Raw genomic sequence first — 134,638 nt, forward strand, 5'->3', positions numbered from 1 at the left:
AATGCCAGAGAGGCAGAAAGACGTGGGCAGAAGTACAGAGATGCGAAAGAAAGAGCAGCAAATGTCTTGGGGCTAAAGACAGATAAGGCTGGGAAAGCCAGCCACCACGTACTGCCATTACAGAGACATCGAGGAATTCCCTGGCAGTCCAGAGGATAGGACTCTCACTGCGCTCACTGCCAGGGGCCTGGGTTCAATCCCTGCTCGGGGAACTAAGATCCCAAAAGTCAAGGGGCATGGCCAAATAAAACAAAATAAAAAAGAGACACTAAAGAGCTGGACCGGTGCATTACCCACTCACCACAGTCGCTATCAAGCACTTGAAGGGTGGCCAGGGTGAATGGGGATAAGTTGCAGGATAAAATACAATGTAACAGGGACCTCCCTGTGGTCCAGTGGTTAAGGCTCTGCCCTTCCAATTCAGAAAACGTGGGTTCAATCCCTGGCCAGGGAACAAATGTCCCAAATGCCAAGTGGAGCTGCTGATGAATAAATAAAAATGCCATGTCAGATAGCGCATTGGTAAACTTTTACATTGATTGCACATCAACTGATGCTTTGGATACATTGAGGCAAATAAAGTCTGCAGTAAAATGAACTTCACTCATTTCCGTCACTTTTTTAGTGTGACTATTGGAGAAAGTAAAAGTACATCTGTCGTTCCTATTATTCCTATTATTACCCCTATGGGGTAGGGCTGAGCTAAGAGGACCAGATCCAAGCTTTAGGATGGTCACTCTGGAGACCTTCCAGGTGGTCCAGTGGTTAAGTCTTCACCCCAATGCAGGAGGCCTGGGTGCGATCCTTGCTCGGGGAACTAAGATCCCACAAGCCACACGGCACGGCCAAAAATAATAATAATAACAAATGAATAAAAACACATAATTAAAAAGAGATGAAGGCATCTTTGAGGGGTGTCAGAATAGAGATGCTTGTTAGGAAACAGAGGCAGCTGTCTGGACCCAGGCCTGGCCTATGGAGAGGACTCGGGGATTTTTTGGCCACAGGTAGATTTGAGAGGGAAGGACTTCTCTTCTTAAGCACCACACAAATGCAACCGCTAGTAGTAGGTGAAACTTATCAACCAAAGCAATTAATAAAGCGCGTCAGGCACGGCCCACACACGGAAATGCTCTTCCCAGTGTAATTTCACAAAATGTTTAAAAATTCATTAAAAAAAGAAAAAGGCTATGTGCTAGAGAATTGATGCTTTTGAACTGTGGTGTTGGAGAAGACTCTTGAGAGTCCCTTGGACTGCAAGGAGATGCAACCAGTCCATCCTAAAGGAGATCAGTCCTGGGTGTTCATTGGAAGGACTGATGCTGAAGCTGAAACTCCAGTACTTTGGCCACCTGATGTGAAGAGCTGACTCATTGGAAAAGACCCTGATGCTGGGAGGGATTGGGGGCAGGAGGAGAAGGGGACGATGAGATGGTTGGATGGACATGGGTTTGGGTAGACTCTGGGAGTTGGTGATGGACAGGGAGGCCTGGCGTGCTGCAGTCCATGGGGTCGCAGAGTCGGACACGACGGAGCAACTGAACTGAACTGAACTGATAAGAGTCTGTGAAGTTCTCCTTTTTGGAACAACCTATAAAGTCATATTTTTTTTTCCTTGTTCTTTTTTAATGACACTGTCTTAGTTTTTCAGGCCAGGAGAGGTAGCTGAGCTACCTGCCCACGGCTTCGGGAGCTGCCAGTGGGACAGTCAGCTGCTGGGTGTGAGCACAGACGGGTCCCTGTTTGGACGCCACAGGGCTCCGCTGATGACTTTCCCATCAGCTCCAGGGGTGCCACAGGTATCCAAGGGCTGCGATCTTTGCCAGGAAGGCCCGAGGCAGGTGCTCCAGCGTCTCCCACCTTTGTGACTGCGGGGGCCCAGGGCTGTTTGGGGAGATGGACGTGAGCACTGGGGACCGTGCAGCGCCGCACAGGAGTGCAGAGCGACCCCTGAGTTACGGGTTGCTGGGGCCCGGCGGGCAGCGGCAAAGCCCCAGACGGCTGTGCCATGCTGCCCTCTGGTGGACAGAGCTGGAACTCAGCCTCCACCTTCCTCTGAGCCCGCCTGACTTCTGGCCCTGCCGCTGGGCAGAGACTCCACCCGCTGAGCCCCCCCGGGGCTCAGGAAAGGCAGACCTGTCCTTCCTCTAAGCTCCCAAGTAATCTTGGAATTGCCAACGCCAGAATCTTCCAACTCTGGGGCTGTGCTAAGAATCCTTAGCAAAGAGGTGCCTGCAAGCTCAGTGGCTAAGTCATGTTGGACTCTTTGCAACCCACCGACGGTAGCCCACCAGGCTCCTCTGTCCATGGGATTCTCCAGGCAAGAACACTGGAGCGGGTTTCCAATTCCTCCTCCAGGGGGATCTGTCTGACCCAGGGATCGAACCCGCATCTCCTGTGTCTCCTGCATTGGCAAGCGGATTCTTTAGCACGAGTGCCACCTGGAAAGCCCAGCAAAGAGAACTCACAGTCAAACCAGCTGATGATTCCAGGCTTGACCATGTCTTACAGCTCAGCCCAGGCCTTCAGTCTCCTGGAGAGTCAAGTGCTAGGCCCCGACACGCAGCTCAGAGTTTTGAGCTATGCGTTCTTTGCTGAAATGTGGTTATATTGCGCTGCAATTATCCAATATCATTTTATGACTCCCATATAGGAAAGGAAATGTTCCTATCATTTTCTCTCTGGAAGATGCCTGCATAAAACCCAGAGACATTGAATCATCCTCGATATTATTTATGACTCTTCAACAAGCATGTCATTCTCTGAAGATACACATGAAAAGTAAAAGCATAACTCTGTTTCGTTAAAGAAAATTGTGGACTGGAAAGAGACTAAGGAATCTTGGTTAAATAAACTGTCACTTGAAAAAGGTTGAAGGTTTAGTCCTGAGGCAAGTCTCATGGCTGGGCACCCAGCGCCACCTTGTGGCTACTCACAGAACAGCAATGCCAGCCTCCACTCAGCCTACATGACCCATCCAGCCTTTAGGAGAATGTAACTGAGAATTGATCAGGATCTTCTCTCTTCATCAAATTTGTACTGAAACCTCTCCTATTACACCCACTAACTTGTAGCATGAAAAGACAGGCAGAAGCACAATCGAGTGGGCCCAAGAAAGAAGTGTGAATCTAGAAACATTCTTTACCCATAACCCCTCTAGCTCGGCTGGTAAAGAATCCGCCTGCAATGCAGGAGACCCCAATTCAATTCCTGGGTCAGGAAGATCCTCTGGAGAAGGGATAGGCTACCCACTCCAGTGTTTGGCCTGGAGAATTCCATGGAGTCCATGGGGTCACAAAAAGTCAGACACAACTGAGCAACTTTCACTTCACTTTTCATAACCCCTCTTAGCTATTCCAGTCTTAGCCACATAGAGATTTAATTAATGACATCTCAACAGGTGTGCATGCCTTCCTCTTTTCCTCTTTCTAGAAATACCTTTCCCCGTTTCTCGGGCCCCAGCCGCTCAGATGAGGAGTGATCTTCAGCACAGACAGGTGTGGGACAAAGCTCGTGGGTGACCAAGCCAGGCTGGAGTTCTGGGCTCTCGAGACTCACTCAGCAAAGGTTTCCTGGGCTTCTCCTCCGTGGGAGATGCTACACTAAGTTCACTTGTGAGCCAGAACAGTGTCAAGGCCTCTGCCTTCAGAAGACCGGGAGCCTGGGGACACACAGTCTTCGGAAGCAGGAGCCCGGTGTGTCTCCCTTACCTGGCAAAGCTGTAACGCTCACCCTCTGCACTTCACTCACACCTCTGTCTGCAGGATTTGACATGGCATCGATGTAGAGATGCCGAGCTTTTGGAAAAGACAGAAAGAAAGAAAGAAAAGAAGGAAGGAAAATGGAGGGACGAAAAGAGAGAAAGAAAGGAAGGAAGGACAAAAAAAGACAGAGGCTTGTGGGGGAGACAGATTTCTAACTGTCAGATTAATCTGTCTAACCGACAGATTTCTAACTAATGATGTAAAAAAGCAAACCTGCAAAAGTGGAAGGAGAATTATTTCCACAGCCAGAGTTTACATCCTGATTCCTTGAGGCTTTAAGTACTGAAAAGATTATGACCTCCTCCACAATCACTTTTTTTAAGATTTTGTGATGTGGACCATTTTTTAAGCCTTTATTGAAGTTGTTACTTGGGCTTCCCAGGTGGCACAGTGGTAAAGAATTCACCTGCCAATGCAGGAGATGCAAGAGATATAGGTTCAATCCTTGGGTCAGGAAAGTCCCCTGGAGTAGAAAATGGCAACCCACTCCAGTACTCTTGCCTGGAAAATTCCATGGACAGAGGAACCTGGTGGGCTACAGGCCATGGGGTCACAAAGAGTCTGACACGACTGAAGTGACTCAGCATGCAAACAACACCTCTTAAACATGGGCTGGACCTACTGACTTGCTTCTATAGTCCATGGGATTGTGAAGAGTTGGACACAGCTGAGCACGCACACACAGTATTGCTTCTGTTTTATGTTTGGTTTTACCGCCGAGAGGCATATGAGATCTTTGCACCTCACCCAGGGATTGAACCCGCACCCCTTGCACTGGAAGATGAAGTCCTAACCACTGGAGTGCCAGGGAAGTCCCCACAACCAATGTGGAATAAAAACAAGCAGAATCAAAAGATAAGTATTGGGGGATTCCCTGGTGGTCTGATGGTTAAGACTCCATGCTTTCACTGCTGAGGGTGCATGTTCAGTCTCTGGGGAACTGAGACCCTGCAAGTCTGCAGCACGGCCAAAACAAAGCAAACAAACAAAAAACAGATAAGAAGAGTGAAATTTCAAAAGTCTTGTCTTTCCCATGATGACTTCTTTGAAATGAGCATCTTACAAAAAATTAGGAGTGACCGTGTTTCACTAACACCTGAAATACAAAATACATACTCAGCCTGCCTCTTGGGGAATCCAGGACTGGAGATATATATATACATATAAGAATTAAGAAAGACTTCCCTGAGAAAAGAGTAACTTCTCTGGGAGCATCAAGATGAGAAGGCAGATAGGAGAAAAGGCTGGCCAGCACTGGGCAGAGCATGTGCAAAGGTCCTATGGCAGCCTGGAGATTCAGAGAGCTGAAGCCAGAAGTCAGCGGGTGAGACTAGAACAGAAGGCAATGCGGAGCGTGTCCCACGAGGGGCCAGGAGCCAGGGCACACACGGTTTTGTGGGCCACCTGGAGGCGGTTCATCTTTGTCCTCCAAGCCCCGGAAAGCTGTCAAAGGGCTGAAGTTAGCAGGGTGTGTGACAAGATCCAGTGGGTGTTACAAAAACCTGCTTCGGTTGTATGTGGGAAATGGATAGGAAGGAGTTCAATTAAGTGATGCTTGTCCCCAGAGAAGATGAGAGGAGCCTTGATTAACAGCACGGGGGTCCGAATGGAGAGAAGCGAGTAGATTGCGGAGACAAGTGGGATCAGAAGCAGGTCTAAGGACAAGGGCGCTGTCAGGGCGCCTCTCAGGTTTCTCTCTTGCTGGAACTGAATGAATAGGGGTGTCATTCATGGAAACGGGGTGTGGCAGGAAGTGGGACGTGAACCCCAGGATCTCTTTTCTCCTTCCTCCCGTGACTGCATCGAGTCCCCGTATGGGCCACTTCAGACCCCCTCGGGCCCCTCTCCCTTTGGCTCCAGCTCTGCCAGGGCTCTGAAGGGGCTGCAGGCACCGCTGGCGGGACGGACCGGCGGACGGGCGGACCGGCGGACCGGCGGACGGGCGGACGGGCGGACCGGCGGACCGGCGGACCGGCGGACGGGCGGACCGGCGGACGGGCGGACGGCTCCGACCGCCGGCGCAGACCACGCCTCCTCCCCGCCCACGCTGGGGCTTCCTGTTGACATGGCCGCTGCCTGGAGTCCTCGAATTCCGAGGCAGAAAAACAAAAGGGTGAGCACCCTAGGGGACCAACTTTTGACCGCTGGGAGACCGAAGCCAGTGGAAAAATTCTTCCGGCATTCTCTCCCAGAGGGCTGGTCTGCGCAGGAAGTTTATATAACTCAGAGAAGTCTTGCTCCATGTGGGCCAGTTCATAATGTGCATCGTCTTCTTAACGTTCCCTTCTTCCTGCCTCACGCTTCTTATTACTTACTTATATCCCTTATTAGAATTTAATAGGATAAGTGATATTCTATCACTTATCACTTACTTCTACTTACTTCTTATTACGTACTTCTATCTTCTCTCTGGGATTTTATTCCCTAATGAAATTTATTAAGACCGCAGAAGTCCCCTGCCTCAGACTTTTCTCCTAGGGGACCTCAGTCTAAGCGGTAATCAGTTCAGTTCAGTTCATTCGCTCAGTCGTGTCCGACTCTTTGCGACCCCATGAAGCCCAGCACGCCAGGCCTCCCTGTCCATCACCAGCTCCCAGAATTTACTCAAACTCATGTCCATCGAGTCAGTGATGCCATCCAGCCATCTCATCCTCTGTCGTCCCCTTCTCCTCCTGCCCTCAATCTTTCCCAGCATCAGGGTCTTTTGCAGTGAGTCAGCTCTTCTCATGAGGTGGCCAAAGTATTGGAGTTTCAGCTTCAGCATCAGTCCTTCCAATGAACACCCAGGACTGACCTCCTTTAGGATGGACTGGTTGGATCTCCTTGCAGTCCAAGGGCCTCTCAAGAGTCTTATCCAACACCACAGTTCAAAAGCATCAGTTCTTCGGTGCTCAGCTTTCCTCACGCGGTAATATAACCCCGCAAACTGTAACTGGGGACGCAGCTGCAAGACTAGAGCTGGGGCGCCCAGCCTCCCCCGCTACAGCCCACTCCCAAGGTGCAGCCTCTGGACGCATCCACGGGACAGAAGCAGACGTGATACGCTTTTTCTGGGTCACATCTTTTTTTATTATTATTATTATTTTTATGGGAGTATAGTTGCTTTACAAAGTAGTTTTATTTTCGTTGTACAGGAAAGTCAGTCAGCCGGACGCGCACACAGATCCCCTCCCTGTTGGGTCACCGCAGAGCCCTGAGTAGGGTGGCCCCTGTTATCCGGTAGGTTCTCATCAGTCATCTGTTTTATTTATAGTAGTGTACATGTGGGCTTCACTGGTGACTCAGACTGTAAAGCGTCTGCCTACAATGAGGGAGACCCGGATTCAGTTCTTGGGTCGGGAAGATGTCCTGGAGAAGGAAATGGCACCCACTCCAGTACTCTTGCCTGGCGAATCCCATGGACAGAGGAGTCTGGCGGGCTACAGTCCACGGGGTCCGCAAGAGTCGGACACAACTGAGCAACTTCACAGCGTATATATGCCAGTCCCAGCCTCCTAATTCATCCCACCCCCTCTTCTGCCCTTGGTGGCCACACGTTTGTTCTCTATGTCTGTCTCTATTTCTGCATCTTTTGAAAAGGAAATTGCCAACTCTTCACTTTCTTCACCCTCCCCCCGCCCTTGGTCTGGAACACGATGGCCCAGGTGAGTCAGCTTTGAGCGGGTGGAGGAAGACAACATCTGCGGGAGTGGGAAGCAACTGGGCCGCTCCTGGAGGAGAACTGAGCTGCTCGCCTGCCTCTCCGTCTCACAGCTCGGCCTGCACTGTAACCCGCAGGTAGGACAGAGAGGAGGAAGGCCAGATCTGGGGGAAGCCCAGGAGTCCAGCTTCAGACAGTCTATATTTGAGTAGCCTTTGAGAGATCCAAGTGAAATGGCAGCTGATCAGTCAGACATGAACCTGGAACTCAGAAAGGAGGTTTCGACTGCAAATATGAGTTTGTAAGTCATCTCCCTCTCTCGTGTGGCTGGTAATTAAAGTTTAAACGCATCCAAGGTGCAGGGAGAAGAGAAGGGAGCCTGTGGCAGGCAGCTGCTAGGATGGCCACGGTATAATCTCCACCTCCCTGTAAAGAACCTGTCAGTACCGGAGACATAAGAGACACGGGTTCGATCCCTGGGTTAGGAAGATCACCTGGAGGAGGGCATGGCAACCCACTCCGGTATTCTTGCCTGGAGAAGCCCGTGGACAGCGGAGCCTGGTGGGCTACAGTCCATAGCATCACAGACATGACTGAGGTGACTTAGCATACAAACAATATCTCTTAAATGTGGGCTGGAGCTACTGGCTTGCTTCTAAAAAACAAAGGATAGTAAAAGTGATGGGTTGTCCTTGCCAGGATTAGATTACAAAGTCTGGCTTCCACCTTGGCTGTCCTTTCCTCCAGTCACTTGGTTTGAGGGATGCCCACCATGGTGCAAGCTGCCCTATAGATGGACCCACATGGCAAGGACCCAGGGAGACCTCTGACCAACAGCCAATGGGAGCCTGACACCCTCCGTCCAACATCCTGTGAAAAGACGACTCCTGCCAATAACCACGTGGAGGAGACCGAAAGCAGCTTCTATGGTCTTGGTGGAGATTTCGGGTGATGACTCAGCTCCAGGCAATATCTTCACGGCTGGTGAGATTCCTGCCAGGAGACACCTAGCTGTACAAGAGGCAGACTCCTGACCCAGGGAAGCGGATCATGAAAGCCTGCTCTCTAAGCTGCTGAGTTTGAGGGTCCTTTGTTTCTCAGCAACTGAAAATGAAGGCAGAGTCCAGGCCGGGGCCTTGAGGACCCCTCTCAGTGGCGGGCAGAGAGGAACGCACCTGCAGAGGAGGGGAAGGAGGTGGTCCACGTGGGTGTCCTGTCACCGCATCCAGGAGCAGAGGACAGTTCAAGGAGGAGGGAACAGTTGATGATGGTGGGATGCTGCTGACAGATGGACTAAGATGAGAGAAAAATACCTGACGGACACAGAGACGTGGAAATCCCTGCTGACCTTAGAAATAAGCTGCTCCTTCAGGACAAATGGGCATGGAAAACCTGTTTAAAGTCGCTGAGGAGAAAGTTGGAAATGTCCAAAACTTTTACTAGAACTTTGGCGGGGAAAGCAAAAAGAATCAGAGCAGCGATTGGAGCCGGATGGAGCTTTTTTTTCTTTAGTGGCAAAAACTTGAGTTTAAAAGCCAGTGGGGACTTCCCAGATTACAGGGTGAGGGGTTCTGCCAGCCCCCCAGGAAAGAAGCTTAACTAATGACAGTTACTAAACCCAGCTACTTCAAGTCCCTGGGAGTTGTCCTACAGGAGGACAGCAAGTGAAGAAACAGTTATTCAAGAACTAAATCTCATGGAGAACAGTAAGCATCTGTGAGACTTGAACTATAACACATTCCCTCTCTCCACGTCTCAACAAAACAACGGCAGCTCCAATCTGAACAGCTGTGCTTAAAACATGAGCCCTCCTACCCCCTTAGTTCCCAGTCAAGGTGTAAACTGTTTCACTGTGAAAGGCAAACAACTGTCGTTTCTCATTTCCCCAAACTCCAAGTTGTAGAAGCAAAACTCCTGGCCTATGCGATCGTGCTAAATCACTTCAGTCGTCCGACTCTGCGACCCCGTGGACCGTAGCCCGTCAGGCTCCTCTGTCCGTGGGATTCTCCAGGCAAGAATACTGGCGTGGGTTGCCTTGCTCTCCTCCAGGAGATGCATGACCCAGGGATGACCCAGGCATTTCCTGTGACTTCAGGCAGATTCTTTCCCGCTGAGCCACTCTTGGCAAAGGCAATCAAAATATCAGGGTGCACTTACCCCCAGCAAGTCTTCATCATGATCGGAGAGAGGCTCCATGCCAGGCACTGCCAGCCAAGAAGAGGGGGACCCTGACTGCCCTCACCCGAGTTCACGTCAAGAGAGGCAACCGGAGGACTTCCCTGGTGATGGAGTGGATAAGAATCCGCCTGCCAATGTGGGGACATAGGTTCAATCCCTGGTCTGGGAACATTCTGCTTTCCACAGAGCCACTAAGCCTGTGTACCACAACTACTGAGCCTGCGCTCTAGAGCCTCCGAGCCACAGCAACAGAGCCCACGTACTGAGATGACTGGACCCTGAGTGCCCCAGAGCCTGTGCTCTGCAACAAGAGAAGCCGCCTCAATGAGAGAGGCCTGTGCACTGCAACTAGAGAGTGGTCCCCGCTCCCCACACCTGGAGAAAAAGCGGCAGTGGCATCAAAGACCAGCACAGCCAAAAAGTTTATAAATAAACTTACATGGAAAAAAGAAAGGCGAGCTGAGAAGACTCGAGACCACCCTCTCTGCTCAGTGCCCTGCTCATAAATCAAGAGTGTCCTCTGAAAAAGTGGACCACGGTCCCTGCCCCCAGCTCTGGAGAAAGACTTCAGAGATTTCACCCCAGAGGAAAGGCAGTAAGAAATGGAGAGCTCCATAAAGACAGACAGCACTGACATTTATTTCAGTGGGTAGAATACAGCCTCCATGAATAAACCCTCACATGTACAGTCAATTGATTTTTGGCAAGCGTGCCAAGACAATTCAATGGAGAAAGAAAAACCTTTTCAACAAATAGTGCTAGAGAATGGTACAAAGGAATGCTGTTGAATCCTTATCTTAGGCCCGATAGAAAATGAACTCACAGCAGTGTGTGCACGCATGCGTGCGCAGTTGCTTCCGTTGTGTCCACCTCTGTGACTCCAGGGACGGCAGCCCACCAGGCTCCTCTGTCCATGGGATTTTCCAGGCAAGAATACTGGAATGGGTTTGCCATTTCCTCCTCCTGGGGATCTTCCCAACCCAGGGTTTAAATTCCCACCTCCTGCATCTCCTACATTGGCACAAGGAGTCTTTACCACTGAGCCACCCGGGAAGCCAAGTCACAATGGGCCAATATCTAAATCTAAGAGCTAAATCTATGACGTTGTTCATAGAAAACGTAGGAGTAAATCTCATGACCTTGGATTAGGCAACAGTTTCTTACTATGACACCAAAGCACAGACTGCAACATCAACAAAGCCCCAAAATGGGTAAATTGGGTTTCATGCAAAATTTAAAACTTCCTTGCATGTTTTTATCCATGAAAAAAAAAACCACCATCAAGAAAGCAAAAAGACAACCCCTAGAACAGGAGAAAATGTTTGTAGTCATATTGCCAATAAGAGGCTTGTATCTAGAATATAATAAAGAACTATTACAACTCAATAATGGAAAGATAAATGACCCAATTAAAAACTGGCAAAGGATCTTCACAGGCATTTTTCCAAAGAAGATATAGAAATGGCCAATAACCACGTGGAAAGATAATCAACCTCATTATCCATCAAGAAAATGCAAAGCAAAACCACAATGAGATACCATTTCACACTCACAAGGAGGGCTGTAATCAAAAAGGGAGATGATAACAAGTGTTGGCAAGGATGTAGAGAAATTGAAAACCTCACGCACTGCTGGTGGGAATGTAAAATAATGCAGCCACTTTGGAAAACTATCTGGCAGTTCCTCAAAATTAATGATAGAGTTACCATGTGCATGCGTGCTAAGTCACTTCAGTTGTGTCCGACTTTGTGACTCTGTGGACTGTGGCCTACCAGGCTCCTCGGGGATTCTTCAGGCAAGAATACCAGAGTGGGTTACCATTCCCTTCTCCAGGGGATCTTGCCAACCTAGGGATTGAACCTGTGTCTCCTGCATTGCAGGTGGATTCCTTATGGCTGAGTGACCAGAGAATGCCTAGAGTTACCATCAGTTCAGTTCAGTTCAGTCACAGTCGTGTCCGACTCTTTGCGACCCCATGAACCCCAGCACGCCAGGCCTCCCCGTCCATCACCAACTGCCAGAGTTTACTCAAACTCATGTCCATCGAGTCAGTGATGCCATCCAGCCATCGCATCCTCTGTCGTCCCCTTCTCCTCCTGCCCTCAATCTTTCCCAGCATCAGGGTCTTTTGCAATGAGTCAGCTCTTCTCATGAGGTGGCCAAAGTATTGGAGTTTCAGCTTCAGCATCAGTCCTTCCAATGAACACCCAGGACTGATCTCCTTCAGGATGGACTGGTTGGATCTCTTTGCAGTCCAAGGGACTCTCAAGAGCTTCTCCAACACCATAGTTCAAAAGCATCAATTTTTCAGCACTCAGCTTTCTTCACAGTCCAACTTTCACATCCATACATGACCACTGGAACAACCATAGCCTTGACTAGATGGACCTTTGTTGGCAGAGTAATGTCTCTGCTTTTTAATATGCTATCTAGGTTGGTCATAACTTTCCTTCCAGGTTACCATATGGCCCAGCAATTCCACTCCTCAGCATGTACCTGGCAGAAATGAAAATATATTTCCACACAAAAACACGTACACAAATGTTCATTCAGGTATTGTTCATAATGACCAAAAAGTCAAAACAACCGAAATACCCATCAAGTAAAATGTGGTATAGCCATACAATGGAATATTATTTGGCAATTTTTTAATAATGAAGTATTAAATCCCTGGTAGCTCACTGGTAAAGAATCTGCCTGCAATGCAGAAGACCCCGGTTCGATCCCTGGAGGAGGAAGGCATGGCGACTCACTCCAGTATTCTTGCCTGGAGAATCCTCATGGACAGAGGAGCCTGGCAGGCTGCAGGCCATGCACTTGCAAAGAGTCAGGCTCAACTGAGCAACTAAGCACAACGGTACCTGGTACAAGAAGCTGGTTGTTTAAAGCATTAAGAATGAAAGCTGCTGTTTACTACTTGGAAGAAGTCAGTAAGGAAGAATCACAAGGGATATGCATCCATTCCCTTAAAATGTCCAGAATAGGCAAATTGGTAGAAACAAAATATATCAGTGGTTGCCTAGGGCTGTGGGGCAGGGGAGGTAAAAAGGGAAATAATTGCTAATGGGTATGAGAGTTTTTTCAGGGTGATGAAATGTTCTAAAATGGGTTGCAGTGTTACTTTTCTGGATTTTGTAACTTTGTAGCATTTGCCATCTTTTTAAATTTTGTAATCTGTTGTGATTTGTTCTCATTCTAAATAGTCTCTTCTGTAAAATGAATTTCATCTGCAGAATCAGAAAAAATAAAAATTAAAGTAAAACTGATCACTATGTTGTGTAACAGGAAGAAATATACTGCTGTAGGTTGATCATACTTCAAAACCAATCAGTGACCCAAATAAACAAAAGAACTCATCGAAAAAGAGATCAGACTCACATTTTTTCTATTTCTTTAATGTTGCATCAATATCTATATAAGATGATGAATATTCACTAAACTCTTACACCATATCTACTGTGTTTAGTCGCTCACTCATGTCCAACTCTTTGTGACCCCATGGACTGTAGCCCACCCAGCTCTTCTGTCCATGGGATTCTCCAGGCAAGAATACTTGAGTGGGTTGTCATGCCCTCCTCCAGAGGATCTTGCCAACCCAGGAATCAGACTGGGTTCTCCTGCTTTGCAGGCGGATTCTTTAACAGCTGAGCTACCAGGGAATGCCTTACATTTATATAATGCTGTATGGCAATTATATCTCAGTTAAACTGGAAGAAAAAAAAAATTAAGTTTCTTAAAAAAAAAAACTGTAATGATGATTGCATAACTGAATACACTAAGAATTATTCAGTTGTACACTTAAATAGGTAAATTGTATAGTATATGAATTATATTTTTTTTAAACTTTTTTTTAAGCTGTTATTTTAAAAATAAAAGTCAATAGGAAGGATCCCGTTGAAAGAAAGTAAAACAGATGAAGGCAAAAAGGGTTAAAGATAATTAATAGGGGAGGGGTCCAAGGCTGAGGTGGGAGGCTGGACCCTGGTTCCTCAGAGGGTTGGGGTGGATGCACACGTCCGGAGGTCAGAGGTTTGAGAAGATGGCCGGTCTCGTCTGCCGGGTGAGCCGTCGGGAGGTCAGAGCTTTGGGAAGATGGCTGCTCTCGTCTGCCAGTGAACCGGAAGACAGAGGCCTGAGGAGAATGGAGAGGGTCAGAAGCGCCGTCGTGGACGGGAGACAAGGACTGCTGGGACACCCAATTCCCCTTCCCTGCAGCTCACTGTGGTCCTCACACAGTTCGAGAGCTTCTCGAGCACAGGCGCTTCTTAGGGGGTGGAGGGAAGTGGTGATCCGGCCAGGGAGCCATGGACAAGCTTACTCAGATCTGAGAAGCAGCGAGTGGGGAGGCGCCCCAAGGGGAGGAGGGATTCAGAGTGGAAAGCAGAGACAGGACTCCCCTGATGGTCCAGCAACTAGGACGCTGCCCTTCCTGCGGGGAGAGCAGACACGTGTGTGTCCGTCCGGCTGAACCCCTTCACTGGTCTGAAACCATCACAGCACTGCTGGTCGGCTACACCCCGGAACAAAATAAACAGTTCAGGAAAGGAAAGACTGCACTTCCAGGGCAAGGGGTGAAGGCTCGATCCCTGATCGGGTAACTAAGCTCCCACATGCCGTGTGCCGAAGCCAAGAAGTAAATTAATGAAGCATTTTTAAAAGGAAGAAGAGGAGGGGAGGGAAGTGCTAGCCACCGGAATGTTCTGAACCACGGGCACCCACACACAGGCCCATCGTCCTGGGCAGACACCCCATCCCGCTGCACGGCACGCACGCTGAAAGGAGCTCCATGCTTGGCCAGCTGCTTTACAGTCCCGGTCTTGAAATTCTCAATAATTTTTGAACAAGGGGCTCCGCATTTGCATTTTGCATTGCCCCTCCCCCAAATTATCCTACTCCCTAAAGAAAACTCATCCATCCAGATCTGGGCCCAGATCGGCGACCCTAGCCTAAAAATGACTTATGTATAGCTAGAGGGAAAGAGTGTAAAGCTTAGACTTAGGTTAACTCAAGAAAGAATCCTCCGGTCAGACCACCTATCTCCCTACTATCTATGCATCTCCCTATCTCCCTAGCCTACCTACCCTTACTTTACACAAAATTTCGGGAGGGTCTGGGGTGATTTTGCTGTTCAGAAACAGTTACTGCTGGCTTTCTGGGAAGGGAGAATTGTGCCTCCCCACCCCACTGCCATCTGGCTGGGTAACAGGGTTTGCTTTAGTCAAGGAAATGTGTCACTTCTAGGCAGAAGCTCTTAGACCCAGAATGTGGTTTACCATGCATTACTTTTCTTCTATTATAAGCGTAGTAATGTCCCTAACATAGGGCTGCCCCATCAGCTGATTTTGGAGTGAAAAACCATTAAGGCAATAATGCCACAGTGGGCTTCCCAGGGGGCTCTGGTGGTGAAGAACCTGCCTGTCAATGCAGGAGATGTAAGAGGTGGGGGTTCCATCCCTGGGTCAGGGAGAGCCCGTGGAGCAGGGCATGGCAACCCTCTCAGGTATTCTTGCCTGGAGAATCCCATGGACAGAGGCGCCTAGCGGGCTACAGTCCATGGGGTCGCACAAAGACGGACCCGGCTGAAGCGGCTTAACACACCGTGCTATAGTGGGCACCCCAGGTGGCATTCGTGGTGAAGAACCTGCCCGACAACGCAGGAGACCTGGGTCTGATCCCTGGTTCGGGGCGATCCCCTGGAGGAGAGAATGGCAACCCTCTCCAGTATTCTTGCCTGGAGAATCCCATGGACAGAAGAGTCTGGTGGGCTACAGTCTGTGGGGCTGCAAAGAATCAGACCCTCCTGAGCGTGCGAACACACACACACACACACACACACACACACACACACAATGCTATGGTGACTGAAACTGTGAAGTGACCAAGAGATAAATCTTTGTTGCTCTAAGCCACTGGAATCCTAAGGTCATTTGTTACTGCAACATAATCAATTTACCCACACTAACACAGAACAGCCTCTGTTTTCCAGGACCACGTCAACTTAAAATCAGCAAATCTTGAGATCCTAGATGGCTTTTCTCTGACCTCTAGAACCTGAGAGAACACACATGTATGTGCTGAATTCATAGTCGGAGAATCCTGTTTCCTCAGCATAATACCCAGACTCCTCTGTCTGTATTCAGAACCCTTCACAATCAGTCTTTACAACTTTATCTCCCACTACCCCCAGAACAGCTAAATTTGCTCACTCATCTCCACATGCTTTTCATTTTTTCATGCATTCATTCTTTTACCCAATATAGGAAATATAGGAAATAGTGGTACCCACTCTTTCCTGGGGATTGTGCTGAGTGCAGAAATGTTCACCAGTCCTGGTCTCCATGCCCTGGTGATTCTCAGAGTCCCAGACTTTGGTCACATCACTTCTCTCTGCCCAGAGCATCATTTCCACCCCTTACTGCTTATTTCAGCGGCTAACCATCCTTCCAGACACAACTCAGACCTACTTCCTTCTGCCAACCTGCCCACTACCCCACCTACTCCAGGGCACTCTGCCCCTCCTCTCAACTCCTGTAGCAGTCACGTGCTCACAAACAGCTTGGCACTTAGTTATATCCTGCCTGGTGGTCTGTCTCTGTTGTGTTTTGCAGAGCTAGTTAAGTCTCATTATTAAAAGATTTGTGGATTTTGTCTTGTCCTTAAACAGGCATGCAGAAACATCAGGTTGCTTGCTAGAGACTCAAAGTCAAGTCTTAGTTATCTTACAAGACTTTAAGTTCAACCAACTTTTGACCTAGAAACACGGCAGTCTCCTGTGGTCCGACCTGATCTAGTCTGAAACATGATCTGCTGGCTCTGGAGGGCTGGCTGTGGAGCAGAACATACATGACCTGTCTGCACCAGGGTGTCACTCACGGCCTCTTCTGCTCTGGTCTGAAACCTGGAGGTCCCAGCTTGCCGTGACACCCACCTGCCTCAGAGAGTGTCGGTGGTTGTTAGGGGAGAGCTCGCTTCTGGAACATCAGCTTCTTTCAAGCTCCTGACCAAGCCCTGCCCTCTTATCTTGCACTAGGAATACTTTCCAAGATGCAGCAGAAAGAAAGGGAAAACCAAAAAAGAGGGCAAGTCAGTTTTTGCTGACCATCTGCGGTGTGCAGGCGTTGCGTGGAGGCATGCGTGGTTACTGCTGCAGGACCACCTTTAGAAGCGGGTGTCCCGGGTTTTCCAGAGAAGAAAACAGGCTCAGAGGCAGGAAGAACCAGGTCCACGGCCACTCGGCAGCAAGACTAGAGTGTCCTTGTCCGTGACGTCCGTGCAGCCCATCTAATGGGCGTTCTCCAAGAGAATCTTCCCGGTTGCCACCATCTCCCCGACCCCTCACTACCGCCTTGCTTGGGTGTGGTCTCCATCTCGCTAGCGCAGAGCCAGGCCGCCCTCCCCCCCCCCCCCCCGCCCCCGCCCAAGACCCTGAGCCTCGCCTCTCGCATCAGGGCAGAGAGGGCAGAGACATGCTTCCACGGGGCTCCCCGGTCATCCCGCGCAGCCTGGCGGACTTGGCACGACTGAGCCGGCAACGTGATGCTCCCGCGGGGCCGCTGAATGATCAGAAGCAGCGCGGCCTGAGCCTTAACCACTCTCATTTTAAAGATGATTATTCACAGTTATTTCAGCTAATTAAGCCTTGAGCGCCAGCCAGCTCGGCTTCCAACTCCGAGCGGGAGTGCAGGAGCGTGTCTCCGGCTCTTCTCTTGGGGGGTGAGGGGGGGGGGGGTGGAGATGGAGGGTCGCGGGGTGGGGAAGCAGTCACAGCTGCTGGTCTGTGAGGACCAGGGGTGCGGGGGGAGGCCAGGCACCTCCCCCAGCACCTCCCATCAGGGAGAAGCAGGAGGTCTGGTCCCTCCCGCCGAAAATGGACCTTTGTCCTCTCTGGGGAGTGGACAGCCTGCCCCTGTGGGTCCAGCAAGGAAGAGTCGGGACTGGCTGGAAGCCTGGGGTGAAAGCCAGGAGCAGTAGTCGCAGCCTCAGCTACCGGGCTTAGCGGCCGTGAGAATCGGCAGACTCTCCCGGCTCTCACCGGCAGGCTGTCTGAAGTTCAGCTTTGGCGCCTCAGTTAGGAGGCGCTACAGCCTGCGTGCTGCGCCCATGCGGCGCAGGACCCACGTGCCCACACGGGTTACAAGGGCCACTTTCATTTTAATTAATTAAAATTAAATTAGGGGCTTCCCTGGTGGTCCAGTGGGTAAGAGTCCTCGCCTCCACCCTACCAGGTGTGGGTTCTGTCCCTGGTTGGGGAACTAAGATCCCAAAAGCCTAAAAAAATATATTAGATTAAAATTTTAGTTTCTCTGTCACACTAGCTACTTGTAAGCGCTCAGGAGGACTGCTCTAGTGAACGGGGCAGGTCTGAAACATCTCCATCATCACAGAATGTTCTACTGGACAGCTCTGCCCTCTGATGAAAGGTATGAGCACCCACGTTTGGATGCAAACTGCAGCACCACCCCTTACTGGTCATCTTTCTTGCCTACAAAATAGGGGATCATAGCGCCCAGCTCATAGAGTTCTTGTAAAGACTAAATGAGAAATAGGTGGAAGACACTTAGAAGAATGCCAGATAATGGTGAACATTTAAATGTTAGCTCTTATTATGTGTGTTAGGGGCACATATTCCCACGGACATGAGTCTTTAATTTTACAAAGCGATTTCACAACCGTTGCCTCCTCTGCGTTTCACAACGGCTCTGTGAGGCTGGTTCGGGGCATGAAGAGCCAGCTCAGCCATTTTACAGACAGGCACCCCAAGACCCGGAGGTTACCCACCTCTCAAGTGGCTGGCAGAACTGGGACCTGCACTGGGTTAATAATTCAGCTGCTAACATCTGAGGATTCTTTCCTGCCTGGCAGCCTGAAACAGCCTGAAATGTCAGATTTCAGCCCCAGCCTAATCCCAGGAGGTCAGGAACATTCCTGCCATTTTAGTGCGGCTGTCAGAGGGAAGCCGTCCTAACGCTCACTGGCGCGCACACAGCACTGACTCGGGCAGGCACCGTCCTCAGCGCGAATCTCATCTCCGCAACAACCCCGTGCAAGTGGGGACACTGCGGAGTACTAAGGCAGGCGAGGCGCTGGGGGTGACTTCTGCAAAGTCACACGGCCGGGGGTCAGGGCGCGAAGCCAGAAGCAGCCTGACGCCAGCCTGGTTGGAGGTCTTGGGCTTCGCTCAGCCACCCCCAGTGCGGGTGGAGGACAGAGCCCGTCTGCCCCCGGAGCCACTGTCTTTCTCTGTCCTTGGTGTCCCAGGGGCAGAGAGTGCAGGCGGCTTTCCCAGCCCCAGGGGCAGGGCAGTGGCCCGCAGCCCCGGTGCTCGCCCCGCCTGTCACCGTCGCCCTCTGGGAGTCTGCTCGGGCTACCAGGCCTACCGACTGGGCAGCTTCAGCTATGCAGATGTGTTTTCTCAGCTTGGGAGCCTCAAAATCGGGGTGTCCACAGGGTTAGCGCCTCCTCAGCGCTGGAAGAGAAGGGCTTATTTCAGGCCTCTCTCCTTGGCTCACAGACGCCCGTCCATGTCTTCACAGGGCCTTCTCTCTGCAGGTTTCAAAATCCTAATTCTCTCTTCTCATCATGACGCCGGACATATTGGGTTAGCATCCACTCTAATGGGCTTCCCAGGGGGTGCATGTGGTAAAGAACTCTACCCCCCAAGGCAGGAGACATAAGAGAAAAGGTTCGATCCCTGGGTCGGGAAGATCCCCTGGAGGAGGGCCTGGCAACCCACTCCAGTATCCTTGCCTGGAGAATCCCACGGACAGAGGAGCCTGGCGGGCTGCAGTCCATGGGGTCGCACAGAGTCAGACACAATTGAAGCGACTTAGCACACTTCACACACGTCCACCCCACCTCATTTTCACTTTAATGACCTCCTTAAAGAGCCCAATCACAAAACACCATCACATTCTGAGGCCCAGGGGTTAGGACTCTAACACAGGAATTTAGGAGCGAGGGAACCCAGTTCCGCCCAGAACCTGCCCGTCTCTGTGCTCACTGCCCGACCTGGAGGACCCGATGGGAGCAGGGCTGTGGGCAGAGAGCTGTGGGGAGCGGGTGAACACGGAGGAAAGCGGACATTCTGGGAATCCAGGGACAGCCCCAGTCACACCGCACCAAGGATGAGGGGACGGGACCTAAGGGGAGGAAACGGTATTGCTGCCCACCTTCTCTCTGCCAGGCCCTTTAACGCATCGTCTCATTCAGCCCCCTGAGCAAGCCAGCAGAGTGGGTTTTCTTGAGTTGTTTTGTATTGGCCACGCTAGGCCTTAGCTGTGGCATGCAGGATCTTTTTTTTTTTTTCAGTTGTGGCATGTAAGATCTAGTTCTCTGACGGGATCGAACCCAGATCCCCTGCGTTGGGGACGCAGAGTCTTAGCCACTGGACCACCAGGGAAGTCCCTGCAAGTGGATATTGTTATCCTGTTTTATAGATGAAGAAAACAATGCTCAAGGTGACTGGGGGAAAAAAAAATCGTGAGTGAGAAAGCCATGGAGTTAAGAGTCATGGGTCCTAACTTCTCAGTAAAACAGCCAAATGCTTGGTTCCGTTTGCTTGGTTATTCCACTCCTTCCCACCACGGGAGCTGCGAGGATGTCTTCCCCTCTACCAAGGATCCATTCCACTGGATCTTAGTTCATTCCTGCTCCTCCTTCGACTACACGCTCAAGTATTTCCTCTTTGGAGAAGCCTCCCCTAAACCCCAAAGTTCCTTGGTGATTTGTTCTCATAGCCCCATGATCCTCCTACCCTTATACTTTATTCTGAGAGGTCGGGTCACCCTGTTTCCACTACCCTATCAGCTCCTCGAGGTCAGGGACCATGTCTGTTTATAAATATCTGCTTGTATATTCCCAGCACTGAGTATAGTATATAACACGTAGCAGATGCTCCATCAATACCTATTCAGGGGCTTCCCTGGCGGGTCAGTACCTAAGATGCCACGTTCCCAACGCGGGTCAGGGAACTAGACCCCACATGGCACAGTTAAGATTTGGTGCGGCGAAATAAATAAATAAGCCATTGAAATGAATGAGTATTACGTCCTCTCCACAGCTTTAATTAACACCCCTGCCCCTCTGAGATCCAGGCTTCCTTTCTCCAGTTAGTCCCTATGACCGTTCACTTTAATCTTAGCACAACTTACAATGAGCTATTCTAGTTACCTTTGTCCCTCTTTCTAGATCATGACTCTTTGAAGATAAAACTCAGGTCGTGTTCCTTTTTTATGCCAGGAGCCCAGTCCATAAGCTGCTGCAGAGTAAGCAACCCATTGTGAATGGAGAGGAAGTGAGGAGAGTGAAAATGCATTCTGGTGCAGAGATAGCCACCATCACTAGTGTTCAGAGAGACATATATGTATTTTGGAGAACCAGTGTATCAATCAGGACTCTTAAATCACTGAAAAATTCATCAGCCTTCAGGTACGGTTTGATCCAGGAGCTCACACACAATAGCATCAGGATGTGGCCTCTGTCCTTCTCTCAACACTATGTTTTGCTGGGTTAGTGTTGGGGAGAGTGTCTCCCTGTACTTACTAGCTTCCAGAAGTTCCAGGCTCATATTCTCTGACAGGAGTCCAGTGAAAAGAGAGATTTTATGCCCCCACACTCAAACAAAAGTTCAGAAATCCCATGTGACCAATCGGGTCACCCCTGAACCAACCACAGTAGCCCAAAAGAACTGAAGCTGGAATTGGTCAGGTTCAGGTCGCTTGCCCAGCTCTGGAGCTGGAGCCAGCTCCGCTGAGCCTGTGGGTTTCGAGCAGCTCAGTAACCAGGAGACGGCCGAAAAGACCCACTGTGTTCATTCTGACGAGTGTTTACAACTCAGCTCTATCCACACCAGTTGTTTTCACTCTTCCCTCGGGAGTCACAGCTCCTAACACTCCTTTGAGGCTGCGAGCAGTGCTGCGGCAGGTGGTGGTACTCCCCCTTCTCCTTGCCGCCGAGATGTAGCTTCAGTGAAGCACCTCCCGGCTTCCCACCATCCTGCTCTCCTTACACCAGCCCAGAAACTGGTGGACTGCAAGGCAGAGACCCTCAGCTGTGGAGCCTGGAGGTGGACTGTCTCCCACCCCTCCCCACGCAGCTCTTCACACAGGGGAGAACTCATTCCCAGGAGAGGCGCTTAGCCTTGATGCTGGCTTCCTGTTGCTGCCCTTTCCGCCAAGACGTCATTGGCCTTGGCTCCCTTCCAGATATTTCTGTTTTTCTAGCTCCTACTAAGGAGACAGCGGAACTGTAAGAGAGTTTCTCCAATAACCCCAGTAATTTCAGGCTTCAGCTCCCTCTTGGTTAGAGACATCTTTGCAAAATCCAGAGAGTAATTTTTTAAAATTTTGTTGAGATCATTGCATGGATGGATGGATGGATGTGTGGACGGATGGATGGATGGATGGATGGATGTGTGGACGGATGGATGGATGGATGGATGGATGTGTGGATGGATGGATGGAAAGCAGGCTGGATGAATCGGTTCCAGGTGCCTTCAGGACACTATCTCCATGTCTCTTCCTACTTACCATCTTAGGCTCCAGATTTCTGTGAGACTAGAGCACCCTTGCCTTTGTCCTGCAATCGGTTCACATTCCTCCCTTGTAACAATGACTGATATTTACCACGGCTAATTATTACCAGGCACTGAGTAAGGCTCTCACAGAATCTTCACCACATCTCCATGGGCTGGTCAAGGAGCTGCTACTGTCTTAAATTTATGGTTTTTAGGAAACCAAGATTTAGTACTAATTTGTCCAAGACACACAGCCAGGACTCCATGCACATGACTTTAACCATGTTGTACGGCCCTGTGTGCAAGGAAACCTCAGCTCCATCCACACCAGTTGTTTTCATTCTTCCTTTAACAAGGCATATCTTACTCACGCTGCTCTGCCTGGAGTAAGATTTTCCCTGCCCCCCTCTAGGTACACTGATAGCAGAAAATACATTTGTTGGGGTCATGCCAGGCTACGTTGCTTACCAAATGAGTCCCAGTCTCAGTGGTTCATCACAACAAAATGTATTTATTAGAGATGGCTTCCAGCAGAGGGAAAAAGAGATGGAAGGGGAACACGGGAACTTAACTGCCTCGGTCTGGAAGGAACATGTGTCCTTTCTGCTTACATTTCTTTGGCCCCAACCAATTAGCGTGTGGACATTTGATAAACACATTCTGTCTCTGCCACAAAGAACCACACAGCTCCTGCCAAGGGGCGAGAAAAAAAAGGTCAAGAGAACCAGCTCAGCCCACCCGTGCAGATGGGAGTAAGGGGATGAAGGCAAAAGGACCAAGATTCAGGATGGTGGTTGGGAAGTAGGTGGTGATGGGTCGGAGTCAAGGCTTGACCAAGTACCACAAGCCCCAAACTCCAGTGCTTGGGCGGGGCCCCACTGCTATTGTCTGAAAAGAGTGAGCCAATGCTGAACTTCTTGGCTAAGACTCGGAACTCTTGTTATCTAGATTTGGGGCTGCTAATTACAGGATTTGACCTGAATTAAGGGAACAATGTAATAAGGATAACAATTCCTGACTTTTCAGACTTCAGCGTTTACAAAGCATTCTCACAGCCATAATCTCATCTGACCCTCACAATAACCCTATGACGTAGGTGTGTTATCTCCATTGTAGGGTAAGGAAATTTGTAGGGAGATGATGTCATGGACCAAAACCACACAAAACCTGAGCGTGCGAGGGTAGCTCTCATTGCCAGTTTTCTGAACCCATGCTCAGGGATCCTTCTACAGCTCAACCACCTCCCAGGCAAACATCTGTGGAAACTGACAATGTGAAAACGAACATCAGCAGGATTTGGAATCAAGAGCCTGGTTACTCTTGAATTTGAGAAGGAGGAGTTTCAGCGTGCAGGGGTTGAAGGCAGACAGCCTGCGTTTGAATCCCAGCTCTGCCACCTGAGGTCTGGGTGAGGCTTGGTGAGTCCATCCATCTGGGCTCACTTCCCTCATTTGGAAAACAAGGGTGAAACTGTGCCTAACCCGTAAGGCCATGGTGGGGACTTAAGGAGATAACAAGCATAAAATGCTTAGTACAACACCCATCTTGTCAAAGCTATGGTTCTTCCAGTAGTCACATATGGATGTGAGAGTTGGAGTATAAGGAAAACAGCACCGAAGAACTGATGCTTTTGAACTGTGGTGTTGGAGAAGACTCTTGAGAGGCCCTTGGACTGCAAGGAGATCCAACCAGTCCATCCTAAAGGAGATCAGTCCTTCATTGGAAGGACTGATGCTGAAGCTGAAGCTCCAATACTTTGGCCACCACATGAGAAGAGCTGACTCATTGGAAAAGACCCTGATGCTGGGAGGGATTGGGGGCAGGAGGAGAAGGGGACGACAGAGGATGAGATGGTTGGATGGCATCACCGACTCAATGGACATGGGTTTGAGTAAACTCCAGGAGTTGGTGACAGGCAGGGAAGCCTGGCGTGCTGCAGTCCTTGGGGTCGCAGAGTCGGACATGACTGAGCAACTGAACTGAACGGAGTACAATGCCTGGCTCAATGTGAGAGCTTAATAAACATTGGGTGCTGCTGCTGAGATCCTTCTTGGAGACAAAATGATGGCCCTAATCCCCCTCCTCCCTCCCCAGGGCAAGATGGTGCCTACCATGCTACATTCTTGGCTTCAATCACAGAACAATCTGACCCCTAAGCAGCTGTCTGCAAAAAAACGAAAAAAGGAACGTTCTTCCTTTTTCTGTTGCTGTTGTTTTTGTTTACACCACTTTATTGAGGTATACTTGGTGCATAAAATGCTGTACATATTTAGTTTATATGGCTTGCTGAGCTTGGAGGTAAGTGTATACCCATGAGACCATTACCATCATCTATGCTGTGCCATCGACACATCTATCTATCACCTCCAAAGGTTTCCTCCTGTCCTCATCACCATGTGTGTGATAAGAACACTTAGTAACAGATCTACCCTCTTAGCAAATTTTTCAGTATACGACACAGTATTATTAACTATAGACACAACGCCCTCCAGGAGCTCCGAGTCCTTTCTAATCGTGTATAACCTAAGCTTTGCACCTCTTGATTAACAGCTCCTCATTTCCCCACCAGCTCCTGTCAGCCGTCAGTCTACCCTCTGCTGCTGTGAGCTGGACTGTTTTAGATCGGTTATGTAAATGATACCATGTAGTATTTTTCTTCTGTGACTGGCTTACTTCACTGAGCATAAACGTCCATGTTGTTGCAAATGGCAGGGATTCCTTCTTTTTCACAGCTGAGTAATATTCCATTAGGGAAAGACAGCAAAGCCCGGCGTCTGCAGTCCCGTGGGGTCGCAAAGACTCACACACGGCTGAGCAACTGAACAATAACAAATGCACATTTCGCGTCTTGGCTGTTGTGGACAAGGCCGCAGTGGACATGGGTGCAGGTGTCTCTTCTACATCCTGATTTCAGTTCCTTTGTCTACATACCCGGAAGTGGGATTGCTGAAAAACAGAGTAGTTCTGTTTTAATTTTTGGAGGAAACACCATACTCTTCTCTTTGTCTCAGGATCAGCACTGGCCATAGCTGCCAATCCCTGGGTCTTCATCTCAGTTTCACTGCCACTCAGACATACCTGGAGTAACAGGCAAGTTTGGCCTTGGAGTACAGAATGAAGCAGGGCAAAGGCTAACAGAGTTTTGACAAAAGAATGCACTGGTCATAGAAAACACCCTCTTCCAACAACAGAAGAGAGGACTCCACACATGGACATCACCAGATGGTCAACACCAAAATCAGATTGATGATATTCTTTGCAGCCAAAGATGGAGAAGCTCTATACAACCAGCAAAAACAAGACTGGGAGCTGACTATGGCTCAGATCATGAACTCCTTATTTCCAAATTCAGACTTAAATTGAAGAAAGTAGGGAAAACCACTACACCATTCAGGTATGACTTCAATCAAACCCCTTACAATTATACAATGGAAGTGACAAATAGATTCATAGATTCAAGGGACTGGATCTGACAGAGTGCCTGAAGAATTATGGACGGAGGTTCATGACATTGTATAGAAGGCAGTGACCAAAACCATCCACAAGAAAAAGAAATGCAAGAAGACAAAGTGGTTGTCTGAAGAGGCCTTACAAATAGCTATGAAAAGAAGAGACGTGAAAGGGAAAGATATCCCTAACTGAATGCAGAGTTCCAGAGAATAGCAAAGAGAGATAAGAAGGCCTTCTTAAGTGAACAATGCAAAGAAATAAAGGAAAACAATAGAATGGGAAAGACTAGAGATCTCTTTAAGAAAATCAGAGATACCAAGGGAACACTTCATGCAAAGATGGGCTCAATAAAGGACAGAAACGGCAAGGATCTAACAGAAGCAGAAGAGATTAAGAAGAGGTGACAGGAATACATGGAAAGACTATACAAAAAAGGTCTTAATGACCCAGATAACCACGATGGTGTGGTCACTCACCTAGAGCCAGACGTCCTGGAGTATGAGGTCAAGTGGACCTTAGGAAACATCACTATGAAAAAGCAAGTGGAGGTGATGGAATTCTAGGTGAGCTATTTCAAATCCTGTTAAAGTGTTGCAGTCAATATGCCAGCAAATTTGGAAAACTCAGCAATGACCACAGGACTGGAAAAGGTCAGTTTTCATTCCAGTCCCCAGGAAAGGCAATGCCAAAGAATGCTCGAACACAATTGCACTCATTTCACACACTAGTAAAGTAATGCTCAAACAGCTGTGCTCATTTCATCCACATGTTAGCAAGATAATGCTTTGCTCAAAATCCTCAAGCTAGACTTCAACAGTAGGTGAACCGTGAACTTGTAGGTGTACAAGCTGGATTTTAAAAAGGCAGAGGAGCCAGAGTCAAATTGCCAACATCTGTTGAATCATTGAAAAAGCAAGGGAATTCCAGAAAAAAATCTACTTCTGCCTCACTGACTATGCTAAAGCCTTTAACTGTGTGGATCACAACAAACTGAGGAAAATTCTTAAAGAGATGGGAATACCAGGCCACCTTAGCTATCTCCTGAGCAACGTGTATGCAGGACAAAAAGCATAAGTTAGGACCAGATAAGGTACAACAGACCGATTCAAAATTGGGAAAGGAGTACATCAAGGCTGCATATTGTCACCCTGCTTATTTAACTTCTATGCAGAGCACATCATGCAAAATGCTGGGCTGGATGAATCACAAGCTGGAATCAAGATTGCTGGGAGAAATATCAACAGCCTCAGATATGCAAAAGATACCACTCTAATGGCAGAAAGTGAAGAGGAACTAAAGTGCCTCTTCATGAGGGTGGAGGAGAGTGAAAAGAGTGGCTTAAAACTCAACATTCAGGACTTCCGAGGGGCCCCGGTGTTAAGACTCTGCCTTGTAATGCAGGGGACACTGGTTTGATCCCTGTTCAGGGACTTAAGATCCCACATGCCTTGGAGCAACTAGAGAGTTCATGCATCTCAACGAAAGATTTCACGTAATGCAATGAAGACACCAAGTGCCGCAACTAAGACCTGACACAGACAAATAAATACATAAAAAAACTCCATACTCAGAAACCAAGATCATGGCATGCAGTCCTACCACTTAAGGCAAGGAGGTGGGGATCGTGTGGAAGCGGTGACAGATTTAATTTTGGGGTCTCCAAAATCATCGTGGACAGTGCCTGCAGCCATGAAAGTAAAAGACGCTTGCTCCTTGGAAGGAAAGTTATGACCAACCCAGACAGCATATTAAAAAGCAGAGACATTACTTTGCCAACAAAGGTCCGTGTAGTCAAGGCCATGGTTTTTCCAGTGGTCATGTATGGATGTGAGAGTTGGAGTTTAAAGAAAGCTGAGCACTGAGGAATTGATCCTTTTGAACTGTGGTGTTGGGTAAGACTCTTGAGAGTCCCTAGGACTGCAAGATCCAACCAGTCCATCCTAAAGGAGATCAGTCCTGGGCGTGCATTGGAAGGACTGATGCTGAAGCTGAAACTCCAGTACTTTGGCCACCTGATGCAAAGAGCCGACTCATTGGAAAAGGCCCTGATGCTGGGAAAGATTGAAGGCAGGAGAAGAAGGGGGTGACAGAGGATGAGATGGTTGAATGGCGTCACTGATTCAGTGGACAAGAGTGTGAGCAAACTCTGGGAGATGGTGAAGGACAGGGAGTCCTGGTGTGCTGCCATTCATGGGGTTACAAAGTTGCACAAGACTGAGTGAGTGAACAGCAACAAACATAGAGGCCGTTTCCTGCCACGCCAGTCTTCATCTCAAAGTGTTCCTTTTAGGACAGTGGTTCTCAAAAAGATAATGGGGATCGGAGGAAAGATGAAAGCGTATCTAACTTTTGGAGGAAGCTGAGGCTTTTGAGGGTTGAAAGAGTCCCACAAAGACTTCCGTGGTGGTCCAGTGGTTAAGACTCTGCACTCTCAATCCAGGGGCCTGTGTTGGATCCTTGGTCAGGGAACTAGATCCCACATGCTGCAGCTATGAGCTGGCACAACCAAATAAATAAAGCAATTTTTTTTTAATTCTCTTAAAAAAAAAAAAAGGAAAGAGTCCTACATGTGTTTCTGACATGTATATCCCCTCTATACCACATGAGACTCACTGATTTAAGTGAAACTCAGGAAAAGAGAAATGAGAAGCAGGACAATCTCATCTGTTTTCACCAGCACCAGGAATGTATATTGCTTCCAAGAGGTATCAGCTCTGCCTCAGGAATGAAGCAATGTTTTGTTTCTGATGCAATTCTCCAGCCGGTAAACACAGGATTGGGGAAGTTATGTAATGGCCTTTCCTAACGATTCTTCCAAATCAACCGGGATAAGGAACTTGTATGGAGAATACGTAGAGAGCTCTTACAACCCAGTAACAAAAAGACAAATCAGAAAAGGATCTGAAGAGACATTTCTCCAAAGAAAACATACAAAAGCTCAACACGCAAATGGAAGGTGATCATCATCGTTACCCATCAAGGAAATGCAAAGCAAGACTACAAACATACACCCCTTCATACCCATGAGGACGGCTAGAATCAAAAAAAGGTGTTGGTGAAGAGGTGGAGAAATCAGAATCTTCCTGCATGGCTGGTGGGAATGTAAAATGGTGCAACTGCTTGGAAAACAGCCTGGCAGTTTCCCAAAAGGTTAAACATCGAGTTACTATGTAACGAGGCATTCCACTCCTGGGTTTGTACCCAACAGAAATGAAAACATATGTCTACACAGAAATATGTGCACAAATGGAACTGTGAAACTCAGATTGAGTCTTGAACGCATGGTCTTTTAACTGAGGTCACACACACACCTGGTCTCAGAACTTAATGAAGCTCAGGTTCTTGATGTCTCATCGCAGAAAGAATTCAGTGGGAAACAAAGTGATAGGTAAGAAGAGGATTTATTTAGAGAAAAACGCACTCCACAAAGCCTGGGCCATCTCAGAAGGTGAGAGAGGCGCCAGGGGTTGAGGCTGTTAGTTTGATAGGAGTGGGGAATTTCATAGACTAGTGACTGGGAGAAGTATTCCAGCTATTTGGGGGGAAGGGTAGGGACTTCCAGGAACTGGGCTACTGCGCACCTTTTGACCTTTATTGTCAGACTGGCAACTGTCACGGCATTTAGCTTGTCATTTAGGTGTCATTTGGCTTGCTGATGTATTACAGTGAGCGTGTACTGAGGCTCGAGGTCTAGTGGAAGTCAGTCCATCCACCATCGTGGACCTGTTTGGTTCTAATCAGTTCGTGTCGTGTCCTTGGGCTATGTCACCCTTTCAGAGGTTGTGCCCTGGCCCCTCTCCCTCATGTTTCACAAATATGTATAAAACCACTCTTCCGAACAACCAAAGAGTGGAAACAACCCAAGCCTATCAAAGGGAACAGAGTAAAGTCCTACAAGGAATATTACTTGGCAATAAAAAAGGAAAGGTACCTGCCACAACACGGATGAACCTTGAAAACATGCCAAGTAAAAGAAGCCAGACACAAAAGACCACACATGATTCCATTTATATGCAATGTCTAGAAGAGACATATCTACGGAGGCAGAAAGTAGACTCGTGGTTGCCTGGGGCTGGGGTCAGGGCAGGGCAGACAGTTATGCCCAAGGGGTGCAATGTGTCTTTATGAGGTGACACAGATGTTCTAAAACTGATGGAGGTCGTGCCACTCTGTGAATATCCTAAGTGCCACTGAATTGTACACTTTAAGTGGGTGATTTGTATATGTAAATTATATCTCAATAAAGCTGTTAAAAATAATATCAGTTAGACTCTTCCTGGTACACCTGCTTGAAGCAAGCACAACTTCTAAGCACCTCCATTCAATCTAGGTCACGAAAAGAAAAAAAAAAATCCAGGCCTTCTGGAAGGCAGGACAGTTGTATTGCAGTGCAACCTTCTAGACCCAGAGGGCTCCTCAGTGGCTGCAGCCCGGCAGGGCCCGGCTCACTGGGGCTGGAGGACGCACTGCAGTGGGCTGCCCACCACACTGCAAAGACAGCAACCCAGCTCTACTGACCTTGAACATGGCTGCGAGCCTGGGCAGCTCAGGAAGCCCTGCAAGGTCACGCATGGGCTCCAGACCTACGGGCACCTGCTCTGACGAGAAAAACACAGAGTGAAAGGAGCATGGGCATCCGCAACAATCAGATCCGACTTGGCGCCACACCGCTTCCCTATACTACTTCCGCGACCTTAGGGCTTTTCTTCGTCTAAAAAAATTCAATAATAATTCCTATCATATACACTCCCCTCCTCCCCACTCCATTTCCTTTCGTTTGGCTGGGCTGACATTTATGGAAGGCTTACTCTGCCCAAGCTGATGCTGTCCATGCACTGTGACCTCGTTTAGTCTTCCCTGCAGTCCTGGACAAAGCCAGGGCTACTTATTACTATGCCCTTTCTCCAAAATTGGGGACTGGAGGCTCAGAGAGGTCAGACAGCTTCCCCATCGTCACACAGCCAGTGGGAGGAGGAGCCACTGTGCCACCTCTGTCTGTCTCTGTAAGTGCCACCCGAAGCTCCATCCCCCAGCAAGGATGCCGTTCTCAGTGCAGGCGATGAGCGTGACCCAGAGCTCCACTCTCAGAAAAGAGTTCCAAGAGCTGGGATACCGAAGTCCTGCCCCTGGAGCAGGGTTTCCACCCAGCAGCCCCCGAAAGGACCCCTGGAGGTGGGGTGGGGGGAATAATCATGCTTTTGATACACAGGTCTCTTGAGCACTCCCTGGAGAAGGAAATGGCAACCCACTCCAGTATCCTTGCCTGGAGAATCCCATGGACAGCGGAGCCTGGCAGACAGGGTCCACAGGGTCGCAAAGAGTCAGACATGACTGAGCGACGGGCACCCTCCTCTCTTGAGCACCACGTGCCTGGTACTGTGTTCTGTGTTCTTTGCACACAGCAGAGACTGTCTGTACTCCCCCAGTATTCCACGCACGCCCCTCTTCAGGAGTTTCTGATAGGGAGGAATCACATCCTTTCTAGGAGAAGCCTTTGGCTTCTGGGGTGGGGAAAGCAGAGGATCAGTGGACAACTGGCCTAAAACCAGTAAGACTAGGGCTGCAGAGTGGCCCACAAAATGAGACCACAGCAGGGCTCTGAAGCAGCTGGTAGGCTCTGGAAAGCAGGTTTTCTTGCCATTTCCCACCCAGGGAGAAGGCTGGACTCAGCCTTCCCAAATCCAGCCACTTCTCACCCCGTATTCCAGTTATTATTGGGGTAACCAATGACTCCCAAACCTGGCAACTTAAAGCAGCTGTTTAATTATGAATTCCGTGAGTCAGGGATCTGGGAAACAGGTCAATCAGGGCGGTGACTTGTCTTTGTTCCATGACATCCTCAGGCTCAACAGGGCAGAAAAGGCTGAGGATGATGGACATCGGCGGGCTGCAGCCCTCAGGGACCCGCTGACCCACCTGCCGGACGCCTGGGCTGCACAGACTCAAGACGGCCAGAGCACCCACGTGGTCTCCCCTGCGGCTTGGCCTCCTTACATCACGGCGGCCTCCGGCGGTGAGGCTTCTCCCTTGGGGAGCCAGCACGCCAACCAGCAGTGTTCCAGCAAATCGGGCAGAAGCTGCCTCATCTCTTATGCCTCACCTAGGAAGTCCAGTGTCGCTCTCCACACTCTTGGTCAAAGCAGTCACAAGTCACTCAGATTCAAGGGCAGGGACACTTTGCCAGGAGAAATGCCAAGGAATCTGAGGGCCAAGTCCAAGGGCATATAAGGAAGAGACTGAGGAGGTTTTGCCCTGTTTCCTGCAGAATCCAGTGGGAGAATCTCTCAGATGTAACAACAAGTGTTGAAACAAGCCAGAGGTAAAACTGTACGTCCCTTATGATTCCCATATGTGATCTGTGTGCATGCTCACTGGTCAGTCGTGGCTGACTCTCTGGGACTCTATGTCCACCAGGCTCCCCTGACCAAGGAATTTCCAGGCAAGAATGCTGGAGTGGAAAAAAAAAAAAAAAAAGAATGCTGGAGTGGGTCGTCATGCCCTTTTCCAGGGGATCTCCCTGACCCAGAGTGCAAACCTCCATCTCCTGCATTGGCAGGCGAATTCTTTACCCCTGAGCCACCCGGAAAGCCCATTGATGGGCCTTCAAGGAGGAACCTAATCTCCAGTCAGAATAGTGGTGACCTGGGGGTGGGATGCAAAAGCTACAAGGCAGGGAGTCTTCTGGGCTACATACATTCTATATCTTGATCTGAGTGGTGGTTACACAAACTTATTGGTACACAAACATTCATCAAAGCTCTGTGCTTAAAACTCATGAATTGGGCACGCTAGGTCAACAATTTTTTTTTCCTTTAATCATTCAGCGGAAGTATTCACCTCACCCTCCATCCCAGCCAGCCAGCTTCCGGTAAAGTCCTGGGTGGGAGGTGGCGCAGAAAGGCTCTCGGGGCGCCTGTTCCACGCTCTCAACCGGCCCTTCTGCCTCCATTTCCTTTTCGTTTCGGAATCCTAAAGCTAGTGGCCGAAAGTCTGGGCCCTGGTGTTAAAGGAGGAGGAAGCTGGAAACAGAGCGGTGGAGGGATCTGAACGGGGGACCTCACACCTCCTCGGGGCCCACGGCCCACGCCCGGGATGGCCGGCGCCCTCCAGGCAGAGCTCCGCCCGGCTTCCTGCGGTTGGAGAGCAGGCCTGAGCCCTCGTTGTCCACGGGGCGCTGCTTGGAGAGGTCTTCGTCCAACCCTGCCCGTCCAGATGGGACTTCCCGGACAGCAGGAAGGTTTCCTCCAAGACAGGCGTCTGGGACTCCCACAGCAGGCGGGGCTCCCACTCGCCCAGGACCGGGGTGGGCGGGGGGCCTGGCCGCTGCTTGGGGCGGGGCCCGATGGCCAGCCCTGCAGGGAGAGGTAAGCCTGTGAGATCGCGCCCCGCCCAGAGTTTCCAGGCTGCTGGGAGCAGGAACAGATGAGCTACTTTCACTTTGCAGCTTAGGACCAGGTGCCGGCACCCCCAAGTCCTGTAAGGTAGAGCTTAAGGCCGAGCCAAGGCCTCTGCTGACCCAGCTCCGTCCACGCCCACCCCCAGCGGTCCTCCTGTCCCACAGGCAACTCCTGTTCCCGCAGCCTCGACTGTGCCTTCCGCCCTGCAGTCACATGGGGAAATTCCCCAGCGCCTCAGACTGGGGCCGTGTTTGCAGACACCGTCCTCAAAGAGGGCGTTCTGTGAAAATGAGGGCATGTGGGTGGGCCCCAAGCCAACATGATTAGTGTCCTTATAAGAAGAGGAAGAACTTCCCTGGTGGTCCAATGGCTAAGACTCCACACTCCCAACGCAGGAGGCCCAGGTTCAATCCCTGGTCAGGGAACTAGATCCCGAATGCCACAAGAGTTGGTGCTGCCAAATAAATAAATAATTTTTTTTTTTTTTAAAGAAGATTTTAGGACAGGGACATGAACAGAGGGAAGCCCATGTGGAAGACACAGGAGTTGGTGGCCACCTATGAGCCATGGAGAGAGGCCTGTCGCTTAAGCTGCCCGGCCGTGGTGTTTTGTTACAGCAGCCGGGGCAGACTAAGACAGCTCCCATCGTCAGCGTCACGCGTTTTCACCCTGACTCTGCCCAGGCTGACCACCCCCGACCCACCCACCCACCTGGGGTGCTGTTCCTTTGCTCCTTCCCCCCACCCCCAGCCCCCAACAAGCTCCACCTCACACACTTTGCTAGGTGGTTAACAGTATTTCCCTTCAAGCTCACCCAGGTCAGCATAGCACTGCCCTGTCTCGCACTGTACCTAGTCACCACGACTGTCTCTGTGACACCAGATTTCAGTTTACCTCCTGTAGTCATCTCTCTTGACTCTGAGATGCGGGCTATTCCTGACTCATCTCCACATTCCCAGCATGAGTAACAGATGGCCCGATAAACGTCTGTCAGATTGCACTGCATGGAGAAGTCTGCGGAGTGTCTCAGCGTAGCCCTGGCCTGGGTCCCGGGCCCTCGGAGCTCATGACTTCCCATTCTGTGCCTCTGCCCTGCCCCCTGCACAAACACTCACAGAAGACTTTAAAGTCTGAGGAATTACAGTGCCTGAGGGGCTTCCCAGGAGACACTAGTGGTAGAGAACCCAACTGCCACTGCAGGAGACGTAAGAGATGTGGGTTCCATCCCGGGGTTGGGAAGATTCCCTGGAGGAGGGCATGTCAACCCACTCCAGTATCCTTGCCTGGAGAAAAACGTGGACAGAGGAGCCTGGTGGGCTACAGTCCATGGGGTCGCATAGAGTCAGAGACAACTGAAGTGACTAGCATGCACACACGATCATACAGAGTGCATATTCTAAACCAAGAGCCTCAGGGAGGACAGTGCTTGACTCAAAGATATGGGTTGCTAATGATGACGATCCTGGCTGCCAGGGGCTGAAAACTAGCAGACTTGGGGGCGGAGGCTGCCTTCTTGTCTTCCTAGAACCCCAGAGCTTGAGTCAATGGCTCCTTCTCCTTCTGGGTACAGTCATTCCCAAACTGGCTGTGAACCTGAGGAAGCATGTGTGTGTCTGTGTGTGTGTGAGAGAGAGAGAGATACAGGAAGGGCTGGCTATGTGTGTATCTTGGAGTGGAAAAGACCCCAGACTCACCCGCGTGGCGAAGCAAAGCTAAAAGCTTCTGGAACCTGGGCGAGAGCACAGCGTTTGAAGTTCGGGCAGACCCGGGGTCTGCCGTCTCGCCCCTGCCCTGCCAGGAGATGAAAAGAGCTGAACACTTGGATGAGAGGGCCCCGCAGAGAGCGCCTGGCCTTTGGCGGGTGCATCTCCGATCTTCCCCTTCTCCTGACCTCTCTTGCCCTGGTACGGAGCCCAGAGCACAGAAGGCATCCTGTTGGGAGCCAGGCCGGCAGGGGTTAACAGGAGAAAGGCAGGTTGCTTCTTGAAAACAAAGGGCCCCGGTCAATAGATGCGCTGCGGCAGCCGTTCATCAGTGAGGGCAAAGTCTCCGTGGGGAGCTGCCAGCCGGCTTCTCTGAAACCTCCAGAACAGTGCGATTGGGAAAGCCAGGTTGAGGCTCCCAAGGCCCCACGGTGCGCCTGGGCTGGGGGTCGATACCCACGGAACACAGGGCTCCTCCTCTCTCTCCACCCCCTCGACCCCTTGGGAGCAGAGTCCAATCACACGTTGGAAGAGCTGGATCTCCCCAGCATCCACCAGCTCCTTTTTAAAACCTGGGGTCCTTGTTAGGAACTCAGCCATCTGTGAACTTGGAGTGAGGGGGAAAGATGTTCACTAAGCGTTTAATAATGCCAACCGAAGTGGGGTGTCTCTTTCTACTGTGAACACAGATGTCAAACCACAGTAGAAACGGGAGGACCTAGGACTCTCACAAGGATACAGCAGTCATCAAACGACTGAAAAGCAGATTTGTGCCATGGTGATATATATGTTTATCTGTTAATGCATTAAACAAGATCTGGAGGTCGGTCCAGTAACTACCACACTTTTGAGGTTGTGTATGAACAACGGTTTGAGGATTCTGCTGCGACTGCAATGAGCGATGAAGACACTTCACAGCGGAGAAGTCTTCCCTGGTGGCTCAGTAAAGAACCCACCTGCAGTGCAGGAGACGTGGGTTCAATCCCTGGGTCAGGAAGATCCCCTGCAGAAGGGCGTGGCAACCCGATCCAGTATTCTTGCCTAGAGAATCCCCTGGACAGAGGAGCCTGGGGTCACAGAGTCGGACACAACTGAGAGATTCACGCTGTAGAAATCTGACACACACTGCCTCAGCTAGGTGATCGGGTTAATAAAGAGTGACAAGTCATATGGATAGCAAAGTACCTTTATTTTTTAAATTTTCATTATTTTTGACTGCACTGGGTAGCGTGTATCTTTGATATGATATCATAAGCATGGTGCTTTACTTCTTTTTTCTTTTTTAATGTTTATTTATTTAGCTGCACCAGGCCTTGGTCACAGCATGTGGGGTCTAGTTCTCTGATCAGGGATGGAACCCTCGCCCCCTGCGTTGAGAGCTCAGAGTCTTAGCCACTGGACCACCAGGGAAGTCCCCCGGCACTTTACCTCTCCCTCCTAAAAACCTACAGCTGGTGTCTAATCAGGAGAAAAACATCACACTAACTCAAGTTTAAAGGACATTCTACAAGCACTCCTCAAACCTGCCGGGTCATCCAAAATCAGGCAACTCTCAGAAACAGTCACAGCGAAACAAAGCCTCAAGAAACATGACAAGGAAGCGGAACGTGGGGTCCGGAGTGCCTTCCTGGAACAGAAAAGGAGTCTTAGGTAACGACTAAGGGTCATTTGTTGCAATCCTAGTACCACCCTAATGTCAGATATTAACATTAAGGAAAACTGGGTGTGGCTTGAGAGGAACTCTGTACTCCTTGAGCAATTTTAATCTATTCTAAAATAAAAACGAGTCTTTTTTAAAAACGGTGTAGCTGGGTGGTAAACGGACAGGCAATTTCTTCTTAATTGTATTGATACTTCTTTGTGTTGCTTTTCTCATCAGAAAAAAAAGAATTCAAAAAACTTAAGTCTTTAAAAAAAAAAAATGAATGAATGGGTGTTTGGCCCTTTGGACACACAGCGCCATATAAATGAAGGTATACTTAGAGTCAGTCTTTGGGCAGCAGTTAAAACCCACTTGATCATTCTGCACCCAGGCGGCTGCAGCCTCGAGGGCCTGGCCCTCTCCCGGGGTGGAGGGCTGCATCTCTGAGACCGGACAGCCTGCTTCCTGTCTGCGATGGGCCCCCTCTGGCAGGGGAGGGGCCGGGAGGCAGGGCAGCTGCTCAGGAGCCAACGGCTTGTCACAGATGAACCCACACGTCTGGCTCAGCAAGGTCCCAGAGGCAAACCAGCCCTTGGGAAGCCCTGTCCACCACCAGCTTCCAGGTCCAGGGTCAGACTGCTCCAGGCCTCTGAGTCGAGATGGATCCAAAACAGCGCCTCTGCTCCCCTAGCCTGAATAAATAAACAGCTCGAACAGCTCCGCAGAGCAGATCCTCTATTTTACACCTGTTTTAAAGCTGAGGCTCGGGCTTACTTTAAATACATTTAATTTGAAAGTGAAAGTGAAGTCGCTCAGTTGTGTCCAGCTCTTTGCGACCCCATGGACTGTAGCCCACCAGGCTCCTCTGTCCATGGAATTTTCCAGGCAAGGATACTGGAATGGGTTGCCATTTCCCTCTCCAGGGGATCTTCCTGACCCAGGGATCGAACCCGGGTCTCCCACATTGCAGGCAGACGCTTTACCGTCTGAGCCACAAATAATAAAACTCAGACTCAGGAAGGGTCCCTGAGGGTCAAAAGCAGATAAAGTCTGACCTGCTTCACTCCCCCACTGGGACTGCCCATCTCTAAGCGTCTCAGGGATGGGCTCTATCCACGGCAGATGGCTGGACCACTTTTGGCGGGGGGTGGGGGGGATAGGATGCTGGTGGAAGGACAACAGGCATCACTAGTGGGTAGACTTCCCACAGCACCCACCACCACCACCCAAGTACCAAGAGCGCCACGGGCAACCGTCTGCTTGTCCTCAGACTCAGCCCAACACGAATCCCAACCTTGGGCTGCAGGGAACGTGGGACAGACCCCTTTGATTCCTTTAGAAACACATTGACTTGTTGCCTTTAAAGGGGAGCCCTCGGGACCTTCCCTGGCGGTCGAGTGGCTAAGACTCAGCACTCCCAGCACAGGGGCCCTGGGTTTGACCCCTGGTAGAGGAACTAGATCCTATCTGCCACAACTAAAAGACCTCGCCTGCTCCAAGGAAGATCTAAGATCCCGCACTCCTGGTGGTGGTGGTTTAGTTGCTAAGTCGTGTCCGACTCTTGCAACACGATGGACGGTAGCCTGCCAGGCTCCTCTGTCCATGGGATTATCCAGGCAAGAATACTGGAGTGGGTTGCCATTTCCTTCTCCAGGGGATCCTCCTGACCCAGGGATCGAACCAGCGTCTCTTATGGCTCCTGCGTTGGCAGGCAGGTTCTCTACCGACTGAGCTACAAGGGAAACCCCGAATGCCCAGAGCAGCCAGATAAATATTAATATTTTAAGATATCAGAGGACTGGCGATTTAAAAAAAAAAAAGTGATGCCCTCGAAGTCTGTATCTTTATTCTAAAGACTTTTCTAAAGCTCACTCAACTCCTCAGAAATTGCCTTCAGAGTCACCTTTAACCAAAATTGATGAGCCTGCCTGACTGCCCAAGGAATTCCCCAATCCAGGCATCCGAGTGACTCCCAGTTTCCAAAACTCAAAGCCAGGTTCGACAGACCTGCCCCTCCGAGGCCACGCCCAGGAGCCCCGGCACGGCTGCGCGGTAGGAACACACTTTTCCGACTGTCCTCAGACACTTGCCGTTCGTCTCAGAGCTTGTGTACGCTGCTCTCCTCGCTCTCCGACCCCCAGCGCGGGCCCTGAGCCGGCGGTGCTCGGGCGGAGGGAGGCTGGGCCGCCCCCGCCCCTCAGCCCGGGCTCCGCCTTCTCCGGAAGCAGAGCCCGGCGCTCGGACCCGCCGGCTCCATTCTCCCCGCTAATGAGTCTTAAGTGTTTGGCTTGGGTCCCTGCCAGTCCTGCTCCTGCGAGGAGGAGGGACAGAGCTCGTGCCAACCCGGCTCCGCCGGCTCCCAGGAGGGCTGGCGGGGCCGCGCGGCAAAGACGCACCCCGGGCACGGCCAGGCCCCCGCGGGAGGGCCCCTGTCTCTCCCCTCCGCTCCAGGGGGCTTCCCAAAATGCAGATCCCTGGGCACACCTACCAGATCGCAATCCTGGCATGTGCATTTTTTGTAGGCACGCTAGGAGGCCAAGGACCACGACTCTAGGACGCCAGGGATGGGAATTTCGGGCTGGTTTGTGCATTTCTCTAGAGTCCACAGTGTTGGTCAGACTCTCCAGTTACATTAAGACCCTCCCCCCCCACGCTCCCTAAAAGTAAAAACCAAAAAGCTAAGAAGCTCCGGTGGATGACATTAGCTACAGTTTAAGTGGTTCTGTTTGGCCTCCATCTTCCCTGGTGCCTCAGAAGGTAAAGAATCCGCCTGCAATGCAGGAGGCCTGGGTTCAATCCCTGGGTCGGGAAGACCCTGGAGGAGGACATGGCAACCCATTCCAGTATTCTTGTTGGCAGAATTCCATGGACAGAGGAACCTGGTGGGCTACAGACTGTGGGGCTGCAAAGAGCCGGACACGACTGAGCGACTAACACTTGCACTTTCAAGGGGAGTCCACACAAGTCTCTCCTTTCCCCAAAGCTCAGGGAGAGATGATGCCAGCCCTGGAACAGGCTGGCACCTCTAGGGTGGCAGAGAAGGCAGAGGAATAGGCTGAGGGACAGCTGGATGCCGATGGTCAGGGGTTAAAGTGGGAAAGACCAGGGCTGGGGAGACATTCTAGAATATATGGGTTCAAAGGACCCTTCGGGATCACAGGAACCAACACCCTTCTCCCGTGAGAAGCATGAGTTTTTACCAATATCTGCTTCTCTCTCTCTCTCCCCCTACAAACATCTAAACTGCATTTCCCCGTCTCGCTCACAGTCAGCAGGGGGCATGAGCTGAATTTTGGCCAGTGGACCCCGGGTCTCCGGAAGGATCGACCCCTCTCTCCACTGGATGCTATGGAGACCCTGGGGCCCCTGACCACAGCTGAGTCACAACAGGGAAGGGGCCTGGGTTCTGCATGACTGTGAGGTTCACAACCCTTCTCCAGGGGGTTTTCCCGACCCAGGGATTGAACCCAGGCCTCCTGCGTTGCAGGCGGATTCTTTTTTTTTTTTCTGCAGGCGGATTCTTTACCCTCTGAGCCACCAGGGAAGACGGAGGTCAAACAGAATCACTTGAGCTGTAGCTAAAGCTGAACTTGGAAATCATGCCATCCACCAGAGCTTCTTAAGCCTTTTGGTTTTTTTTATTTTTAGGGAGTGTGGGGGCTATTGCTATAATTTGACAGTTAACCCACCCCAAATGGGACTCTGATTGGTAAAGAAACTTTTGTATGTTAAGCTCTGTAGATTTGGGGGTTGTCCGAATTGGGAATCACCTACTGTAACCAAGACACCTTCCTCCCGGTCCCTGAGCCCAGGGAGTGCTAGGAAAGAGACAGGCTGGGCAGCGCAGGCTCCAGGCTCCTCCCAGGTTCAGCCTCAGACGGGGAGACATGCCACAACCACACATCACAACCGGGGGAGCACCAATTCCCAAAAAACTTTATTGTTTCAAGTGGCAAAATGTTATCAATTTCTGTGGGGCCCCTGGCAGGGCGGAGGGAGATGTGGGGTGGGGCTGGGCTCCGCCCATTACAAAAAATCAAAGGCTTTTATAAAAAAGGCTATAAACTGGTATCAAAAGAAAACCCAAGGGGGGCTGCAGGAGGAAGCAGAGAGGGAGGCAGGAAGAGCGAGGGACCAACACCGTGGACCACGAAAGACCAGCAGCGAGGGGCGGTGCAGGGGAGCTGGGACGCTGATACAAAGTGCATATCGGGGCCTCCCCCCGACGCCCCCAGAAGTGGACGGGCAGGGGCTGTGGCCTGGGGGGACTCAGCCGTCTCCCCACCGGGGACCCCACGGGGACGGGCACTGCCTGAGACTGCCAGGTGGGAAGGACCTGCAACAGACACAAGAGAAGAGGCTGGATGGGGACGTGGGGGCAGAGGGGACACTCCACCTCCCCGCCCGGGTGCCCCTCTGCGAGGCCCAGCATGAGGGAGGCCCTGCTGGGACCTCCAGCCTTGTGAGTGCCCCCCAGGGGTGCCAGACCAGAAGGGCAAGCGGACCACACTCAGGCCACCATCCTTGAGCCCTAGGAGGAAGGTGGGGATGGATGCCCCCGAGCTGAGGGACCCAGGACTCTAGAGCTTGGCCTCAGCCATCTCCTTCCAGCCTCACAGTGTGTGAGTGGCGCAGTCGTATCAGACTCTGCAACTCCACGAGCTGCAGCCCGCCAGGCTCCTCTGTCCACGGGGTTCTCCAGGCATGAGTACTGGAGTGGGTGGCCATTTCCTTCTCCAGGGGGTCTTGCCAACCCAAGGATGGAACCCAGGTCTCCCGACTGCAGGCAGATTCTTTACCAGCAGAGCCCCCAGGGAAGCCCAAGAATACTGGAGTGGGTTGCCATGCCCTCCTCCAGCCTCGCAGAGGAGGGCCATAAAAGCAGGTCTGGGCCTCCAGAGGCCTCGGGGAAGGGCCCCCAGCAGCCCTGAACCAGCCCCCAACCCCAGAGAGGCCCGCACCTCGGTGACTTTTTAGACCTTCTTCTTCTTCAACTTCAGGGCTTGCAGCCAGTTGGGCGATGATCCTTCTGACCTAGAGGGCAGGGGACGGAGGTAGGAAGGGAGTCAGAAATGCCCTCCCGCCAGGAGGGGTGGCGTCGGGTTTGGCTGCAGAGACCAGCCTCCTGGCACCAAGTGAAGAGCGCGGACCCACAGCATGACACCCCCTCCAAGCCTCCATATCCCTGTAAAGCAGGGTTTTCCTCTTAAGACCGAGATGGCTAGTTCCTGGCATGCAGATCACCTACCCTGAGGACTTGTCTGGCTTGGGTGGGAGTGCGTGGGGCTTGCCCAGCCCGGGAACCTTGCAGGACTTGGAGCGCTGGATCACCGACTCCTTCTGGCCCGCCTTGCCCTCCATGGGCTCCCCCTCGTCAGCCGAGCGGTTCCGCGAGCGCAGCTTGGCCTGAGACGAAGCCGGGGCGTGGACAGACATCAGCGGGGCCGGCGGGGGTGCCCAGGGAGGGCCAGGCCTTCTCCCCAGAGCGCGGCGTCCCCGGCGCAGGCCCAAACACCCTCCACGGTCCTCTTACCCCGGGGAGAGGAAGTCTCTTAGCGATGACCTACCCCAAGAACGGGCTGTGCCTGGCACCCCGCATGCCCTGGGGAAGACACTGCTGACCTGAATCCAGCCGGAGCAGGCTGGACGGAGCCAACAGGGATGCCCCCGGGGCTCTGCACGCCCTGCGCCCTCTGCCTAGACGTCTCCCCACCGCACACACGAGATGCCAGGCGCCTCGAAGCTGTGATCGGACGCTCACTGGAAGCCTCCCAGAGTCCCGCACCCCGCCTTCCCACTCCCTTTGAGCGGCCCGCCCCTGCCCTGTACTCCCAGGGACACCTGAACCCCCAGCCCACTGCACCGTGGTCGCCCCGCCAGCCCGTGGCGTTCTGGGACCCGGACCCTCCCGGGACCCGGACCCTCCCCGTCCTTCCCTTCATCCTGCCTCGTGCCCACCATGGGCACAGCAGGCGCAGAGGACGAACAGGGTATCCGTGTGCTTAGACGGACGGGTGGACAGACGGCAGGATGGACGCCAGGGGGCGGCACGGCCAGACGGTACCTTAAGGGCCGACGGACTCAGGCCGGGGAACAGGCTGACTTTCAGGCCCTTGGTCACCCGCGTCCGGCGGTTCTGAGGCTCCTCGACCACCTCCTCATCCGAGGACGGCGCCTGCGAAGCCCGTGGCTCTGCAAGGGCCGAGGCAGGGGCTCAGACGCGGGCGGCAACCCCAGAGCCCTGCCCTCCGCCCCTGGGACAGCGACACGGAGACCTCCCTACCCGTAGAGTCCTGGAACAGCCTCGCATCCGACGCCGCGGCCTCCGACAGGCCCAGCGTGCCCCCGGGCCGGATGGCTGGGGCGCGGTGGCCGCGCTTGCGCCCCAGGTTGGCACGGCTCCGGTACATGGCGCTGTCGAGGATCTCGGTGTCCTGCAGGGGATGGGGGTACACACGATTGCCACCACCTTCGCGGAGCCGCCCCGTCCCAGCTTCCCGCCCCCCTGGCTGAGACCGCCCGCGAAGAGGAAGGTCCCGGGGTGAGACCCAAGCTGCAGCACTCATGCACCCCCTCCACCCCAACAAGAGCCCACCACTGCCCTCGGCTCCCCTCCACTGACCTCGATGAAGGAGAAATCCTGGCTGGGGTCGCTGGCCGGCGGGCCCTGGGGGGTCTGCTCGCCCTGCCTGGCCCCTGCGGAGTCCCCGGTCCCGTCAACCACGTCTGTCCAGCTGGCCTCCCCATCCGGCTGCGGCCTCCAGGAGGGTAGAGGGTCCCGGCCAGGCTCCCGGGGCGCCCCTCGGTCCGCACCTGTCACGGCCCCTTCCTCCTCCGACGGGGCCCTGGGCCCGGGGAACGCCGACTCCTGCGGGGCCGCAGCCTCGGGGCTGTGAGCGGCCAGCCTCTCCCCCGGCTGATCTTGGGAGCCCGCCGGCGGGGAGCGGGCTGAGTGATCTCCAGGGCTGCGGGGACAGAGGAGAGGCCGAGGTCATGCGGGGCCGCGGGGCCCACCCAAAGCCTGCCCCCCCGCCACGCAGGGCGCCTTTCTCGGTCTGTTTCCCTGCGGCCCATCCACGCCTCCCCGCGGACGGCACGCCGGGCGCGAGCTGGGCCAGCCCGGCGTGTTCAAATGCCAGGCTCCCCGCTGCCTGAGACGATGGGGGCGTCCCTTCACCCCCAAAGGGTCTGCTAACTACAGGGTCACCGGAGGCATGGAGTGAGACTCTGAACACCTTGCACAGAGCCGCGCGCAGAGGACCCCATGAGCCTTGGGGTCTGCTAAGTACAGAGTCGCTGGGGGCGCGGAGTGAGACTCCGAACGCCTCACTCGGAGCTGCGCGGGGGACGTGCCCACCAACGCGATCTTTACTGCTGCCCTCCCAGGGTGTGGTCCGCCTGCCCAGCCGGCCTCTCAGCCGCCCCCCGCCCTCCAGCTCAGCCCTCCCTGCGTGCGCCTCTCTGCACACGCGGCCCCCGTGGACGGCCGCGTACCTGACCGCGCGCCTGGACAAGCTGCTTCTGCCCGGCAGGTGCCCCGCCCCCTCGGTCAGCCTGGATTCCCCCTGGGGAGCCCCCGGGCCCGCCCCCCAGCCCTGCACACCCTGGGCTGAAGCTGCCAGCCCCTCCGCAAGTCTAGGTCCTCTGTCCCCACGGCCCGTCAGCGAGCAACGCCGGGCCCCGGCCGCCTGCGTCCCCCACGTGGCCCAGGGCCTGGGACAGAGCGGATGTCTGCCGAGGGGCGGGGACCCCACCTTGTCCCCAAACTGCGTCTTCTACCCGCTGCGCCCTCGAGACACGACCCGTACCAGCCGGCACGCACAGCGCGCTCACCAGCTCGCGCTCCGCACCGAGGAGCCTGTGTGTGGCCCAGCTGCCCGCCTGCCCCCGAGACACAGACACACCTGCACACACTCACGGCGCGTCTCCTGCGGGGAAGTGGGCACCGTTCACCGGTCACTCCTTCCACACACTGGCACAAGCACCGCAGAGCCACACCCGACACACACACACACACACACCCCCTGCACACGGGCGTGGGAAAGGTGGGCAGTGCCCGGAAGCCAGGCCACGAGCCCCGGATCCTGGGCTGCAGGGGAAGAGCGTGAGGCAGGTGAGTAAGCACCAGGCTGGAAGCGGGGAGAGAACGGGAGCGCATGTCAGTCTGTCCTTCCCCAGGTTGCTGACAGAAACTAAGGCGACTCTGGAGGTGGGGCGGAGGAGGTCTTAGAGCTCCAGGAATCAGGAGCGCCCTGGAAGGAGGGGCAGCTGCGCCCAACAGCCTCTCCCCTGTGGGGCAGAGGGGAGGCTGGGGACAGGCCAGGGCCAAGGGGCTGCAGACCCGCGCAAGGTGGGCGGATATGTCCACGCCAGAGGGGACCCAGCGGGCCAGCAGCCCCGTGGGCCCTGGAGGAGGCCCGGGGGGGGGGGTTCGCGGAGGGGAGCATGCATCCCGCCCACTGTCTGAACCCCACTCACCCTCCCCCAGCCCAGGGGACGCTGTCCTAACCCCGAGCACCAAGGACCCTACAGCCTGAGCCTCGGTCTGGCCGGGACGCGGGGCGGGGCCTGTCCCGAGCACCGCCCACTGCGCCCACACAGGCTGCACCGCCGCCCCACCCGTGGCCAAAGGACGCATCCACACTGAGCCTCAGCCTCTTCATCTGTAAAATGGGAATAACGTAAACACCTATACTTTGCTGGGTGGAGAAGGGCCTGGCAACCCCCTCCAGGATTCCTGCCCGGAGAATCCCACGGACAGAGGAGCCTGGCAGGCCACAGTCCCCGGGGCTGCAGAGTCAGACAGGGCTGAGCGACTCAACGCGCACGCGGGCACTTTTAGGATAATCCTCCTCATTCTCTTAGGTTCCAGGCCCGTCTCACCTGACACCAGCTCTCGCCTGTCAGGAGGATCCCGAGGGCCGGCACTTGATTCAACCCCACCCCCAGGGCCATTCCAGGACAAACACATGGGTCAGCGTGTAACAGACTCGTTTCCTCATGCTCAAGGCTCCAAGGCCCAAAATGGTCGGGAAGGAAGCTGGAATGATGTTTGTATACGAGCATCAGCTGACCTTGACCCGAGAGAGATGGGAAGAGAATGCCCACGGGCAGGGGCCCGAGGGAACGCCAAGGGGCAGCGTTCACAAGCCATGGGCCCTTGAGAAAGTCACGCTGCCTCTCTGGGGCTGCTTCCCCCGCTCACAGAACGAGGGGGCTGGCCCTCAGAAGCCCTGAGGGTCCTCTCACGCCCCGCGAAGAGCCCCCCAGACGGCTCGGAGGCTGCTGTATCCCTGGGGGCCAGGGCAGGAGAGGACCTGGAGGTCAGAGAGAAGGGGGAGGTGCAGCAGCTCTCGGGGGGCCCAGGAGCGCCTCTCCCCCAGGACAAGGAGCCCAAGACGCGGGAGGGACACCCCGAGCACCCACGCCACTCTCTTCCCAACTGTTGGGACAACAGCACAGCGGATGGCTGCCAGCCAGGGGGCCTCCGTCCCATGCAGGACAACGGCCAGAAACGTCCCCCAGGGCCTCAGTTCCCCGACAGCTCACATCCGTCCACGTCTGCCAAGCAGGTGTGAACACTGGAGGTGAGCACCTGGCCGGGGCTGACCACGCGTGCAGCAGGTCTGACACTCCCTGCACACAGACCCCCAGCCCAAAGGCCCCCATGGGTGTTGGGAGTCGATGATTCCCATTCATCACAGGCGTGATGCTGGAGCAGTGACGGGACCTGCCCAGGGTCACGGAGGCAGTGGCAGAACCAGGCCCCAAACCTGGCGGACGGGCCCAAAGTCAGGGGCTCTGAGCCATCCTCGAGGACTTCTCGTTACCGGGAGAACCTGCAAAACTTCCTGCAAAGAGAAACTTTCCCGAGTGTAGAATTTCCCCAAGTCAGAAGCTCAGAACACCAGTCCCATGGATATTAATCAAATAAGCTCGAGAAACCTCGCACTGGAGAAAGGTAAACAGGTTTCCATTACTGCTGTATTTTCGGTGCCAAGAGCCCTACTTTCTAAGTCTCCGTATATCCAAGCACAGTATTTGCCAAATGTACAACACGGCCTGAAAAAGCCGGGCATTTTCAAGGTGTGACGGAGGCAGGAGTTCAGAAAGCTGAGCTTCTCTGCCAGAACCCCGCCCCTGCCCAGACCCCCAGCCAGCCTCTCTCTCCATCCTCAACAACGGGAGACTCTCTCCCCCTCCCCACCTTCAGGAACAGGTGGAGGGCAGTGGGTCCCACTGCCTGCAAGTCCAAAAGCCTTGAAGGCGTTTAAGACCCAGAAGTCGGAAAGTGGCATTGCTGACTCGGTGACCTTAAGTGGGTCACACCACTCGACCTGCAAATTAGAGGTGATTAAAAAAAAATCCCCTTTCCTGCTTCACAGGGCAGGTGTGAAGATCACCAAGGGGAGGTGTGCGGGACGGCGGAGTTCTGACTTCCTGGGAAGAGGACTCAGGGGCAACCTTGGGCCGCCTATGCTACACAACCCCGCCCCCTCCCCGCTGGCACCCGGAAAGTCACAGCTCAGACAGGTCCGGGAACTCATGCCTTTCCCTGCAGGCTTTGCCCCAGACGATGCCCCTCCAGTTCCCCGCAGTGGCCTGACCCCCGGGATGCCCCCCAGGGCCTTGCCCTGGCCCCAGGCTCTGCCCACTTCCCCTGCCCCCATCCTCAGCCCCAAATGCCTCTACCGACCCCCTCCGACACCCCAGTCCCCTTTAGAGCCTTCCAGTGCCTCCAGCCCCCCCCAGCTACCAGCCAGCCCCTTCCCCACTGCAAACACAGCTCCCATCCAGCACCCCCTCCGTCTCCCCTTCACAACACGTGAGAAGCCCCTGGGCCAGCAAAGGTCCAACCTGCGACTCAAGGGAATTAAACCTGATCTCAACAGACGAAAGTGACGGCAAAATAAACACGATACCTTTTGAGCACCCTTAGAACAGAAAAATCTCAGAGACAGACTACGGTTGACTCATAAAACTGTTTTGTTTTTTTTTGGAAAGTTCTTTTTCAGCCACCCTGGGCGTGGAGGCCAAAAGGTCACCAGGCCTGGAACCAGGTCCCAATGTCCTTCAGGTTCCTTTTTGAACCAGGGCTTATTCTCTGCTGGTGTGGCTGTTTTTTATTTATTTATTGGCCACGCTGCACGATCTGCGTGCAGGATCTCAGTCCCCTGACCAACCAGGGACTGAACCTGGGCCCACAAGCCGTCAAAGCGCGGAGTCCTAAGCACCGGCCCACCAGGGAAGTCTTGCCCTTCGGGGCCTTAAGACAGGGCAGGCAAGAAGCATGGAGGTCCTCCCAGCCGCCAGAGATTAAGCACTACTGCCCACTCCACCTTGTACCTGCCCAGGCCAGGATCATGCCAGGCCTCGCCCCACCCAGGCCTAGGAATCCATCGTGCCCCCTCCAGGCCAGGCCCCCTGGGGCCCGCCAGAAACCATCCCCCACAGGACGCTTCCTCCAGCACCCACACAATCACGCTGCAAAAATCACACCTCAGCCATCAGTCTTCGCTTCAAAATGAGAAACTCACCTGTGTGTGTCAGCATTTGATTTAAGAAATAAATAAATGAAAGAAAAATTCACACTCCGAACCATCCCAGTTCTCCAAACACTAGAAGTTCTGGGGGAAGAGCAGCTTCCACCCCGCGTAAAAAGGGGCCATTTCCAGGGGGCCCTCGGGCCCTCACGCCCTCCCACCCCGGCGTGGGGCTCCCTTACCTGGGTCCGAAGGCCGGGGACTCCTGAAGCCCGTATCCGTCCTCCTCTGGGCAGATGACCACGAGCGGCAAGAAGGGGTCTCCATCCTCAGCATCCAGCCTGCTCATCTCGCCCACCCCAAGCTCCCTGGCCTCCGAGGGGCCTCGGGTCTCCAGGCAGGGGGTTGAGAGGGCATCATTCCCCACGCCCGGTTCTGGGGAGTGGCCGACATCCCCCACACCACACTCCCTGGCTTCACCCGGGAGCTCCACGTTTCGGAGCTCCGAGTCCTGGGACCAGTCCACCTGGTCCAGCCCACGTCCCCGCGGCCCCTGAGAACTCTCCGAGTCTAGCTCACAGGGCACCTCCAGATGCCTCAGGCCCAGACTGTCGCCCCAATCCACCCCACCGGGCCCAAGCTCCCGGTCTCTCGGGTCCGGTGTCCAATCTGCCTGACCCACCCCATGCTCCCTCGATTTAAGGAACTCTCCCGCCTCCGCGCCCGACCAGTCTGTCTGCCCCACGCCACCCTCTCTGGCCTGGCTGGGGCCTCCGACATCGGAAGTCCAGTCCTGGTCCCCGAGGCCAAGTCCCCCGGGGGCCTCCGCCCCTCCGCCCTGCAGATGGACGGCCAGCCCCGCGCCCGTCACACCCCCGCGGTCTACCCAGCCCGTCTGTCCCACGCCATCCTCCCTGGCTTCGCCGGAGCTGGCAGCTCGCACACAGCTGGACACCTCCAGGTTCCGGAGGCCCAGCTGGTCAGTCCAGTCCACGGCTCCCTCGGGGGGCAGGAAGGGGCCGCCTCCCAGCTGACTGCAAGGGCTCAGGCTGGCCGCGCCCGCCCTGTCATCACCGATTATCCCAAACTGGGAGCTCCGCTCCGAGGCCTCCGCACAGAAGCCGCTGCCCCAGCCCCGCCGCCCCGGGCCGAAGGCTGCCTCTGGCTGAGCGCCCACTCCAAGGCCGAAGTCTCCAGCCCAGCCCCGCCGCACCCCCTCCCTGTCCTCTGGGTCAGCCTCCCCTGGGCTCCGGGCGCCCCCCGCCTGCGGCCCACCAACCTCCCTAGAGGCAGCACCACCTTGCCAGCCACCCGGGTCCCTCTGCCCCAGAGCCCGGTCCTGCGGCTCTGGGCCGCTGGCGTGGAACACACCCCCCGTCTCGGCAGTCTCAGGCCAGCCCACGTCCCTGCCGGCCGCCCCGGGGCTGGCTCGGCCTGGGATCTTCTTCTCAAATTCTGTGTCCTGCCGCTGGGCCTCCTCGAGGCTGAACCCGGCGCTCAGGGCTCTCGCTCCGAAGTCCCGCGGGAGGCCGCCGCTGTAGTCTGGCACCCAGGCGCTCCTGCCGAAGTCCCGGCCCGGCGTTTCTGCGCTGCGGGGGCCATAGGCGCTCCGTGCAGGGTCGCTCCTCCCGAACCCCTGGTCCTGCTGCCCTGCGTCCTGGCTGCCGCTGTACCTGCCAAGTGGGTCCTTCTGCCCTGATTCCGGGCCCTGCCCCTCTTCATCCTGGCTCGAGTAGGCACCCAGGGAGTCTCTCTTCCCAAAGTCCCAGTCCTGAAGGCTTGCATCCCGACCGCTGTAGGTCCCCAGAGAATCCCTCTTCCCAAACTCCTGGTCCTGGAGCTCCGCATCCCGGCTGGAGTAGGTGCCCTGGGGATCCCTCTTCCCGAACTCCTGGTCCTGGAGCTCCGCGTCCCGGCTGGAGTAGGTGCCCTGGGGATCCCTCTTCCCGAACTCCTGGTCCTGGAGCTCCGCGTCCCGGCTGGAGTAGGTGCCCTGGGGATCCCTCTTCCCGAACTCCCAGTGCTGAAGGTCCGCCTCGTGGCTTTGCAGAGTGCCAGGCTTCCCGATCGCCCGATCCTGGGCGCCCAGGCTCCCCAGGGCCGCGGCTCCATGCCGGTCTTGGCCGCCAACCTCGCCCTCCTCCTCCCGGTCGAGGGCACCCCTGCCGGCCCACTCCCCGGGGCGCCCCTCCCCGACTCCATGCCCACACTCGCCAGCCCAGTCCCTCTCTCCGAGGCCTGGGTCCCCCAGAGGGCTTGCACCTCCCAGGCCGTAGTCCCGAGAAGCGTCCTGGGACCAGGTGGAAGGCCGGAAACTGCCGGGATGTGGGCCTCCTGCAACCCCAAATTCGCTCTGCAGGTCCTTCTGGGCCCAGCCGAGGAGTCCCTGGGAATGAGAGAGAGAGAGAGAAAGAAACAGGGCCTGGAATTAGGGTGGCGATCGGCCCAGAGTGAGCGCGCTGCCGAGTGCCCAACTTTGGCTTTGGAGAGCCTGGGGTTTGGATGTGGGCTGTGTGACCTTGGGCAAATCACTTAACCGCTCTGAGTCCCCAGGGTCCCCGTCGTTCAACGAGGTCAGTTCCTACGACACGGGGTAGGAAGAGAGGGCTAAACGGAATCAGTGAAGCCGAGGGCTCAGCAGAAGTCCCGGCACCCCGTGGGGCCTCCGCGGTCAACCTCGTGGTCCTCTTTACCGCCCTTGGGCAACACCTGGCAAGGCGCCAGGAGCAGGGCTGCCTGGCAGAGAGGTCTTCCCGGGGCCGTGGGGGTGGGTGTGCCCTCAACGAAGAGCGGTCAAGACCCTGCGCCCTTCCACGGCCCCCTCCCCAAGGCAAGCTCCCCAGGGCACCCTTCACCCTTCCAGACCACGTGAACGCCCGCCCCGACCTCCCCAAGGGAAGCTCTCTCCTGCCGGCGGCTGCCCTGCGAAGCCCTCTGGGTCCTCACCGCCCGCCCGCAGGGACGGCCTCCTCCGTTTCAGGGAGAAGACCCAGCCAGGGCTCCGGGAACCCCACCCCGTCCGGAACCCGCTGACTCACTCGTGCGGCCGGGGGAGCCCTGGGCTCGGGGCTGCGGAGCCGGCCGGCCTCGTCCCGCAGCGCGGCGTTGGCCAGCAGCCTCTCCAGGACCGACACGCTGGGCTCCCTGTCCCCTGGCCCGGCCATGGTCCCGGCCTCCGGTCCCCGCCCGCCCCGCGGCCCACTGGGCGCAGCGAGCGCTGGGACGTGGCTGGGCCGCTCCCCTCGCCCGCCCGGACCTGTCCGACGGCCCTGGCCCCGCTCCCTGCAGAGCAGCTGCAGCTCCCTCGGCGGCCCCGCCCGGGAGCCAGTTGAGTCACCGCATCCCGGGACGGACACACCTACCGCGGACGGACACACCTACCGCGGAAGCCCCGCGGACTTAACTCCTTCCTGCTCGTCCCCCAGGCCCCGCCCAGAAGCCCCCGGCTCCTCCCTCCCCCAACCCCGCCCCTGCCAGCCCCTGGCTGGGCGGGCTGGGCGTGAAAACTTCGTTTCAAACGCCACCTGGACCCCAGCCCTGAGCCTACTGGGCAGCCCGGTAGGAGAAACGGCACTGGCCTTGGAATTGGCGCTCTGGCCCTGGCCTGGCTGCCAGCTTGCTGGGTGACCTTTGCACAAGGCTCTGCCTCCTCTGGGCCTCTACAAAAACATGTCTGAACTTCACAGTAAGAACGCTCGCAAGATGCAACGCTCCCAAGCACTCGTGATGGGTGGTAGTCTGAGTATTTCACAGGCACTGCAGCCATCACCTGTGAGGTAGAGCCCAGCACCATTCTCCCCATTTTACAGATGCAGAAACTGAGGTGCGGGCAGGAAAGTCACGCATTCAAGGTCACAGGTGGGCCAGGAGCAGGGCCAAGACAGCAACTCGGCAGCCTGGGTCCAGGGCCCGCGTCTAACTGGCAATGTTGGCGCCCTTCATGAAACCACCCGTCATCACAGACTGAATGCTCACGGGTGCCAAGCCCTGCACCCAGCGCTTTCCACGTCTGTCTTGCCCACAACACAAGCCTAAGTGTCCTCGGTCGCTCAGTCGTATCCGACTCTTTGCGGCCCCACGGACTGCAGCCTGCCAGGCTCCTCCGTCTATGGAATTTTCCAGACAAAGAGTACCCGAGTGGGTTGCCATGCCTCCTCCAGGGGATCTTCCCAGCGCAGAAACTGACCCTGTGTCTCCTGCACCGGCAGGCAGATTTTTAACCACCAGCGCCACCCGGGAAGCCCCCAAGCGTATGAGGCAAATGGCATCGTTGTGAAAGGACTCTGAAGCTTGGAGGTCTGGCTACGTTCCCAAGACCACTCAGCCGTAGAAGCCGGGGTCAGATGCAGACTCAGACTAGACTCTAAGCAGCAGCCCACACCCTCCGCTCCACCAGCGGAGCAGGCGGCGTGGACCTCCGGGGCAGGGGCCCAGGTGCCTGCTCACGGCTGGATCCCAAACTCTCGACAGGGCATCCGTGTCAAAACAAGGAGGCCCCCCGAAGCCCCTGGCTTCCGCCCCGCACCCCGCCCAGGGCCCCCCTCACCTCGGAGCAGGCGCTGGGGGTCTGGGCATCCTTCAGCTCAGACGGGGCGCCCCGCCGGGCACTGGGTGGGGGCGAGGCCAGCAGGTCGTCCAGCCACTGGGAGCTGTTTTCGGGCCCCGCGGGCTCGGGGGACGCCCGGCGGGGGTCTTGAACCGCTGTCCTAGGTCGGGTGGTCTCGGCCACGGCCAGGGCCACAGTGTCCTCCTCAGCAGAGAGTGCCTGCCCGGGCTCGGGGGCATCGACGAACAGGACGCAAGGCTGGTCCGGGGGCGCTGGCTGCTCCTGCCCCAGGACCGGCTCCAGGATGCGCAGGGCAGCCTCCCGGGCGAGCGGAGGGGACTCCCGTTCTGCAAGTGTCTCGTCCACCTGTGGCAAAGCTGGTCCAGGTGGGTCCCCTGCTGTTGGCGGGGACTCCAGAGGATGGTCTTCCGCACCACCAGTCGGGCTCAGAGAGGAGCCTGGGTCATCCCCCGGCCCCCAGGAAGCAGGTCTTCCTGGTCCCTCTGCAGCCGACGGGGCCCCTGGCCCTGGCTGGGACGCTCCTTCCTCCCGAGTGGACACGGGCCAGTCCCCAGCCTCCTCTCGGGTGGATGTGGCCCCGCCCCTGGGCTCCTCGCGGGTGGACGCGGCCCTATCTCCAGCCTCCTCCCGGATGGACGCGGCCCCGTCTCCTGGCTCCTCGCGGGTGGACACGGCCCCATCTCTAGCCTCCTCCCGGATGGACGTGGCCCCGTCTCCGGGCTCCTCGCAGGTGGACACGGCCCCATCTCCAGCCTCCTCCCTGGTGGATGTGGCCCCGCCTCCAGGCCCCTCCCGGATAGACGCGGACCTGTCTCTGGCCTCTGCAGCCTCCGCAGCCCCGCCTCTGGCCTCCTCGCGGGTGGACGTGGCCCAGTTTCCGGCCTCCTCATGGGTGGACGCGGCCCCGTCTCCAGCCTCCGCAGCCTCTGCAGCCTCCGCGGCTTCGGTGATGGGGGACGGCGGCGGGGAGTCCAGCCGCCGCACCCCAAGGCCTGCAGGCCGCGTCGGGAAGGTCCATTCAAAGGACTGAGATAAGCTCCAGCTGGACTCGGTCCCGCTCCCCAAGGGGTGGTCCAGGGTGGACGGGCCCCCCTGGGCCTGGGGCAGGGCGGCCAGCGAGCCCCCCAGCTGCTCCCGGTCTGGGCCAGGAGGGCTCAACACACCTTCAGAAAACCGCCGCTGGGCCAGGCTGCTGGCAGGGCGGTCCTCGACCCCCGGGGCCACCCCGTCCCCAGATGCAAACGTCCGAGGCAGGTCCGGCAGCTCACCCCCTCCCATCAGGGACTGGGACACGGCGGGTAGGGACCGCTCCAGGCTGGGGTGCCCTGCTAGCTCCGGCACCTGGGGGCTGCCGGGTCTGGGGGTCTCCAGGGCAGCCACAGCTGGGACCCCTGGGCTCAGGGGCAGATGGCAGGAGCCTTCATCAGGGGGGCCCGCAGCTGGGGAGCCCAGAGTCTCGGGGGGCCGGAGGGGAGGTCCAGGAGCAGCAGGGCTCTGGGTCTCTGGACGCTGGGGGTGGCGAGGAGAGCCCGCCTCGAGGGAGTCAAGGCGGGGAGACTCGGGGCCCGAGCCCAAGGCTTCAGCGGGGAGACCCGGGCTGGGGGCACCTCCATTCTCCAAGGTAGGGCTTGGACCGGGGGGCACCCGGGGCTGGAGAACCTGCGAGAGAAAATCAGGACCTGTCACTGCTCGGCCGGCTCGGGGAGGCCCCTGCCCACCCCCGAGAGACCCCAGGTCAGCAGCTAGTTGCCCAACGCTCTCAGTCCACGGGGGAAACCGGGGCTCAGGGAGACAGCCCCCCAGGACAACCGCCAGAGGCTCTGGAATGACCTCCAGCATCGGAGACTGCAGGGCCTGCAGACCCCTCCCACGTGGCCCTCCCCCCACAAAATGCACGCACTCTATTCCCATGGGATCACTCAGACCGTGCCCACCACACGCCCAGGCCCAAGGCTCCTCTGACGAGTTCCTAAAGGCCCATGGTTCATGGGTCATGAACACTGGCTTTGTGCACTTCCCTGGTGGTCCAGGGGCTAAGGCTCCACGCTCCCAATGTGGAGGACCCGGGTTCGATCCCTGGCCAGGAAACTGTATCCAAGTGCAGAAACTAAAAGTCTGCACACCACAACTGGGGATCCCACCAGCTACAGTGAAGATAGAAGATCCCGCATGCCGCAACTGAGACCCAGCGCAGCAAAGTACATAAATAAATATTTTTTAAGACACTGGCTTTGTAAACGGAAAAGGAAACTCAAGAGTCTGGCTGGCTGGGTGTGCGACCTCGGGGCGGGACTCCACCAGGCGGAGGGCAGCTTCAGACCAGCTCCCGGGAGCAGCTCGCACCCCTGCTCTGAGCAGCCACGGTCCCAGCGCCACCCGAGGGGCAGCGGGCCCCGGGATGCAGGCCAGAAGCCCCAGGGGCCGTGAAAGCCCAGGTCAGAGACATGGGCTCCTCCCCCGTCAGCTGGACGCCTTCCCATGCGGGGTCTCTCCAAGCCCCGGCGTCCTGAACTGCACCCTGGAGCCGGGGCAACAACGTCCACCTCGCGGTCAGGAGAGGATTCAGCAAGATCTGCACACCCGGCCGCTGGGGACAGCGCTCAGGGGAAGAACGGACACTCTGGGGAAGACCGGAGGCTCTGGGGCCCTGGGACCCCCAGCAGCTGACCCTCCTTCACCCCTGCACCGGCCTGCCCCAGGCTGTGACCTGAGTCTCGCTCTATCCGACCTCTGCCTCCCCAGAGGTCATGCTCCCCCCGGCCCTTCTCCTATGGGGAGCCGTCTGCCCCATAACCACCAGACCGCTGGGCCTGGGCAGGGGGGTGTCCTGCTCCCGCGTCAAGGCCACCCTCCAATCCTTCCAGCCTCCGCACTCTCTGTGAATCTCAGGTTAACCTGGAGCCAGTGCCCTTAAACCACGCCGCCACCCGGGGCTCTTGTGAGAGCCCCGGACAGACCCCTCCACCCCCAGAGCAGAGCTCCCAGACCACCCGAGAGGACATCACTTTTTATACTCAGCTCCCTGTATTCCCTCCCTCCCCACAGTTTAACCTGATTCAATACAGCTCTGCCCCAGCTCCGGGCCACACCCGGGCAGCTGGAGATGAGCCCGCCGCTGGGATGGTGGGTTCCCTGCAGCCGTCCAGGGCTCAGACGGGCCCCAGAACAGCCCAGCAATGCCACGACACCCGCCTTCTGCGCACCCCCACCTCCCAGCGATGCTTTCCCATCTGGTCTGTCCTCAAACCTCCCTGCCTCCACCCAGGCCTCCCGGAGGACTCAGAGACCCCCGACCCGGGCACCCCACTCCCTGCCTCGATCGCAAGCCGTCCCTGCTCAGAGCTCAGGCCAAGCCCTCCTCTCTCTGTCCAGCATCACAGATTTTTTTCCTTCTCTACTGGATCGTTTCCATCAGCACACAAACTGCTCTCATTTCTTCTGGCTTACAAAAAAAAACACACACACTCTGCAATCCACCCCTCCCGTCTCTCCAGCTACACCCCTTTCCTGAAACCCAGGGCTCTGCGTTCAGCACCCCTCACCTCAGCTCCTTGGGCCCAGCTTCAGCTGAGGCCCCTCCAAACGGGCTCCCTTCTTCACTTCGCCATGCCCGCCACTCTGGCCAAGGTCAGCTGCAATCCCCCAGACCCCCCATTCTCGGGGCACACCGTCTGATTGCTGACTGCCCACCCACCTCCCATCCCTCCCCCAGCCCAGGGAGCTCCCACACTCAGCGCAGGCCGGGTTCCCTCCAAGCTCACCTCCGCTCCTTCCTGCATCTCCTGGGCTCCCTCGCACATCTCACCCATGCTCTCGGGGGACCTCATCTGTCTCCTGGCCATCTGCACACAGCACACAGACAAGTCCCTGCAGCTCCAGACTCAAACGCCCCACTGACCCCCTTGGACATCTACGAGGCACCTCCAACTCAACAGATCCAGAAGCAAGCTCCTCTGGTCTTCCCGACCCTACAAAGGCCCCCTTCTCAGTAAAGTAACCTCCGAATCACTTGGGCCGGAGACCCCCAGCAGCATCCTTCATTCTCCACTCGCTCTCCTCAGATCAGCCTGCCTGCATGTCCTGTCCACGCCACCTTCACACCAGAGGCCCCCCCGCCCGCGGTCTCCCCCAGGGACCGCCTCCAGGATCCACAGCACCGTCGTCTCTCATCGGGGTGACTCCAACAGCCCCCCAACTGGCCCTGCCACTGCCCTTGGCCCCCGGCCAAGATCTTGGGATGGGAGACTCCTTGCAACTGCAGCAAGGTCACCCCTTTCCTCCAGCCCCTCAACGGCCTCTTCCCCCTCCTGCAAGCCAGCGCCCCCCGAGTGGCCCATCACCACCCAGCTCCACTGTCTCTGCGACCCAGACACCCCAGCTTCCTTGCTGGGCGGAGCCCACATCCTTCGTAGCTGCAGCTCCCTCCGCCAAGGCGGCTGTTCCCCAAGCATCCAAGAGCTCACCCCATCCCCCGCTTCCTGGCGAGGCCTTCCCCCGTCACCCTGGCCCGGGACCGTCCAGGTAGGTGCCCCAGGAGCCTGTCTGATGCTCCACCTGTCTGCCGGTTCGCAGGGTTCCCGATGTTGGAGTCTGTCTGCCCACGTGAGAAGGTGCGTTCCCCGGGAGCAAGGGCTTCCCTGGTGACTCAGATGGTAAAGAATCTGCCTACAAGGCAGAAGACCTGGGTTCGATCCCTGGGTCAGGAAGCTCCCTGAGAGAAGGGAATGGCTACGTGCTCCAACATTCCTGCCTAGAGAACCCCGTGGACAGAAGAGCCTGGCGGGCTACAGTCCACAGAGTCACAAAGAGTCGGACATGACTGAGCGACAGACACACGCTTCCCTGGAAGCAGGGGGACTGCGGACGCTTTGCCTGTAGCTGTCTCCCCAGCACCAGGATCACAGTGGATGCTCGATAAATACGTTTGGACAAATGCACACACTCAGGTCTCTCTCCTTGCTGGACGGGACAGCCTCTGGCTAGCAAGGGCTCTTGGAGCAAGACGGACCACCTTTCGCATCCTTTTCTCGGGAACGCAGATTGTCCACCCCCGAGCACGCTGTGGGCAGAGGGGCTTTAACAGGACACCCCCTGAAACGTCACCTCCCCTCTTCTGCAAGAGGGCAGACCTGGCCAGGGACCGTGTTGGACTCGGATCCTGCCTTCAGCCCCTGGGCAAGTTACTTGGCATTTCAAGCCCTGGCGTCCGCACCTCTCACGTGGGACCGGAGGGGCCTACTAGGCCAGAGTCATGACCGGGGTTACATCAGTCACCCTTCCCGAGGTTGCCCAGGGGACAGCGGGTCGTCAAGGGCAGTCATCCTGGACACTGTAGGAGCCTCAGGGCCTCAGCCACACTTAGCCAGAGCGGCCTGAATGTTGAGAAATCTGAGTCCTGCAGCAAGTCAGGTGAACCTCCTCCACAGCTTCTGTCTCCCCGGCTAAACTAAGGGGGGTGGGAGAGGCACGCAGACGAGACCCTTCCAGCCCAGAAACAGCCCGTTTCTGCGTCGTCACGGGCGGGGCACTCACATCAGTCGGGGGCTCAGAGACGGCCGGCTGGGCCAGGTCCCCGTTGAAGGCCAGGTCCGAGGGGGGCTTCCTGCGAGGGAGAAAGAGGGGAGACGGAGGCACAGATCAGAGATGCCTGGTGCGGGTGGAGCAGGGAGGATGATCGGGGGTCTGCCCGACAACCGGAACAGCACCCGACGTTCCTCCCGTCGGGGGCACGTCCTCCCAGGGGACAAAGACCCCAGCGGCTCCCAGAGAGCACCCCAGACACAGTGCGTGTGCCCCACCCGCACACGGGGGGTAAGACCCCCAACCCTCTGGGAAGAGCCTGTGGCTGGCCCAGCGCCCTCGGGGCTCCCGGTAAGACCACCAAGCCCCCGGGCCCTTGAGGTTCTCCCCGAGGGCAGCCAGCCGCTCCCTAGCTTCTGGAGGACTGCATGGGGAGGGAGACGGCCAGAGAGATTTTGCAAGGTCGAGGTTGCTCCTTTCAAGCCCAGCTGGGAGCAAACGAGGGGAAGGAGGCGGAACCCAGCCTGGATAGGGTGGGCCTCCCGGGAGCCCAGGGGGACAGGAGAGGCTGGCAGGCAGCGTGGGTGATCCCTGCCCTGGGGATGACCAGGCAGCTGGGACCCTCAGCCTCCTCCCCGGGGCCCAGGGACACTTTCAGGTCAGGAGCCCCCAGGACATGCTGGCACCGGCTCTGGGAAAGTGGGTACCACACGCGACAATCTCCAACCCAGCTGTGCGGCCCGCACGCTCACAGCCTCTGGCCTGGTGTCAAGGGGCGTTCACGGCTTTCCTCTCCCATCAGACTCCTCTTCATAGCCAGGCGGTGCCCTCCACACACACACACACACACACACACACACAGACACACAGATACACACACCCCAGACACACACACACAATCCAGCACAGATACACACACCCCAGACACACACACAGAGACACACAGATACACACCCCAGCACAGATACACACAGACACACACCCCACCACACACCCCCCAGCACAGACACCCCCACACACACAGACACACCCACGCACATCCCAGCACACACACACACACCCCACCACACACACCCCCCAGCACAGACACACACACATCCCAGCACACACACAGACACCCCCCACACACACACACCCCAGCACACACACAGACAGACACACACACCCACCCACCCCCCCCAGCACCTGGCACACCGCTGCACCCACAGCATGGGCCGGCAGCTAAGAGCACACACTGGAGTCAGACATCCTAATTCTAACCCCAGCTCTGTCTGTCACTTGCTAAGGGACCAAAGAAAGTCACTTTTGAGCCTCAATTTCCTCATCTCTAAAATGGGCCTAATATTCCCTCCACTACACAGGACGGCTGTGAATTAAGTGAGGCAGCGTTTGGCTCTCGATATTAAAAAAGCACTGAAAATAAACTTCCAAGCTATACATCTGAATCCTGCTACAAACACACGGACTCTGTACAGAGAACGACCACAGAATAAAGCACACACTAATTCGGTCTGCGGGGGGAATGGTTCGAGACTCTGGCCAGGGTTGGCCCCCACGCACGCAGCACAGCTAACCTCTAAGGGAAGATTGCCAGCTCACAGGAGACTATCCACCCTATCCTCAGGCTGGCTGCAACCAGACACACAGCCCCCCACCCCTCACCTCTTGCTGGGCTCCTCAGGGCAGTCAGCAGGAGACTGCGCGGGCCCCTCCTGGGACCATTCCCTGGCGAGGGTCCCAGCATCGTCCCTGGGGCCTGGGGCCACGCCGTAGTTCCTGGGACCGTATCTGGAGCTGCCGTCGTGGTTGAAGGTGAGGCGGGAGCCCCAGAGGCGGTCGGGGCTGGCCGGGCCCTCCTTCCTGGACTGGTCCATCTTGGCCAGGATCTCCTCCACGGTGGGTGCAGCAAAGCGCTCGGAGGCCGGGCGGAAGGGGAGGGGCGCCTTGCGCACGCCCCCAGGGGCAGCGCATCGGGCCGGAGGGGTCAAGGGGGGTGTCTCTTCTTTCCCAGGCTCCTCTCTCCCAGGCTCCCGGGTGCCTTCTCCACCAGCCAGGGCCTCGGCTGCAGGCCTTGGCGCAAACGGAAGGGGCCGTTTGTTGCCACCATAGGGCTGGGGTCCCGCCAGCATGTTCATCTTCCGGGCAGAAGGCAACTCGGCCAGAGGACCCCGGGGAGGCCGAGGCCCAATGGGCACCAGCAGGCTGGGCTTGGCAGGCAGGGCTGGCTTGGCAGGCAGGGCTCGGGGTTTGGGCTTGACAGGGGGTTTGGCCCGAGAGTCACCTACCAAAAGGGAAGGGCTGGTTGAGCCGATGTCAAAAGAATAGGAAGCAGAACTTCACTTCCCACCCTACAGACTCAGAATGTTCCCACACCCTTCCAGGTACAAGTCAAATGTCACCGCTTCCAGGAAGCCTTCCTGGATTTTCCAGACACATCCCAGAAACATCTTCCCCCATCTCCAAATTCCCGAAATGTCTAGCCAGTCACCCTTACAAGTTAAAAGCCATTTAAGGGCCCAGCTGGCAGCTATTTCTTCTCACTGCACCCACTTTACACCTAATACACATTCTTACCAAGTGAATGACGAGATTGAGCAAACGAGCTAATAAATGAACGCCTGCCTGCCCACACCAGGCAGTCAGCCCACCGTCTCCCCCAGTCTGGTCCTTCCCTCGAGCATGTCACTCTGCTAAACTACATCCACACCAAACTCGTTCTCCCAGCTCAGCTTCCCTACTCTGCCACCCTGCTGGCCCCCTCCTCCGGGGCACACCCAGGCCACCTCCCCGCCGTCATCTGCTGTGTGACCAGGAACGCAAACTCACTATTGACCTAAGCCAAACAGAAGGAAATCTTGCTACAGAAGAAAAAAAAAAAAAAAAAGACCAGAATCCTACCTTCTATATAAGGCATTTCAATGCCAAATAAAAGACCTTGAATTACTCATGGCTAAAGCCCTGCTACTAGGACCCTTTAATACCCACTCAGCATAAGAAAGGCATCTAGACAGGGAGCCAGGAGGCCTGGGTTCAAGCGCATAGGTGCATGACCTTCCCCGCCCCCCCCACCCCCAGGCCCAGGCCTCAGTTTCCTCCTCTGTCAAACACGTGATTTGATCCACATCGTCTCCAAGGTTAGCTTGTTCTCTGCTGGAGAGCTGTGACCTCAGACAGTTCTGAAGGGTCTCCACCAAAGTGCAGGACTTCTCAGGCTCATCCCGCTTGTCCTCAAAACTCCTCCCTCCCTCCCCAACAAGGTCAGCCTTCACCCACCAGCCCCCAAGACCTAATGGGGGTTCAGGCCTCCGGCCCCCCTCCCAGCCAGCCCGCTCCACACCGCACCCACAGGTACCTGGCTCGGAGCCAGCGGATACCAGCTCCTCGTCGGGCTCCCGGGGCGCTGGGGAGGCCATGGCTGCGCCTTCCCTGGGAGCAGACACTTCTATCACATGCGGGGACCTGGGAGTGGGAGGCAGAGGGGTGTGAGCTAGGGGCGGTGGAAGACCCAGGAAAAAAAAAGAGCGCGCAGAGAGAGAGCCAGAGGGCCGGGCGCTGGCAGCGCGCTCAGAGAGGGAGTCTCCGACTTCTGGCGGAGGCCGGTGCGGGACAGGAAGCGGGCGCTTCAGCAGGGAGGCTGGGGGAGGTCACGGGAGGTCCCTCGCGGCCACGTCCTCCCCTCTTCTCCCGCCCCCGCCGCCGCCGCCGCCGCCGCCGCCAGCTCTCCAAGTCCGTCTCCTAACCCTAAAGTCCTGCAGGTCCGAGGAGCCGCCCCCTGCTCCCTCCAGCCAGCTGTCCAGGGCACCCCACTTACCGCTCCCAAGGCACCCCCCCCAACTCCGTGGGTCCGGGGGCCCCCCACTCGCTGGATCGACTCAAGGCCAGGGCAAGAGGGCTGCCAAGTCTGAAATCTCCCAGTGAATCACCTCGCGGGAGACGGGAAAAACCCGCTCCTCCCCAACCTGGGGCCCGCCCCGCTGCCCGCCTGCCCCGCGGGCCTCCCCTTCCCGCTCCCCGGCCTGCCGCTGGGAGTGGTTCCCTCCCCGCCACCCCACCAGTCCCCCTCCTCCCTCCACGTCCCTGCCCTGACTCCCGCCTCCTCCAGAGCCGTCTCATCCAAACACGGAAAAATAAGGAATAAAAAGTAAACATCTGGAATACATTTTTTTTTCCTTTAATTTCTCAATCGCTTTGGCTTCGGCTCGGAATTTGATGAGGTAAAGTCAGGGCCTAGTCCTGTTGCCATAGCAATGGCCTCCCACTGGATTTCCAGAGCCTCGCCAAGAGGAAGGAGGAGACAGCCCAGACCCGGGGCTGGGAGAATGGGACCGGGCTAGAGAACATCCGGGGGGCGGGGTGGCTTGGGGCAAAACTCCCTAGGGCTCCCCTCCTGGGCCCGTCACCGTGGGAGGGTCCACAGCCCAAGAGAAGGAGCTATGTGGGCATCACTCACCAGCTGGGCCTGACCCGAGGGGTTTCCAAGGGGGCTGCGGAAGAGATTTTAAACCACGTGACACCAGCCTATGGCTGAGACCAAACGGGTGCCCCTCCTCTCAGCCTGTAACTGGAGCTCCGGGTCTGCTCCACCAGGATTCAAATGCTGGGTGGATCTCCTGCCTTCCAGCTCTGTGACCTTAGGCACGTTCCTCACTGCTCTAAACCTGTTTCCCTGTATGAAGAACACAGTGAGACTTAATACAGTGGTTAAGACTCCGCGCTTCCACCGCACACTGCAGGCAGCACCGGTTCGATCCCTGGTCAGCGAACTGAGAACCCACATCCTAGGAGGTGTGGCCAAAACTAAAAAAAAAAAAAAAAAAGAGGCTCACACCAGAGGATCCATGCATGCTGAGGTCAGTGCCCAGCACCCAGTAAGTGGCCATTAAACGGTGGCTGCTATTAGGAGGCTTCCGTTGGAAACCATCTCGTCCTCTCCCCCAACCACAGGCTGCCAGCATCGCAGACCACGCCTTGTCTCCCAAAGAACCCCGTCTTGTCACCTGTTCTTCAGACACTTCACCACCTCTTCAGGTCCCATCCTGGATCCTGAAGCGCCATCCCACCCTCAAGAAACCCCTGGACTGACCACTGGCCCGCCTCCTTGATAGAGCCCCCAGCCCTCTGTTCCAAAGGAAAAGGGATGTTTCCTATCACCTGGCATGCATGGGGTCCCTGAGGACAACCCAACCCACTCCAACCTGCAAGGGGCCCTGCCTTGCCCAAAGTCACCCACTCCAGCTGGTCTGGCAAGACAGCACCAAATCCAAAGAAGGGACCTCAGGTGCCCAACTTCCGGGAAAACCTCTCACTTCTGACCCTGCCCCAACTTGTTCCCCAGGTGGGAGGGACTAGGCAGGAGGGAAAGAGACATCCAGGCCCGTGCAAGTCCGGTCAGCCAAGTCCGGTGCAGCAGGCGCACTGTGGGTGGGTGAGTAACGTTCACAGCCGGCCCAAGTGTGCGTGGAGGAGGGGCACGCGGCAGAAAACATAAAATTTAAAAAAAAAAAAAGCAAGACTGTTTCCTTGTCCTTGAACGTTATTACCAGGGATACATGGTGTGGGTGGTTAGAAATGGAGACCAGCTGGTCCAGAACCGAAAAACCCTTTCACCTGGAGGCTGAGCCGGGCGGGGAGCTGTAGCACACAAGAGGGAGAGCTCGCCCTCCCCCCAGCAACTGAGGACGGGGTCTCAGCAGCTCATCAGCAGCTCAGACGCCCAGCGGAAAACCCCGGTGACCAGGGCCGGAGAGCAGAGCTGTGAAAATCTCAGCGGCTCCAAGCATCCCCCCTGCGTAAGAGTCCGGAGACCGGCTGGACCCTGAGGGCACAGAGGAGACACCAGGCGGCTCCTGCCCCGGGGCGGAGGCCCAAAGAAGCCTCGCCGCAGGCAGGGCCGCCTCCGCCGACCCTGCGATCTCCCTCCGGCCGGATCTGGGGCCGGAGAGGACACTGCCGCAGGAGGGAGGGCCAACCGCGAGACGGGAGAGCCCTGGGCGAGGGGCCGTCTGGAGGGGCCCGGCGGGGAGCTCCGGGCACAGGGGTCCGCGGCCGCCGGGGGGAGGGGACGGAGGGATGGAGGAGGGGGCGGCGGAGGCCCCGCTAGAGGGACGGGGCGCCGCCGGCAGACGGACGGACCGGGGCCCGGGGACGCGCGCCGGGTGGGGGCGGGCTGGGGCGGCCGGGGGCGTGCCGGGGGCGGGGGGCCAGCCCGGGAGAAGGGGGCGAGGGTCCCTCCGCCGGCTCCGCCCGCCGCGAGCTCCGCCTGCAGCCTCGGCCCCTCTCCCGGGCTCGGCCGGCACGCGCTCCAGGCCCTGCGCCCTGCGCCCCCGCGCGCACGCCCCGGCCCCCGGGCCCCCGGCCCCTGCAAACTTTCCTCGTGACCGCCCCCCGCCCCCAATCTCAGCTGTGGTCTCGACGCGAGAGCTCCCACCGCCCCCGTGCCTCGCCCCCGCCCTGGGCCCGCCCCCGCGCACTCACGCTCTCCCCCGGGGTCCGGCTCCGCCAAGCACGCGCTCCGCACCCCGTCGTCAGTCTCAGCCGCTGCCGCCGCCGCCGCCGCGGGACCGAGCCTGGAGGAGCCCGGGCGGGGCCGTGGGCGGAGCCCAGGCGCCCCTGGCGCGGCGGGCCCCGCCCACAGTCCGCCGGGCCCTGCCCCTAGCCCCGCCCCAGGGGGGCCTGGACCCGCCCCGGACCCGCCTCCGGGGGCACCTGGCCCCGCCCCTGCCCCGCCCACAGCCCGCCGGGCCCCACCCCCAGTGCTCCTCGCGAGTGTCGGGGCTCCTCGCGAGTGTCCGCGCGCCGCCGAGTTCGCCGGGGCGCATGCAAATAAAGCGGCCCACGGCCCACGAGGGCCCGCCCCGGGTTCGGACCCCCGCGAAGCTGACGCAACTCGGCTCTGGGGCGGAAGGCCACCGAGACGGCGGCCTAGAGAGGAGGCGGCCCGGGCCGAGCGGCCGGCGGGCTGCAGCCTTGTGGGGCCCGCGCGGGAGAGGCTCCCCCCGGCCAGCGCCTGGGGCCGGCTCAGTCTGCAGCGCGCGGGGATGACCGCTGACCCTTGCGCGTCTCCTGCGGCGCCTGCCCCCGCGTTCCCAGCTGGCACATCCCTGTCAGGGAGGGCCCCTGGAGCGGGGCACGGCAGCCCTCTCCAGTATCCCTGCCTGGAGGGTCCCATGGACAGAGGAGCCTGGCGGGCTGGAGTCCACACAGGGTCGCAGAGGGTCGGACACGACTGCAGCGGCTTAGCAGGCATGCCTGCCCCGCCCAACATAAATTCCCCCAGCGTTAACAATGCCGCATACCCCTTTCCTCCTTCACACATACTCCACCCCTTTCCTGAACCCCTATCAGGCTACACCCCCACCCCCTACCCCAACACACAGCACTCTTCCCCCCCAATTCTGCGGGCTCAGGTTTCCATTCCCCCCGTTTGCGGGGAAGCTTGGTCAATCCTGATTCCATTATCTGAAGACTTCCAAGACCCTGGACTCTTAAGGCTGGAGCCGGAGCTGCCCTCTCAGCTTCGCTAATGGAGTGCTGCTGTGAGAGAGACTGCCTAATCAGATCAGCTCTCATTTCTAGACTCTCAGGTGGCCCATCCCACCAGAAGAGACCGAAAACCAGTGCTTGTCCAGCCGGGAACAGAACAGGCTGTACCTGGAGACTCACTTCCCAGCTGAAGGGTCAGATGAGTGCAGTAAACACCAAGAGTGAGAGCCATACAGCGGGGTGAGAGAGAAGGCCTAAGGACGTGATTGCCAAAGTCAGTTCCCTTTATTAAATGTTCATTTTTCACAGACCAGAAATACAAAATAAAAGTAGAAATAGGCCCCAGTTAGGAGCTACAGACCTGCCCTCACAGGACCCCTGCCTGCGGCAACTTGTACAGGACAAGCAGCAGCTGTACCCCAAAGGCCAGGAAGGCAGGGGGCGCGGTGGGATCCGGCCCTGCCCTGGCCCCCACCTGATGTCTCCCCGGATTATAAACAGCCATCTTCTGAAGCCGCAGGGTGAGACACCTCCCCTGCGGCCCCAGGAAGTGCAGGCTAGCAGGAAAGCTTGTTCAGATGGCGCAGAATCCAAGGACTGCATTTCATAGGAGAAAACGGATACCAAAACACGGGTGGGGAGACTCGGGCTGGGACGGGGCAAGCTCCAGGAGACACAATCTTCCTCTCTATTCATCAGACCCTGACGCCGAGTCTTCTGAGCTGGGGGGAGTACTGGCTAGTTCTTCTTCTTCAGAGTCCTGAAAGCCAAAGGTCTCTTACAGGGGAGAGGTGCAGAGTCCAGGCCACCCTCGCCCCCAGCAACTTTTCAGGGAAGGACCCCCCACTTGGCTACCCGCTCCCTGCACCCCAGTGTTAGCCTTCAGAAGCACAGATTCCACCCACCCGCTGCCCTTCATTACCCCTCTGTCCAGGATGTCTGTCTGTCCCACCACCAGCCCAGCGGCCCCCACCCTTCCAGGCCCCACGGCCCCCCAAGCCCCACCGCACCTCACTCCGCCTTCTCTTCTTTTTGCTCTTGTTTTCTCCGGAAGAGCTCTCATCACTGGACACAAACTCTTTGCTCTTGAAGCTCTCGCTCAGCTGCCTTGATGAAGACTTCGACGATGAGCTCCGAGAGGGTGTGGATTTCTTCTCCATCTTCACCTTGACTTTTTTCTTCTTCTTGGACTTGTCCCTAGGTGAGCAAGAGGGAAGAGGGTACTGGGCCCTCAGGTTCCCCACATCATCAGGGCCGAACCTCTCCTGGTTTTCACGGGGCCTTTCCCAATCCCAGCCACACTCCCCAGCTCTCGCTAAACATACAGAGACAGGTGTGTCAGCCCCGAGCGCCCCAGGGGAGCTCATCATAACTGAATCACCGGAAGGATCAAGGGCTACAGCCTGAAGCAGCCCCATATGCAAAACATGCTTAACGTCTGTTGAGTCACTAAGTCCCGTCCCACTCTTTCTGAGAGCCTGCTGACTGCAGCCCGCCGGGCTCCTCTGTCCATGGCACTTCCCAGGCAAGAATACTGGAGTGCGCTGCCATTTCCTTCTCTAAGGGATCTTCCTAAGGTCTGTTACTTTATCTTTAAAACTTCATGTGAATTACGCTCCATAATGATTATTTTTAATCTCCCCCACACCTTGAAACAAAATTGAAGGAAAATACGGCTCTTAGGAAAATGAGCCTATTTACCCAAGTTACCTTCAGAAATACTCCAGCCCATTCCCCACACCTGGGCAACTGCCTACCCCGATCTGAGCAGCACTGCCCTACTGCAGGCAGAAGTGTGTCTGTTAACACCCCAATTCTCAACGTGGAACTGCAAAAATATCTGCCAGAAAAGCAGCTCCTGGGTCATTTTGTTTCCAACTCTCACCTCTTAGAGGACTCTCCACGGCCGCCTTCGTATTCCTTCATGGCTTTTTCATATTCCCTCCTGGCATCCTCAGCCTTGCGATCCCACTCCTGTCACACACACACACAGGGAATGAAAAAAACAGAAAAAAAAAAAAATGAGAGCCCCCCCTGCCCCAGTGCAGGCAAAACCAGCACAGAACCGTTGCCCTGGTCCCGCCCGCCTCCGTCCGGTCCCAGGCTCCCGACGCCGCGTGTGCGCGGCCCCTTGCCTCCTTCTTCTCCTTGGACATTCCCTTCCAGATCTCGCCCGCCTTCTTGGAGAGGTCCGTGACGCTGATACCCGGATGGTCCGACTTGATCTTCTCCCGGCTGGCATTCAGCCACAGCATGTAGGCAGACATGGGCCTCTTGGGGGCATTGGGGTCCTTGCCTTTCTTTACCTGCGTAGGAACCCATAGGCCGTCGGCCACCTACTGCCCACAAAGCTCCACGTTCTCCCCAAGAGAGGACCTGGACCTCCTTCTTAGAGGGACACAATGGAGAAAAGACTTGGGCAGCGACAGGCTAGATGGAGAGCCTCCCAGGGACGGAGACCATGTCCTCCGCTGCTCTGCACCCCAGCCTGAGCTCACGAAGAACCCCCTCCTTGGGCTCTGGGGACGGAAGCCTGCTCCCAATTTGGATCTCCCAGAAGCTAATTGTCTCAAGGGCCACACTGAAAATTCTCCAGGCTCCTCCTCAAGGCCAGCGCCGGTGGTTACAAAACTCGGCCCAGCAGCACCAGTCCGCAGGCCCTATGGGGGGCTGCAGGAGGATGGAAAGAGGACAGCCTCCCCCCACTGCCCAGCAGAGTCTGCACCTCGAGGGGCTTCTTGCGGCTCTTGCGGTCCTTGGCCATCTTCGCCTTTTTAAGCTGCTTCCGTTTCTTCTCTTCCCGGTCGCTGTCGCCATCATTACTGGAGGAGCTGGCGGAGGCGTTGCTGTCAAACCTGTGGAGGACAGCCCCCCACCAGCTCAGGACAGGACAGCGAGCCCGAAGACCCCCACCCAGACAGACAGAGATGGAGCAGGGCTGCGGCGCGCGTCCTCCTCTCGCTGACATGCCTTCGACCGCCCGGTCGCCACCCGGCCGTGGCAGCGGCTTCCTCGTCGAATCCATCAGTGAGAAGCGAACGACGCAGTGGGCCTCAGTGGCTTTCTTGGGTCACGACCTAACCCAGACCTCATGCCCCTGGAGTCAAAGCCACCATCTCATCTTGCCCAGAACACGCCCCAGGTCCACTTCACCGGTTCCTCTGAGCTAACTGTTTTAACCCTGCAGTCTTTGACGAAGAGATAATCAGCTACCATATAAGAAGTGGGGGGACCACCCTCAGTCCAACCCAGTACCCATAAGCGGTCCTCTCCATCACACGTGGAACTCCTCAGAAGACCGAGCCCCGTTACACCTGAATCATGGTGCAGAGCCATTTCCAAGGCATTTTCACAAGCGTTTGCTCACGAACCTTCACACCCAGCCCCATTCAGGGGGAGCTCACCCCAACCACAGGCTCTGGGGTTGGGGAGGGGGTCCCGTGGCTTAGTTCTGACCCATCAGAGCACATCTCAGAACTCAGACCCAGGAAAGGGGAGGCAACCACACTATTCACTGCTGCTCTGGAGAAGGAGGCACTTCTGAGGACTGAGCCTGCCCCATGCTGCTCAGGGTCATTTAGCAACGCGTGCAGCGAACCTATCTAAAAATAAGGAAATCAGAAGAAGTGAAAATTAAGATTCACAACTTTTGAGCACCTGGATTCAGGTCGTGGTGGTGGTGGTTTAGTCACCAAGTTGTGTCTCCTCTGTCCGTGGGATTTTTCCAGGCAAAAATAACTGGAGTGGGTTGCCATCCACTTCTCCAGGAAGTCGTCCCCACCCAGGGATGGAATCCACATCTCCCGCACTGCAGATGGATTCTTTACCATCTGAGCCACCAGGGAAGCCTTTGGATTCAGGTGCCTCAGCCCAATTCTATCACTGAACTATCTGGTTACATGACCTGGTAAAACTCACTCTTACGCGAAAGTCAGTTTGAGTCAGATTCCTGACAGTGGCAATCAAGAGTCTCGATAGAGAACTTCCTGGTGGGACACAGGTTTGATCCCTGGTCTGGGAAGATTCCAACACGCTGCAGAGCAGCTAAGTCACAATTCCCATGAGTCACAATTCCTGAAGCCCCTCGCGCCCTGGAGCCCCTGCCCCAAAACAAGAGAGGCCACTGCAGCGAGAAGCCCGCAGACAAAGCCGTAGAGCAGCCCCTGCTCGCCACAACCAGAGAAAGCCTGCACCCAGCAAGGAACGCCCAGCGCGGCCAAAAATAAATGTTTTTTTAAAAAGTGGTGATGGACACTACCATCTCACAGGGGAGGACACGGAGATGCACTGCCTGAACACCCAGGACCCCCAAACAGGAAGCGGGCAAGCTCCGGCCCCTTCCGCCACTCTCTCCCCACTCTCCTTTTCTGGGTTCAGGACGCGCTTTGCGCTTACAAAGCGTCTTGACAGCTTTCGAACCGTGTCCCTGTATCACTTCACCGGAGGTCACTTTTCTACCCTCGGTCAGTAGGTAACTCCGGGACTTGGGAAGCCCAGAAATATTCTGGTCCCCGAAGCTTACGGGCCACTCCCTCACCCCGCCAGGTGGACCCACGACTCACTCCTCTGCCACGTCCTCCTCCTCTTCACCCGGGTTGAACGACTCATCTGAAAAAGAGCACAGGCCGCGTGAGCCCCGCCCCCGGGGACCCCGCCCCGCCCAGGGGACCCCCGCCCCCCGCCCCGCCCCGCCGCCCGCCCACCGGTCTCCTCGCCCGAGTCGTCGCTGCTGTCGTTGGCGTGCTCCTCTCGGATCTTGCCCTCCTCCTTCATCCGCTCCAGGTAGGCGTCGTGCTGGTCCTCGTCCGAGTCGGCGTACTCGTCGTAGCTGGGGTTCATGCCCTGCAGGGCGGGCGCGGGGCTCAGGGCCAGCCCCACCCCCGCCCTGCGCCCGCGGAAGCCATCCCCATGCCTGTGAGCAGCTCGGAGCGGCCGCCCCCGGAGCCCCGGGGCCGCGTGTCCACACACAGCTCAGCGCGGGGCGTCTGCCCGACTCCCTGCCGACCCGGTTAGTCCAAGCCCCTCCCGCGCCCGGCCCCCGGGGGGCCCCTGGGGGCTGCGGAGCCTGTGCTAAGATCATGCCAGGAAGCCTGTACCCGGAGGGGGAGGGTCTCACGCACCTCTTTTTTCTACAAGGGCGAGAAGAGAAGAGAGAGTGAAAAAGAAGCCGCGCCAACCCCGGCCCCTTCCCCGACAGCGAGAACAGGGGCGCTCCTCCCGTGCACGCCCAGGTACCTCTTTCAGCCCGCGGTTTTTGATGTTGAGCTTCTTGGCGTTGACAAAGTCGAAGAGCTTGCCGTACTCCTCCCTGTGAGGAGAGGTGTCCGTCACCCGATGGGCAGGGCTGACGTGGGCTGGGCCGCGGGCTGTCCTGACACTCCGCGGGGCGCCAGGGACCAGGGGCCCGAACCCTCGACAGCACGATCGCTCCCGGGATCTCAGAGACCCCCAGTGGATGGCAAGCAGAGGAGTTGGACGTGGGTCTCAAAGGAAACTTACAGGATCTTAAGATTTCAGGGGAAGAATAGGCAGGAAGGGGTGTGTGCCTGTCCAACACGCAGGAGCAGGGGGCGAGGCGGCCGGGGGACATGCCCGGCGTTTTGCTGGCCTGTAACCCATCCTTCTCAGGCTGTTATAAAGGTTGAGGGTGAACGTGTCTGTGAAACGTGTAGCCCCCAGCCAGCATTTGATAAACAGCTGCTGTGTTCTCGGGCACGGAGCTCATTCCCGGAAGAGGGAGACAGCATTTCCATCGTGGGGGAGAGGAGGAGAACCAGTACCAAACACACGGGGCAGTCGGGTGTTTTTAAGTACAGAAAGCAAGCAATGGACTAGCTGACACGGGCTAAGCACCCCAAGGGGGACTGCCAAATGCCAGGCCGCAGAAGAAAAACTCTACGTCAGAGAAGACTCCCTGGCCTGGGGAGGCCGGGCCGCCCGGTGGACAAGGCTGGGTCGGGACCAGGGTGCCCGGGAGGGCTGGGCAGAGGCACTCACCTCTCAATGCTGCTGAAGGTATACTGGGTGCCCTGCTTGGTCTCAATTTCAAAGTCAAAGGAACGCGTGGTGGTGGTCCCACGGGCGAAGTTGACAAAGGAGATCTCATCGAAGCGGATGTGCACGGGCGGCTTGTGGACGTAGATGAAGCCCCGCTCCAGGGGGTACAGCAGCCCCGAGCTGGCCTTGTAGGAGCAGGTGATGCACTGGGCCCCTGAGTGCCTGGGGGAGGGGGTGCGCTCAGTGCTGCTGGGGCAGCGGGCACACGGCGTGCCCCAGGCCCCCCAATGAATAAGCCTCAGGAGGCTGCCCCCTCGAGCGACAGCCCGCCCAGGCCCCCGCGAGGCTGCATTCCCAGAGAGTGCATCCCCAACCCCCGGCAGGCAGCAGCCCAGGCCCCCCGATGCACAAGCCTCCCCGGCAGGCAGCAGCCCAGGCCGGCGCGCTCACCCTTGGAAGTTGCCAGGGACCGTGATCTTGCGGTTCACCAGCGCTTTCATGACCCGGCTGACCATCTCGTAGAGGGATCCCGACATATTCTTGGTGAGCCGCCCCTCGAAGCGCTTCTCCACCTCCTCCCTGCAAACAGCAAGATGCAGGCAGGAGCACTGCGGCCTTCCGCCCACCCGCCGCCCACCACCCAGGCCGGGGACAGCCTCACTCACTCGTTCATGTTGAGTGTCAGAGAGATGTCCTCGTCCTTCGAGAAGAGGAGGATGAGGAAGTGGTAGCGGGTCTGGCCCTGCTTGATGGGGGGGTCCAGGCTGATCTGCGGGGGAAGGACCGACCGGGTTCAGCGCCAGCCAGGGCTCCGCAAGGACCAGCCAAGGAACTAGACGGACACGGGTGACATCCGCCTCCCAAAGACCCCGGCGGGCCCCAGGGTCAAGGGCCCGAGGGTTCCGGCTGACCACAAAGAACATCTGGCGCTGGTCCTTGTGGGGCAGCAGGAAGAGCCGCAGCACCGTGGTGTAAGGGATCTTGTAGTCAAAGGTCTTGCCGTGCAGATGCAGGAAGGTGGGGTAGATGCGGATGTCGTAGCGGCCTCGGGGCGTCAGGCACTGCAGCTCCCGGAAGATGCAGATGGCGTCTCCAGTGGCCTGGATCACGTCCGCCTTCGACAGCACGTTCTGGGCGAAGGCCTGAGAGGCACATGCAGGTCATCAAGCTGCAGGGAGCCGGCCTCGGGGCTGTCCAGGGCCGCTCAGCAGCGCGGGAGGCCTCACCTCCACGGGGTCCACGCCGTCCTCCTGGGTGGGTGGTACATAGAAGCGCACCTCCATGAGGGAGACCTCTGCGTCGTCGTTCTGGTGGAACTCCAGTGTCACCTCGTTCTTACCCGTGGTACACTGGGACACGTTGCTGAGAGGGATCTCGAAGACCGGCTGGTCGCCAATGTCGAAGGAAAGCAGCTGCCCTGTGGGGAAAAGGCGGACGACCCATCCACAGGCTCTTCCCCTGGCTCAGCATGAACTGCACTCCCACCAGACTGCAGGTTCCTTACGGAGAGGGCCCGGGGCTGTCAGTTCATCCCAGACCCCCGGGACCAGGCAGGCTGCCTAACACACTGTCGGTCCCCGATAAACACATGATTATTTAGAAACAGACAGGAAATCAGACACAGTGGCAGAAAGAGAGCAAGAAAAGTTAAAGGGGGAAATCTTTCATCTTTCCTCCTTCCCTGAAACCTCAAATCTCCCAGGAGGACTCACCACCAAACTTCACGGTTCCCCAGTTCCAACCCTTCACACACAGATCCTTCTCCATTAGCTCCAGGCGATAGTGAGTTTTGAAGAAATCAGAGAGTTTCTCAAACTCCTGTAGTGAGAGGAAAGAGAACCAGCCCAGTAAACTCCTGATGGCCTGAACACCAACGGATGTTCTGGGATTATCTGTTTCTGAGAAACTGTCCCAGTATACCTTTTATCAGAAATCCATGCTGACTTAAGAGTCGCAGCTATAAAACTGTTTAAAAGACTGTTGAAAGAGGTTATTTCTGGGTTATTTCTCAGGCTGGCGGAAAAATAAAGTAAGGGGCTGACATTCTCAGTTATGGGTCTTGCAATGTTTTTCTGAGTTTGAACAAGTATTGCTTTAGCAAAAGTGGAAATGAAGATGAAGTGAAATCTTTAATGCACGCAGACCACAATGGAAAAACAAAACCCAAACTAAAGCATCAGGTAAGACCCAGAACCTGGATAAAGGCAACAGGCAGAAGCCACCAAAAAAAAAAAGAAAATCCAAACAGTAGAAAAACTTCTGGAGTTAGGGAACAAACAATCTCCTGAGATGACCCAAAAGTGAACATTGACTGCTTAATGGCTTCAGTGGTCCTGCTGTAAAGAGCCCAAACCAGCGATCGCACAGTTATCAGAAGAAGGGCCCCCACCTGTCTCTCCAGAAGATTAAAACTAAAGGAGATACACAGTCAAGACAACAGGGTGTCTCACCGATTCCCGGAAGCCGTCGTACTTGTAGACGTGGCCGTTCTTCGTAAGCAGTTTAAGCCCGTGGCCCAGAGCCACCCGGCGCCAGATGCCTTCCGTCAGCTCCCCGGCCTGGATGTTGTCCACTTTGCCCGTCTTACTGTTCTTAAAGATGATGCCCTGACGGCTCAGCCTCAGCCGACCGTCATTCTGTCGGGGAAACAGGCCCACATGCGTGGGGACGCCGCAGCACAGCAGACCAGGGTCAGTCCCACCCGGCACCCCTTCTGGGCCCGCCTGATATCCACAGACCGGAGCAGCAGCAGCCGTGGGGAGCCCTGAGGGCCAGTAAAGAGAGACAAGCCCGCCAGGTCCCTTGGGCTCTAATCCTGGCTCAGGCATCCACAACCCTTGCAGGGAGTGTTCCAGGCTCCAAGACTGGGCTGCAGCTGAGGGGCCCTTCAAGCGGACCTGATTCTGGTCCTTTCCCCTGGTACCGCTTCTCAGCTGGGGGGAACCCTAAGCACACACGGGTACTCTGACCCCTTTTCCAAACCAGCATGCCCATTCAGAGCATGTGCACGGCCAGTGGCCCTGCAGGTGCTGCTCCCCTCCCTCCGCGGGGCCCTCCTCACCATGGAGCCCTTCACCTCCTGATACACGTCGTTGAACTCCAGGGTTTCTGCCATGCTGACCTAGCCCTAATGGTACCCCCCGAAACTCCTGGGTGGGCGCGCAGACGCAGGGCGCGCTGGGGATCTGGATTTGAGAGGGAGAGAGGTGGGTAGGAAGTACGGCCGCTGATGGTGCCCCCGGATGGGCGCGCTACGCCGGGCATGCGTCCGATCTCCTCCACCCAGGAGCCCACCGGCCGGGCTCCGGGGCCTGGGCCCAGTCCTTGGGGGCCGGGCCCAGATCTGGGGGCCCGGCCTGCCCCAAGAAGTGCTGACACCACCCCCCCACCCGACATCCGCCCTGGGCGCTGCACCGGGCGCCACGGCACCGAGCAGCGCAGCCCCCCAGGCCCGGCCGGCTCAACGCGCAGGGCGCCCCCCCAGACCCCCAGCGCCCCCAGACCCGCAGCTCCTCCCGCCCCCCAGAATGGACTCGCCCGCGGCCGGTCGCCTCCAATACGGGCCGGTCCACCGCGCGCACCCCGCAGGGGAGCCGGGCCCGCGCCCTGCACGCGGCCGGCGACCACCCACCTCCTCGGGCCGGAGCCTCGCGGCCACCGGCGCCCAGGCGGTGGGCGCGCCGGGGCGGGGGGACGGCGCGGGCGGGGGTCGGGCAGGGGCGCTGGGCAGGCTCTTCCCGCGTGCGCGGCCCCGCGTCCCGCCACCGGAAGCGCCGGCCATAGAGACGGCGGCCGGCTAGAGAGGCGCCGCCCGCTAGGGGCCCGGCTAGAGCGCCAGCGGCGCCGGAGGACCTGCGGGCCCCGCCCGCCGGCGTGGCTGCCGACCCCGGCCCCGCCAGCCCGCGCGGCCCCCGACCCCCGGGCCCGGAGATCGGGGGCCCCTTAAGCGCTAAAGACGCCTGGGCTTTTTAAAAGATAACTTGCGCAGTGTTTTTCACAGACTGGGCCCCGAAGCGCGTGGCCCTTGGAATGATGCGCGTGTGTCTCCTGTACAATAGTGGTTTCTGTGAAGCAGAAAGGAGTCTGACCCAAGAAGGAAAAGATTGGAATAGTTGTGCAGAGAAGTAACCCCTCCCACTGGCTTCCAGAAGAATGCAGGCGTTGATGTCGCTGTGACTGCATTGCCCTCCCCTGTCCAGAGAGGACTGGGTCCTTTTGCAAATGAGCTCGCTGCACACACACACCCCCCCACCCCACCCCGAAACTTCCAGCAGCCCCTGCAAGTTGTGAGTTGCCTGGAAGGGGCTGGCCCGCGGCCTTGCCAAGTTCAAGCGCTGGTGTCAGGTTCATCACGGAGCCACAACTGCTTTGAAAGCCTATCACCCTGGGACTGCGGAAGCCAGCCACCCCCACAACCCCACCTTCTAGAGTCCTAGGGTGCATCTTGCAAAATCAGAGGCGGCCAGACTTGGGAGAGATGTCTGGGTTTGTCGGCTCCAACCTCTTTTTGCAGATGAGGAAAACTGAGGCCCTTACGACAGTTGCCCCGGGGGTCTCAGTTGGCGACAGAGCTGAAGACAGATCTACCTACCACGGTCTAGCTCTCCTCTGTCATCTTCACTGTGACTCTACATTCAGAATGACTGACAATACGTGTCGAGCATGGAGACATTAAGGCAGAATGTTGAAACTCAACATTTCTCTGACAGTCTGACGTGTGGTTACACCAGTAGCTTCGATCCTGGGACAAGACACAACGTGAACGCACCGTTGCTCCCTGAACTCATGGTGTTACCCTCTGGACGATGGCTGTTCCCACACTCTCTAGCAACATAAATTCAACTAGATTCAGTAAATACGCATTGAGCTCCGACACGGTGGTAGGATTTGAGGAAACTAGCAAACAAGATGGAAACAGTTCCAGCCTTCCAGGAGCATGTAATCAAACAGATGATTCAGATCAATACTCTGACAGTAAAACAACCCCCACAAAAAACACCCAGCATTATAATGCAATGCTGCAAGTAGAACCTCAGCCACTGCCAGGATGGATAGGAAATAGAAACTAAGTGACTCTTTAGTCACCCTCTCCCGTGAGGCCAGGAGAAAGGTTCAGGGGACCCCCCTCCCCCAACCCATGCTGTTGCTGGCAGCTCTTGAAAAGAGGGGGGTGTCTGTAGAATTGAGCGCTGTAGGAAGACAGGAATGAACTCAGCTCAAGCAGGCTGCTGGGTGGGTGGGGTGGGGTATTACAAGGGGCTTTCAGGAAAGCGTGGAGCAGCTGGTGAGCTGGGATGGAGACGCAGCACAAGAGAACAGAACCTAAGCGGTAGACAGAGTGCAGATAAAGCATAAGTCCCAGAGGGCCCCCGCCAGCTGCATCCCAGGCAATCAGGAGCCTGGGATTGGAGACCCCACCCCTGCCATGACATCACAGGGGAGTGGGGTGGAAACCAACAAAAAGGGGGTCACCCACCCTGGCCTTGGACTCTTGGCAGACCTGAGGGTGGAAAGCAGAGAGAGGCTGAGCCCCGGGGCTAGGGTTGCCTGACTTAAAGGAACAGGCTCCACATTCCTCAAGCCCCCTCTAAGCCGCCCCCCCCCCCCCCCCCAGCCTCCATCTGGATGACCCCTCCCTCCTGAGTCCTCCATTGGGTCTCTCCTGAGGGGTCATTCTCTCAGCATGAACTGCATCTCAGATTTCTTCACCTACGAGACCACCAAGTCGGTGGTCGTGAAGAGCTGGACCATTGGGATCATCAACCGAGCGGTTCAGCTTCTCATCATCTCCTACTTCGTGGGGTGAGTCTCTGGCCCCCAGGACCTAGAAACCTGAGGTCCTAGCGACCCCAAGGGCCGCCCCCGGATCCCGTCCTCCCCCGCCTCCCCTCAGTGTTGCTGCCCAGCTGCCTAAGCGTCTCCCCTGTGGGGGGGTGACATTCTCATCTGTGGGGCCCCATCCGAGGCACTGGCCTCCGCTGCCATCATCGGGGAGTTCTTTCTTCCACTAAACCCTCCAGAGTTGGACCGCAGCCATGCACCCCGAGGAGGGGAGCTGTGGCCCCTCCACCGTCTCCCCTTCACTCTCTCGTCTCCCCGAGCCCCAACCAGAGAACAGACCCCCCCCCCCCCCCCCGCACACACACACACACACACACACATACACACACCTTCCCATTGCCTTCAGCCAACTCTTCAGGGTCTCAGAAAGACGGGGGAGCCAGGGGAAGGGAGGAGAAGGCGATGAGACAAGGGAGTCGGTGACAGGTTGACCAGGTGGATGGCGGAGAGAGCGCGGAGAAGGGACAGGCTGGGCAAGATGCTGCAAGGACGTGGAAGGGGAGCCCTCGCTCTCTGAGCGCAGGACAAGGTGGGGAGGTGGGGTGGGGGACCCTGCCCCTGTGGGGAGACCGGTGGCAGGCAGAAATGGGTGCAAATACCCCTCCAGGGAAGATTTACTGCAGAGAAAGGAGGCTTTTCTGAGCATGACATAGGGGACCACCCCCTCAGGGGCCAGAAATACTCCCCTTTGTCAGAGACCATCGGTGCCCTGCATCCGCCTGACTTCATGCCCTAGAACCCATCCTGGGAGTTGCTTAAGGGCCAGGGAGGTCAAAACACCCCCTCTTGGCCCCCACCTCTTGCAGGTGCACAACGCACACACGTACACACATGTATACACAAAGGTTCGTGAAACAATGGCTGGGGGGAGACACAGGTTCTGTCCTTCTCGCGGTGATTCGAATCAGGAAAGCGGGACGGAAACCTCGGAGGTCTGTTTCTTTTTCCCCTGGCATTCGGGTCTCTCGCCTCACACTGTTCCTTGAGACAACGGGTCTGCGTGTGGGAGACACTGATGACCGTCAGGAGTTCATGCCAGGAGGTCAAAGGAGACCCGTGTGTGTGGGGGCTGGGGCCGCAGGAGTGGACCTGCTGGCCCACCAGGCCAGAGTAGTGCATGGGAAAATGGGTGGACATGGATGAAGGAAATTTTTAGCAGCTCCACAGGCGTGCTGAGAACCAGCGGGTTTCATTCATGTGGTGTGTAGATGAGGCTGCACATGGAGTCTCCTCGCGGAGACATTAGAGGGGGGATTCAAGCTTTGGGATGGGATTAAATGGCTTTAAATGAACTTCTGTTCCAATGCTGAGGTTTCACGAGCTAGGATGTTTGCACATGCTCTCCGTCAGTGTCTCCGGCGCCTGGCACAAAGTTGGTTCTTAAGGCTGCATGTCTGCCTGCATGTGCATAGCTGTGGTTGTTCATCGCTGCAGAATGGTCTGTTGGTCCAGGTGAGCACAGAGCTACTTCAGCACTTTCCAGCCTGGCCTGGCTCTGTGGGCTCCAGGCAGGAGACTGATGGAGGAGAGACCCAGCGGGCTCCATCGCCCCCGCCCCCCACCGCCCTTGTCTCTCCCTGATCCAGTCCGGTGCCCCATCCTCAGTGCTGCAGGCCGGCCTGCTGGGCGGGTGGGAGAGGCTCTTTGGCGTCTTGACATCCAGCCCCATCCGTCTCCCAGCCTGACAGCTCCCCACGGAGCAGCGCCTGGCAGTGCCAGCAGCGCGCTCTTCAGCCCAACCCCTGGCCTCAGCCGCATCTCTGTGCCTGTGAGCCGGGACACGCATCCATGGTCACGAAGGTAGCAGGACTGTACCAAGCGTGTCCTCCTGACACAGAGGCGGGAACAGTGGGCCCAAGCAGGACGGGTCCTCACCCCGATGGAGCTGACCCGGCCAAAGATGGATACTAATCAGACCATCTCCACGAGCAGATATAAAATGGCAGCGGTGGCTCGGGGCTAAAGAAGGGGGGCCCAGTGCCCCGTGGGTCGCGGGTACAGAAGGGTTTGCCTTTGACCCAGCCAGGGAAGTAAGGGAAGGCTTTCTGGACACGAGACTTTGCAGCCAAGAGCTGAAGGATGAGTCAGAGCCACCAGGTGCGGGAAGGGAAGGAAGGGGGTTCAAGGCAGAGGAGGCCCGCTCTGCGATGTGGAAGGGCCTGCTGGATGCGGGGTGAGAAGGGGTCTTGATGCTGGAGCAGAGGGAGCCAAGGAGAGGATGGTGGAGGATGGGGCTGCGGCCACAGGCAGAGGCTGGACCTCCGAGCCTTCATGCTGCAGAGGAGTGATGTACGGTGATGGAAGCTCCTGATGCGTTTTAACCTGTGTGTGTGTGTGTGTGTGTGTGTGTGTGTGTGTGTGTGTGTATGTGTAGGGGGAGAGGTGGGAAGCCCTGGCTGACACCCCAGGGATTGGCGTGGGCAGAAGTGGATGCAGGAGAGCCCGTTAAGAGGCCAGGCAGTCATGCAAAGAGAGGTGGCTGTGGCTCCGACGCAGGAGGATTTGAAAGGAGTTTTAGAGCTTTGAGGTTAATGCTTGACTTGAATCGCTTCCACATTAGCCCTGCCAGGTAGACCAGATGCACATCTTTACCTAGGGCGTGAGTGACAGGAGCCAACCACTTCTCTTATGTACGCACAGCAACACACCAGCTGATCAACCACACACACACACACACACACGCACGCACGCACGCACGCGCACACACACACACACTGGCCTGAGCCTCAGCTGCTTGCCTGTGGCTCACGCCCCTTCATCCCTGGCTTCCTAACCCGCCCCAGGTGCACAGAGGTGTCTCTGTGAGGACTTCCTGGGTGTTTCTCGTGCCTTTTCTGGGCCCAGTCTCCTCTGCAGTGGTGGGGCAGTGGGGGGACTTCCTAAGAGCCCACCCCTTGTCTAGATCCCGTGAGCACCTAAGGAGGAAGAAGGAGATGATCCCTGAGGCTTGAGTGCCCAGACGTGCCAGCCAGTGCCCGGCCTGGGGTTGGTTCCTGGGGCCTTCCTGCAGGAAGCCCACAGCAGTGAGGGCCTCCCACCTTTGGGGTGCCCCTTCCGCCCTGGGAAGGGCCTGTCGGGGTTGCAGGCGCCCCCAGCCCATCACAGCCCTGCCCTGGCTCTCCCACTCCAGGACCCCCATCTGCATGGCCACCCGCTTTGGTTCACGACGTTCAGCCTCAGGTCAAAGGTTCCAAAGACGTCCAACATGTAAAGCCACTAAAAGGGGGGGATTGATCCAGTTTACAAAGAGGGGTATGGAATCTCATGGCTCTCTTCCTGCTCGCCCCACGCCCAGCACCCCAGCCCCGTGATGGGGAAACCTGGTTAGAAGCCTGGCTCCAGCCCCAACAGGAGTGGGGCTCAGACAGGTCACTTTCCATCTCCACGTCTCAGTCCCCGTATCCGGACGATGCCACCTCAATGCCTCCTCCGAGGGTTCTGGCAGGAGGAGATGACACACGCCAGTCTCTGCCTGGGCTGGGTGACTCAGGAAGCTAGTGACTGTTGACATTTCCCAGGCTCCCGGCGTGTCCCCCTTTCCCTCGCCCCAGCTCACACCTTCCTAAGAGACCCCTCTGATTCCCGCGTGCGCGCGCGCGCGCACACACACACACACACACACACACACACACCCCCTCATACCCTCCCGATCTCCTCCCTGACTCCCGGGTGGTGGACAAGATGGGACACTGCCCTGACTTCCATCCTGCACATCCCACCTGCCAGGGAGCTGCCGCCCGCCTCCCACTCTATAAATAATGAACCAGGAACGCGAGAAAGAAGTCAGAGCAGCAGAGTCCGTGCCAAGAACTGGAGGCTCAGTGCCGCCCCGTCTCCTCAGCCCTGGCCCCTAGAGACAGATGCGGCCCCTCTGTTCTGGAAATGAACACCCTCCTTTTCTCCAGCTGCCCGCATGCCCCGAGGGGGCACTGGAATGCTTCCGCTTGTTATTCAACTCGGAGGGGAATCCTGCCCGGGCACAGGAAGGAGCCGTGAGGCAGGAGGAGAAGGAGAGAGGCCGCTTAATCGTCCCAAGGGCCCTGGGCTCATCCCCCTGAGACGTCCCTGAGCCGGGGGCTGCTCTCCCGGCTGATGGGCGAGGCCAGCTGGACAAGGACCGGGGGCTGAGGGCCGGGACCCCACTGGGGGCCCTGCAGGGGTGATCCAGGGTCAGAATGTGCATGCCAGCTCGGCGAGTCGGTGCCCTGCTCCGGGCCTGGGTTCCTTCGTGTGTAATATGAGGATAATAGCACAGCGGTCCCCTTGGGTCATGAGAAAGGACTCTTGCATCCTCAGCGTGCTGGGCGGATCCTACAGCGATGGTGACCATCTGAACGCCGCTTCCCACCTGAAGGTTCCCAGACTTTAAGGACAGGAGAGGCCGGTCGTTTCACTGCTGGACACACAGAGGCATGTCCGTTGCACGGCCAGGCACGCGGAGGGTCCAGGGGCCGAGTGGCCACCATGGCCCCCTCCCCCACCCCGGGCGAGGGCAGCACAGCCGCAGAGGTGCTCGTCAGACCGCCGCCCCCCACCTTGGCTCCAAGGGCCGCAGCCTGAGAGCTGATAAAGCTCTTCTGGACGACGTCCCCATTTTCCATAATCGCTCCCTTCCTTCTGCTGGGACGCGAGACAGGCAGCTGACACCTCTCCATGAGCCCCCTTCCCTCCCAAGACCAAGATGAAACCAGTATTCACAACACAGGAGGCAGGGCAAGGGAAGTAAAGCTCACCCCCCTGCAGACTTCCACAGAGGCGTGGTGTTCCGAGGAGCAGTTCGCAAGCACGCAGAGAACTCTTAATGGCTCATTACTCAGGGCGCTGCCTGGAACAAGGCAGGAACAGCAGCGCAGGTGAGGGGCCCTCGGCCGGCGCTGGCGGTGACCACCCTTTCCTGCCTTCTCAAGCCAGCGTTCAGAACGCAGGCGCCGGCGACTCCCCTGGCGGTCCAGTGCTTAAGAACCTGCCTTCAAATGAGAGGACCCTGGTTCACTGGTTCGATCCCTGGTCGGGGAACTAAGATCCCAGGTGTCTTGAGGCCGCTAAGGTGGAACACCACGACTAGAACCCCGGGTGCTGCAACTGAGACCCTGCGTGCCTGCGTGCTCAGTCGCTCAGACGTGTCCGACTCTTGGCGACCCCATGGACTGTAGCCCGCCAGGCTCCTCTGTCCATGGGAGTCTCCAGGCAAGAACACTGGAGTGGGTTGCCACGCCCCCTCCAAGGGATCTTCCCGACCCAGGGATCGAACCTGTGTCTCCTGCATTGCAGGCGGGTTCTTTACCCCCTGAGCCACCTAGGAAACCCAACTGAGACCCTACGCAGCCAAATAATTTAATATCTTTTTTAAAAAAGAATTCGGGGGCCACAGGGAAGCCCCACTAGGGGGTGACTGTGAACCCTTTCACTGAAAACTGAACGAGGAGCCGCTTGTAAAGTTCAGTCCCATAGGTAGGACCCCACGAGTGACCGGGACTCCAGCACGACCCACGAGCTGCTCCCCTCTGCGTCTCCCAACATCAGGGGACCCCAGAGGCTAGAAAGCTCCCAGGCTTGAAGTCCCAACCCCTGCTTCTAAGCTCCTCGGGCCAGCCTGCAGCCACCTCCCAGCCCTCACCCACCCCGCCAGCCAGCCTCGTCTTTTCAGCTCCGCAGTCTCCACTCCGCCTGCCCGTCTTCCTCTCACGGGGCTCCCCCCCACCCCACCCCCGGTTATCGCCCTCGTGAGCATCAGAAGACGACCCTAACACCATATTCTCCAAGTGCGCCCCTAGATTCCCTGAGAAGTCGCGGTGTGTCTGCAGAGCTGGGCAGACAGACGCAGCGTTTCGCAAACGTGTTTGAGGAGGTTCTGCCGTCTGCACGGCGAGGAGAGTGAAGACGCCTCCCCGCATGCAGGCAGGAGCAGATGGAACTTTCGCGAGTGATGTTGAGGCTGAGCGTGGCCTGAGCCCCAAGGGCAGGGGGTGACTTCCCGTGAAAAGGCGAGCACGGCCCCGAAACCCAGGGGAAAGCAAGGGACCAGGGGCAGTCCCTCCTTGCTGCTGGGGAAGGCTGGGAGGGGCCCGTGAGGGAGGCAGGAAGGGAAGAATCCCAGGGCATCCTCCCGGCCCCACGTGGACCCTCTCTGCCCCGGACGCTGCGGGGTGGGGGCGGGGTGGAGCCGCGTGACTGACAGCGGGCTCAGTCGCACGCCTCTCAGAAGCCGGTAAAGAGGCCATGTCGGTGGAAGGGAAAGTTTGCTATATTTTGAGATGCCAGATGCTCTCCAAAGGCAGACTCCCCACACCACCAACCCCCCAACCCCCGACAATCAGGGAGCTTCAGCTTTTATCGGCTGAAGGGGGGCAAAGCTGCACGCAGAAACAGCTCTGATCGTCGTCTTGAAATTGGTCATCGGGGGTCTGACCGACGGCGTCTCCATTGCTTTCAGTACACTTCATCTTCAGTTCCGGGGTTGGTTTGTTTCCTTTTTTTTTTTTTTTTTGAGACCAGTTCTCAGAATTGTGGCAGCTTATGTCACGGCTATAGTCCGCTCACCACCTAATCAAATTCTTCCACCTGCTGGGGAGTTTCCGTATCTATAAGACAGCTCAAAGATTAGGGCTCAGAGGGTTATCTCTAGCGCCTGCGCAAGAACTGAAGCTCCTGGACTTTGCTAAATTATTACTTGGTCTGCTTTGACCATTTCCCCTTCATATCTGCGTTTTCTCCCTTCTCTATTAAACTTATTCTTTGGCCCAAGTGTTTGGGGGACAAGGACCGTAGTTTCTTACTCCGTGTCAACCAGTACAGGTAAATGCCCTCTGGGTGGCAGCACAGCCCAAGAAATAGGCGGCCCCGCCTCCCTCCCTAGCCCCACCCCCTGACCTACCAGGCCCCGCCTCCCTCCCAGCCCCACCCCTGACCTGCCAGGCCCCGCCTCCCTCCCCAGCCCCACCCCTGACCTGCCAGGCCCCGCCTCCCTCCCACGTCCTTCTCATCCAGCGCCCAGGGCCTGCGTTGGCTGGTCCGCTGAACCCCAGCTCTTAGGATACAGCCGTGAGCAAAGCCTGGGAGGCACTGGGGTCAGAGGCCCGTGACCCTCTGCGTCCTCTCTCCGGATGCCGCCAGAGAGAGAAAGACAGCAGGGCTGAAAACTGGTTCTTGGAAAACTTAAAAAAAAAAAAACCTTACTCTTTTAAAAATGCTTTTTAAAAAAAAAATTAATTACTTTCTGTCCGTGCTCGGTGTGCGCTGCTGTGTGTGGGCTTTATCTAGTTTCGGAGAGCAGGGGCCCCGCTCTAGCTGCAGTGACTTCTCGTCGCTGTGGGTCTTCTTTTGCAGCGACAGACAGGCCCCAGAGCACCCAGGCTGCAGTAGTTGTGGTGCTCGGGCTCAGTTGCCCCAGGGCCTGTGGGATCTTCCCGGACGGGGGATTGAACCCTAACCCTAATTGGCAGGCAGACGCTTAACCACTGGACCACCAGGGAAGTCCAAACATCTCAGTCTCTTTATGTAAAAGGCAGAAAACAACAAACAGTACACAAATGGCATCGATAGGTATTAAAATTTCAAAGAGGGGTTCGATTAGGGGGAAAAAGGAGTCTAAAAGGGTTCCTGCGGGAAAGTGCAGAAAGGGGGAGAACGTGACTCTAAGCCAACCCCGGGCTGGCCCAGGCCTCCAGCCCAGGCGCCCCGTGCCCTCTGGAGGCGGACAGGAAGGGGCCTCTCCCAGCCTCTGTCTGAGGGCCTCACCCCTCCTCTGTTGCTCTCCGCCCCCACGCCCCCCGCCAGGTGGGTTTTCCTGCACGAGAAGGCGTACCAGGTGCGGGACACGGCCATCGAGTCCTCGGTGGTGACCAAGGTCAAGGGCTTCGGACGCTATGCCAACCGAGTCATGGACGTGTCTGACTATGTGACACCCCCCCAGGTACATTCCTCTGCCCAGCCCGGGAGCCTGTGGGTACCCAGAGGCTGGGTAGCTTGGCGGGGAGGGGCCAAGGCAAGGAGCACCAATGGGATTCCCAGACCAGATGCCGTGGCATCAGTGATCCGGGGGACCCCTCCCCCAGCAGCTGGGAGGTGCTGGGGCCTGGGGCCTGCCTTCCCACTTTGCTAGGCAGCACTGGGTGTCAGGGAGCCGGGTTTCTCCCTGGCTCTGCTACAACCTGTCCTGAAATCAAGGGCAACACCCTGGGGGGAGCAAGAAGGGCCAGAAGGATAGCTGGAAAGAGTCTGGCTTGGACCCCACCTCTGCCTTTTGTTAGCCCCATGACCTTGGCCAGATCTCTGGGTGCAAGCCTCAGTTTCCTCATCTGTACAGTGGGGATGGCAGTTGTACCCACCTCTCAAACTGGCACTGTTGCATTTTCCCTCTCCCTCCTCCTCCCAAGGGCACCTCTGTCTTCGTCATCATCACCAAGATGATCGTCACGGAAAACCAGATGCAAGGCTTCTGCGCAGAGGTGAGGGCAGTGCAGCGTGGTTGGGGGAGGCATGGGGTTCAGGGTGTATTCAGGGGCCCAGGGTCCAGCCCCTGGAGCTGCGTGGGACCCCCCACCCTCCAGCGCCCCCCATCACTGCCCCCCGGGGTGATGGATCCTCCCTGCACCTGTCTCCCTGCAGAGCGAGGAGAAGTTCCGCTGTGTGTCAGACAGCCAGTGTGGGCCTGAGCGCTTCCCAGGGGGAGGTGAGTGAGGCCCCCTCCCCATCCCCTCCCAACCCCACAGCATCAGCCGGACCCTGAAGGCAGCACGTCTCCGCCAGGGGAGACGGTGGGAATCAGGGGTCCCGGGTGGCACTGCCCGCTCTGACAGCAGCCCGCCGCATGCCACCCCAGTGGGGGCTGCCCCAGAGCTGCCGGTCCAGGGATGGGGAGCACACAGGTGTCCCAGGTGGCCAGGGCCCTCAGGGACGCTCAGTGGGACGTGGGGGCTTGGGGGAGAGAGATTGGTTCCTGGCGTGTGTGTGCTAAGTCGCTTCAGTCGTGTCCGGCTCTTTGCAATCCCATGGACTGTAGCCCACCAGGCTCCTCTGTCCATGGGGATTCTCTAGGCAGGAATACTTGGGTGGGCTGCCCTGCCCTCCTCCAGGGGATCTTCCCCACCCAGGGATCGAACCCAGGTCTCCTGCGGCTCCTTCATTGCAGGCAGATGCTTTACCGCTCAGCCACCAGGGGAGTCCCTGATTCCTGGCGGGTGGCCCTGAGTGGCTTCCTAGAGGCAGGGACATTTGAGATGGGTCCTGAAGAACAGGTAGGATTTGGCAGGCGAGGCTTCGAGAAGGGCATTTTAGGCAAGAGGAGCAGAGGCAGCCAAGGCTCGGAGGCAGGAAAGAGCCCGCGGTGAAGGGGTCTCCGCGGTGAAGGGGCCTCCGTGGTGAAGGGGCTTGGAACACGGGAAGGATGGGTCGTCCCCTCCGTCCGGCCAGTCCAGGGCTGGGGAGGCCAGGAGGGAGGAGTCTGAGGAGCACGGGGCCCCCGGTCCACCTCCCTGACCCGGCCTTTCCCTCCGCCTGCGGGGTCCCTGTGTGTGTTGGGGGGCGTCCAGGATGGGGAGAGAGGGATGGGGTGAAGAGCCGGGCGTGCACCCAGCGATCGCGGCTCCACCCTCGCAGGGATCCTCACCGGCCGCTGCGTCAACTACAGCTCAGCGCTGCGGACCTGCGAGATCCAGGGCTGGTGCCCGGCGGAGGTGGACACGGTGGAGACGTAAGCGCCCGGGAACGCGCCGCGCCTCTGGGTGCCCGGGTCCCGTCCACTCCCGGGGGGGGGGGCCAGGGCCGGGGCCCTCGGAGCGTCTCCCCCAGACCCCGAGACGCCCCGCCCAGGCCGTCAGGAGGTGCTCCCAGGAAGGTAGGTGGACCCTCCTCCTGGTTCCGCCTCCTTCCTCCCAAGCTCAGGCCTCCTGCTCTCGCCCACAGGCCTGTCATGATGGAAGCCGAGAACTTCACTATTTTCATCAAGAACAGCATCCGTTTCCCCCTCTTCAACTTCGAGAAGTGAGTTCTCAGTCCCGTTCAGTTCAGTCACTCAGTCGTGTCCGACTCTCTGCGACCCCATGAACTGCAGCACGCCAGGCCTCCCTGTCCATCACCAACTCCCAGAGTCTACTCAAACTCATGTCCATTGAGTCAGTGATGCCATCCAACCATCTCATCCTCTGTCGTCCCCTTCTCCTCCTGCCCTCAATCTTTCCCAGCATCAGGGTCTTTTCAAATGAGTCAGCTGTTCGCATCAGGAGGACAAAGGAATGAGTCCTAGCTCCTTCCTGAAGCCAAGAAGCATCGCAACCACCCCTTCCCCCCGGGAGGGGGACACCCCTTCTTCCCCGGCTCCCCAGGGGGAGACCTCTCCAGGGTGGACTCTGGGACCGGTTTCCCTGCCAGCCTCATGCGCTGGGGCTGAGGCCCCACACGGGAGCTTTGCTGGGCAGTGCGGGTGGGGACAGGGACAGTGGACCCTGGGCCTGGAATGGGGGATGCCTCCGAAGAAGGAGAGGTCCTCTGCTCCCTGCCTCAAGCCCACAAGTGCACGGGGTATCTCTTTTCCCTTGGGGCGGCCCCTCTCCAGTGGTTCCCCGTTCAGCTTTTCCTGGTGGGTGTCCGCATGCAGAGCACAACAGAGGAGCCGATGATAAGGCCGCCCACCCCCACAGAGGAGGGCGGCGGTGCAGGCCATGGAAAGGCCAGGGGCAGAGGTGGGGGGTGCGGGGCGCGAGCGTCCAGAGGGCGGGGGCTGGAGGGAAACCCAGGCATCAACCCTCCTCCACTCCCCAGGGGGAACCTCCTCCCTGACCTGACGGCGGCAGACGTGAAGACCTGCCGCTTCCACCCGGACAGAGCCCCCTTCTGCCCCATCCTGCGGGTGGGCGACGTGGTCAAGTTTGCGGGGCAGGATTTTGCCAAGCTGGCCCAAACGGTGAGGACCAAGCCACTCTTGCCTTGAGGTTGGGGGGCCCTTTGGCCGGTGGAGGGGGTCCTGGGGGCCGGGGAGGAGCTGCAGTGTGGCCATGCCCCGGGTGGGGGCACCCCAGACCTGTGCCCGGCCTGTGCCCGCACCTGCCCGCAGTGCTCCTGCCCACCCCCAGCCCCCTCTCCCCTGCTCCTGTCTTCACGCTCCACGTGCAGGCAGAGGCCTCCGATCTCCCAGGAGCGCCCACACTACGGGAAGGTGGATCAGTGGTCACTTCCCTGCCTGAGAACTAAGGGACTAAAGATAACCAAAAAACACCAGGGACGTCCCTGGTGGTCCGGCAGTTCAGGGCCCGCCTTGCAAAGCCGGGGCAGCAGGTCAATCCCTACTCTGGGAACTCAGATCCCGCCTGCTGTGGGGCAGTTAGGGCCACATGCGCAATACAGGGCAGGCCTCCACAAGAGCCAGCGCCATGGGGAGAAAAAAGGATGCGGAAAACAGGGATCAGAGAGGCCCAGGGGCTGTGACCCTCAGCTACAGCACTTCTTTGCTAAGGGATGCGTGACAAAGCCCTCTTCTCTCCCCCGACCTCTGCCCTCCGCCCGCTCCATCAGAGGGCTCAGTCCGCCCCCTTCTCCTTCCAGGGCGGAGTCCTGGGCATTAAGATCGGCTGGGTGTGCGATCTGGACAAGGCCTGGGACCAGTGCATCCCCAGATACTCCTTCACCCGGCTGGACGGCGTTTCGCAGAAGAGCAGTGTCTCCCCGGGCTACAATTTCAGGTAACCGCGCCCCCGTCCCCCGGGGCTTTGCGAGGAGGCGGGCACCCTGACACGTCAGGCCGCAGTGCCCCCCAGGAAGAGAAGGCACCACGTTCCCCTCTTGGGTTTCGGCTCAAAATCAGGGAGGACTTTCCAGCCGTCGGCCACTCGGAGACCCCATGCGGTTCTCCAAGCTCGCCGTCAGGGGCAGGGACCCCGCGGAGGGTTCACGCTCCCAGCTGGCAGTTAGGCCCCGAGACCAGGGCCTCCTGGAACATTTGGTTCCTTGGTTCTGAACCCATTCCGAGCTCCTCCGGCTCTGAAGCTGTGGGGCGTCCCATTTGTCCCCTGCACCAGAATTTTCTGAGGTTTCTTGCTTCACCAAGCAAGGGTGATAGCTCCTATCCTTTTCTCAAAAGGTGGAAATTTTGTATCTCTGTCCGTAACCAAGAGATTTCATCTGAGTGACAAGTAATGATTACAGTGTTACTGTTAGCTCCTCAGTGACTTTCCAAACAAGAACTCTGTCTTTAAATACCATCTCATTTACATTCCCAATGGCTTTGAGACATAAGGGATCCCTCTCCCCATTTTGAAGAAAGGGAGAGAAAAGAACTTGGGGCAAACTATTGGGAACCAGCTGAAAGCCCTCCTTCCATCCCCATTTCCTTATCTATGAACCTTATTATCTTGAGCTGATCAGACAATGTGTGGAAAACTTCAGCTCTCTGGGGGCGGGGGGTGGGTTCCCTTAATTTTTTAAGGTCCCAAAATTTCTGGCAGGGTCCTGATTAAGAACACAGTGTTATATACCGTAAACAGGCTAAATTAGGTAAATAGGCAGGAATCAGGGGACAAAATATGATTAAGAATGTATTTCAATTATATCTTCAAATTTCCTCTATTATAATGGTATTACCCAACATAATGGCATCCATAAGCGAAAAAATCATTTTCCTTTTTTTAATCTTTGTTTGTAGTTTTAAAAAATAATTATCCACTCCTTTATGGACAGAGGAGGCTGGCAGGCTACAGTCCATGGGATCTCAAACAGTTGGATACAACTTAGAGACTAAACAACAACAACAAGCTTTACAATTAATAGTTTAAAATGTGTGTGTGTTCTCTGGAAAGAAGCATTTTTTAAAATTGAAAGTGCCTTTATAATCAACTCTAAACTTAAAAAAAAAAAAAAAACCCATAGGAAACAACACATAATTTAAAGTAGGTTAAAAATACTGTTTGGCTCCCTGGCAGAAATTGTCATATTTATTCAGTCAGTACATCACACTGAAATCAATACAAAGGATATTTGTATGGTGGCTTAAAATAGTAACATATTAATAAAAATTCTTGTGATCTAAACTGCAAGTCTTCATCTTCATAACTTCCCTCTGGCCACTGGGAATTCTTCAGCCCTCCAGCTAACTCCTCTGGTGGGAGAGCTTGTGAAGAGTAGAGATAGGAAGAAGACCCCGACTCGAGGTCTCATACAGCTTTAGAGGAAAGTCTTTCATTCCAAGAAGAACCGGTTTGGAGTTCTCATCTTCAGTTGGTCGTGGTGGGCTCACCCACACACGCACTGCATCCCTCCCCTCTGTCACCCTAGGCACAGCAGGACATGAGTTAGACCTCATCCTAAATAAGCGAAGTGAAAGCCGCTCAGTCGTGTCCAACTCTTTGTGACCCCATGGACTGTACAGTCCACAGAATTCTCCAGGCCAGATTACTGGAGTGGGCAGCCTTTCCCTTCTCCAGGGGATCTTCCCAACCCAGGGATTAAGCCGGGTCTCCCACATTGCAGATGGATTCTTTACCAGCTGAGCCCCCAGGGAAGACCAGTCATAAATAAGCATAGGTTAAATGTGGAGAGACAGGTCAGAGGGTCTTTAAGGACCCTGCGAGCATAATCCCTGGGGGCCCCAGATAGCTGACCCTCCCACCAAAGATCTCCAGGCTAGAGTGTTGTTTTTGTTTAGTTGCTCAGTTGCTCTTTGCAACCCCATGGACTGCAGCACTCCAGGCTTCCACACCAGTCCTTCACCATCTCCTGGAGCTTGCTCAAACTCATGTCCATTGAGCCGATGATGCCATCCAACCATCTCATCCTCTGTCGCCCCCTTCTCCTCCCGCCTTCAATCTTTCCCAGCATCAGGGTCTTTTCCAATGAGTCAGTTCTTCACATCAGGTGGCCAAATATTGGAGTTTCAGCTTCAGCACAGCCCTTCCAATGAATATTTAAGACTGATTTCCTTTAGGATGGACTGGTTGGATCTCCTTGCAGTCCAAGGGACTCTCAAAGAGTCTTCTCCAACAGCGCAGTTCGAAAGTATCAATTCTTCATTGCTCAGCCTTCTTTATGGTCCAACTCTCACATCTGTATATGACTACTGGGAAAACCATAGCTTTGATGATATGGACCTTTGTCAGCCAATTAACATCTCTGCCTTTTAACACACTGTCTAGGTTTGTCATAGCTTTTCTACCAAAGAGTAGGCGTCTTTTAATGTCACAGTTGCAGTCACCATCCGCGGTGATTTTGGCTTCAGTGTGAAGAGGCAAAGGTGCTCTATTTGACCCTTATGGTTTAAGAGTTTCTAGAGAGCCCAAGGAGTAAGGGCGCAGGGGGCATTTCTGTGGCCCTGGCTCTGCCTCCTCAGAGCACCCCCCAACCTCACTCCCCACCCCGGGGAGCCAGACACTGCCCTCATGTTGCCGCAAACTGCAGGCACCACACAGACACCCAGTGCTGAGCTAAGATCACCTGTCAGGGAGGCTCCTGGCCACCGATCCAAAACCTTGGAGAAGAGAACAAGGGTTACGGCCGGGCTCATTCAGCGGATCCTGTATGCCCGCTCCATAGAGTCTCACGAGGCTCCTTGCCAGTGTGTGAAGTGTCCCATGTGTGTTTGCTCAAAGCTCCTCACCCCCTGCCTAGGAGGAGCTTCCCTCCCCCCACTTCACAGATGAGAAAGCAGAGGCTTGCGAGTGAAATACTTCTCTCGAGGTCACAGAGCCCGTAAGCGTGGGTGCCTGGATGCAAACCTGTTTTCTTGGCTGCTTTCCACCCCAACCAGGGAGGTTAGAGACATTCACCTTTAGCACAGTCAGTGTAGTTGGTACATTCATCCCCACTTTAAAGACAAAAAATCTGAGGTCCAGGGAGGCTGAAAGACTAGTTGCTGCTGCTGGAGGCACCATTCCTAGCCCAGCCTTTTGTCTCCCAAACAAATTCATCTGCTTCTTCCTCTCCAACAGAGGCTAGATTTTTTTCCCCCCCAACGTCCTGCTGTTGCCGTTTGCTCTGGAGGGAATGGAATCATTCAGCCAAGATTCAGCCTTCTTTTAATCTGCAAACTCAGACGTTCAGAGGCAGCTAGAGACTCGCGTTTCCATCCTTAATTACTTCTGCAGCTCCTTTCCAAATGCCAGCCCCCACCCCAAGGATCTTGAGGATCTTTGCCTGCAGAAGTCAGAGACTTAGAGAATTTATAGCTGTTGAAGGCACCTCGACTAACGTGACTATTTAACAGATAAGGAAGTAGACCCTCCAAAGGGGGAGGTGATGGGCCCAGGTCACAGGTGCATGTTAGAGGAGCCTTAGAGGCCATTTGCTCCCAGTTCCTATGGCAGTCTCTGTGAAGCAGCCCCAGACGAGGTCTGTCCATCACTGACGGCCCCAGTCATTGGAAAGGTGACCTCATATTGAGCTACAACGCGTCTCCCTTCCACTCCCACCCAAAGCACCTGGTGCCATCCATCTAAATTAATCTTTCTTTGTGTGATCTCCTGAAGGTTCCCATCTGTCCCTACCTGAAATTGAGTGGAAAGATTTTATTTTTACTCTTAGGTCTCTTCTACGTGGTGTAAGGTTTCAAAGGCCATTTTAACTTAGTCTTTTCATGAGGCTTCTCTCCAGGCACCTTGAGAAGGTGCAGTTGCTGGGTTCATCCACATCAGTCCCAGACAGAGCGAAGCATTTCTAAAAATAGGAACCGGCACGACTCCCCTGGAGGTCCAGAGGTTAAGACTCCACGCTGCCGATGCAGCGGGCATGGGTTTGATCCCTGGCTGGGGAACTAAGAGCCCACAGACCATGCAGCATGGCCAAAGAAATTTTTTTAATTATTAATTTAAAAATTTAAGAAATAAGAGCTGGCGAGAGTCACCAGTTCCAGGGTGCACTCGGTGAGAGCCACCCCCGCAGAAGGGCTTCTGCGTGCCGGGCGCCCCCACGGCTCAGCGGGGCAGGATTCTAACTGGAGACCTGCCTGCATTCCCCAAAGGGCGGGGGCAGGCAGTGCTGTGGGGCAGCGAGTGTCCCTCTGCCTGTGAACAGGCGTGTGCACGCGTTTGGGGATGAGTGCGTGTGAGTGAGCGTGTGCGTCCGTTGTGTGAGTCGGTGAGGCTGAGTGAGTGTGTCAGGGAACACGTGTGAGTCTGTGTGAGTGGCTGGGCAGAGACAGTACAAAGACGGACTGAAAATACTGTATCAGTCAGGGTCCCAGCGGGAAGCAGATGGCACCTGCCGACTGGGTAACCGGAGGAGGGTTGAGTAAAGGGCCTGTTCCAGAGCGGAGAGGAAAGCCTCAAAGGACCGTGCAGCGTCCACAAAGGGGGCAGTAACGGGACGTTGGTGACGGTCCAGGTCTGAAGGGACGAGGGCAGGAAGCAGTTCCCAGTCCCGAGACACAGAGCCGCAAGCAAGAGAAGCAAAGGCCGGGGCAGCCCAGGGCGGGGTCAGGCAGGGAGGAGCAGAGTCAGGCAGGGAGGAGTGGGGTCAGGCAGGGAGGAGCGGGGTCAGGTATGGAGGAGCGGGGATCAGGCAGGGAGGAGCAGGGTCAGGTATGGAGGAGCTGGGGTCAGGCAGGGAGGAGCGGGGTCAGGCAGGGAGGAGCGGGGTCAGGTATGGAGGAGCAGAGTCAGACAGGGAGGAGCGGGGTCAGGCAGGGAGGAGCGGGGTCAGGTATGGAGGAGCAGAGTCAGGCAGGGAGGAGCGGGGTCAGGCAGGGAAGAGCGGGGTCAGGTATGGAGGAGCAGAGTCAGACAGGGAGGAGCGGGGTCAGGCAGGGAAGAGCGGGGTCAGGTATGGAGGAGCAGAGTCAGGCAGGGAGGAGCGGGGTCAGGCAGGGAGGAGCGGGGTCAGGTATGGAGGAGCAGAGTCAGACAGGGAGGAGCGGGGTCAGGCAGGGAGGAGCGGGGTCAGGTATGGAGGAGCAGAGTCAGGCAGGGAGGAGCGGGGTCAGGCAGGGAGGAGCGGGGTCAGGTATGGAGGAGCAGAGTCAGGCAGGGAGGAGCGGGGTCAGGCAGGGAGGAGCGGGGTCAGGTATGGAGGAGCAGAGTCAGACAGGGAGGAGCGGGGTCAGGCAGGGAGGAGCGGGGTCAGGTATGGAGGAGCAGAGTCAGGCAGGGAGGAGCGGGGTCAGGCAGGGAGGAGCGGGGTCAGGTATGGAGGAGCAGAGTCAGACAGGGAGGAGCGGGGTCAGGCAGGGAGGAGCGGGGTCAGGCAGGGAGGAGCAGGGTCAGGTATGGAGGAGCAGAGTCAGACAGGGAGGAGCGGGGTCAGGTATGGAGGAGCAGGGGTCAGGCAGGGAGGAGCAGGGTCAGGTATGGAGGAGCGGGGGTCAGGCAGGGAGGAGCGGGGGTCAGGCAGGGAGGAGCAGGGTCAGTAGAGACACCCAGCACAAGCCTGACAGCTTTCCTCTGTGAGGTCACAGCCCTGCCCTACCTCCTGGAGGCCTCTGCGCCTTCCATGCTCCTCTGAAAGCCTTGATTGCCCAACAAAAATGCACGTATTCACAAGTGTGGGCAATTTGGCAGGTGATTTCTTTTTGTACAGGATCCTCAATTTCTACGAATAAGGCGAAGCCCACGCTCTGGATAGTAAATCCAAGCCAGAGTAATGACCGGGAAGCACTCTTCCATCCCCCAGTCCTACTCCTTTTACGGGAAGTTAACCTCTTGGGCAATTTGACCATCTTTTTTTTTTTTCTTTCTCTGCATTTATATTCATGCAGCATAGAATTCCAGGGCTTTGAAGACCTTGAAAAGCTTATCCCTGGACCTCAGATTGGGAGCCCCTAGAGTTAAGTTGGAAGAGCCCTCTCAGACCTCTTTTTGATAGGATTTATAGCTCATCATCTGCCCCTCACCCCCAAGGAAGGCTCAGAAAGACTTTGAGACTTGCCTGAGGTTACACGGCCCATGAAGAGGAACCCAGGGACCTGATCTGTGGCCACTAAGCAGCTGTCAGGGATATAGTCCCCCACCCCAACCCTGATTGCTGGAACGACAGAATCAGAACCGTGCATTTAGCATCATTGGATTTCTTGTTCCTCCCCTGAGAGCTCCCAAGACAGCTTTGCTATACTAAAAGGCAACGCGGTTTTGGATTTCCTCTCTCGGAGTCTGGGACAGAAAACACTCTTTCAGCTGCGAGATGTTCCTCAGGCCGTAGGTGTTTCTAGCGATCGTTTGGTGTTGGAAACGTCCCCACCGCAGCTTTCATGAAACTCTGAAATCTGGCGCGTGTTCCGCTTCCATGTTGCAGAGAGTCGGCGCGCTCTCAGGCCGATTGACAGAGACAGAATCGAACGGCACCCTTGGCTTTGATCGCACTTTCTGCAATCTGGATTTTTCTCCTTCCAAAAGCCATAGAAAGTGTGATAAAATCAGTCATTTCCATCAGTTCTGCAGAAACACGTGCAGGTCCTCTCGGCTCGGGTGTACGGGTTGGAATTCTCTCTCCTCCGATTTCATCGCTGCTTCCTTTGGCTCAGGGTGAGAGGCGAGGCAATGAGAGCGATCCTGAATTCATTCAGCCCTTTGTCACTCTCGTGTCTAGCCACAGGATGGGTAGAGGATGCTGGCTGACACTCCTGGGCACTTAGGAGCCTGACCCTGGCGAGTGGTCTTTGTGGGTTACCCCATCGCCTCTGAAGAGGGCGGGTTTTATAACGGGAAATCTGAGGCTCAGAGGCTGCATCTCTCTGCCCCCAGACCACGCAGCAATTAGTGCTGGAGTTGGAATTCAAACCCTGGCGGGCTGACCCCCGAGCTTGTGTTCGCAGCCCCAAGCATGCTGGCAGGACTGGTATGGTCACCCCCATTTTACAGACGAGGAAACTAAGGCCAAAAAAAAAAGAGAGATCACTCCCAGGATCAGGCAGCTAGTAACTTAGCTCTCTGGTATATCTTCCAGCTTTGTGTCCATTGATCTTTCCCTGCCTTGTTAAAGATAAATTATTAGTAGTATGTTTTTTAAAAAAAGATCCAACACACCATATTTTAAATGTCTGCCTTTGCGGTCGGTTAGGTTCCTAGAACGTGAGTCAGTCAATGTAACCTGGGACCCTTCTCGCAGGGGAGGAGTCCCTGCCTGCTGGATGTTGCCTCAGCCCCATGCAAGGAGTTTGCCAGGAGATGTTTTCCCGTCAGTGTAAAAAATCAACTGTAAAAGTATATTTCGGCTGGCAAAATTACTTCCCACCAGGCAGAAGCTTTGCTGAGAACGCCGCCTCCCTCCCTCAGACACCCAAATTCCAGGCCCAGGTTTTCCCTCGCAGGTTCAACCCGGATCCCGCACGTTCGTTGCTGTTTTCCTGCTGTTGTAACAGTTACGTGTCCCTGCTTTCGGAAGGAGTTTCCACCACTCCCTGGGAGAGGGATCATTTCTAAACAGATGTCTGAGAGCTTCCAAGGGATTTGTACGTGGTGATAAAAAACCCTTCTCCATTCAGTTCAGTGACTGCCGGGACTGCAAATATCAGCTCAGCGTGGGAAAGCGCCATTCAGGGTTGAAGGGAAGGGAAGTGAATGAAAGTTGCTCAGTCGTGTCCGACTCTTTGCGACCCCGTGGCCTATACAGTTCAGAATACTGGAGTGGGGAGCCTTTCCCTTCTCCAGGGGATCTTCCCGACCCAGGGATTGAACCCAGGTCTCCCGCATTGCAGGCGGATTCTTTACCCGCTGAGACACGGGGGAAGCCACTCAGGGCTGGAGCTGTCGAAAGGTGAGCCGGGCAGCTCCCGCCCGTGGCGCCTGCCCCTCACTGGAGGTGTTCCGGCAGCGGCAGGAGACCCGTCCAGGCTAAAGTGGGGAGGCTTTGGGGCTTTCTTTTAACCTCCAGTTACAACACGTGCTGTGTTTGCTTCGTGGCTGACCGGGAGAGGGCAGGACCAGCTCCTAGGATCAGGGAATTTTTTTTTTAACTTTCAACTTTACAGTGTTAGGTTGGTTTCTGCCAAACATCAGCATGAATCAGCCACAGGTATACACACGTCCCCTCCCTCTTGAAGCCCCCTCCCGGCCCCCTCCCCATCCAGCCCCTCCAGGGTGTCACAGAGCCCCGGATTGAGACAACTTTATGTCTGTTATTCTTGGCCACACTGGTTCTTTGCTGCGGTGAGTGGGCTGCTCACTGCAGCGGTCTCACGGGCTCCAGGGCAGGTGGGCTCAGAGGTTGTGGAGCATGGGCTTACTGCCCCGAGGCCTGTGTGATCCTCCCAGACCAGGGGTCAAATCCACGTCCCCTGTGTGGGCAGGATGACTGCCAACCATGGGGCCTCCAGGGAAGACCCAACCAAGGAATCTTTAATCTAGTAGAGATGATAAACCTGCACTCAAATAACGAGAATGTTCTCACACACACACAAATCTGGTGCTGCGGCGAGCCAAGGATAATAAAGATGAGATAGAGGGGAAGCAGAAGAGAGGTCCAGGCAGTGGTTCGGGCTTTGCCGCAAAAACTCAGTGTGATTTCTTGGCAAGCCCTCATTCCCCCTGTGGGCCTCAGTTTCCCCCTCTGTAAAATGGGCTGGCTACAGGTGAGCGTCTCTAAGCCTGATCCAGTGCATGTGGGCGTCTGGGGAAAGGCTTTGGAGACTCCGGCTGCTGAAGCATGCACTCTTTATTTACAGACCTGTGATGTGTACCCCCCCACCCCGAGAATGAAGCTTCCACACTGCCCTGCAGCAGCACCTCTGACAAGTGATTTATTATGGTAATTGAGACTTGTAACTTACTCATTCTTTGTTGCTGCCGGAGGCAGGAGGAAGCACGATACATGCGCACGCGTGCACGCGCGCACACACACACACACACACACACAGACACACACACACACAGACACACGCAAGCTTCTCAGTATTGGCAGGCCTCAGAAGTGTCTGATTCAGTCCTGTGCTGAGGGCATCCTATCTGGCCTCAGAACAGGTGTCTCCGTGAGGGGCCTGGCGGGAAAGCCGGCTCAGCTGGGGTTTGTGAAGAAGCACACACAGGGCTCCCACTCCCGGCCCCCCAGCCAGGGCAGAGGATGGAGCCGGGGTCCCCGGCAGGGGCCACATCCACAGAGTGACCCAGCTCCAGGCAGGCCCACAGTGAAGCTGGGCAGCAGCTGGTGGAATCAATACCCCACCTTCTGCTTCCTGCCCGCTGGTCCCTGGCCGGTGCCTCTCACCCACCAGCCCCCCACTGGAGACCAGGGAGGAATCGGGGGCAGGAAGGCAGCCTGTGGAGGCCGGAGACCAGAGGCTGGGTGCTGGGGGCCTTCCCTGGGGTCCAGTGATTAAGACCCCGAGCTCCCAGTGCAGCGGGCATGGGTTCAATCCCCGGTCAGGGAACTAAGATCCCTCCCGCCTCATGGAGCAGTCATAACAGAACAGAGAGAGGCTGGGTGTTAGGACAGGTGACCCCTCAAACAGCTGGGCTCCGGGGGCCCCCTGTACCCCGAGGGCCAGCCCTGCCAGTCGGCGCCCCCTCCCAGGCTTCCCCCCGCTTCCCAGCTCAGCACGGGCAGGTGTCTGGGGTCTCCTCTCTCCCTGACAGTTCTGGCATCGTTGCGTCAGAGCCGCACTGCGCTTTCCTCCCCGGCCGCTGTGTTTTCACAGGCAGCAGCTGAACGAGCTGCCGGCCCGCTCCAAGACTGCAGCCAATGCTCCCTTCAAAGCCTCTTCTCGCAGGGAAGCGGCAGGGGGTGGGCAGGGAGCTGTGGGTTCCAGAGGCACCATTTGGATCCCAGCTGTGCCCCCTTGCTGTATTTCCATGGCGCATCTGGGGAAACCGAGCCTGAAGCCCTGAGCCCCGGGTTTTGTAGCTCCTCCGAGTGGCAAAGCCAGAGTCCCAGTCCAGGACGGTCTCATTCCAGGGCCCCTAAGCCACCAGCTGCCCCTGTGGAGCTGCTGTTGTGAGAAGCCTCGATGAAATGACGGGTGTGGAAGCCGCTGGCCTAGAGCTCAGCGGGAGAAAGTGCTGCACGTACATTATTTCCCTGCACTGTTCCCACCAGCAGCATCTACTTCCCCACCCAGCCAGCTGTCAGATCTCAATGTTTCTGCTGGGGAGAGAGACAGCCTTTGTTCCTGCCTTGTCCTAGCTCCACCTGACGAATGGGGAGAAACGCAGATGCCCCAGTCAGTAGGAGGAAACTCGCAGGCCAGCCTTGCGAAGCTCCACTGTGAGATGTCAGGAGTCTGAGAAATCCATTTACCCCTCCAAGAAGCATTTACCAGACTCATTGCTGGAATGGGCAGGCCCTCACGCAAAGAGAGACGGGGAGATCCAGCTTGTAATTAATAGTCCCCAATTGTTGTTCTAGAAACTATTTCTGTGTTATCTGGCCATGGCGGGTCTTTGCTGCGGCATGCAGGATCGTCGTTGCAGCCCGCAGGGTCCCTAGTTGTGACGTGCGGGCCCAGGAGCTGCAGTGTGGGCTTAGCTGCTCTGACCAGAGATCAGACCCGCGTCCCCTGCATTGCAAAGCGGCTTCTTGCCCACTGGACCACCAGGCAGGTCCCGAGAGTCCTAATTATTCGCTACAGTCTGGGGTGGCAGGTACTGGAGCAGAGGCCTGGGTCCCAGCAGAGACAGGAAGGGTAGCCCGAAGGGGTGTTACAGCCTCAGCGCTGCAGTTCTAAGCCCGCGTGCCTGTGTGCTAAGTTGCTTCCATCATGTCAGACTCTGCAACCGCAGGGACTGTAGCCCACAAGGCTTCTCTGTCCCTGGGGTTCTCCAGGCAAGAATCCTGGAGTGGGTTGCCATGTCTTCCTCCGGGGGATCGTCCTGACCCAGGGATCGAACCTGCATCTCTTGTGTCTCCTGCATTGGCAGGCAGGTTCTTTACCACTAGCGCCACCTGGGAAGCCACCACGCTGGAAAAAAAAAAAAAAAAAAAACAGCAGTGATTTGTAGTGCGTGCCGATTTCCATGGTGTAAACACTCCACCGTGGTCAATTTTGAGCCAAAGCACGCAGCCCCTGACCTTGGCTGTGGGAAGAGAGACACAGGTGAGCTCCCAGGGTGAGGTGCGCCAGCCAGGCCGCTCCCGCTCTCTGCTCCACCCACCAGGTCTCTGAGCTTTTCAGGACGCAGCATCCTTGCCCTCAAGAGGGCCTGCAGACCCCTCAGCCGGGCAAGCTGCCCCAGCTCCGGCTGTTCTTACCTCTCAGCTCCCCGCGCTTCAGGTCTCAGGGTTCAGGCCACTTTCACACGAGGCCTTCCTTGACCCGCCAGCCTCCATGCCCTGTGCTCTTGCATTCAGTTTTACCTGATGATGGGTCTGCGTGGCTCGTTCCTATTTCTCTTCCTCACCTGAGAGCAGATCTTGCCGGTGGATCGGCAGTGCCCAGCACCACGCCTGGCATGGAGCAGGGTGCTCTGAAGAGCTGTGGGGAGCAGAAGTGAGAGGCCGTGGAGATGGGCCCTGCGGGATGACTAGGAGTCTGCGCGGTGGGGAAAGGGAGGAGAAGGGGCATCAGGGGCAGAGGCACAGAAGTCAGCATCCACGGAGCATGTCCAGGGGGTCCAGAAGGCAGGCAGCGTGGTGTGCGGGCCGTGAGGGGCCTCTGCCGGTGAGGCTGGGACCTCAGGCCCGAGGCTTGGCATTCCAGGCCAAGGAGTTGAATGCAGACACCGTCCTCACTGACCCCATTTCCTAGCCAAGAAGACCAGAGCCAGAGAGGCAGGAATCAGAGGATTTGGGAAAAATCAGGGCTCAGCCACAGGGTGGGGCTTCCTGAGTGGTGCTAGTGGTAAAGAATCCACCTACTAAGGCGGGAGACATGAGAGACGCAGGTTCAACCCCTGGGTCGGGAAGATCCCCTGGAGGAGGGCATGGCCACCCACTCCAGTTATCCCTGCCTAGAGAATCCCATGGACAGAGGAGCCTGGCGGGCTGCAGTCTGTGGCGTCACAGAGATGACTGAGTGACTTGGCCCGCATGTGGGGACGGGGTAGCTCAGCCCTTCTGTTCACTTTTCCGCTTATTCATTTATCTGTTGGCCGCATCACACGGCTTGTGGGGTCTTAGTTACCAACCAGGGATCAAACCCCAGGCCGATGGCGATGAAAGCACCATGTCTGAACCACTGGACCACGGAGAATCCCACGCCCTTCTTCTTCCTCGGTGAGGTGGCTGGGGTCCTTCTTTGGACACTTCATGGCTTGCCTATGCTCTTTTTAAATGTTTATTTTATTTGTCATTTACTCATTCAGCCGCTCCGGGTCTGAGCTGTGGCGCATGGGATCTTTAGGTGCGGCATGTGAGCTCTTCGTTTCGGTATGCAGGACCTAGTTCTCCCTGACCAGGGGTTGAATCCGGGCCCCCTGCATTGGTGGCATGAAATCTTAGCCGCTGGAGCACCAGTGAAGTCCCCTAGCTTCTATTATTTCACTTTGCCTCGTTCTTAGGATGAGGAAGGAAACGGACATGTCTTGAGCACTTACGATGTATATTAGGGCACCATCCCATCCCCGTCCTTCCTGTAGCCTTTTTATTCTCACTTATCGACCAAAGCAAAAAGCTCAGAGAGGTTGAGTGACTTGCCCAGGGTCAAAAAGCAGGTTAACAACAGCTGTGGAACCACACGTCAATCTCCTAGACTTCCTAAGGAGGTTTGCGCCTCACAATGTGGTGTCCTTGGAATTTGCCCTCTCTCTAATCTTGAGTGACTCCCCAGCTTTAGCTCATTCTTTGTTCTTCCACAAACACTTCTTCCCTCTGAGCCTCAGTCTTCTGAGCTGTGACATGATGGTGGTGGTTTAGTCGCTGAGTCGTGACCAACTTGCAACCCCATGGACTGTAGCCTGCCAGGCTCCTCTGTCCATGGGATTCTCCAGGCAAGAGTACTGGAATGGGTTGCCGTTCCCTTCTCCAGGGGATCTTCCCGACCCAGGAATCAAACCCGGGTCCCCTGCACTGCAGGCAGAGTCTTTCCCAGTAACCGAGCTGTGAGGGAGGAGTTTGCAGTAGTCAGGGTAAGTACTGCTAGCTGCTGTAACAAATAGCCCGTCCAGCTCAGCGGCTCAGCAGAGGCTTACGCCTTGCCCGAGGCACCGTGCCCTGCGGGTCAGGATGGGAGGAGAGCTGTGTGCAGTCGTCTGGGGTTCCCACCACCCTGGGGTGAGCCTCCTCTGGGGTCTGAGTTCTCCCCTGGCTCCCGAGCACCCGGCCACGAGGGTGGCACACAGCCCTCACACGCCCCAGCCCAGTGGTAAGAGACCTCATCTCTGTTCACAGTCTGTTGACAAGAACTGGCCCCGGGGGCCCAGATAAAGGCGAGGCGGCTGGGAAACCCGGTCCAGCCGGGTGCCAAGACGGAAGATAACCCCGACCCTGGTGCGCACAGAGCCTGTCTCTGCCACAGGGTGGGGCCAGATGCTGTGATTCCCCCCACCCGGCCATACCGAGTGCAGAAGTCAGGACGCCTGGGTCGCTCCCGTGTCTGCCGCCGGGGCCTCCCCCTCACCCCCCAGATGAAAGGCGTTCCTCCTCCCGCCCTCGCGGGGGGAGAACCATCCCTGCCAAGCCTCCTCTGAGGGCGTGTGGGCGGCGAGATAATGATCTGAGCGTGCTCACTGCCTCTTGGAAGGCAGGTGCTGGAGGGAAACCAAGTCCGCTTTGGTTCTTCTCTCTGTTCCCTTCACATTCCTTCCCAAGATAAATTTAGCCAGCCGTGCTCTGAGCGGCGGTACCCAGGATACCGACTTTTTGTTCTCCGAGCCCACGTCGAAGCGTTTCCCACGGCTGTGGCCGTGAGCCGGGGACGCAGACCTCAGGAGCGCGGTCCTGGTCTCGGCCCTGCGCCTCTGTGACCCCCGCCTGCCCCGACCCCAGCCCTCGCTGCTGCGTGTTTCAGACAAGGGCCCTGAATGCTCCAGTGACCTGAGACAGAATGCAGAATACAGAAGGGCTTTCAGATCCAGCGCGAGGGCTGCTGTGTCCTTCCCAAAGAAAGAAAGGAAAGAACCAAAGAATAATTACGGCCACTTAGCGCCCAGAGGCAGGATAGCTCTGGTGGAGAGCACAGACTGAGGAGTTGCAAGTGTGCATCGGAATTCCAATTCAGGCAAGCGACCTTGTCAACTGTCTCCCCATCTGCAAAATGGGCCAACACTGCCTTCTTCTTGAGATTTCCTGAGAAGCTCAAGAGACGTGCGTGTTTTCTGCTGCTCTGTAAATGCGGATGTGGAGATGGAGATGCTTCATACGTGGCCTCGGGCCAGCCTGAGAAAGCCACAGCGAGGACTTTCTGGAGCCTTCTGCCCACACCAGACACTTCTTCTGCAAACTTCCTGAGCTCTCCCGTGAGGCCTGCTGGCAGAATTAGGTTCTGGGGCCTCCTCATCTTTACAGGAACGATTTCCTTTCTGGTGTTCGTCCTACTCTCTTACAGCTGGTCTGGCTCAAGCTTGGTGCTTTTTGCCTTGGTCTGTGAGGCTCTGTGCTGCCTCCACCCTGACTGCACCAGGTCTTATTGGCGGCACGCAGGATATAGTTCCCCATCCAAGGATCGAGCCCAGGCCCCCTGCACTGGGAGCAGGGTCTCATAGCCTCAGGACCACCGGGGAGGTTCTGATACTCACCAAACTTTTGAGGATGAGGTAGCTGCTGCCGTATTTCCTTGTCCTCCAAGTCTTTTTTTTTTTTTTTTTCCTTTTCGGCCATACTGCACACTTTGCAGAATCTTAGTTCCCCAACCAGGGATCGAACCTGGGTCCCAGCAGTGAAAGCACCGAGCCCTAACCACTGGCCAGCCAGGGAACTCCCCCACCAAGGCTTTGCCCGTGGGGTTAAGTGGCTGCCCTTCTTGCAGCCTCCTTCTCAGGCCTGGGTTCATTCTACCACTGTCAGGAAGACCCTTCTGTCTTCCCAGCCTCCAGCTGCAGAGCCCCCGCAGGAAACACATGCCCGGGCCAGCCTCCCCAGAGGCCGTTTTCTCCCTGGATCCTTTCAGCCTGACTGTCTGAGGCCTCCAACAGCGAACAGGTGCTTCCCTCAGGCACAGGCAGGAATCGAAGGTGGACCCCCTCTCCCCACGCTCCCCCCCACCCAGACAAAGCTCTCCAGGCCCGAGCTTCCTGCCTGTGAAGTGGGGGAGGGGAGGGCCGGAGTCCCGGGAGGGAACAGTTAGGGGTCTCAAAAGGGGCGACTGCATGGATGCACTCTTCGCAGACTCTGGGCCTCAGGCGGGAGGCTAGACCGGCTACAGGCCCCGCAGAGGAGCCAGGAGACAAAAAGCACCCTGCCTGCCTTCCCTTCACCCTCTGGCCACCCACGGGCACCTCCTACTGGCAGGACCACCCCGACCCAGAGGGCAGGGGCCTGGGTGGGAGTGGTCTCTGCAGAGAAGGGCAGAGAGGACGTCCGACTCAGAGGTCAGGAGCACGCCCACCTCAGAGGGTGGGCTCGGGGGTCACCCCTCTCACTGACTGCGGAGGAGGTCTCAGCACCCCCCGGGTTATAGACGTCGGAAGTGAAGCCTCAGGGGCTGAGTCCCAGGAAAGAGCCCACACCTGCAGCCTGTGGTGGTGGAGCCCGGATTTAAGCTCACTTCTGCCTGACCCCGGGATTCCCAGAGCTGACGTGCGTGCTGGATGCGTCCCTCAGTCCTGTCCGACTCTGCGATCACACGGACTGTGGCCCACCAGGCTCTTCTGTCCATGGAATTTCCCAGGCAAGAACACTGGAGCGGGGTGCTAGCTCCTCCCCCACGGGATCTCCCTGACCCAGGGGCTGAAGTCGAGTCTCCTGCACGGGCCGGTGGACTCTTTACCGATGAGCCAGCGGTGACAGTAGCTGACATTTACGATTTAAGGTGGCTCATCCCCCGACAAGTGACCTTCTCCCCCCGCCGTGATCCTTCCGTTATCTGTCCCCTCGGGCTCAGCGCTTCATTCTCCCCGCTGGACAGTTTGGAAGGCAAGCATCTCTGGGAGGGGCTTCGTGTCAGTCACCGGACACTTCCAGGGAGTGAGTTTCTCAGCTGTCCCCTGTTCTGAGAGAGGCCCAGGACGGGCCTGGGAGCCTCCAGGGACTGGAAATGCTGAAAGGGAGGCGCCCGAGAGAAAGACCGACGTGGACGCCGCACAGCTGCGAAGCTCTCCGTGTCCCTTCTCGGTCACCCCCTCACCGAGTCCTCACCCTCTTCCTGGGATGCTGACATTGGGAGCCTGTGTTACCGCTTTGGGGCAGCAGCCCAGAAAGATTACCCTTCGCTAGGGTTCGTTTCCCAGGCGGCACCAGTGGTAAAGAATCCACTTGCCAATGCAGGAGACATAAGAGACGCAGATTCCATCCCTGGGTCAGAAAGATCCCCTGGAGGAGGGCACAGCAACCCACTCCAGTGTTCTTGCCTGGAGAATCCCATGGACAGAGGAGCCTGGCGGGCTACAGTCCATGGGGTCGCGAAGAGTCGGACACGATTGGGCACACACTCACACACACACGCAGAGTTAGTTTCACCTGTAACCACGTAGAGGGTAACGCGCTGGCTTTAGAAGCCCAGACACAAATGCAACTCAAGTCCTGGCTGACTGTGACGGCCGGTAGACGCCTTCACCACCACAGGCATCCCCAAACGGGGTGACGCCCACCTCGCAGTGTTCAGTGAGGGTGAAACGTGACCACTCTGCTCAGCCTCCCGCACAGTTCCCGGTGGACACAGCAGTCCCGGCCGGGGACGCTCAGAGAGCAAGTGCTTGAACGGGGCAAATCCAGCGCTAGGTCTCGGCCAGCTGAGTCACCCCGAACCAGTCATTTAACCCCTAGAGCCTCGTTTGAAAAGTAGGGCAGTCACACCCTTATCCACTGGCTTCTGAGATGCGGTGTCTAAAAGCATTTATTATTATTATTATTATCATCATCATCATCATCTTGGCCACGCCTTGTGTCATGTGGGATCTCAGTTTCCTGACCAGGGTTCAAACCTGCGTCCCCTGTGTTCTAAGCACAAAGTCCCAACCAGCGGACCGCCAGGGAAGTTCCTGAAAGCCGTTTTTAAAGCCGCCCTATAAAAGCACTTTAGGGATCAGTGTGTTCTTTCACAGTATCGGCACCGGGGAGCCTTCCCGGGTGCTTGCTGACTTTGTTCCAGACCCTGTTCTCAGCCCCTGACAGTGTGACTTCACTCCGTTTTCATGGCAGCGCTCAGGAGCAGGGCTTCTGTACTCTGTTCGCTCGCAGATGAAGGAACGGAGTCTCAGGTTAAGTGACTGCCCTGTGTTGCGTAGCTGGCAAGTGGCAGAAGCAGGCTTTGAATCCAAGCAGGCCGAGCCGCCCACGGCAATGGGCACACCCGTCTGGGAGAGGACTCCCAAAGAGAGAACCGCAGAAGCCGGGAGTCCAACGGGGCTCACACTTTCCTACACGCCAGACTCACTTAGAGCAATCAGATTTTTAGGAGGCAGCCTCCCGAGACCTAGTCCTGAGATGTTGGTTCTCTGGGTTCAGGGCAGGGCCTGGAGATCTGCCTGCTTAACAAACCCCTCCAAGGTGATGGCTGTGCAGGTGGCCGGCTGACCACACGGGGAGGACCGCGGCGGGCGTCCCGCCCCACCGTCGGGCAGGGCTGGGCGGTGAACGAGGGCTGCAGGGCTCCAGGGGACCCTGAGGGTCCAAGCGGGAGAGACAGGCGCCCACAGCGGGCCCGCGCCTCCCCCTCTGGCCTCCAGGTTCGCCAAGTACTACAAGACGGACAACGGCAGTGAGTATCGCACCCTGCTGAAGGCTTTCGGCATCCGCTTCGACGTGCTGGTCTACGGCGACGTGAGTCCTGGGCCGGGGGTGGGGCGAGATGCAGGCCCTTTCTGTGCCCTCGAGAGGCTCCTTCGGGGGCCGGGTTCTCCGGCTGACCCGCCCAGAGACCCTCGCTGGTCGCATTACGCAGTGGGGGTCGGGGGTGGGGGGCGCACACTGGTCCCCGAGAGGCCTTCTGGCTCCAGGGCCGCCCTGGCTGGGAGCCCCAAGTTTAGCCTCAGGCCTCACCGGACCTGCTGAGCGTCCTGCACGCTCACCTCGGTCTTTGTGCACCAGGCTGGCAAGTTCAACATCATCCCCACCATCATCAGCTCCGTGGCGGCTTTCACCTCGGTGGGAGTGGTGAGTGCGGGCCCTCCAGGCTCCGTCACGGTCACGGGTCACGGTCACGGTCAGGCCCGGGGCGGGGTGAGGGGAGAGGGGGGAGGGGGAGGCGAGGGGGTGGGGGGACCCTCTTCTGCCTGGAGCCATCCCCTCCGCGCTGGGCCAGCATCTCCTGTCCTGGCGCCCACGTGGCCAGCGCGCCCCCCCACCCCACCCCGTTACCAAGTCCCTGTTCCCCATCACCGTGAAGGTGACGGGGTTTGGGGTGGTGGGGAGGAGACCCCAGGGTTCCCAGACCCGAGAGCCAAGCGGGCGCAGAGCCCTGCTCCCCGGGGTCGGGCACACGCCCCCCCGCCCCCCACATTTCCTCGGCTTCTCCCAGTGCATTTCAGGGTGGGCCCACCCCCCCGGAGCTGCGGAGGTGGGTCCCAGAGACAGAGCAAAGCCCTTGGACGTTTTCCTAAAGGAAATGTCAGCCGGGAGGCTCTGGAGAGCTAGCCGCACCCCCAGGGCAGTCCTGCCCCTCCAGAGCTTCCCGCCACCCTGCCCCCCACCCCCTCGCCCACAGCGCTCAGAGCCCCCAGCTGTCCCGCCACCCTGCCTCCTGCCCGCATGCTCAGAGCCCCCCACTGTCCCGCCAGCCTGTTCCCCCGCGCCCCCCACCCCCCCCCCCCCCGCCACCCCGCAGCGCTCAGAGCCCCCCGCTGTTCCTCCAGGGCACGGTCCTCTGCGACATCATCCTGCTGAACTTCCTCAAGGGGGCCGACCAGTACAAGGCCAGGAAGTTCGAGGAGGTCAGTGGTGGGGGGCGGGGGGGTCCACGAGAGGCAGGGGAACGGGGCAGGGAGGCAGCTGGACCCTGGACTGTCCTGGGTCCACAAAGGGGAATTCACTGGGCGGGGGGCGGTTCCGACGGGGCGGACCTTGGCCAAGCGCAGGGCGTGGTCATCGCTCTTAGCATCTCCACCCACTCGTCCTCCCTCGGGGTGGGCAGACCCTGCTGTGGCTTGCCTCGGGGCTCGCTTTGCCCTTGAGTTGCATGGGAACAACCTTGGGGTCATCCCGACTTTCCCTAGCTCCCCTCGGACCCAGCCGTGAGCCCCGACGGCTGAATCCGCCACACGGGGGCCCAAGGGAAGACCCCGCCCACAGTCGGAGCCCACTCATGCCAGCGCTTCTGCCTGCAGGTGAGCGAGACCACGCTGAGGGTCTCCGCCTCTGCCCACCAGGCGGACACTGGCGACCTGACCACGGAGGAGAAGCAGTCCACGGACTCGGGCGCCTACTCTATCGGCCACTAGGGCCTCTCCCGCCAGCCGCAAGCTCAGCCTTGGGCTCCCAGCCATCCGACGGGGGACCCCGCAGGGCGCGGGGGGATGGGAGGGAGAGGGGCTCTCATTTCCGCTGCTCACCCCCAGGGCCACAGCCAAGGCCTGAGTCTGACCGCTGCCCTGCAGAGGTGTCCTGCTCCCACGAAGACCTGGTCTTACCTCACCCCCTGCCTCACTCCGCTCTACTTCCCAGGACCCCCAGGGCAGTGGCACCTGGCCATCCCCCTTCCAAAGAGTAGAGACAAAAACAGAAATGACCGTGGGCCACGGGAGGCCACCAAGCCCAGGCACCTTCACACGTGTTAGCTCATTTACTCCTTAGAATAGTCTTGCGAGGTAGATATTAGGTTCCCTCTTCTGAAGATAAATGGAGGCTCAGAGAGGTTGAGTCGTTTGCCCCGGGACACACAGCCCGGAAGCGAGAGAGCTGGGCTTTGAACCTGGGTCTGACTCACTCCATCACTCCCACCCCACCAGGAGACAGGGGACACCCGGAGGCATCCCCCCTTCCGCTTCAGCCTCCTCGACCATGACCACCATCGTTCCCGCTTCCTCACAAGTGCGGCCCTTGCAGTCCCCAGGAGCTCAGACAGGCCCCGTGTCAGACGGGGGTGCAGGGTCCCTTTCTCTGACTTGGGTGGATCCCAGATGCAGAAGGAAACAGGAGACGTAACCGTCGGTGAATTTTTCCTTCCCTCACCTCAAGCCAGAGAAGGGAATCTTCTCATTTTCTCTGGGATCCCCACAGGGTCGTACACATCCGGGCCCCTCACTCAGGAGCCCAGCTAGGTGCCCACTCCCTTGCCCGGGGCGGGGTGGGCTTCCCACCTGGTGCCCTGTTCCAGGAGGTCAGCGGGTCTTCTCCATCACATGGACAAAAAGGTTGGGTGAGCAGCTGGTCAGCGGGCCTGTCCCTGCAAGGCCCAAACGAGGTGGTCGGTCTTCTGACGTCAAAAACTAAAGGGGCTTTAGGAACCCTGTTGTCTGATTCTCTTCCTTACAGATGCGCAAACTGAGGCCATGGAAACGGCTCGTCCGTGGTCCTACAGTTAGCGAACCAGAGGCGTCCTGCCGCTGAGGGGGTGGGGAGCGAGGAGCGGACGCGGGCAGCCCAGCTGCCTCCCTGTGCCCACTCACCCCCTCCCTCCTGCGGTAGGGGCCCAGAAAGGTCACCAGGGCAGAGCTCAGGGCAGGTCCAGCTGAGCTTCATGAAGCGTGTGCTAAGCCACTCAGTCGTGTCCGACTCTGAGACTCTGTGGACTGTATGTAGCCCATCAGGCTCCTCTGTCCACGGGGTTCTCCAGGCAAGAATCCTGGGGTGGGTTGCCATGCCCTCCTCCAGGGCATCTTCCCGACCCAGGGATCGAACCATGGTCTCTTACATCTCCCTCTTTGGCGGGTGGGTTCTTCACCACTAGTGCCCCCGGGAAGCCCTTAGGAGGCCTGAGGCATGCAGTCTGTGTGTCGTCTTTTGGAAAAGACGACATTAGGCGTGGGAAAGTGCTCATGCCACTGAGTGCTCTGGAGTGGGAGTTCCACCAGTTTCACGGGAGATGCCGCAAAAAGGTGGGCGCCCAGGCCAGACCATGAGGCCTTAGCAGAGCTTGATTATACAGGGAGGGCTGGTCCCTCCAGAGAAGGTGCAGGAAAATGGGGGTCAGGGCAGCTGGGGGAGTCGTTTGGGAAGGCCCGACCCCCATGACCCCCACCCCATGGGGAGAAGGGGTGAGATTTCCCCACAGGGGGCCTGTCACCCCGTTTCCTGCTCTGCCTTCAGTCCACCCTCCCCCTGCCCCGTCCTCAGGATGCTGGGGTGACACCTCCCCAGGGACCAGCCAAGGGAGGAGGCAGCGTCTGGAGACCTGAACAGTAGAGATATCAGTGAAGGCCGAGCTGACCTCTGCAGCCAGGAGCCCCACCAGCGTTCCTGGTGAACCCAGCTCTCAGGAGGCTGGGGTCACAGCGCTGTTTGTTCTCTGATGAGGGGACTGAGGCGGCTCCGTCCTGGGGGCACCCCCTCCTGCAGCACCCCCCTTCCCTCCAGACCGCGACGGTCCTCCTTCGGGTGCCCCAGCCCATCCCGGGCCTGAACTCATGGATGTGTGACCTTGATGTTGTCTTCCCCACGGCCGAGCTAGGTCACGGTTCCCTGTGCAAGACTCAGGGCTGCTCTCAGGGGCAGCCCCAGGACTAACTCACCTCTGCCGCATCACGTGTGCTCAGCACGCGCGTCAGACTCCTCCCCCAACCCCATCCCCCTGTGCTGTGATCAGCTGTGTCCAGCTCTCTGTGGCCTCACGGACTGCAGCCCACCAGCTTCCTCTGTCCACTGCAGTGGGCTGCCATTACCTTCTCCAGGGGATCTTCCCGACCCAGGGATCGAGCCCCCGTCTCCTGCATCTCCTACATTGGCAGGCAGATTCTTTCCCACTAGTGCCACCTGGGAAGCCCAAGCTTGCTGTGAACCAGTGAAGTTGCTCAGTCATGTTTGACTCTTTGCTACCCCATGGACTGACTATAGCCCACCAGACTCCTCCATCCATGGAATTTTCCAGGCAAGAGTACTGGAGCGGGTTGCCATTTCCTTCTCCAGGGGATCTTCCCGACCTGGGAATCGAACCCAGGTCTCTGACATTGCAAGCAGACGCTTTACCGTCTGAGCTACCAGGGAACAGCTTGCTGTGGTTTTGTCATTAATCCTGATAGAAAAAGAAATCTGCAATATGTGGACATTTGAACCAGAACCCACACTCACTCCTAACAGCTCAGCAGCAAAGCTTACAGTCCGTGATAACCCATCATTGCCAAGCCGTGGGTTAAATGAGAAGTAGGCTGTGTCTAATTCAACTTTCATTTTGTTGAAGAAATTGAGGCTAAGGTTTTAGACTAAAATGGTAGATCTGGGACTCGAACCCAGACTTTTACGACTCTGGAGTCTGGGATCTCGATTTGCATGCCACATCCGGCTGGGGAAAATGAAGAAATTTGTTGGTCCCTTCTTCTCTGTATGTTAGGCAAAACCAGATTTTGCTGCAGGAACAAATTGTGAAATCTCGGGATGTTGTTCAGTGAAGTAGGTCAGACAGCCCCTTCCACTTGGTAGCTGTGCTGTCTGAGACACGTAGACCCCCAGATCACTATGGCAAGGGACGTGAGAACTGGAAGGTCAAGGGTGACCACAGAGGGTCACTTAAGGCCAGGCCTGGGACGTCCCTGGTGGTCCCGTGGCTACGACTCCATGTCACCCAATGCAGGGGGCCTGGACTTGATTCCTGGTCAGGGAACTAAATCCGACATGCCACAACTAAGAGTTTGCGTGAGCAATGAAGATCGAACATCCAGCGTGCCACAGCTGAGAACTAGTGCAGCCAAATAAATAAATAAATATTTAATAAGTAAATAAATAAATGCCAGGCCTGGCCTTCGTATCAGTTCCAACCGCCTCCCACCGGTCAGACCCAGCGCTGTGGTGTAGAATCCAGCTTTACTGCAAAAACACCGGGGAAATATAGCCTTCCCAGGTGCCCAGGAAGAGGAAACGGCAAACACATCGGCTTCATTGTCTCCCCTCTAATAGCTTTTCTTCTCCACAACCCGCCCCCCCCCAACATGTGTGCTAACAGTTACACACATTTTTCCCTTCTGTGTTCCTTCTCACAAAACCTTTTTCTTGGCAAGTTATCAATCAATCTCCCAGAGGTATTAACAGACAACACACTCAGGAGTTTCTTCTCCTAAGAATATTTGCTTTTTAGTCAAGGACTTCAGAGTTGAAAGGCCTTAAACAGTCAAAGGAATGAATATATAATGGTTGAACTTGAGGGTGAATAAGAGACAGGACTGGATACTTGAAGACTATCTCATGTACTACCCTGGCCTACCTCAAGCAAGCTTCAGTCTGGAAGGATCTGAACCCTTCTGCCATCCCTTTCACTTCCCTCCCTCCCTCTCTGACCCTGGCTGGCGGTATATTGGGACACCAGGATTAGCTAGAGCCCATCCCCCATCAAGGAGATAAGTGAAGCCGAGAGGAGGAAATCTGGCTTCCCTGGTGTCTCAGACAGTAAAGCATCTCCCTGCAATGTGGGAGACCTGGGTTCAGTCCATGGGTCAGGAAGATTCCCTGGAGAAGGGAATGGCAACCCGCCCCAGTATTCTTGCCTGAGAATTCCCATGGAGAGAGCGGCCTGGTGGGCTACAGTCCATGGGGTCGCACAGGGTCGGACACGACTGGGCGGGTGACGCTTTCCCCTTCACTGCCATTCAGCAAGTCCCAGAGCCCCCCGTGCAGAGCTCAGCCTTCCCTCCCGCCACCCCACCCCACCGCTTCTGCTTCTTTTAGAAGGACGGTCTCAAGAGCTAGCTTGTTGGACTTCCCTGGTGGCACGGCAGATAAAGAATCTGCCTGCCAGCACGAGGACACAAGTTCGATCCCTAGGCCGGGAAGATGCCGCCTGCGGTGGAGCACCTCCAGCCCGTGGGCCTAGAGCCCGTGCTCTGCAAGAGGAGCAGCCCCGCGGTGAGCGGCCCGAGCGCCACAGTGAGGAGTGGCCCCGCTCACCGCAACCAGACAGCCCGTGCGCGGCAACAAAGGCCCAGCGCAGCCAACACGAAGTAAATCAATTCTAAAAAAACAAAACAAAAAGGACTAGGCTGCTGCAGTCTGCAATGCAGGGACCCGGGTGAGGCCTGACCCCAGGGCAGCTCCCCTTCGCTGCCCTTGGAAAGACTGAGATGCTGTGATTAGGAGCCGCCTGACCCAAATTCCATCCAAGGCAGATGGACAGACCCCTCCACTGAGGACAGGCCTCTTCACCCGAGGGCAGTCCCCAGGACCCAGCCCTGGTGCGGTTAAGGCAACGCCAAGGCCCATTCTCCGGTTGCCAGAGGCCTGCTCACGTCTGCGGGCCTCAACCCTGTGGCTTCAGCACCAGCCACTCCCCCTGCGGGTCTCCCATCCTGTCTGCGCCTTTAGAAGCGAAGCACAGCCGGCAAAACTGGATTTCCTTACATTTAAGCTTCTTTGTTTCTTTTGGCGGCCCTGGGCCTTAGTCGTGGCTCGTGGGGTCCTCATCGCGGCACGCGAGCTCTGAGTTGCAGCAGGCGTGTGGGGTCTAGTTCCCCAGCCAGCGGTCGAACCTGGGCTTCCTGCTTTAGGAGAGCAGAGTCTTACCCTCCGGACCACCAGGGAAGTCCCCAGACCGTGGAGTCCTGAAACTCCACACCTCATCCGAGGCCGGTACAGATAGACACACACACACAGATACACACGCAGATCTGTTCAGACACACACACTCCCAAACATGCTGGCCAAAGACACAGTGGTACACACAGAGGTGTGCGGACACAGACTCAGGTGTCTAAGGTACAGAGTGACACACGCACACGCTCAAGAGGTACGCAGACATACAGTCGTCTCCACAGAGACGCAGAAAATGTGCACACGAGCCACACACAAATACATGCCGGCTCGCACAGACTCATGCATATTTACAAGTCCAGATCCACATATGCACAGATATATACAGGCGTCTGAAGACTGACTCAAGCACACGCCAAGACACCCACACACCCATGCACATGTGTGCCCCAGGCATCCTTGCACACACTCCCCGGGCCCCATGGAGAGCCACACCCCCAGGAAGTCTCTCTCACTCTCTCTCACCACCCAGGGCTCTCTGCCCTCTGAACAAGAGTTTGCAGTCTCACCTTCTCGCCTCATCAAGCTCCGACCCTTCCTAGAGCCCAGCCTGGGATGAAGCTAAGAGCAGGAACACTGTTCTGTCTCCGTGACCCCAGGACCTGAGAAAATGCGACAAGCGGGGAGACCCGGGGCTGGAGAGCCAGCCCTGGATCCACCAGGCTGCACACGGCCTGACTTGGGCCCTGAGGCCCTTGGGGAGCGAGGCAGCTCCCTGCTGAGACCGTGGCCCCTCCAGGGAGGGGAGGTAGGCAGGGGCAAGAGAGGGGACACAGGATGGAGGGGCAGTGAGGTGGACAGCCTCCCGTGAGGACAGGGGCGGGGAGCTGTCTCGGAACAAACTGGGCCTTGGACTCACCCACAGGTGGCTGAATTAAATTCTGAATCAAAGACACCCATTCCCATCCACTTTAGTTCACGGATTCCTAAAATGTCAGTGTTCACTCTTACCATCTTCTGCTTGACCACATCCAATTTCCTTGATGCGTGGCCCTAACCTCCCAGGTTCCTATGCAACATTGCTCTTTACAGCATCGGACTCTACCTTCACCACCAGGCATATCCACAGCTGCGCTGGATTTCCGCTTCGGCCCAGCCTCTTTATTCTTTCTGAAGCTATTCCCCAGTAGCATATTGGGCACCTTCCAACCTGGGGGGCTCTTCTTCCGGTGTCATATCTTTTTGCCTCTTCGTACTGTTCGTAGGTTTCTCAAGGCAAGAATACTGGAGTGGTTTGCCATTCCCTTCTCCAGTGGACCACATTCTGTCAGAACTCTCTGCCATGACCCGTCCATCTTGGGTGGCCCTACACGGCATGGCTCATAGGTTCATTCAGCCACATGAGGTTATGATCCATGTGATCATTTTGCTTAGCATTCTGTGATTGGAGTCTTCATTCTGGAGTCTTTGGGTTTGTAGTTCTTCCTTCTTCTGTCTACCTTCTGACAGATCAGGATAAGAGGCTTGTGGAACCATCCTGATGGGAGAGACCGGCTGTGGGAAAAACTCGGTCTTGCTCTGGTGGGCAGGGCCATGCTCAGTAAGTTTTTAATCCAATTGTCTTCTATGAAGTCCTACAAGAATTTCTAGGACTAACATGGAAAAAAGACATCTTTTTTGTCACAGGGGACTGGAATGCAAAAGTAGGAAGTCAAGAGATACCTGGAGTAACAGACAAGTTTGGCCTTGGAGTACAGAATGAAGCAGGGCAAAGGCTAACAGAGTTTGCCAAGAGAACGCACTGGTCATAGCAAACACCCTCTTCCAACAACACAAGAGATGACTCTACACATGGACATCACCAGATGGTCAACACCGAAATCAGATTGATTATATTCTTCACAACTGAAGATGGAGAAGCTCTATACAGTCAGCAAAAAGCAAGACTTGGAACTGACTGTGTCTCAGATCATGAACTCCTTATTGCTAAATTCAGACTTAAATTGAAGAATATAGGGAAAGCCACTAGGCCATTCAGGTATGATCTAAATCAAATCCCTTATGATTATACAGTGAAGGTGACAAATAGATTCAAGGGATTCTATCTGGAAGACAGGTACCTGAAGAACTATAAATAGCAGTTCATAACATTGGACAGGAGGCAGTGACCAAAACCATCACAAAGAAACAGACATTCAAGAAGGCAAAGTGGTTGCCTGAAGAAGCTTTACAAATAGCTGTGAAAAGAAGAGAAGCAAGAGGGAAAGGAGAAAAGGAAAGATATACCCAACCGAATTCAGAGTTCCAGAGAATAGCAAGGAGAGATAAGAAGGCCCTCTTAAATGAACAATGCAAAGAAATAGAGGAAAACAACAGAATGTGAAAGACTAGAGATCTCTTCAAGAAAATTGGAGAGATCAAGGGATCATTTCATGTAAAGATGGGCTCAATAAAGGACAGAAACAGCAAGGACCTAGCAGAAGCAAATTAAGAAGGTGGCAAGAATACACAGAACTACACAAAAAGATCTTAATGGCCCAAATAATCATGACTCTAGAGCCACTCACCTAGAGCCAGACGTCCTGGAATGTGAAGTCAAATGGGCCTTAGGAAGCATCACTATGAACAAAGTTAGTGAAGGTGATAGAACTCCAGCTAAGCTACATAAAATTCTAAAAGATAATGCTGTTAAAATGCTTCACTCAATTAACCAACAAATTTGGAAAACTCAGCAGTGGCCACAGGACTGGAAATTGTCAGTTTTCATTCCAGTCCCAAAGAAAGACACTGCCAAAGAATGTTCAAACTATACAATTATGCTCATTTCATATACTGGCAAGGTAATGCACAAAATCCTGCAAGCTAAGCTTCAGCAGTATGTGAACCAAGAACTTCCAGAGGTGTAAGCTGGACTCAGGAAAGGCAGAGGAACCAGAGATCAAATTGCCAACATCCTTGGATCATAGAGAAAGCAAGGGAATTCCAGGAAAACATCGACTTTATTGCTAAAGCCTTTAACTGCATGGATCACAATAAACTGAGAAATTATTAAAGAGATGGGAATACTGGACCACCAGATCTGCTTCCTAAGAAATCTATATGCAGGTCAGGAAGCAGCAGTTAGAACTGGGCATGGAACAATGGATTGATTCAAAATTGGAAAAGCATTATGTCAAGGCTATATATTGTCACCCTGCTTATTTAACTTATATGCAGAGTACATCATGAGAAATGCCAGGCTGGATGAATCACAAGCTGGACTAAAGATTGCCCAGAAAAATATCAATAACCTCAGATATGCAGATGACACCACCCTTAGGGCAGAAATTGAAGAAGAACTAAAGAGCCTCTTGATAAAAGTGAAGGAGGAGAGAGCAAAGTTGGCTTAAAGCTCAACATTCAGAAAACTAAAATCATGGCATCCAGTACCATCACTTCCTACAAAATAGAAGGGGAAAGGTGGAAGTGACAGATCTTCTTTTCTTGGGCCCCAAAATCACTGCAGATGGTGACTGCCACCTCGAAATTAAAACACAGGTACTCCTTGGAAGAAAAGCTATGACCAACCTAGATAGCATATTAAAAAGCGCTTTGTCACTTTGCTGACAAAATCGGTATAATCAAAACTATGGTTTTTCCTGTAGCTGTGTACAAATGTGAGACTTGGACTACAAAGAAAGCTGAGCGCCAAAGAATTGATGCGTTTGAACTGTGGTGTTGGAGAAGACTCTTGAGAGTCCCTTGGACTGCAAGGAGATCCAACCAGTCCATCCTGAAGGAGATCAGTCCTGGGTGTTCATTGGAAGGACTGATGCTGAAGCTGAAACTCCAATACTTTGGCCACCTGATACCAAGAACTGACTCACTGGAAAAGACCCTGATGCCGTGAAAGACTGAAAGCAGGAGGAGAAGGGGACGACAGAGGATTAGATGGTTGGACGGCATCACTGACTCAATGGACATGAGTTTGAGTAAGCTCCAGGAGTTAGAAAAGGACAGAGAGTCTGGTGTGCTGCAGTCCATGAGGTCGCAAGGAGTTGGACACGACTGAGTGACTGAAAGCACCAGGCAGGTGGGAGAATGGAAAACAGGGCCAGTCTCTGAGGGGAAAACAGCCCAGGGCTGGAAGAGCCAGGCGCTCTGAGAGACCCCGTTCTCCTTTCCCCATCATGTGGGGACCCCAGGCGGGACCCCCAGCTCCTCCCAGTTCTCAAATTCTACATATCCCCTGCATTTTGGAAAGTTGCCAATACGCCCCTAAGTTGCAGCCCTTATTGAATCCAAACCTAGAGGGCTCCTCAACAGAGGCGTCCTCTCCCAGACCCTGGCCCCCCGCCCGGCCCCCACTCTGCCCCCAGGGGCTGCTGCAGCCAAACCCCAGTGTCCCCCCTCCCGCCCCACTGGAGGAGTCCCGCTCCAGCTTTTACTTCTCAAAGTCCCCCCGCCCTGTCCGCAAAGCCAGAACAAGGGCTTCCAGGATTTTCCAACCCAGGGAACTCCTCCAAAGTGTGCAGCGAAGAAACCAGTCAGGAGATGCTGTGAGAACGTGGCTTTATGACCCGGGGAGGCTGGGGGGCCAGGGGGCTGACAGAGAGATCAGGCAGACAGGAGGGCGGGGAGGAGGGTATCCCGTCTCTGGCTTAGTAGGAGCAGATGAAGGGCAGCCGCCTTTGGCACGGAGCTCGTCGCCAGACACCCCCTGGGGGCAGAGAACACAGTGATATCAGTTGCACGCCTGTGTGGCCTGTGTACCCCACCCCAGTCCAACGCGCCTCACAGCTCACCTCTGCCTACCAAGCTGAGGGCCGTGTGTCTCCCCATGTCCCAGCTAGCCACCTTCACTGACCGCCTCCCTTGCAGAGGCAGAGTGCTAAGTGCTTCCTGTGGACTGTGCTTCCACCCTCACAGGGACTCCACGAGGTCAGGGCTGTCATCTCTCCCGTTTAACAGACGGGAAAACTGAGGCTCGGGGACTGACAACCCACCCTGATCTCAGCAGACAAGGGGCAGAGCCAACTGTGCACCTCGGCCATCTGACCCCAGCCCGCATGGTCTTCCCCCCGTTCTAAACTCGCGCACGTCGGGCAGCCGTGCTGTGGGACCTGGGGACTCATCTGTCAGCTGGCCCTTGTTCCCATGTCTTCCTGTGTCCCTCGGCCACACCTTCCATTCCCGAGTGTCCCTCCCGTCTGTCCCACACTCGCTCCTTGTCACTGTCCCATCAGAGGAAGGGAAGGAGCCTCACTGAGTCTGGAGGACAGAGAGCCCCCAGCCCCATGCAGGACCCCTCACTGGGACTCTGAGGATCCCTGCTCCCCAGCCCTGCTCACACACAGGGCGGGGTTCTCTAGGACGGGAGACATGTGTGTGCAGCTCACAGGGACGTGTGTGCAAGTCCACCTCCCCTCCTTGTCTGGGCCCCTGGCCCCCTCACCTCTGGTGCACAGGGCCACGCAGCGGCCTCTTCCATTCCTGGGCTGGCCTCGGGCCCAGACTGCAAAATTCCAGCAACTCCCATCAGTCCAGAGAAATCTCCTGCACCGTAACTAGAGAAAAGAGAGAGGCTGGGTCAGAGGGCAGAGGTCCAGGAACACAGAGGCTGGGGCTCCTGAAAGTCCCCTGAGCATCTCTCTGGACACTGTGTCTATAATCTCCTCTCACTGTGTCACCTGGCTAGGACCCCACCACACAGACCAACCCCCCAGGGTTCTCAGGCAATGACATGGAAGAGCAAACATCACTCCCAGCTCCCACACAGAGGAGGCTTCTCAAACTTCACTGAGCAGACACATCTCCTAGGGATCTGCTGGAAATGTGGATTCTGATTCAGGAGGTCTGGGGTGGGGCCCGAGATCCTATATTTCAACAAGTGCCAGGGGATGTTGATACTGCTGGTCCTTGAACCACACATGAGCAGCAAATGTAACAGAACTTAGTCACAGTCCCCAAGGTCACTCTGAGAGAAGGACCCACTTAGAGATGAGGACACTGAACTAAGAGGCAGTCTTTCAGCCAGTAACGCGCAGAGCTGGGTCTGAACTCTACCTCCTGCCTCCAGTGATGGGCTGATAGACATGTCACAGCCAGCTTTGGTGGAAGATGAGAGGCAGAGGAAAGAAAGAATCTTGATTTATAATAATTGCCCACTTCTTCAGTGTAAATGCATCCACTGTGGCAGATTTCAAGCTGCAAGCATGAAGCCACTGAACATCGGTGAGGAAGAGAAGAGCTCAATCATCACCTCTCCTAGGTCAGTACAAGGCAGCTTCAGGTGCCAGGATGAGGTTCGATGGGAGTAGGTGGGCCTTGAGGCAATCAGACGCACCCTCCCCCCCGGGCCTTCCCTGGTGGTCCAGTGGTGAAGAAGCTGCCTGCCCATGCAGGGGCCATGGGTTCGATCCCTGTTCCTGGAAGATCCCATGTGACGCAGAGCACCCACTTGTGCTCCCACTGCTGAGCCAGGGCTCTTGATTCTGTGCACCCCAACAAGCAAGGCCACTTCAAGAAGAAACCCATAACCCCCAGCAAGAGAGTGCCCCAGACACACCTAGAGAAAACACGGCTGCAGCCAAATATGAATAAATGAAAAAGGATATAAAATATAGACAATAAACTTCCAAGTATTAAGCCAACATTTTTTTAAAAGGACAGAAAGAAAAGGCTTCCTCTCCCTGGACATTGGCCCCTCACTTACCCGACCTCTGATGAAGCCTCCGGTCCAAACCTGTGCTTGGTTGGTCCTTACGGCCAAGTGATAGATGAGACTGTTGACACTGAAGCTGTGGATGGAGACGAGGTTACCTCGGTAGCACCTCCTGCAGATTGTCTGCAGAGAGAACAGGGAGGAGAGAAAATTCACTGTTTTCATGTTCAATGCCTGAGTCTGCAGGACAGACCCCACATCCCTTTGCAAATCAGAAATCAGGTATCTACTTCTCCACCTGAATCCCATCTCTTATGCCTTTATTTGGGCTTCCCTGGTGGCTCAGCGGGTAAAGAATCCGCCTGCAATGGGGGAGACCTGGGTTTGATCCCTGGGTCGAGAAGATCCCCTGCTGAAGGAACTGGCAACCCACTCCAGTATTCTTGCCTGGAAAATTCCATGGACAGAGGACCCTGATAGCCTACTATCATGGGGTATCAAAGAGTCAGACACGACTGGGCAACTGCACCTTTTCATTCACTTTCTTTTCTGATGCATATTAGCCTAAGAGAACCACTAATCTAAGTAATACGAAACAGAACATTGAATCCAACCCCGTCTCTCCATCCCTGGTCCCCGAAGCAGCCTTGGTGCCATATACCTGAGCTCTTCTAAACCTCCTCCGAGTGAGCACAACCCTGTAACGGCAGCTCTCGCACTCAGGACTGCCCAGAAGTCGCACTGTTTGCTCTTCCTTGGGGCACTGCACGTCCTCGTCTAAGTCATCTGAGTCCAACTCATCGTCATGGGCGTCCTCGGCCTCCTGTGCCCCCGACTCAAGCACCTCACCACTCAGGGCGAGCGCTCCTTCCTGCCCCCCTGAGCATTCCAGATCCTGGCTCAGGTCTGCCTGTGTCTCTGGACCACCCAGATGTGGGGCATCCTTCTCTGCAAAGAAGAAATAACCCACCTTCAGACAAGGTACCACCTCCCTCCAGGACCACGGACAGCTCTGAAGGCTCCACCCTGTCCTCCTAGGGACGCCATCTGGAACCAAAGACTGGAAGGATCCCTTGAGGGTTGGATGAGCCAGAATTCTTGCATCACACACACAATTGCATGAGACCCTGAAGCTGGCTGACACCATGTGCGGGTAATTTGGGAGTGAGACTTGTGAGATGCCCTCGTCTTCACAGATGGGTGTTTTTCCTGGCAAAGGAGCCCTGAGGGAAAGTTCAGGTCACAGCTCTAGGTCCAGGAGAAATCTAACTAGAGATGGGCTGGGGCAACTGAAGAGGGGCTGTGGCCTTGGACCCATAGGAGCAAAAAAGGATGCAGGAAAGAAGAAAGGAGAACAGATGAGAAGGGGAGGGGAGGACTCACCCAGATAGAGAGCAGAAACTGTCCCCAGCAGGAGAAGGGGCAGGAGCAGGCAGCCTCTCATGTCCCTGCAGTCTTGTGACAGACACACAGCTCCACGTTCCCTCCTGGGGACTTCCTTGTGTCTGCACGGTCCCTGGAACACAGTGGAGAGAAAGTGTCTGCTTAACTGGTAGATTAAAGGGCAAACGAGAGAGCTTCCTTGTCCCCAGAGAACAGACCCCGAGCTGGAGGATCAGGGGATGAACATGGGGCCAGGAGCTGAACTACAAGAGTCCCTTTCCTTGAGAGCACCTCTCGGCTCCCTGGGACAGCACTCAGCTCAGACCGTCACCCCTAGAGGAACAGGGGTGCTCAGCTTCAGCGCCAGAGTCAGACACACTGGGGAAGAAGGGGGAGGACAGTGCTCATCATGGTGCAGAGGACCACAATCCCTGGTGTTTCCCATATACAGCCCGGGTTCTTCCCAGCCCGGGGCCTGTCCTCCCGGGGAAGCCGAGGGAGCACTTACCTCCTGAGAGCCTGAAGCCTCCACTCTCAGCGCCTCTGGCTACTGGCGCACAGAAGCTGCCCTTATACCGGGCTTTGGGGAAGTGGGAAGAGGCCAGGAGGATTGCCCCAGGCTCGGGCGGTTGGACAGTGGGGCTGATAAGCAGTTGGCTCAGTCCTCCCACACTTGGGCCCTGCACACTGCTGGGACTTCAGGTACCTACCTCCTGTTTGGACATAGATGCCCAAACACCCTAGTATTCTCCAGAAGCCCCCCATGACTACTGTCCAGACAGACCCCTAAAGGGTCCAGGTCTAAACTGTCCTATTCAGTCCCAGGAGCAGCCATCTCTGGGTCAGTGTTCCAGCAAATGCCATGAAGATCCCAGGGAGCAGGGAAACCAGGGGGAGAAGCGTGGAGGCTAAGGGGCAGCTCGGCCCTCCTGAGCACTTTTGTGGACCAATTATGCAAGCTGCACACATCCCCGATCCTCACCTTCCTAACCTCGGTCACACAAGAATGTGTGATTAGCCCGACTTCACAGGTGTCAAGAATGAGATTCAGAGAGGGCAGGTGACTTGCCAACGTTGTGCAGGACATGGGAGATTGGGATTACTAAGCCTTTAAACTCAAAACCATCTCTCCCTTTGTCTCTGTCTCGACCACTCTTTCCCTTCTTCACTCTCTTCAAGTTTCTCCCTCTCCTCTCTGCCTATTTCTTTGCCATCTATAATGTGAAATATGTATGCTCTTTCCTTTATACTGTGGCTCTCAATCAAGGTTCTCAGCCTTTGCACAATGACTGTTGGGAGTCAAACCATTCTTTGATGGGGGTTGGCGGAGTGGCTGTCCTATCTTTTGTAGAAAGTTTAGCAGCGTTAAGTCACTCTGATATGTCTCCACACATTTCCAAATGTCCTCTAGGAAGCAAAACTGCCTCTGCTGAGGATCACTGACCTAGTTCAGGCCTTGGTGTCCAGCCTAGAGGTGGTCTTCTCATAAGGAAGCAACAGCTGGAGTGGAGACCTTCGTAGTGATTCATTCCAGTTCTCTGTGGGCCACGCTTCCCTTCCAATCCAGGAGCCCCCACAGTCGGCACCTGGGGCAGCAAGTGAGGCACTCAGCTCAGTTGCAGAGTTTAATGGGACACTGAAGAGTTCAGTAATCAAGATAAATAAACATTTCATACAATCTTTCTTAAAAGTCAGAATCAATGCAAAAGTACCATGATGAACAAAATGTCAAGATGTTCATCAATCAAGTTCCAGCCACATTCACTGCAATCCAGCGAGGGGCCAGCAAGGGCTGAGATTGATTTTGCCAGACATCATGGTCCAGAGCCTGTGGACACATCAGAGTGGTGCCTCCACTCTGGGGTATCCTAGCTGGGCAGGATATTTTTGTACCTTGGATTCCAGCCCAGTGCTCAGGGCACGAGGGATGGATCATCTAGGCCTTCTTGCCTGGCCTCTGCTCTCCCTGGGGCCCTGCAAATGGAGAAGTGTCTGAGAGGTCATTTCTGGGCTGATTGCAGAGTAACGGTCTCAGCCATTATCTCCCGGGGCTAACGGACCCGACCCTCAGCTTATCTATCTAACTTGGGGGTTAGGGGGATTGGTCAATTCCAGAGAGGGAAAACCTGGTCCCTGGATTTCAAACTGGAGACTTCCCTTGGAGGAAGAGTGGAGGGCCACCCACCCCACTCCCTCATTATTCTCCCAGTCCTGGGCCCAGACCAAGGACACCATTTCACTCAGCAGTTGGGATGACCAGTAACATTGGCTGGTGTTGGGAACCAGCACCATGATAGGCTTCCAGGGCTGTTTCATGTAAACGTCCTATTTCACACATTCAGAAATGGTCTCTCAGAGAGCTGAAATAAGTCGCCCAGGACCACAGTCAGAGACAGGCCTTCTGCCTCCTTATATGCCTGCCTGCCCTTGGCCTCTCTCCCTGGATGCCCATCCCTCTGGGGGGCCCCTCCCCTAGGCTGACCCTGGGCAAAGACATCCCTGTGACTTCAGGGACCCCCTCAGTCATCACAATGATGCCTCTCCAGTGTGAAACTGGACACAGCTTTCTAGGCCTTGCCACAATGTAGGTGGAGTCTTAGTTCCCCAACCAAGGATCAAACTCACACTCCCTGCAGGAGAAGCTCAGAGTCTTAACCCTGGGGCTGGAAGTCTGGACATAACATTTCTGAAGCTCCACCACCATCCCATAGCTGTGCTTCATTAAGGCTTTAGCATCCTTATCCTACTTACTGAATCCTTACATTCACCCGAGGGCATTAGACACTGCCATTTTAGTCGACAGATCCATCAGAAAGGTTAAGTAACTTGCCCAAGTCCACACAGCTAGTTCAAAGGCGCATGTCTGACCCTAGTGTCTGACTCTCATGTCCTTGCTGTCCTTGATTCGCTCAACTGTGTTACCCTGATTAGCTAATGGTGCCTATCCTTTCAGCATCCATGAAACCCCACCTACCCAGCTTACTGTTTGTATCTCTGCTCGAAGGGGTTTCAACTCTGCCCCTCGTGTGAAGTCCGTCCAGCCCCACATCACGCAGAAGGCAGTGTGCTCTGATGTAGAATGCAATCACCACTCCAGGTCAGCCAATCTGGCTCTCAATATTCCCATCCACAAACCAAGGCTGATGAAAGGACCTACCTCTACTGAGATCCACTCCAGTAGGCCTCTGAGGACAGTATGTGGCATGTGGGCTTGGGGGTAGCCTTTGTCAGGAATCCAGGACCCAGCGGCCCCCCTAGTCAACCAGTAAACACCAGGAGTTGGTTGAGGTCCCACTCTGTGGATTTCAGGATGATGTAGGGAACTCCAGGGATTCTGTTTTAAGTCACCAGCTGAGTTGCCCAGAGCTTAGTTAGCATCATTTTGCAGGGGGGAAGGACATGCAAGCCCATCTCTGGGGCTATAAGGCCAGTCCTCTCATTGTATTTAAGATTTATCTTAAGGAGGTTTAAGATGCATCCTGTCCCCTGCACTGTAGCATAGACTGCACGGGGAATTGTCACGGAGGAAACACACCATGTGATGGAGCCCACGTCACGATCCAGAATCTTTCCAGGAGCCCAGATGCCTCTTTATTGACTTTAACCCCCAAAGGTAGAACTCACACATCTGCCACAAACACACTGCCAGCAGAAGAGATTTGTGAGGAAAAAAGATGAAGTCTCTCTTCACACAAAGGCTCAGAGGCCAGCACATATTTAGTGCTTTATAAACAAGGGACTTTGTTACTCTTTGTTATAAATTCCAGAACAAAGAGAAGCAATGCCCCCCAGAACACAAAGTCTCCAGAGAAAGCAGCGAAAACTCTGCACCCAGCACAGAGCTGAACCCGTAAATTGTGTCGGAATATCTCCGTTATTGAAATCAAGACAACAGCAGTTACAACGGACCTCAGTTTGATTTCTTAATTTGTTCTACTTACTCTGCAAACTTGAGTAAGTAACCTCTCCTATCGGGGCCACAGACAAAACATTAAGGTTCTTGATTTGCTTCTTAAGACCCTGGGGTGGGACTTCCCTGGTGACACAGTGGTTAAGACTCCAAGCTCCCAAATCAGGGGCCAGGGTTCCATCCCTGGTCAGGGAATTAGATCCCACTTGAAGTCATGAACAGAGCCTGCGAGACTCAGCTACTGAGCACGTGAGCTCTAGAGACCAGGGACCACAGCTAGAGATGTCTTTGAGCTCCAAGGAAGACGCAGCACAGCCAAATCAAATATGTAAAAAATGAAATAATGCTTAAGTGAGGTTTTTCCTTTGCCTGTAAGACCCTGGGACCTTCTGTACATCTCTGAATTTGAGGAGTTCTGGGGAAAACGCCTTCACGGCATTGACCCCTTACTTTCTGCTCACCGCCCCCACCCCCCAGGAGAGAGAGTTTAGGATGCCCTCTGTCCTCACCTTGGATTGGACTCCATCGGCCCCAGCATGGTTGGAATCCTATTTCCCAAGGTGAACACAAGGGTAGAGGACTTGGGGCTATCCAGTGCATAAGAATCCGCCTTGCAGTGCAAGGAACAGTGATTCAATCCCTGGTCTGGGAGGATCCCACATGCCTTGAGGCAACTGAGCCTGTGAGCTGCAACCAGAGAGTAGTCCTCACTTGCTGCAACTAGAGAAAGCCTGCGTTCAGCAACTCAGACCAGCACAGCCGTAAGCAAATGCCTTTAAAAAAAACGGAAAAGAAAAAAAAATGTAGAAGACACTATCCTGCCTCCCCTCCATGTTGTATCACTTCTGATCATGTCCAGGAAGCAGCCAACACTTCCAGCCACGAAATCCTACTGCCTGAAAGGACAGTCCTTTTGTCCCCATGAACTTCAGCACGCTAGGCTCCCCTGTCCTTCTCTATCTCCCGATGTTTGCTCAGATTCATGTCCACAGAGTCATTGAGGCTATCGAACCACCTCATCCTCTGCAGACTCCTTCTTCTTTTGCCTTCAATCTTTCCCAGCATCAGGGTCTTTTCCAATGAGTCAGCATTTTGTATCAGGTGGCCAAAGTATTGGAGCTTCAGCTTCAGCATCAGTTCTTCCAATGAATATTCAAGTTTGAATTCCTTTAGGGTTGACTGGTTTGATCTCCTTGCAGTCCAAAGGACTCTCAAGACTCTTCTCCAGCACAATTTGAAAGCGTCAGTTCTTTGGTGCTCAGACTTCTTTATGGTCTAACTCTCACATCCACACATGACTACTGGAAAAACCATACCTTTGACTAAATGGACCTTTGTTGGCAAAGTGATGTTTCTGCTTTTTAATATGCTCTAGGTTTGTCATAGCTTTCCTTCCAAGGAACAAATGTCTTTTAATTTCAAGGCTGCAGTCACCTCCACAGTGATTTTGGAGCCCAAGGAAAGAAAATCTGTCACTGTTTATACTTTATCCTCTTTCCCATGGAGTGATAGGACCTGATGCTATGATCTTAGTTTTTAGAATGTTGAGTTTTAAGCCAGCTTTTTGACTCTCCTCTTTCACCCTCATCAAGAGTCTGTTTAGTTCCTCTCCACTTTATGCCATTAGAATGATATCATCTGCATATCTGAGGTTGTGATATTTCTCCTGGTATTCTTGATTTCAGGTTGTGATTCATCCAGACCAGAATTCCACATGATGTACTCTGCATATAAATTAAATAAGCAGGGTGACTATAAACAGCTTTGTCATACTTCTTTCCCAATTCGGGACCAGTCAGTTGTTCCATGTTCTGTTCTAAGTGTTGCTTCTTGACCTGCATACAGGCTTCTCAGGAGGCAGGTAAGGTGGTCTAGTGTTCCCGTCTCTTTAAGAATTTTCCGCAGTCCTTTGTTGTGATTCACACAGTCAAAGTTGTTAGCTTAGTTAATGAAGCAGAAATGGATGTTTTCTGGATCCAACAGATATTGGTGGTTTGATCTCTGGTTTCTCTGCCTTTTCTAAACCCAGCCTGTACCTCTGGATGTTCTCCGGTCATGTACTCTTGAAGCCCAACTTGAAGGATTTTGAGCTTCATCTTGCTGGCATGTGAAATGAGGGCAATTGTATGGCACTGTGGACATTCTTTGGTACTGCTATTCTTTTGAATTGAAGTGAAAACTGACCTTTTCCAGTCCTGTGGTCACTGCTGAAGTTTATTCAAATTTGCTGCCACATATTCTGTGCAGCACGTTCACAGCATCATCTTTTAGGACCTGAAACAGCTCAGCTGGATTTCCATCACCTCCACCAGCTTCCTTTGGAGTGATGCTTCCCAAGGCCCCCTTGACTTCACACTGAGGATGTCTGGCTGCAGGTGAGTGACCGCACCCTCATGGTTATCTGGGTCATCAGGATGGTTTTTTTGTATAGTTCTTTTGTGTACTCTTGCTATCTCTTCTGCTTCTCTTAGAGCCTTACTGTTTCTGTCCTTTATGGTAACCCTCCTTTCAGGAAATATTCTCTTGATACCTCCAATTATCTTGGAGAGTTCTCTAGTCTTTCTCATTTTATCATTTTGCTGGATTCCTTTGCATTGCTCCTTAAGAAGGCTTTCTGCAGACTCAGGGACTTGCAGGAAACAGTGAATTTTCTACCCCACTATTCTCTGTGCAGAGTATCTGCAGGAAGTGCTACCGAGGCAACCTTGTCTCCATCCACATAATTGCATTTCATGCTGGGCCAGAAGGATCAACCAAACAAAGGTCTGGTTTGGTGTCATCATCAAGCTCTGGGTAAATGAGGGGACAGTTTCCTAGTATCAGAAGGTCTTTCTCTTTTTTTTTTTTTTCAAGTTGGTTTAATACTGTAAAATCAATTCACTGTCTTAAAAAAGATCTTATTTATTTATGGCTGCGATGGGTCTTTGTCACTACGCTGCAGGCTTTCTCTAGCTGCAGTGAGCAGGGGCTGATCTCTAGCTGTGATGCTTGGGCTTCTCACTGGGAGGCTTCTCTTGTTGCAGAGGATGGGCTCTAGGGTGCACAGGCTTCACAGTTGCTCTCAGAGGCTCTAGAGCCCTGGGTCAGTAGTTTTGGCGCTCAGGCTTAGGTGCTCTGTGGCATGCGGGATCTTCCAGGACCAGGGACCAAACCCATGGCCCCTTGCATTGGCAGGCAGCTTCTTCACCACTGGACCACCAGAGAAGGCCCAGGGGGGTGCTTCTGATTGCCTCAAGGCACCACCTGCTCCCATCGAGCCTCATCCTGGCACCTGAAGCTGGCTTGTACTGACTTAGGAAAAGTGGTGACAGAGCGCTTCTCTTCCTCACCCATGTTCAGTGGCTTCATGCTTGCAGCTTGAAATCTGCCACGGTGGATGCATTTACACCAGAGAAGTGGACAATTATTATAAATAACATTTCTTTCTTCCCTCTGCCTCATAACTTCCACCAAAGCTGACTGTTGAAGGTTTATCAGCAAATCACTGGAGGCAGGAGGTAGGGTTCATACTCAGCTCTGCACGTTACTGGCTGAATGACGGCCTCTTAATTCAGTGTCCTCATCTCTAAGTGGGTCCTTGTCTCAAAGTGACCTTGGGGACTGTGACAGAATAAGTTCTCTTATATTTGCTGCTCACGTGTGGTTCAAGGACCAGCAGTATCAACATCCCCTGGTACTTGTTGAAAGACAGGATCTCGGGCCCCACCCCAGACCTCCTGAATCAGAATCCACATTTCCAGCAGATCCCTAGGAGATGTGTCTGCTCAGTGAAGTTTGAGAAGCTTCCTCTGTGTCGGAGCTGGGAGTGATGTTTGCTCTTCCATGTCATTGCCTGAGAACCCTGGGGGGTTGGTCTGCACGGTGGGGTCCTAGCCAGGTGACACAGTGAGAGGAGATTATAGACACAGTGTCCAGAGAGATGCTCAGGGGACTTTCAGGAGCCCCAGCCTCTGTGTTCCTGGACCTCTGCCCTCTGACCCAGCCTCTCTCTTCTCTAGTGTCTGTGGAAGAACTGTTGCTGGATTGATGGGTGTTCTTGGAATTTTACAAACTGGGCCTGTTGGCAACCTACGTTTGGGTATGGCCACTGCATAGCCCTTTGCACCACAGGTGAGGGGGCCAGGGGCCCAGACAAGGAGGGGAGGTGGACTTGCACACACGTCCTTGTGAGCTGCACACACACGTCTCCCCTCCTAGAGAACCCCGCCCTGTGTGTGAGCAGGGCTGGGGAGCAGGGATCCTCAGAGTCCCAGTGAGGGGTCCTGCATGGGGCTGGGGGCTCTGTGTCCTCCAGACTCAGCGAGGCTCCTTCCCTTCCTCTGATGGGACGATGAAAAGGAGCTAGTGTGGGACAGATGGGAGGGTCACTCGGGAATGGGACGTGTGGCCGAGGGACACAGGAAGACGTGGGAACAAGGGCCAGCTGACAGATGAGTCCCCAGGTCCCAACAGCACGGCTGCCCGACGTGCAGGAGTTTAGAACGGGGGGAAGACCATGCGGGCTGGGGTCAGATGGCCGAGGTCCACAGTTGGCTCTGCCCCTTGTCTGCTGAGATCAGGGTGGGTTGTCAGTCCCCGAGCCTCAGTTTTCCCGTCTGTGAAATGGGAGAGATGACAGCCCTGACCTCGTGGAGTCCCTGTGAGGGTGGAAGCACAGTCCACAGGAAGCACTTAGCACTCTGCTTCTGCAAGGGAGGCGGTCAGTGAAGGTGGCTAGCTGGGACATGGGGAGACGTACGGCCCTCAGCTTGGTAGGCAGAGGTGAGCTGTGAGGCGCGTTGGACTGCGGTGGGGTACACAGGCCACACAGGCGTGCAACTGATATCACTGTGTTCTCTGCCCCCAGGGGGTGTCTGGCGACGAGCTCCGTGCCAAAGGCGGCTGCCCTTCATCTGCTCCTACTAAGCCAGAGACGGGATACCCTCCTCCCCGCCCTCCTGTCTGCCTGATCTCTCTGTCAGCCCCCTGGCCCCCCAGCCTCCCCGGGTCATAAAGCCACGTTCTCACAGCATCTCCTGACTGGTTTCTTCGCTGCACACTTTGGAGGAGTTCCCTGGGTTGGAAAATCCTGGAAGTCCTTGTTCTGGCTTTGCGGGCGGGGGTGGGGGGTACTTCGAGAAGTAAAAGCTGGAGCGGGACTCCTCCAGCGGGGCGGGAGTGGGGGGCGCTGGGGGGCTTGGCTGCAGCAGCCCCTGGGGGCAGAGTGGGGGCTGGGCAGGGGGCCCCGCTCCCGAAGTCACCCCCCTCCTCCCCCCGCCCAGGGTCTGGTGGAAGACGGTCCGTCTTCACAGGGTTGGGAACTGGCAGCTCTAGGTGGACTGGCTGACCGGATGGAGCCCTGAGTGCCCCCTGGGGTCCCCACTTGGTGGAGGAGAAAGGGGTCTCTCCCAGGGTCGCCCGCTCCTCCAGCCCCAGTGCGGTCTGTACCTCAGGCATCGGGCCCTCTTTAACATTCTCCCAGCCGTCTGTGGGTGAATCCAAAGGTCCCAGCTGCTTCTAAAATAGCTCCCAGCTCTCTCCTTTCCCTAGAAAGTCGCTGTCATCCTTACAGCCAGTCTTCTGTCCTTGGTCCCCTACTTCCGGCTCTGCAACTTGGGGCAGATGTAGTTTTTCATTGGAGGAAATCTTCTCAGCCTTCAGCTTTCCTTTCTCCACTTGACTCCTTTCTATTGTCTGTGGGATCGGAGTCACAGAGCCACCTTCCTCCCTGGCCAGCCCCCAGGTTCAGGATCTCTGCACGTAAAGAGGCAGGGACTCTAGAGCTGGACTTGCAGAGACTCCTCAGGACAGCTGTGTGTCTGCAGTCTTGTCCTACTGTGACATTCTCAACGCTGTCCTTTCTGCAAGATGCAAACAATGACCACATCTTTTGCCATGAGCTCACTGAGTGTTCTGGGCTAACCATTTTCTGTGCATTATGTCCTTCAATCCTCATATCATCCCCATGAGGTATGTGTGAAGTGCATCCAAATCTCAACAAAGAAAGTCAGTAGATGATGGAATGAGTATCAACCCTTCAAATGCCTGAGCCTAAGTTCATGCTCTTAACCATCAGGCCCTCATGTGGGAGCCTGGGTTCTCCTGGGGTGTGTGTGGGGTGGGGGTGGTGACTCCATTCAGTCAGTTCAGTTGCTCAGTTGTGTCTGACTGCGATCCCATGGACTGCAGCACACTAGGCCTTCCTGTCCATCACCAACTCCCAGAGCTTGCTCAAACTCATGTCCATTGAGTCAGTGATGCCATCCAACCATCTCATCCTCTGTCATCCCCTTCTCCTCCTGCCTGCAATCTTTCCCAGCATCAGGGTCTTTTCAGGTGAGTATATTCTTCCCATCAGGTGGCCAAAATACTGGAGTTTCAGCTTCAACATTAGTCCTTCCAATGAACATTCAGGACAAATATCCTTTAGGATGGACTGGTTGAAACTCCTCACAGTCCGAGGGACTCTCAAGAGTCTTCTCCCACACCACACTTCGAAAGTATCAATTCTTCTGTGCTCAGCTTTCTTTATAGTCCAACTCTCACATCCATACATGACTATTGGAAAAACCATAGCCTTGACTAGACAGACCTTTGTTGGCAAGGTAATATCTCTGCTTTTTAATAAGCCATTTAGGTTGATCATAACTTTCTTTCAAAGAGTAAGCATCTTTTAATTTCATGGTTGCAATCACCATCTTCAGTGATCTCCAAAATAAAGTCTGTCACTGTTTCTCCATCTATTTGCTGTGAAGTGATGGGATCAGATGCCATGATCTTAGTTTTCTGAATGTTGAGCTTTAAGCCAACTTTTTCACTCTCCTCTTTCACTTTCATCAAGAGGCTCTTTAGTTCTTCTTCGCTTTCTGCTTTTCAGGGTGGTGTCATCTGCATCTGTTCAGTTCAGTTCACTTGCTCAGTCGTGTCCGACTCTTTGCGGCCCCAGAGACTGCAGCACAGCAGGCCTCCCTGTCCTTCACCAACTCCTGGAGTTTACTCAAACTCATGTCCATTGAGTCGGTCATGCCATCCAACCATCTTATCCTCTGTCATCCCCTTCTCCTCCCACCTTCAATCTTTCCCAGCATCAGGGTCTTTTCAAATGAGTCAGTTCTTCGCATCTGCATATCTGAGGTTATTGATATTCCTCCAAGAAATCCTGATTCCAGCTTGTGTTTCATCCAGCCCAGCATTTCTTATGATGTACTCTGCATATGAGTTAAATAAGCAAGGTGACAACATACAGCCTTGACGTACTTCTTTTCCTATTTGGAACCAGTCTGTTGTTCCATGTCCAGTTCTAACTGTTGCTTCATGACCTGCGTACAGATTTCTCAAGAGGCAGGTCAGGTGGTCTGGTATTCCCATCACTTGAAGAATTTTCCACAGTTTGTTGTGATCCACACAGTCAAAGGCTTTGGTGTAGTCAGTAAAGCAGAAATAGATGTTTTTCTGGAACTCTCTTGCTTTTCCAGTGGTCCAACAGAAATTGGTAATTTGATCTCTGGTTCCTCTGCCTTTTCTGAATCCAGCTTGAGCATCTGGAAGTTCACGGTTCATGTACTGTTGAAGCCTGACTTGGAGAATTTTGAGAATTACTTTACTAGTGTGTGAGATGAGTGCAGTTGTGTGGTAGTGTGAGCATTTTTTGTCATTGCCTTTCTTTGGGATTGGAATGAAAACTGACCTTTTCCAGTCCTGGGGCCACTGCTGAGTTTTCCAAATTTGCTGGCATATTGACTGCAGCACTTTCACAGCATCATCTTTTAGGATTTGACAGAGCTCAGCAGGAATTTTGTCACCTCCACTAGCTTTGTTCATAGTCATGCTTCCTAAGGCCCACTTGACTTCACATTCCAGAATGTCTGGCTCAAGGTGAGTGATCACACCATCTTGATTATCTGGGTCATGATGATCTTTTTGTACAGTTCTTCTATGTGTTCTTGCCACCTCTTCTTAACATCTTCTGCTTGTGTTAGGTCCATAACTTTTCTGTCCTTTATTGGGCCCATGTTTGCATAAAATGTTCCCTTGGTATCTCTCATTTTCTTGAAGAGATCTCTAATCTTTGCTATTCTATTGTTTTCCTCTATTTCTTTGCATTGATCATAGAGGAAGACTTTCTTATCTCTCCTTGATATTCTTTGGAAATCTGCATTCAAATGGGTGTATCATTCCTTTTCTCTTTGCTTTTTGCTTCTCTTCTTTTCATAGCTATTTGTAAGGCCTCCTCGGACACCAATTTGCCTTTTTGCATTTCTTTTTTTTTAGGGATGGTCTTGCTCCCTGTCTCCTGTACAAAGTCACGAACCTCCATCCATAGTTTTTCAGGGACTCTGTCTAGCAGATACAGTCTCTTGAATCTATTTGCCACTTCCATTCTGTAATCATAAGGGAATTGATTTAGGTCATACCTGAATGGTCTAGTGGTTTTCCCTACTTTCTTTAAGTCTGAATTTGGTGATAAGGAGTTCATAAGTAAACCACAGTCAGCTCATGGTCTTGTTTTTGCTCACTGTATAGAGCTTCTCCATTTTTGGCTGCAAAGAACTTAATCAGTCTGATTTCGGTATTGACTATCTGGTGATGTCCCAGTGTAGAGTCTTCTCTTGTGTTGTTGAAAGAGGGTGTTTGCTGTGACCAGTGCGTTCTCTTGGCAAAACTCTATTGGCCTTTGCTCTGCTTCATTCTGTACTCCACAACCAAATTTGCCAGTTAATCCAGGTGTTTCTTGACTTCCTACTTTTGCATTCCAGTACTCTATAACAAGAAGGACATCTTTTTTGGGTGTTAGTTCTAAAAGGTCTTGTGGGTCTTCATAGAGCTGTTCAACTTCAGCTTCTTCAGCGTTACTGGTTGGGGCATAGACTTGCATTACAGTGATATTGAATGGTTTGACTTGGAAACGAGCAGAGATCATTCTGTTGTTTTTGAGATTGCATCCAAGTACTGCATTTTGGACTCTTTGTTGACTATGAAGACTATTCTATTTCTTCTAAGGGATTCTTGCCTGCAGTAGTAGATATAATGGTCATCCGAGTTAAATTCACCCATTCCAGTCCATT

The 134,638-nt window shown here is 55.8% G+C and overlaps 6 protein-coding genes and 1 long non-coding RNA gene across 13 annotated transcripts; 2 read left to right on the forward strand and 5 right to left on the reverse strand.

The window, feature by feature from the left end:
• The first annotated feature begins 5,401 nt into the window (after window positions 1-5,401).
• On the forward strand, window positions 5,402-11,275 carry LOC122700663. Of its 2 annotated transcripts, none has more exons than XR_006342857.1 (3): window positions 5,402-5,877; window positions 6,899-6,983; window positions 7,344-11,275. It is a non-coding gene; the product is annotated as an uncharacterized LOC122700663 (long non-coding RNA). The 2 variants fall into 2 exon arrangements; XR_006342856.1 differs by having other exon boundaries at window positions 7,409-11,275.
• Window positions 11,276-32,148: 20,873 nt separating this feature from the next.
• Window positions 32,149-40,496, reverse strand: LOC122703269. The gene is made up of 3 exons (XM_043917426.1): window positions 40,428-40,496; window positions 38,296-38,553; window positions 32,149-32,898 (listed from the first exon to the last, which is right to left on the reverse strand). Exons 1-3 carry the CDS (start codon window positions 40,494-40,496, stop codon window positions 32,473-32,475), a joined length of 753 nt encoding a protein of 250 aa, XP_043773361.1. The 3' UTR covers window positions 32,149-32,472.
• Window positions 40,208-64,470, reverse strand: TNKS1BP1 (tankyrase 1 binding protein 1). Of its 5 annotated transcripts, XM_043913771.1 has the most exons (15): window positions 64,333-64,429; window positions 63,466-63,673; window positions 62,309-62,524; window positions 61,211-61,317; window positions 59,521-60,139; window positions 57,871-57,940; window positions 56,100-56,180; window positions 52,318-53,997; window positions 48,014-50,157; window positions 42,911-43,253; window positions 42,572-42,722; window positions 42,353-42,480; window positions 41,537-41,694; window positions 41,250-41,322; window positions 40,208-40,624 (listed from the first exon to the last, which is right to left on the reverse strand). In XM_043913771.1, the coding sequence occupies exons 4-14, from the start codon at window positions 61,269-61,271 to the stop codon at window positions 41,262-41,264; spliced, it is 5,496 nt and encodes a 1,831-aa protein (XP_043769706.1). In that variant the 5' UTR covers window positions 61,272-61,317; window positions 62,309-62,524; window positions 63,466-63,673; window positions 64,333-64,429; the 3' UTR covers window positions 40,208-40,624; window positions 41,250-41,261. The 5 variants fall into 5 exon arrangements, with proteins under 5 accessions (XP_043769706.1, XP_043769699.1, XP_043769684.1 ...); XM_043913764.1 differs by lacking the exon at window positions 63,466-63,673 and having other exon boundaries at window positions 64,333-64,470; XM_043913749.1 differs by lacking the exons at window positions 62,309-62,524; window positions 63,466-63,673; window positions 64,333-64,429 and adding an exon at window positions 61,670-61,986 and having other exon boundaries at window positions 48,014-49,605; window positions 49,669-50,157.
• LOC122700692 lies at window positions 43,262-48,006 on the reverse strand. Its single transcript, XM_043913777.1, has 2 exons — window positions 43,868-48,006; window positions 43,262-43,793 (listed from the first exon to the last, which is right to left on the reverse strand). The coding sequence occupies exon 1, from the start codon at window positions 44,924-44,926 to the stop codon at window positions 43,949-43,951; it is 978 nt and encodes a 325-aa protein (XP_043769712.1). The 5' UTR covers window positions 44,927-48,006; the 3' UTR covers window positions 43,262-43,793; window positions 43,868-43,948.
• A 1,133-nt stretch (window positions 64,471-65,603) lies between the features above and the next one.
• SSRP1 (structure specific recognition protein 1) lies at window positions 65,604-75,125 on the reverse strand. Of its 2 annotated transcripts, XM_043913788.1 has the most exons (18): window positions 74,969-75,125; window positions 74,399-74,522; window positions 73,788-73,973; window positions 73,050-73,155; window positions 72,564-72,754; window positions 72,249-72,479; window positions 72,003-72,106; window positions 71,788-71,916; window positions 71,338-71,559; window positions 70,576-70,648; window positions 70,461-70,469; window positions 70,044-70,182; window positions 69,903-69,948; window positions 68,066-68,195; window positions 67,476-67,646; window positions 67,226-67,314; window positions 66,351-66,537; window positions 65,604-66,100 (listed from the first exon to the last, which is right to left on the reverse strand). In XM_043913788.1, exons 2-18 carry the CDS (start codon window positions 74,450-74,452, stop codon window positions 66,029-66,031), a joined length of 2,139 nt encoding a protein of 712 aa, XP_043769723.1. In that variant the 5' UTR covers window positions 74,453-74,522; window positions 74,969-75,125; the 3' UTR covers window positions 65,604-66,028. The 2 variants fall into 2 exon arrangements, with proteins under 2 accessions (XP_043769723.1, XP_043769728.1); XM_043913793.1 differs by lacking the exon at window positions 70,461-70,469.
• Window positions 75,126-76,619: 1,494 nt separating this feature from the next.
• On the forward strand, window positions 76,620-109,395 carry P2RX3 (purinergic receptor P2X 3). The gene is made up of 12 exons (XM_043876451.1): window positions 76,620-77,139; window positions 84,955-85,090; window positions 85,554-85,625; window positions 85,786-85,849; window positions 86,776-86,869; window positions 87,082-87,159; window positions 87,937-88,078; window positions 88,717-88,853; window positions 106,779-106,872; window positions 107,140-107,205; window positions 107,904-107,981; window positions 108,375-109,395. Exons 1-12 carry the CDS (start codon window positions 77,021-77,023, stop codon window positions 108,486-108,488), a joined length of 1,194 nt encoding a protein of 397 aa, XP_043732386.1. The 5' UTR covers window positions 76,620-77,020; the 3' UTR covers window positions 108,489-109,395.
• Window positions 109,396-118,192: 8,797 nt separating this feature from the next.
• LOC122676929 (proteoglycan 3-like) lies at window positions 118,193-122,280 on the reverse strand. Its single transcript, XM_043876570.1, has 6 exons — window positions 122,193-122,280; window positions 121,685-121,817; window positions 120,963-121,249; window positions 120,353-120,484; window positions 119,093-119,204; window positions 118,193-118,357 (listed from the first exon to the last, which is right to left on the reverse strand). The coding sequence occupies exons 2-6, from the start codon at window positions 121,743-121,745 to the stop codon at window positions 118,299-118,301; spliced, it is 651 nt and encodes a 216-aa protein (XP_043732505.1). The 5' UTR covers window positions 121,746-121,817; window positions 122,193-122,280; the 3' UTR covers window positions 118,193-118,298.
• Between the last annotated feature and the right edge of the window lie 12,358 nt (window positions 122,281-134,638).

The sequence above is a fragment of the Cervus elaphus genome, chromosome 1, assembly GCF_910594005.1.
Source record: "Cervus elaphus chromosome 1, mCerEla1.1, whole genome shotgun sequence".
Lineage (NCBI taxonomy): Eukaryota > Metazoa > Chordata > Mammalia > Artiodactyla > Cervidae > Cervus > Cervus elaphus.

Coding starts and splice junctions, on each gene's coding strand:
- LOC122700692 (XM_043913777.1), bottom strand. CDS start 44,926: ATGCGTCCTTTGGCCACGGGTGGGGCGGCGGTGCAGCCTGTGTGGGCG.
- LOC122703269 (XM_043917426.1), bottom strand. CDS start 40,496: ATGCACTTTGTATCAGCGTCCCAGCTCCCCTGCACCGCCCCTCGCTGC. Junction 38,554..40,427: donor GGTCTTTCGTGGTCCACGGT/GTTGGTCCCTCG, acceptor AAGACTCATTAG/CGGGGAGAATGGAGCCGGCG. Junction 32,899..38,295: donor GCGTGGCCTCGGAGGGGCAG/GTCTGTCGAACC, acceptor CTCTCCCTGCAG/GGCTGGCCATCGGGCCCCGC.
- LOC122676929 (XM_043876570.1), bottom strand. CDS start 121,745: ATGAGAGGCTGCCTGCTCCTGCCCCTTCTCCTGCTGGGGACAGTTTCT. Junction 121,250..121,684: donor AGTTTCTGCTCTCTATCTGG/GTGAGTCCTCCC, acceptor TCTTCTTTGCAG/AGAAGGATGCCCCACATCTG. Junction 119,205..120,352: donor GAGGCTTCATCAGAGGTCGG/GTAAGTGAGGGG, acceptor TCTTTTCTCTAG/TTACGGTGCAGGAGATTTCT.
- SSRP1 (XM_043913788.1), bottom strand. CDS start 74,452: ATGGCAGAAACCCTGGAGTTCAACGACGTGTATCAGGAGGTGAAGGGC. Junction 72,107..72,248: donor AGCGCCAGATGTTCTTTGTG/GTCAGCCGGAAC, acceptor CTTCCCCCGCAG/ATCAGCCTGGACCCCCCCAT. Junction 68,196..69,902: donor GAGGAGGACGTGGCAGAGGA/GTGAGTCGTGGG, acceptor TGTCCTCCACAG/GTTTGACAGCAACGCCTCCG.
- P2RX3 (XM_043876451.1), top strand. CDS start 77,021: ATGAACTGCATCTCAGATTTCTTCACCTACGAGACCACCAAGTCGGTG. Junction 77,140..84,954: donor ATCATCTCCTACTTCGTGGG/GTGAGTCTCTGG, acceptor GCCCCCCGCCAG/GTGGGTTTTCCTGCACGAGA. Junction 88,854..106,778: donor TCCCCGGGCTACAATTTCAG/GTAACCGCGCCC, acceptor TCTGGCCTCCAG/GTTCGCCAAGTACTACAAGA.
- TNKS1BP1 (XM_043913742.1), bottom strand. CDS start 61,971: ATGAGACGGCTCTGGAGGAGGCGGGAGTCAGGGCAGGGACGTGGAGGG. Junction 56,181..57,870: donor TCTCTGAGCCCCCGACTGAT/GTGAGTGCCCCG, acceptor TGCTGTGTGCAG/ATGGCCAGGAGACAGATGAG. Junction 43,254..48,013: donor TCCCCGGCCTTCGGACCCAG/GTAAGGGAGCCC, acceptor CTGTCCCCGCAG/CCCTGGAGATCACTCAGCCC.